We start from the raw sequence: 144,179 nt of genomic DNA, 5'->3' as shown, positions 1-144,179 counted from the left end.
TACATGCACACATATTCAATTCAATTCAATTCAACTTTATTTATATAGCGCCAAATCACAACACAGGTTATTTCATGGCACTTAACACATTAAAGACCTTACAGCAATACGTTACAATATTATACAGAGAAACCAACAATTCAACAATTCCCACAAGCTAGGAGGGAAAAAACTCCTCTTTAAGGGAGAAAAACCTCCAACAGAGGGAAGAAAAACTCCCTTTAACAGGAAGAAACCTCCGACAGAACCAGGCACCATATGAAGGTGTTTTAAACTCCACTTCCGTCCTTGGGAGTAACTCAGAGTCAAACTGAGTTTCTGACACGGTTAGTTATCCACACTGAACAAGACAGCAGGAACAACAATGTGCAGAAAGTTTTACATCACCACTTTGTGCAGGGCAGCAAAACAGCCAGCCTGTTTGATTCGGAGCCATTATTCGGGTTTGATTGGCTCGTGATCAGCAACGTGCTGCTGCTCCTCAGACCTGCAGCCAGCAGCTGTTTGTAGCTGTTGTCATTGGCCGGCATTGAAGCCAGAAAGGACCGCTACGGTGAATTATCCAATCTTGGCCCCGGGATACCACAGGGTCAGCAGCGCATCCTGCATCTGAAGCCTCACCGCGATCCATGAGTTACTGCATAGACTCTGATGATCCTGCAACACTAATGATATTCAAGTCGAAAGCATGTCAAAGTTTCTCCTGGATATAATTTGATTAATAATCAAATACCTGCAACACTTTCCCATCAGCCTCAGCTGTACTCTGTGTTAGAGGCATAGTAGCGTTTGTTAGCTTGCTGACACACGAAACTCAGATGGTGACCCTGACTGTAAACATCAGCATGATTGTATTGTTGTGCCTACAGACTCATGGATTTCCCAACATGGTCTCGTTTATCATTTGTGTAAAGTTACTTGGCATCTAATCTTGGCACATTAATTTCATAGATGCATGGTTTAACTGCGTAAGTAATTGTCAGTGCACCGAAGGATGTCCTCCATGTGGAGCCCTTCAGGCGCCATGTGGTACGAAGAAGATATTTAGGTGAGAATCCCTGGAAAGGTTTTTTCTGACCTCAGACCTTCTGGTTGTAAAACTAGGAGGAGACATCTTCCAACTCTCCCGTTTGTCTCGTGCTTCTCTTTTATCTCAAGGCCCTTTTTGTTTTTCTCCCTGGAAACTCTCGTCATTTTTGGACCTCACAGGTCTGTTTGTCTGATGTTACCCAAGTGGTCGTCTATGAAACACAATCTAAACACAATCCACATGCTACACAAAATTCAAACCCAGCGGTCACTTCAACCCAATTCCAGGGGCTCTCTGCAAAGGCAGGCCGTTTGTATGCTACATGAATGGACAAGCTAACTTACCTGTTGTCAAAATACCAGAGCAGGATGACGTTCCACCAAAAAACCTCAATTACAGATGCAAATGCAGCAACGCGTGCAAACTCATACTTCCTCAAACACACTTACTTACAAGCATACAAAAGCAACACAAACTCAGATGTGAATGCATATGCAGACATAAATTGATATGATGTGATGTGTGTTTTGTACCACTGTGTCAACATACAAAAAAATAATAAATGTAAAATCAGCTAACAAAACCTATTGTACGTTTTGATCATTTCTTAAGGTTTGAGTAAATGAGTAAATAAAAAGAAAATTGTCATTTGTAAGTCTATTAGTTCAAACATACAGTAGCTACATAAAAGCTGTCGGAGCCAAAATCAGTCCATGTGACTGTTATTATTGTGTTTTTTTCCCTTAAAGAATTTTGCTAAATTTCTTTAATCCCAAAATGTCCTTTTCAGGAACATTTGAAAACCATGTAACCGTTTGAACAAATAACCAGTGTAGATGTTTTTTTGTCCAAACCTGTGCTTCACCCACTATTCAACAGCACTATTTATACCCAGATACATTATCATTAAAATCCTGTTTTCATATTTTCATACACTGCTAAAAGCAAAGAGGGCAAATGTATCACGTTTTCATGGTTTACCATTGTGTATGATGTATGATGATGGTCTAAACTTTAGACCATCATCATACAGTCACAGGTTGGGTCTGCTGGATGTGGCTCCCTTTGAGGAAAGTGTATTCAAAACAAATGTAATTCTCAGTTTAGAATTTGTAGCTTTGTCTTTTGTGTCATTTCCAGTGAGGCTGAAAACTGAAATGAAAGCGTACAGCTAACGTTAGAAACACATGCAGTTTGTTTCCTAAAAGAACTTTAAAATACCTGGTTGCTTCCGACCGTCTCTCCAGTATGTGGAGGCGGGTGTTGTGACACATTGAATGCACCTCAGGTTGTTTCCGCAGCGTTGTTGCCCCGGGAGACGAGGCCCTGGCGGACCATGACTTCACACCACTACGCTCTATGTGGCGGGGGAAAGTCAAATTCACACTTCCAGCCTTCGCTAAATGAGGAAACGTCCACTTTCTGAGGAAGACCGTCCGAGCTCAAACTGAGCTGCCAGAGTGAAGGTTCATGCACAGCAACACTGGACCTCATTGAAAGCACACAGAATAATTGCTGCTGGTGGCACCAATTAAAGGTTTTGGCCCCTTGAAGGTTTGCCATGTGTTTAACTTGCAGTCTGCAATGAAGAAAAGTCAGTTTCACAGTTTTGGTTAAATCGAAAATGATTGTTAATACAAAAAATACAAAAAAAAAAATCTGAATTTGCTAATATGTTTGACAATGGAACTGTTCTGCAAACATTTCATTCACCATTCTAACAAAAAAATGATGTTTTCAGTTCCGTAGTGAAAAATCCAGGTCCAGCTAACTGCTGCAATAAAACAGCTGGTATGAAATGCATTCCTGGATAATTGAAAACAAATATTGTGTTTGACCAACCGGGTCAAAGGATGAAGACAGAAAAACAAAGACATGAGACAAAAGAAAGCCTTTGTGCAAAAACTACTTGACATAAATTCAGAATGTGACTCTGATTACAGGAACATCAGCCTGTTATATTATTGTTACATCTTAACAACCTTGTCATTTTCATGTTAAAAGTTGGCCATATTTTACTACATTTTAACATTATCTTTAGTTATGTCTAAAAATGGACATTTTTGCTCGTTACGCTGTTATCAGGATTTCCGTAACTGGAACTATGCTACCAATAATACTTGCAATAATATTCCCAGAGTTGTGTCTCCAACCCAAAGGTAAGTTTATAGCATCTCCGAAGTTCCTGATCAAGTTCCTTCCAACTGAACAACCTTCCTGAGAGGATGTCACACTGCAGGATAACAAAGCAGCAAGAGGGGCAGAGCAAACCATTTTAGAGCAGCTCAAACTGACTTGTTGATTGTAAGTTGGAATTTAGCTCGCCATCATAGCTGCATGACTTCTCGCCGAGTCGTCTCTTTCCTTTATCTCGTAAAGCCAAAGCTGCCGACCACTATTAATGTTTGCTGCGAGAACCACATTTAACACAGATCCTCACCATCACAACACTATGTTCTCTGAAAAACTTGAAAAGGGCATCTCACAGCTTCAAGCTTCATTCCCACAACACAGCGCTGTCTCACAGCTCTACAGCTCACCCCGCTGGCATAATAGCATCACTGAGCCAAGACTCTATGGCCCTCACGCCAGGCCGGGGGCTATCTTTACTCAACGTCCCAGGTCGGTGCGGCCCGAAGCTGCCATTTACCTCTACGCAATCGAAACGCCTTGCGTCTCAGCAGGAGCCCAGCTGTGCGTAAACAATCCTTTATCAGTCTTCCGCTGGACACCAGCAGCATCGATCTGCTCTCCGTGTGGCCTGATGTGCTCAGGAGGCAGACGGCGCCTCCATATTTTAAGCTCTTACATAAAACATGGTGCTTAACAGTGCAAAAAATTATAATTTGGGGTTAAATGTGTCTCAGAGCAGCAGTGTGCACCACACATATCTTTCACCTAACATTTAACTTTCTGTGTCACTTTAGAAATCACATGGAAACAGAAATAGATGACATGCATGTGGGTGGAATGCATTACTAGCACTTAATTGTAGAGAAAATAAAACATATTAAACTTGACATTAAATATTTCATGAATAAGTGTTCTGTCCTTGGAGGAATTCATCCTTCACACATAATTGCTTGCATCACTTTTATGTGCTTCAGTAACCTACTTCATTTGAAAACACTTACTAAAGGTCTTTGAAATGTATATGTATACCCATATGTCATGTAATTGCCTCCTCATTGGCAGAGAGCTGAAACAGAAATGGAAAAAAAAAAAGAAAGATCACGATCAACTAAAATAAAGATGACTGAAGAGACTAGAATATAATTCAACAGGGAATTTAATTAATTTCCTTTCTTCCCGTTCCTCTTCTCTCTGCCTCACGCTTGTTTCTTTCACTTTGTCAGAGTCTTTCATTGGCTGACCCACCGGGAGGGGTGAGACCTCCAGGTCCTCTGGGGCCATTAGCAAAGACTCTCTTCAAATGTTTGATGTATTTATAAATTAGTGCTTTTAACTGACTGATCCTTCATCCTGAATTGTGTGACTGTGAGATGGGAAAATGTTTGAATTTAATTTTACAAATGTCTTTACTTGTTAAAATAATGGGGTTTCAATGGTGCTTTGAGCTAAAAGCTAACTTTGAAATGCTGACATGCACATAGTTACACTCATAACATTCTCATATTTAGCAGGTATAATGTTAATAACAATCACTATAATATTGTAGTGCATTATACAGCCAACAATTATGATTTAGCACTAAAACACAGAACAGAGGTTAATCGCAGAGTTGATATTATCTTGTTTTTTTGTAATGAATATTGAACTATGCTTTTGATATTATGGTATTAGATGAAAAGTAGTTAAGATTCATCTGGAGGGGGAAGGTAAAAATACAAAAATATTCCAAATTCAACAGGTATTTGGGTGCATTCTCCCAGTTATCCATTAGGTCATCTTTTAATGCACATAAAGTACAGATTGTCAGATTGTGTGACTGCTGCTCACATCACTTTAAATACTGCCAGTTCACTTTCATTTGTGTCTTCTCTACATGGTAGTGTCGTGTATGCCGATTATTTCAACATCCTCCTGAACTCACTGACTCTGACTCATATTTCGAAGCGGAGAGTGCTTCTGGGCACAGTTGTGGGAACCAGTTTAGTTTTGCTACCCGAGTGTTTTAGCTTCTGTTGTTTGTGTACCTGCAGCCATTAAATGCCTCTCCTTGTGACCTGAAGAAAGACTTCAGGTGAAACACTGAGACACGCTTTGTTTATTATTTTCATTTAGCAAATTGAGTTCATTTTTGGGATTTATTTTTTTTTTTTGCACCTTTTTTCTACTGTAGCAAACTGACTTCAATAAAAAAAAATGCCTATTGTGTTTAATTGTTAGGCTAATTAGTGTGTAAGAAAGTTGCAACTTGCAGGGCAGTCCTTATATGTTGCTGCAGATACAGCATATTAGGGCCTACATCAATGCTATGAAATAAAACGGTTGCCTCCTGTGTATATTTCCCACCTTCTTAGAAGAAAAATGTTTCAATGGATTTTCTAAATTCTCACTCTAACAGTTATTCAATGGTTATAGTTATTCTACAGTGTCTTACGGGTCATAATGTTTTTGTTTTTTTTCAAGATTACTTTTGGTTATGACCCTTTGACCACATTCCCCCCAATCCATCCAATTTGACTCATTAACCGTGTCTCTGCATATTATGACATCTGCTTGGATGAATGAATACACCAAGCAGAGATACTGATCTTCTCTCTTGTTTCTGTAATATCTGTCAACATTTTAATCTTTATCTCTGTAACACTTTCTGATTTCCACCTCTCGTCTCTCCTCTGTGGTCCTTCGTTCATCTTCACTCTTTATATAATGTGCTCATATGTGCATCTACGATCAGATAATAGTCTTTCTTCATGCTTCTATGACTGTTACTGCATGTGTAACTGTGCATGAAATAATGGTTCTAGCGATGTCTCCACGAACTCACTGACAGACTTCATTCTTGGTGCATCAGTTCCTCTGCAAGAAGCCATTTGCAAGGAAAAAAATTCCTCTCAATTTAACCAAGAACACGTTTCCTGCTTCTCAGAAAAGGCAGAACATGCATGATGTTTCATGTTAAATGCCGTTTGAAAGTAGATAAAACACGCTCACATTCCCAGTGCATCTGCTGGGTGAGATTTTAAAACGCAGAAAGAGAACACAAACACCAGATATGTATGATTCTACAAAGGGATAAACGCACAAACACATTATTGCTGCCTGAACGTCAGTTTGAAAGGCAAAGTGTTGCACATTAGCTGAACAGCAACTGGCACGTTGAAAATGTGCCTTCAAAAGAAAAGTCTCACAAGGAAGTTTTGGAAAGACAGTTTGTCCTCAAACTTGTCCTGAAAGTTATTTAGCTGTCTGGATTTCGTGCCCCCCTACCTGCACGCATCACATTCTCCTCAGCTCATCTTATCGTTTCAATTCTGGTTCATTCCACTGTAATTTACCCCAAAGGACAGGGTTTCTTTCATATTTGCATTGCAGCCAATGAGCAGGAGGATTTACATTCAGGATTTAAAAAAAAGAAAAAACAGACATTTATTAGCAAAAGATTCAAAGGTGGGATTGAAATTCTAAAACATCTGTAATTAAAGTGTTTCAGTGTCATTGCAAAAGTAACAAGGGGATAAACTCAGGAAACAATTTGTGTCAGAGAATCAGGTGCTCATCAACCACGTGTAGACAATTGGCAACATCATCATCCACACACCCAAAAACAAAACAACAACAGCTGAATATAGTAACAAGTCAGATGAGTTTAAGAAAAAGCTCTGCAGGCTTGGAGAAAAAAAGACATACAAAACATGTCATGTTCCAATGTTTGCAGCCTACAGGTCTATAACATGCTCCGGTCATGCACCCCATAACCGACACAAACGACATACTGTACAATAGCTCAATAGCTGCAGTTTTATTGTCGTTCATGTTTCCTCACACAAAAATTAACTTTATAATTAATTTAAAAACAACACCGTGTTCATCCTCTATCTCCTCACATTTCTGTGCTCGTGATCAACTCTTATGATGTCACCATAATTATCAGTTCACCACTTATTAACAACACTCATGTCCACATAAATCAAATGGTAAAGTATAATTTCCCTTGACAGCTCTGATATGTCAGACTTAGAGCTAGAAAGTATGGAAGTGCCAGCAAAGGAAGCAAATATTTATGAGCTCAAATTAGGGTCAATAAGATTTTCACCTTGTAGTTGTTAATCAGCCTTTGTAAACCTGGAACATAAATCTGAATGAGGAATTCAGCTCTGTGCATGAGTAGAAATCATTGACGTGTATGTATATAAATGAGTAGTGAAGTTACACAAAGACACTGAAAACAAAAGGTTGTGTGAACACCTGTGTTACACACAAAACAAACATCTTTGTGGAGATATTGTAAATGGTCTGTACTTGTATAGTTTTATCACCTTTTGGTCTCAAAGCGCTTTAACATGTTTTTCTCATTCACCCACACTAATGAGACAGATCACCATGCAAGGTGTTGCCATCAGGAGAACATTCACACAGCGATGGTTCACCATCGGGAGCAACTTAGGGTTCAGTGTCTTGCTCAAGTACACTTAGGCATGTGGACAGGAGGAGCTGGGGATCGAACCACCAACCTTCTGATTAGTGTTCAACCCACTCTACCATCTGAGCAACAGCCTCCCGTATTGTAAATGTAGAAAAGTTTATTTACAATGTTGGAAGTCTTTGTGAGCTCAGAAGTGAGATGGGTCAACTCTTAGAAGGTGTGACATCACCTTGAGCAATGCTAAGGTTTAGTAGATACAGCGCTATACTGAACGAGCTCTGTATTATTAAACCACACGTCCAACCACTCAATATTATTGCACTTTGATCAAATTACACTTCCGTATTTAATTTGTAGGTAGTATAATGTCCTTTACATGTGTTTTGAACCGCCTCAAAACATCAAAATTCATCAGTAACAGCTCCAAAACTATGAGGCCTAACCGACCGGTCTTTGGCTCCATGGATAAGAGACACTTGGGAGAATTTAGATGCAATGAGTCTCTTTGTTCATATCACAGAGGGTGAGAGCTGAAGAACCTCACCACAAATTCAAACTGTTACTTCTGCCTTGTCAATTTGTTTTAGAGAGTAATAAAAAACTCAAAATAATTACACAGTGACTTTGATGTTCTTGAACATTTTCAAAAACACTGAAAGTACCAACACAAATGAAGCACAACAAAGCCACATCTGTTTTAGCAGTACCAGGGGACCTCTTCACTGAATGGGCCACATTTGGAAATGTCCAAGTGATGTCTGGTTTTGTTTTTATACCAGACACTTCTGAGCACCCTGTACCTCCGGGTGGAAAGGGTTAATGTAATGAGAGGAAAGCAGCAGCACAAGAAGCCCGGCAGCTGCCATCTTTAACAGTCCAATGAACACTCAGAAGTTGTAAACATGGGAACCTCTTCTCCCTCATGACATCAGCTCAGTGTTGACATGTCTCACTTTTGAACTCTAAACAGTTTATTTTCTAGTCACCATGTCTCATGTTGCAGATCTGCAGGCATCAGCCTCTTCCTCTCTCCTTCTTCTGCTGCACTAGTTTTTTTTTGTTCGTTTCGTTTTCTTTGTGTGTAGCAATCATCAACCATCAGTGATGTCATCAACCATCAGTGATGTCATCGTTGGTTTGTGAACGTTATGAATCTTCCAGTTCAGATTCTGTCCGTCACCATCTTTGCTAGTTCGGAGCGGTTTGGAGCAGGAAGTGACCATATTTGGACGAGCTGGGGGAGGAGCCAGAGGTGGATCTGATCGATCTGAATGGAAACCTGACGATACTACGTCCCGCCCACCGATAGCTGTAACCTGACTGCACCGCAGGCCTGTCAATCAAACAGACACGCCCCCAAAAACAGGTCTTCTTGAATCTTCTTTTCTAATGAATGAGGGATTATTTTCAGATGGACCTCCAGAAAACTAAGAAGAAGGAGTGACTTTAGCTAACAACACCGAGAAACTGATGGACACATTTTATTCACTTTGGATTTGATGAGAGAAGTTGAATGGGAGTCTATGGAGCCGGAGGCTTTTTGGAGCCGACCTCTAGTGGCACTCGGTGGTATTGCAGCTGAAGACACTTCTGCATTGGAACCATTTTTCGGTGCCAGAAGCTACGAGCACTTTATATCCAGTCTGTTGTGTACAGTCCATCACTCTCATCATGGTCATCATGTTTAGACCGAGTCCACTGCAGCGTAACTGTATGGGACAATGACTCCCTCTGGCTCCCTCTCTTTTTTTATGAATATTTTTTTTTAAATCAAAGAAATCTAGTTAAGTTCAGCGGCCATCTTGACCTTCAACTCAGTCAGAAATATTTACCTTATGTGACATGATCGATCACCAAAGAGGAAGGAAATAGTCCAGAGAGTCAGCCCTAAGGAGGCTGTAAGTGGACGCAATACCCCCCCCCCCACACACACACACACTCATGTACAGATGCATGCTATAGTAATCCTTCTCTCCCTGCTCTTTGCCACAAACATACACTAGTTGCTTTCTACATACACACACATGACATACACTGCTACACACACACACACACACACACACACATTCACGAAGGCTATTAGGGCTCCCTACCTGCTCTGAACTTCAGGGATGATTGATGGAGCCTTCACTGCAACACACAGGCTGTTTAGTCATACTGATTGCCCTGCATGTGTGCGTGTGTGTGTGTGCACAAGTGTGTGTGTGTGTGTGTGTGTGTGGACTTGTTCTATGTGGGTTTTTCTAAACTCCACTGCAGCAAGAGAGCTCTGCATTTCATTATAGTGTGCTGAAGAAATATGTGTGCATGTTGGAGTGTGTTGCAGAGGGTGCAGTGTTTAAAACATTAGAGAATGTGTGTGTGTGTGTGTGTGTGTGTGTGTGTGTGTGTGTGTGTGTGTGTGTGTGTGTGTGTGTGTGTGTGTGTGTGTGTGTGTGTGTGTGTGTGTGTGTGTGTGTGTGTGTGTGTGTGTGTGTGTGAGGACGTTTGTGCTTCTTTGGGACTCAAACAGTAATTTTGAGGTTAAAAGTTGCAATGACACATTTGAATGATGACTTGTAGCACTCAGAGAACAGAGGAGAGAGAGTAAGGGAGGGAAGAGACGGGAAACAAGTGGAAGAAGTCTTTTGTCGTTGTCCTTTCTTTTTGTTTTTTGATTTGCACCTTCAACATTATACTATCAAACAAAAATATCAAATGAGCACCTTAATAGTCTATTTCTCTCTAATTATTTCAGTCAGTTTCTCCTCTGTCTGCGCTCACCTTCTGTGTCTCTCCCTCCACCTGGGGGGCGTCTGCAGGTGTCTGCGGGGGTTTGAATGACTCACGATTTTAATAATTCACTCAGTCTAAATGAGATCTCCCTGGCCTTAATGAAGCCATTAATGAGACTCCATGGATTCAGACTGCAGCCTCCCACCCACCCTGGACCCCTGCTCCCCCTCCCCCTCACCCCCATCCACAACACACACACACACACACACACACACACACACACACACACACACACACACACACACACACACACACACACACACACACACACACACACACACACACACACACACACACACACACACATACCTGCAAACACAAATGGCACACACACACATTAGTGATGCAGGCAATATGCAGAAACACGCACATAATCACATGGATGCACACTGCAAACGTTGGCATCACACACAAACAAAGGCTGGCATCTCCTCAAACACACTCACGTGCACACACAATATGCACCAACACAGAAGCTCTGGCACCCCCCCCCCCACACACACACACACTACAATGCAGTATGCTAATCGCCCGTAGGAATGCAGCTTGAAGCTAAATAGGTCAACATGAAATCGCCAAAATGACTGAGTGGCAGCATGTTTGTGTACAAAAGAGTGTGTGTGTGTGTGTGTGTGTGTGTGTGTGTGTGTGTGTGTGTGTGTGTGTGTGTGTGTGTGTGTGTGTGTGTGTGTGTGTGTGTGTGTGTGTGTGTGTTTCTCCAAATGTTATTGCAGTTGTGTGGGACTTCCATGCACACTCACACATGGCTGTTAACATACAGTAGTTATACTGCACACACTGGATTAGAGAGTGTTTATCATGTTGTCTTTTAGAGAGGCTTTTCACTTCTGCTTACCAATTGGCGATAAGCAGCATCGAGCCGATGGTTCTGCTGAGCCGGGGCTTCAGTCTTTGGGGCAATGTCTCTCTGTTTGACTGAATGAGGCAAATGCAGCAACTACTATAACTATGTTTCAAATGAAAAACTCATCTCATCACATCTTCGCAACTGCTTCGTCCAATTACATCTGTGGTGGCAACAGGGGAAGCAGGAAAGCACATATTTCCTTTTCCCCTCAATTTCCTCAAATTTTCAACCCGAAGCCGCTCTGCGATTTTCTTCTTTCCTTCATTAACGTCGGCTGAATGGAAAAATGAACGACACGACAGCTCCTAAAAAAACAACAAAATTCTTTGCGATGTACATTGTAGACAATACTATTCTTGTCATCAGTCAGACCGAAACTATAAATATGTCTATTGTGTCTGTTTGTTTAGAATTTACTGAGTTATGTGATATTTCAAATGTAAAATACAAAATTCAGACATTCCGGGATTATGAAGTACTTTAATAGCTCCATTAGCTCCCTCACACTCTTTTGTTCCTCCCCTGTCTACCTTCTCTTTCTGTCCATCCATTAAAAGTGAGAATATGATTAGGTACCACACACTGAAGTCCAAGAGTGAAGTATTGATTCACTTCATTCTGTAATAAATAACGGTTCCTCACTCTAAAGATGTTCTTCTAAAGTGAAAACTTAGAGACCATTCACAATTTCCTCTAGACAAATAAGCATCACAGAATAAGTAAATAAGAGTTGCCTCCAGTCTTGTTAAGGGGACTGAATCAATTTTCTGATTACATGGTTCACAGTATGAGCTGGAGCCTGTAAGCTTATTAACTCTGCTGGCTGGAGTTTAGCTTCCTCTTCTAGAGTTTGTTTGTGTGTTAGTTGGTTTACACCTGGATGACTGCCAAGGAGAGAGTGCATGTGGTGGAAGTGGGGAAGGTAGGTTTAGAGAAATCTGGTGGAGAGTTTAAACAGGGGACAACATCAGGCATGGAGGAAGCGCCGTCAGAACAAACACCTCCTGAACCTGAAGTTCTGCCTTTTTCTTGAGCCAAAGTGATGCAATTATCAAGACATTTATACAAACAGCAGGTGGCAAGTTTTCAACCCAGTATAATGTCAAAACGTGAAATAGCGACGCTTTGGGCTGTCTAGGTGTGAAAGTTAGATGTTTTTGTAACAGTGAAACTTGCACGAGCATAAATGCCATGTGATGTGGGATCACCGGGTTGCAAAATTATCCTTTGAGGAAACAATGGGCCTTATTTACCTATATCGCCTTCATTTAAAAAAAAAAAATTGTATTAGTCCCTAAGACAGATTTTAAGGCTCTTCCATCCCTATAAATGGGCAGGAGACTACAGTGTCATGTGCACACAGAAATCACAGAAACTGAGAGAAAAGAGAACTCGATAAAAAGATAAATAATGCCAAAATGAAAATATGCAATCGGTGGAGCACCAGACACCAAGAGGAAGAAACATTTCAGGAGTTTTAAAATGGAGGAACTGCTGCCGGAAAAGGAGCCGTCGTCTTCAGTGGAATCTGAACTGAATGTAAAATAACAAGCAAAAAAAAAAAGAAAGGGTTAGGTTTAAAATCTGAGAATGAAAAAGGCATTGACAAACACCAAGCAGAGATGCAAAGCACTGGAGAGGGGACAGGTTACAGAGCACTGGAGAGGGGACAGGTTACCCAGAGTTATGGAAGACGGTATGTCAACGCCTGCATCTGCAATTCGTACAAGTTGACCAAATCTGTGTCTGTATCATTCAACTGCAGCTCTCAAAACCACTGGAAACTTATAAGGTCCACAGATGTGAAAGTAGAAGTTTAGAGGTGACTCTGTTACTTTGTTTTTGAATTACTAAAGTCCTCCAACCTCCGTGTACATTTAAGGCCATTTAAACACAATGAAAGACGTTCTATCACTTGCAAAAAATGATTAACTGTTTAGAGAAAAAAACATTTTCACCCTCAATATGTACCAATAAAATACTGAATTAGATTATAAGTGTTCTTGAATGCTCTTCATTCATCTGGAGTGTCTTTGAACCGTTACTTCTCTACTCTGCTCCTTTGCTCCTGGGTTTGATTTGACAGATGATGAATAATATGAAAACGTAATGTGATATAGTCTTCAATCAATAACATCACATAGACAAAACTGAATAATTTGAATATAAATGAAAAATATTGCCGAACCAGAAACTACAGCAGCAAACAACGCAATATAAATAATCAGAAACAGAAAAAAAATAATTACCGATGCAGAAGTTATTGTGACATGAAAGCATGGACTACATTACTCACTGAAAGACAAGTGAACAGAAAAAGGAAACAATACGTTGATAATAAGAGTGTAATTCACATAAATCTCTCCTTTGAAGGATTTACAAGGTCGATCAATTCGGTAAAGTCAGCAGAAAGCTGTTAGGAATCATGCTACCAAGTTTGGAGAGAATTTACAGAGACAGACTGATGAATGAGACAAACAACAACGTGAACATTACTTCAGTGAAACAATATCCTCCCCCTCTATTCACAGAAAATACATCAATATTTTCATTTGTTCCACAAGTTTTTAAACAAGTATAGTGCACACAACAATTAAGCAGGATGTGCAGCTGGTGCAAAGTAGGAGACAGTAATCACTATGAGTATATGTATGAGGATTTATGAGACCAGAGTCCGCGATAGTGGTCCCGTGACGCTGTGATGAAATATTTTGAGATTATGCTGCAAACCAATTTCCTCAAAGGAACAAATACAGTCTATATCCATCAATCCAGACAGTCTGAAGCATACAATTCTGTGTTTTTTCCATAATAAAGCCAAAGATGTCTAGAAATGTTGCCTGTGTGTCAAAGCCTGATTTATTTTCGTCCTCTGTGTCAATGAACTCCGTTGTTGTCCGAAAACTACTAAAGAAACATCAGTGAGCCTCAACTGCTGCTAAATACTCACTGTCAAAAGAGTTTTTTGTTGACTTTTAGACAGAGGAGACCGGAGCCAGAATACAAGTTAAAAGGTTTAATCAGCAGTTGATCAATCTTGTACAAGAGGAGCGTTTTAACAATACACCGACACCATGCTGCAGCTCAGACGGTAGAGTGGGTTGAACACTAATCGGAAGGTTGGTGGTTCGATCCCCAGCTCCTCCACAACACCACGTTGCTCTCCACCATCTCTTCTACCCAGGTTTCTCTCCCTTTTACTTTTTTTTGTTCCACAAAATGTAACACAATATTTCATGTGGGAAAGTTTCAGGTGCATGATGGTGTCACAAACGTATGTGTAACATACTACTGGCCCACAAAACTGTGAGGAGGTGCTGATGTTGATCAAGCGAAGCCTGGAATACTTATTCAAGTAAGTTGAAGGAAGCTTTTCTCTGCTTGGTGCACATCACGCTGCTTTTCTCCGAATTCTCCGATTCTCTGAAGGTTTAATCGGCCCTCGTATCATCTGTCTCTCTCAATGTATGCTGATGAATCTGAAAGTTCATATTGTCTTTTAAATGAAGCACATTCTTGTTCCTTTATTGTAAACAAAACCTCATAGACCTTTTTCACAAAAGACACTTTGAACACAGGTGGAGCTGAAAAAAATGTAAGGAATAAATACAAATGCTGGCACATCATACTTTCTGGTAAAGATCAACACCAAGGTCATGTTTGTAAAGTAAATGTGATGCATATGATGCTTCAGTTTAATTTATAAAAACACATACAAAAAAACACACAAAGACCTTTTTCAATGATTAGTTGAAGATAGTTTTGTAATCTTCATTTGCTGTTGTCATTTCTTCCTTATTTACTGACATATCTAGTGTAAGATGAGCTGCTGCAGAAACACAATCTCCTCACAGGGATCTATTTATTTATCAAATGTAATCTAATTCCCCATGTCATTGCTTTGACTCTCGTCCTTGACTTTTGTTTGTTGAGTTACTCCACTTGAAGAGTTTCATCATTCATGCATGCATTACAAGCAGCATCCCATCTGAACTAATGTGAGCGATCCCTCCTCCCTTCTTCTTCTCCTCTGTTCTAATGCCGGACAAACTCTTCAAACTATTCATTACTGCAAGGTTACAGCTCTATTTTACACACGATGAGAAAACAGTAAACAACATGGAACGATAGATGCTTCTGCTGTAGGTTGCAAATTATACATTTCTGTTATTTTTCCATCATTGTAATTTGTATCACATTCAGTTCACTGTCATCCGACCCGACGGGCGTGGACGCAGGCCCGGCAGGTCTTTATCTTCAGGCTGCCGTCTAACAGTCTGCTTGTGTTGTGAGATGTTTGAATATGACACAAATGCTGACGGCAAATAAATTAAGCTGTGCGTTTGTTGTAGTGATGTCAAATAAAGTTCTTGCACGAACAAGGTAAATGTTAGTGAACAGATGAGCGCTTGTTGCATCCAGACGGCTTTTCTTTGTTGCATGTTACATTCTGTCCGTCCGCTGATTTGGGTCAGAGAGAAATGTCTCTACAACTCTTGGTTGGATTGTCATTTCGTTTTGTGCAGGCATTCATTTTCTCCAGAGGATAACATCCCAGCAGGAGGTCACATGATTGTCTTATCCTGTTCAATAATCCCAGAAGTTTCCAGACAATATTTCCAAATAACTGTGTTAACTGAAGTTACGTTAAATGTCTCCACAACTATTGGATGCATAGCCGTTATATTTGGTGCACCCAGGGGACGGCCGTCTCTCAGGTGGTGGACCACACTGTCTGGTAATTGTTGGTTGGTGATTGTTGGAACTGGTCATGACAAGAACTGGAAAGGAAACAAATAATGATGGTAGATTAAGTTATTGTAGTAGTAAAGTGGAATGAACAGCTGAACATATGGACTGTGTTTGTCCGTAGTATCAGCGATGTAGATGTGACTGTGTGAACATTATGGGATGTGAGATGCTGTATAGTAAAAAAAAAAAAAATTCAAAAGTATGCAAATACTGGCACCAGTGCTTCAAACCTGTCTGATTATCTCAACCACATCCCTGTTACCTTTAAGAGCACATATTAAAACACAGTGAATCACTGCTGCGCCCTCAGATGGATGAGGAGGTCCGACAGGAGGAGTCACAGCGGTTCACTGCAGCTCCACAAGTCCACATGAAGGAAACACTCAACCTTCGATGGTCTCCCTGGCAGGTGGAGCTCTTTGCATGGAGCCTCCGCTGCTGTTCATGTGTGAGCGGATAATATGAGGCTCAATGTCCAAATAGTGTCCTCATCAGGTCAAACTCTCAGTTTGTCCACAACTCTGCTTCATGACACAATCTTTGCAAAGTGAATGGTTTTCTTATGAGCGTCAGCAGTGTTGTATTATTAGCAGTCGCTAGCATGCTAACGTGTGAACCGCTAACCTGCGACGGTGAACAAAGTAAACATGACATCTGCTAAACAGCAGCGTGCTGACATTGTTATTCGGAGCACGTTAGCATATAAACGTGAGTACTTATCTTTGCACTGCTGTATTCTGAGATTTGTTTTGAATTGTTCCTTTCTCTTGATAATTCCCAACATGGGTTTAACTCAGGACCCGACTATGGAGGCTCTGCAGCAGCTGTTTCATTGCAGGTGTTCACCTCAGCGCCTCTGGTTGTTTTAGCGCGCCACGGACGCTTTAAGTGTCAGAGGGTCAGATCAAATGTAAGTTAAGATGCCCACTTTAACCAGGAAGAGTGAGGTGAAACTCAATCTTACAGAGGCTTCAGTGTTATTGCAACCTCAGCTGTTAGATTATATTTGCATAATATCCCGAACAGTGAAAACAGCAAACAGAGGAGAGCTTTATCCACGCAGAACAAACAAAGGCATGTATTTTGTGTATATTTAGCTTTGATTTACATTTTTGTTTATTTAAGTAAAACGAAATGTAATGAAACAAATATGGTGCATTTTCTTGTACTTGAGTGTGAACGCATTTGTTGTTTTGAAGTCTAATTGTTAGACTGCAGTGAAAACAGGTGAAGTGCGTTCATAAAGTTTGAAGACTGTGACTATAAAAAACAAAAAGAGACCTGGGTTTAAATCAGTCCGCCTTCCTCTTTAAAGGACTCCCTCCTGCAGTGATTCACCACTCCAGCGCTCCTGGAAGGCTTGTTTTGTCAAGCACCATCTGCATCTCCTCCACTGTGATGAAATGGCAACCCTTCAGCTTGGATTTCATGTTGGGGAACAGAGAGAAGTCAGAGGGAGTCAAATCTGGCGAGTTCAGGTGGACGGGAGCGACGGTCGTGTTGTTGCAGGGGAGAGCTTCGTGTGTTTTCGTTGAGCAGTGTGCAGGTGGGCGTCATGTTGGAGAACTTCCATGCCGTTACACCTGAGTTCAGGTCGTCTGCACTGCATGTTTTCTCTCAGAGCGTCACAGTGGAACAGTCTGATCCCGGGGGGCCGATTCTCGGCGCACAACCCCACGAATGTCCCAGAAAACCAGCGGCATCCTCCTGATTGCATTATTCTGAAGCATTTCAGGGGTCTCCGATGCAAAATTCCAAAGTTTGACACAAAATTTGACGTGCGCTCTGCTCAAGTCCATGACGGAATCGCAAATGCATAACGCGTGTAACAAAGGTGCTAAAGCAGATCAAGCAGCGTAACTTTGAATACTTACGTATGCCGCTCCATTCCTATTACTGTGCTGTTCTCCCTTCATGCTAAACACATAAAGTCTCAGAACTTTTTGATCGCAACTTTTAAACACATGCAAGCTGCTCTGGGCCTATAGTATGATTATTAAAATATGCATTCAACGTTAAAACTTTGCTGCTCAGCAGATATATTCATTAAAAACATTTCCTCACTAGATTGGTTACAATAAACTATCATCGTTACTATTATCACCCAAAAAAGCTCAAAAACGCTTCCATGCAAAATTAGATTAAAATATATCTATATATATCTATATATATATATATAGATATATGTATCTATATATATATAAAAAAATATATATATATTTTTTTTAAAGCAGAGATCATTTCAACTTGTGACGTATGGCACATCGTTAGCTGAGTGCAATACTATATTTATGATGTGCATAATATGCATGATCAGCATTTCATTTCTAATATGATTACGTTCACATGATTGATTTGACTTTAATATCTTAAGCTGCTCTTTCATTTCGCTCAGTGTGGTAATGGAGAGTATTCTGGTACAGTGTGTCTTCCTCAAACACATTTCTGCATCTCGGGTGCCAACCGGTCCATTGTTCAACAGAGTTTCTATAACTGAAGCAGCCAAGTCGAGGGGATAAGCTTCTCAAGCCCTTCTCCCTCTCTGACACACACACACACACACACACACACACACACACACACACACACACACACACACACACACACACACACACACACACACACACACACACACACACACACACACACACACACACACAGCAGAAAAAACAGATGAATCCATACACAGACATCTCAAGCATGTGTTTAAACAAACTGCTCCGTTTCCTTCTGTGTTCTTGTCAACATACTGAGGACCACAAACATGAACACAACAGGAATAATGATGGATGTGTGTCAGTGTGTCTTTGGAGACGTATGAACAGGTGTGTTTAATTGTGACACTGGACTGAGGCCGGCTGCCTCCTTCCGCTCTGTGATTAAAGAACATCTCCCGGTCTCTAACGGGCTGACAAGATAACCAATAAGATGATATTAATCTAACTTCCTTCCTTTAATCACTATTTAAGAGAACACACTGCATCCCGAGACAAGCTCACTGCTGTCAGATTAAAACCTCATACAGCCAGGACATTTTTCTTTTGGTCTAATTTGATCTTTTTTCTTATCTTATTTGCATTTATGCATAAAAAATAATTCAACTTGGATCAGTTCCCCGAGTGAGGTCTTTGTATTATCTGATCAAGTTAAACATGTTTGGCATCGAAGTTAAGCCTGAGCCCAGATGAAATCTACTTCACAGTCCTAACAATTTAGCATAATCATTGCTACATTAACTTTCTTCAGCTTTAAGACAAACAGACACCTCATTAATGCCAATAAGACTCATGGCTAACCAATGCAGGCAAAGGGGCAAAAAAAAACATGATTTAAAAATGATTACTCAGCCTAAAATAATACCAAGTTACTCTCTTCTGTTTTAATGCTGCAATACTTGTTTTCTGAGGTCAGGTAGATTTTATAATTTTATTCAGGACACTTTAAAAGTCTTGACCTGAAAGTTTACTGTATGACTCAAAAGTAACTAAAAATGGAGTTGCACAAAGTTATATTCACCATTTGACATTTTCATGAAGGAAAAAAACTATAAGTTGAGAGGTTCAAGAGGCAGGCTGTGATCAGAGGGACACAATTAATCAGTTCTGGATTCAACCCACTGTGGGATATAAATGTCCCAGAAGGACAGGACTGTCCCATGGATGGCTGGAAGTTTCCTAGAAGAGGTCTGGAAATGCTTTCTTTGCTGGAGGTAAACAAGATGTTTTGCATAAAAATGTGGCAAAAGCAAGCATGTTGCTGCAGACTCACTGATTTGTCAGAAATGTTAAAGGAACAGTTCATCTGGTTCACAAGCATCCGGCCGACTCTCTGCAGACTTTCAGAGTCTGTCACCAGACTTTAATTACCCACAATTCACTGTAATATAGACACGGTGTGGCTTATCTACAAAACCTGAAAAGAACTAAATATGAATTTGTACTCCAATTATTTTATTAAAATGCTGTTTAACTCATTGATAAAATGACAGAATCTGAACTGGAGGATTTATAAAAGGCATTTGGATTTCCTCTAAAGCCCACGTTTCTACCTCCTGTTCACAATGTGGTTGGATAATATACTGTATACAGTATAGAAATACTGTATATATTTCTATACAGTAGAAATACTGTATATATTATCCAACCACATAATATACTGTATACAGTATAGAAATACTGTATATATTTCTATACAGTAGAAATACTGTATATATTATCCAACCACATTGTGAACAGGAGGTAGAAACGTGGGCTTTAGAGGAAATCCAAATGCCTTTTATTATTGAGATATTTAGGCCGCTGCATCAGAGCCCTTCACGTGATGATTTGAATGAACACATCACAATATATCCAAAGTCTGCAAGTCCAGAGAGTTTACGTTTGGATTCAGTGTCACTTGTGTAGCACAGGTACCATCTGCCAACGGACTGCCATCACACAGGCGACACTTGAATCTCTGAGAAGTGATGTTCAAAAACACAGCTGCATTTAACACTTTTGGCCATAGGTGACGCCAAAGAGAACAAAACAGAGATCTTACAATACTTCATTATTACTGATTTTACTGCTCAATCTAAAATACTCAAATACCAGCATCATAGTTAGTTCTTTCTGTTGATTCAGTGAGTTATGGAACTGTTTCACATGCAAACATCTAGCAAAAGCCAATTAAAAGATAACTTACTTACTTACTAACTTACGTTTGGCCACTTATTTACAATTTAGTATTGCAGAAATATAAACTTGCATTATAACTAGACTGTTATGTTAAAAACCAACCAGCAGTGCTGTCACCCATTTGTTTTTTGAACGGCCGTTATGAATCCTCCAGTTCAGATTCTGTCCGTCACCATCTTTGCTCGTTCGGAGCAGTTTGGAGCAGGAAGTGACCATATTTGGACGGGCTGGGGGAGGAGCCAGCGGTGGATCTGACAGATCTGATCGGAAACCTGACGATACTACGTCCCGCCCACCGATAGCTGTAACCTGACTGCTGCACCACAGGCCTGTCAATCAAACAGACACGCCCCCAAAAACAGGTCTTCTTGAATCTTCTTTTCTAATGAATGAGGGATTATTTTCAGATGGACCTCCAGAAAACTAATAAGAAGGAGTGACTTTAGCTAACAACACCGAGATAACTGATGGACACATTTTATTCACTTTGGATTTGATGAGAGAAGTTGAATGGGAGTCTATGGAGCCGGAGGCTTTTTGGAGCCGACCTCTAGTGGCACTCGCTGGTATTGCAGCTGAAGACACTTCTGCATCGGAACCATTTTACAGACCCGGAAGTTATGTCGACTTTTATATCCAGTCTATGCTTCTGTTGAGTTGCTTGCTGTAGAATAACATGAATAAGTCAATTTCAAGACATTGTGGTTTGACTGGATCAGCTGAATCATTTTAGAGGTATACATTATGTTAGAGCAGAAAAGAAACTCAGAAACCATGCAATTTACTGAAATCTTAAACATAAGAATATATTAGCCATTCGTGTCTGTATTCTAGCTCATTGGCTAGCTTACCATCTATTTTAGTGTCTTATTTTATGGAGCCCTGGCAGATCCATTAAGTCAAATTGAAACTGAGTCGGTTGGCTTAGTGGCAATCTTATTAAAACCTCTTCATCCTAATTCAGTAATGTGCTTAAGGCTTGAGAGACATTAAACTGTGCTGTCAATCATTTCTGTCATGTGAAAGCATGACTGACACACCAATGCATGCATTAATAACTGTCATCTGCCCATTCATGAGCAACCAATACTGCACACACAGAGTGAAAACCACACATTAAACACACCAGCGTGCTGCTTTTAACAAGGCAGGATGTTGTATTGACTGCTGAGAGTTTAAATAAACATAACAATAAGGAAAGGTGAGTACGCTGGTGGAACATTAACCCGACCAGCTCTGGGGCTGCTGTTCTGCCGCTGACCTCTGACATCCCTCAACATGAAGCATGTTTTTATATAACAGTTGTTAAAGCATAGCTGTTAGTATAAAGGCAAACTCCCACAACAAATACATTACAATGGGGCCTAGAAGAGTTTTGAGGGACTCATTTCAATTCTACACATTTTGCAGAAACTTTCATTTATCCATGTATTCCTCCATCTGTCTCTGTTTGTGCCTTAAGAAGTAATTCACCCTAAAAGAAACATTGTGTAAAGATGATGATCACATTGCTCTTGGCAGTGTGTTAAAAACTAAAGAGTTAAAACGACGAACGCCTGCTTGTTAAAACTTCAAACCTCAAAATATTTGCATTTTATGTGACAAAATAAGCACCATCTTGTCTCCAAGAAACGACTTTTAATTTACAACTTCAAAGTAATTTGCATTTACGGTGACTTGAATGCCAATAGGTATACATGGTCAAATCTGCTCTGTACGCCATCCAACCAGGATGTCTATAAATTCTCCATCCCTACACCTTTGGTACATAAACATGTCACAGTTGTCTTCCTCTGAGGGGTTGTGGTAAACCAGACTTCATCAATGTATTGTTCATGAACACTGAAAATTCTAATCAGGAGCGATGTTTTTCTTTTCAACCCCTTTACACTCACCGCCCATATTCAGGTTAGTCTGAATCAAATTTGACAAACTATACATCATTTGAAAGCCTCATGAATCAAACGGTGTAAACTATTTTAAGATGCCAATAACACAACATTAAAAGCTCCTTTCCAGTGTTGGGCAGTGTGACAGAGTTACATAATTAAATTACAAAATACATGTAATTGAAATCACTTAAAGTTACTAAATAGATAAATACATTTGTTACTATTCAATTCATTCATGTTTTAAACACAACAATGGTTAATGATAGAGATTAGACTTTTAATGATTTATCAAATCGACTTGTCAAAGGAGGTGAATGCTCCCATGTCACTGATCTCAGGCAGCACTTCCCTTCTGTAGGGTTGCTGGAGTGAGTTACACCACAGATCAAAGCTGAGACTTATTTTAGGGGGAGTTAATATGGTTAAGTACTGGTATGAAGCTGCAGTACATTCCTGCCAACAGGAAGTTTGTCTTTGACGCTGAGATAATTCTGTCACTGCGATATTAAATTAATTCTCTCCTGGGATGAAACAGGGTTCTAAATTTTAGGAAAAATGACAAAGCTGTTGGAATCAGAAATGGACCAAACAAGATAAAGAAAGACAAGCAAAGGAGCAGATGAATTGGCTCACAGTTTACCTTTTTTAAATGCAGCATAATTGAACATTATTAGATTGTCTTGGAGAAAAATGAAACTGAAATGTCCCTGTTGGACGCAACGTTCAGTCATACTGGGCTGATAAGCCAGAGGAAGAATGATTTCTGTCTGACTGTCGTACTAAGTCTATTTTACTTTCTCGTGTACTCTCTCTTAAACTTGTTTTCCATTTGGCAGTTTGGCTGTTTATGAGAGAAATCAACTTAATTTGTTTTAAATTTTAATTTTACTGGCAGCTACATTTAAAATGTTTCCCAACCACAGAGATCTGCCTCAAAGTGTCAGAGTTGTAAACTGCATTGTTCACAAGATATAATTGATCATTTATGTGTGGCACTTAAATAAATACCAAACAAATGAAACAAGTGTCCATTCTTGTTTTGCTGCTGTAGTGAACATTATAGTTACATAACAAGCAGCTGACTGAGTCTTGTATCAATTAACCTCCTTCGGTTATTCACGTCAGAAATATCAAACTGTGTACTCAGGCTGCTCCTCAGCACACTGCCATACTTTGTTGTTGTCATCACCAAAACTAAACAGGATTCAAATTCAGCATCTGCCAACAGCATTTAGGGAATGAAAGCACTTAAGTTATTAAAAGTCAAGTTGGCACTGCGATGATGTTCAGGATCCCAGATGAATGCTTACGTTTTCAGAAGATCTTACTTTCTGTGCTTCAGTAACACAAAAGGGCTTCTGGAGTAGAGTGGAAGCATGAGGCCTTCATTACCCAGAGGGCCGTTGGATCAAAATCATCCTCTGCTAAAACGTCCAGCTCTTTCCAAACCGAAAGTGAGTTAAGTGTCTAAGTTTAAGGGGCTATAGGCTCTAGTCTCTGCAGAATTGGGAGTTCAAATTGCCCATCTGTCAGATATTTGATGTATTAATATACATCTTCCAGTGAGATGACTAAATTTAACCACAAGTATTTGCATTATAGTGTCATCTGTAGTTACAGTTAACGGTCACAATAAAAGGTGAGTGGCAGCTTGACTGAATGATCATGAACTGGATATCGGTGATGTGGAGACAACAACTGCTGGTGTCAATGAGCATTCTGGATTTATGCTGAGTGAGCAATACCACCAATCAAACAATCAGCCATCACTATACCTCAGAAAGTTGCATTATGATGTCGTAATGGCTTTGAGAAGTATTAGTTGGTTAAAATCGGACAGTCTAAACAACTTGACCGAATTTCATTATGAAATAGATATCAAAGCACATTTCCAGAATGGAAACAGGTTGGTTTTGTTCTACTTTTCAAACCTAAATTTGAACTAATCTGCATGAAAAAAACAAGAAACAATTTCACAACCTAAAAGAACCTAAAGCATAACCCGTGATGTCATTGTTGGAATTATGTTATATTAAGGAAAAAAAACTAAAAAACAACGGACAAGTGGGCAAAAAAAAAAAGAACATTGATCTTGCACATACATGTTGTATACTTATCCACAATATCACTTACTGGCTCAACCTGATGAAGCTTGCATGTGAGCAATGCCACTTTACAGAGCAAATTAACACGTTAACAGTCTCGTACAACAATTTTTATTTGTCCCCATACATAGTTTCCCCGTTCATGACAGCTGAACGGGCGGGAGATTTTTACATAACTCACCCATTTAAAAATTGTATTGAGGCTTTAAGTTATTCGTAATTAATGACGTAGCTGCTTTGAGTTAAAGTTGGGTGCTCTGACATTTGTCAAGTTGCCTTCCGGTTTTAGAGGCAGGCTTCATTCGGCCCGCCTCAGCTCCGTCCACACCCCTCCTCTTTGCTCATTTTTGGATCGGCTGAGTCAGGCGCTGCCAGGACGGTGATGGACAGAGAGATATGGAGCTCAGCACCCAAAGTGCTCTCCGGGAAGCCTGCGGATGACATCACAGAGGCTACATCCATTTTTTTATATACAGTCTGCAGTCACGAAGTACAGAAACTACGCCAACTGAATAATCATGGCTTCCTGAATTGGACGGGGCTCTTCATGATGAAAGAGATTAGTTCTGAAGTTTTGTTTTTTCATGCATTGTTTCCAACTGTTTTTTGCAAATTTGGTAATTAGTGTAATGAATCCTGCTTTTGAAAGTAGAAAATGACCGACCTTATCTTTCACATCATTATTTGAATTCGAATTGCTTTGCCTATTGTTGATAATTTGGTTTTCACTTGTAAAGATCTGCATCTAAATAGTCGGAGTATCTTTGGAGAAAAGGGATTTTATAAACCACAGACTGAAGGTGTGAGCCTCAGCTCATTCAGTTGACAGAAGAGTGATACAGTAGAAGTACACAGGGCCCATAGTACCTGGATGGTATCTCAGAACTGGTTCTGAATATGTTTAACCCAGTTCAGGAAGATGAGAAACTCTGCTGAAGGTCAATAGATTAAAATAATCCTTTTCTAAGTGTGACTCTCCTCGTCCATTCTATAAGAGTAGAAATTGATCATTGCATTATAACTGTGACTCATGCGTGACTCTGAGACATCTAGTAAGATGAATGAACTCTACCTGGCAGATGGTTTGAAAACAGGCAAAAACAGAAACAATTTGAGTTACAAAATAAAACATGAAGTAATGAAAAGACAAAAACACATAACTTATTGACAAGGTTGAGTTATGAAAATAACCATATATTTATGGGCCAACCAAAACCAGCAAGTTTACTTTTACATCTTTCCAATTTGGCCACTTTTTCCTTTGTCTTCAGTGAACATGCTGAACCAAAAATGTAATTCCTGATACTCTGATAATCAACGTTCAGAAGCTCATGACGGGTTGGAAAGAATTTGACAACCATTTGTTCTAAAACATTCAAATCCCATTTGATGTACAAGGTATTGTAAACCATCTCATTATCTATACCGGTTTGTCCTGAACAGCTGACTTTGGGTAGAAAGACCCCAGCCAAGTGCGAATTGTGTTTATATTATTGTATTAAGCAATAAGAAAGAAATAGAGGGTCCCAATATTCCCATATTCAGAGTCCCACTGGGTAACAGCAGCCGAAGACCTAATCCCGTCTCTTTGGAACTAGAAACGGTCAATATCACAATGAGACTTTGTTTATTTTAAACTGCAGTGATGTCTGTCCTCATACAGGAGGGTGTTTGGGGAAATTAAATCCAACAGTCCTGCTATTTTAGAAAATGTCTTTCCTGGTAAAACTTCAACAGGATTAAGGTTGAGGTTGAGTTAGTTTTATGCTACCATACAGTGACACGAATGGATGCATAGATGCTTCATTTATTCAGGTATCCAGGCAACCCAGTATCATAGCAAAGCATGAAATAGACATGCTGGTCTACTAAAGCAAAACATGAAATTGCCACATTGTCTAAATGTCATGTGATTTGGGGTCATGTGACCAAAGTCTCCCAACAGAAGCAATAATGGAAAAAAAAATCACGGTATCAGGAGGAAGTCACACACTGCTGTGCGGGACGATGAGCAGCAGGTCTCATTTCCGCCCGCTACAAGAAAACGTGTAACTGTAACATCTAGACAGGCCAAAGCGTGTCTCTTTCACATTTTGCTGTAGTGGACCGGCATGTCTCTTTCACGTTTTGCTGTAGTGGACCGGCGTGTCTCTTTCACGTTTTGCTGTAGTGGACCGGCGTGTCTCTTTCACGTTTTGCTGTAGTGGACCGGGGTGTCTCTTCCACGTTTTGCTGTAGTGGACTGGCGTGTCTCTTTCACGTTTTGCTGTAGTGGACCGGCGTGTCTCTTTCACGTTTTGCTTTAGTGGACCGGGGTGTCTCTTTCACGTTTTGCTGTAGTGGACCGGCGTGTCTCTTTCACGTTTTGCTGTAGTGGACCGGCGTGTCTCTTTCACGTTTTGCTTTAGTGGACCGGCGTGTCTCTTTCACGTTTTGCTGTAGTGGACCGGCGTGTCTCTTTCACGTTTTGCTTTAGTGGACTGGCGTGTCTCTTCCACGTTTTGCTGTAGTGGACCGGCGTGTCTCTTTCACGTTTTGCTGTAGTGGACCGGCGTGTCTCTTTCACGTTTTGCTGTAGTGGACCGGCGTGTCTCTTCCACGTTTTGCTGTAGTGGACCGGCGTGTCTCTTCCACGTTTTGCTGTAGTGGACCGGCGTGTCTCTTCCACGTTTTGCTGTAGTGGACCGGCGTGTCTCTTTCACGTTTTGCTGTAGTGGACCGGCGTGTTTCTTTCACGTTTTGCTGTAGTGGACCGGCGTGTCTCTTTCACGTTTTGCCGTGATACCGGGTTGTTGAGAATCCTCCAAAGTTCTCTGGTAAACAAAAAATGACAGCTTTTGTCTTCTTTTCTATTTATCCGGTTGTTCTGTGACTTATTGTCAGATGGAAATCGCCTGCTACAGCTTCATCTCTCTGTTTGTTTGTGTCTTCCTCTCTCAAGCTTGTTAACAGCAAAGAGGTCTAATAGCACCCACTGTTAGCCAATCAGAGCCATATTCTGATTTGAGCTTTCGTCCAGTGACCGGAGGGTAATGATGTTTACATCAAGAATGATTCATTGCGTGATGGAGCCCTCGTGTTTTTGCCATCTCCATAACTAGATGGAGAATTGGGTTCATCGCAACGGACATCAAGAGGCCAAAAGTGCAGCACACAACAGTGGAGAGAGAAGACAAATGTATTTCTCAAAGTTGATGGGATAAATGGCTGCATAGACATTCAGTTCAGGGGAGTGGACGATGGAGGACAGTTATTACTCTGATTAATCAGTGTTGACGGTAAATGTATTCGACTGAAGCAATAAATCACTCAATGCATGCGATGTGGACAAATAAGTTTTCCTGTCGCTGTTAGAGTTTCAGGAATTGGGAGTCAAGTGCACGACCCAGGACACAAGTAAAGTATAATCTCTTTTACTGATAATGATGCAGAAACAAATGAGGAAATCTACAAGCTCACATCATGCAGTCCTGCGTCCAAAAAAATCAGTTAAACAGGAATACGTGGAGGTGCAGGAGGGAAAGACAAAATCCGTAAAGCAGAACATGGGTCAAAGCACAAAAAAACACATAAAATGCGGAAAAGAACGCTGGAAAGACACAACGACAACGAAGAGCTGACACAGGAGGTAAGAAGCACACAGACTTTATATACACGAGGGCCGGGGGACAATCAGAACGGCCAGAAGACACGGGGGAAAGGAAGTAAAGACAACCGACACAAGACGAGAGGTGAGTCACCAAAACTAAACAGGAAAAACTGAAAGGACAGAAAGACAAAACTACATGATGAGGACAGATTGACACTCAAACAATCTGTCCCAGCAGTACCTTCATCCTCCAGGATGTATCGTACACAAGCTTCTGACACGTGAACCCAAAACTCTTCCTGAAGACGGTTCCCCTTGTAGCATATACTCTGCTGCTTGCATAAATCAAAATACAGGAGAGAAGTTGGTTATTTATCAGGAATTAAAAAATGTCCCCACGGGGATTAATAAAGTAACTACCTAACCTAACCTAAGCTACTTGTACTGATCAGATACCTTAAAGTTGTTGTAAACATAAACAAAAATAGTCAATGTTCATCCGTCTTCTTTGCCCCACTGGTTTTGGTTGTTTCTTCCAGTTTATTGTTGGTATCTAAAGAAGGTCTCCAGAACACCTTTTTCCAAGTAAGGAGAAAACTTGAATCCATAGTAACACATTCAGATCTCTTGGTCGGTGACAGTATCCAACAAAAACTACCAACACTAAATCAGTTTCAGCAGAATGATTCAGTTTCTGTTGGTATCAGAGGGACATTGAAACAAAAGCTCCAGCAGTCTCTGTTTGCTCTCTGCAGCTTTGTTTTGGATGGTTCCCACCAGACACATCCTCTTACATGGCTAATGCAGCTGCAGCCTCTCCAAGCTGCACTCAGACTTTGGGATGACATGTTTGCTGTTAGAAACGTAATTAGTTGCAGCACAGAGACGTTCTTTTTGTTTGTTAGGGTTTTTTTGTGAGCAGCATCTACAGCGCAGCCTCTGGCGGACCAGACTCAAGACGTCGCCTGCAGGTTGTCTTTGCCTTGAACTATGTCATTGTGCTGTGCTGGAAAAACAATGGATTTCCATCCAAAAGAACATAAACCACAACTGGTGTTGACTTTTACATTATATCCCAAATTCAGACAAGGTTGAAAATCTGCAAATTGGTCCTTTAAATAGTCATAAGATATGAGGATGGCTATTAAAGAGAAAAAAACAGTGGGTGCACATAATCAGCGAAGAGCAGGATTCATTATCATACTTTCCAAAGGTGATTTTCACAAAGGCCAGATCCTCAGGGTGGGAATTATACTGATTTCATAAGATCATATTTTAATCAAGGCCGGTTTATTACGATGGATATTACAATGCAAATCTCTGCTGTGATACCGAACGAATCCAGAGGCCCTGCAGTCTCCTGCAGTGAGAAGAAAACGTGTGTTTTCATTTCTGTCTTGTATTTGAAAATAAAATGGATGTGAAAATGAAATGTTAAGGAGTGCTGTTTCAGTAAAACTCTCATTTGTGAGAGCTTTGCACAGAAAGTAAAAAGGATCTCGGAGGGACTGAAAGCGGATAATACAACAGAGGAGAGACACTCGTCACTAATGACCTTATTGACTCACCCTACAGGTGCACACAATGCATTTGATCCTGCTTTAATGGATGTTTGGCATGTTGACTGAAGACTGGAGACAAAACAGAGAGGAAAAGCTTTTTCAGAGTGAAAGGATCCAGCTGTTGCAGTCACAATCAAAACGGGATTAAACAAGAAAATTGACAAACTGCTCAGTTTATCCGTGCAGGTTTTTCTTCAGTGAACGAAGGCCGATCTAATGGCTCCACAGGGATTATGGGAAAACGCTGTGATGAACTACGGTATATAGTTTAGAGTGAAAACTTGGAACTTGTACTGATTAATGTTAATTCTGCAAAATTAAGCTTTTTTTTTTTTTTTACTGACTGAACCTGGAATAATTATCTAGGATATAAAATGTAGATTAGCAAATGAAGTGTTGTCTCTGGCTCGACTCTGCTGTGTTTCAGTCTCCAGATGTGCATGATTCTTAGAGGGCACTCTTAACCTCTGTGGTCGTATTCACAAAGATTGCTAAGACTAAAAGTTACTGCAAGTGCCGAAATTTGAAAAAAACTTTTTTTTTTTCACATTTTTACGTTTTCTAAGAATTTCCCCTTAAAGTTACGAGCAGATCCTTGTAAAGATAAACTTAAATCTTAACCCTTAAGAGAGCTCCTAAGATTTAAGAAAATATGAACAACATAACAAACATGTTCTGTTTTTTAGTGAAGACAGTAACATCATATATATGTCATTGTTGTTGAGCTAACCCTACTTAAATCTTGTGTAGTTTTTCTTCATAGTCAATTGGTGAGGTCACACTTTCATGGAGAACATGAACTCAAATTTATATTAAATGATATTGTTTTTATTGAGAAGAAATGCAGAAAGGTGAAAACAATGTTTTCAATCTTGAATAATGCTTCTTTCAGGCTACATGTGAACGTTTCCAAATGAGACAGACTGACTGCAGCCTGAGAGACTAAAGTCAGGGCAAAGAAGTCACCGCTGTAGCCTGCCAAGCCACAGTCAGTCAGGCTTCAGTCAGTCAGTCAGTCAGTCAGGCTACAGTCAGTCAGTCAGGCTGCAGTCAGTCAGTCAGGCTACAGTCAGTCAGTCAGTCAGGCTACAGTCAGTCAGTCAGGCTGCAGTCAGTCAGGCTACAGTCAGTCAGTCAGTCAGTCAGGCTGCAGTCAGTCAGTCAGTCAGGCTACAGTCAGTCAGGCTGCAGTCAGTCAGTCAGGCTACAGTCAGTCAGTCAGGCTACAGTCAGTCAGGCTACAGTCAGTCAGTCAGTCAGTCAGGCTACAGTCAGTCAGTTAGGCTGCAGTCAGTCAGTCAGTCAGGCTGCAGTCAGTCAGTCAGGCTACAGTCAGTCAGTCAGTCAGGCTGCAGTCAGTCAGTCAGGCTACAGTCAGTCAGTCAGTCAGGCTACAGTCAGTCAGTTAGGCTGCAGTCAGTCAGTCAGGCTACAGTCAGTCAGTCAGTCAGTCAGGCTACAGTCAGTCAGTCAGGCTACAGTCAGTCAGGCAGTCAGTCAGTCAGTCAGTCAGTCAGTCAGTCAGTCAGTCAGTCAGTCAGGCTACAGTCAGTCAGTTAGGCTGCAGTCAGTCAGTCAGGCTACAGTCAGTCAGTCAGTCAGTCAGTCAGGCTACAGTCAGTCAGTCAGTCAGGCTACAGTCAGTCAGTTAGGCTGCAGTCAGTCAGTCAGGCTACAGTCAGTCAGTCAGTCAGTCAGTCAGGCTACAGTCAGTCAGTCAGGCTACAGTCAGTCAGGCTGCAGTCAGTCAGTCAGTCAGTCAGTCAGTCAGTCAGGCTACAGTCAGTCAGTTAGGCTGCAGTCAGTCAGTCAGGCTACAGTCAATCAGTCAGTCAGTCAGTCAGTCAGGCTACAGTCAGTCAGTCAGGCTACAGTCAGTCAGTCAGGCTGCAGTCAGTCAGTCAGGCTGCAGTCAGTCAGTCAGTCAGTCAGGCTACAGTCAGTCAGTCAGTCAGGCTGCAGTCAGTCAGTCAGGCTACAGTCAGTCAGTCAGTCAGTCAGGCTACAGTCAGTCAGTCAGTCAGTCAGTCAGGCTACAGTCAGTCAGTCAGGCTGCAGTCAGTCAGTCAGGCTGCAGTCAGTCAGTCAGGCTACAGTCAGTCAGTCAGGCTGCAGTCAGTCAGTCAGGCTACAGTCAGTCAGGGCTGCAGTCAGTCAGTCAGGCTACAGTCAGTCAGTCAGGCTGCAGTCAGTCAGTCAGGCTGCAGTCAGTCAGTCAGGCTGCAGTGTGGTTTTAACCAGGAGGTGGTTTGAAATAGTGAAAGTCTAACCTTCAACAGCTAGCATGGCTAATGTGCTAACACAACACAGTTGTGAATTATACCAAGATCATTTAAAACAGGCTTCCTCCTCATCTGCTGCTTGAATTCTTATTTCACCTGCATGTATAAAACTGGTATTTTAAAAATGTTTTGTTATCAATGTTTTGTTTGATTGTGGCTGAATCATCTGGAACATAATTTGTTAAACACCCATTTGGTTGATTTGTGTCTGTTTTGGGGGAACTAGACTCAGTTTAACATTCATTCATGACAGGCTTTGTCCTCCCTGCCTCTTCCAGGTGTGTTGTAGTGACGCATGGAGAATCTCTTAACAAGTACTTGAATGGACACACTGATTTCTAATTGTGGCTATCCTGTGGAGAGACAGTTGATGGAAAACAGTACTCAGAACAAGCTAACTGAACAGCTGCCATATAACTAATGTTGGATTTATGGATGTCACAGTATAACATTTATTGAAGGATTTAGTTTTCTTATTGGGTCAAATTTATTTTACAGTAATAATTCTGGTACTACAAGTCCAAACCTCATTGTGAAGCTGTTTCAGGACTGAAAGTTCAGTTTTACTCATTCACTGCTTATTTATCCATGTGGTTGAGTCCCTAAAGAAAAGTCTGTTTACTGTGAAGGTTATATAAAAAAACACCAGAGGAACATGACCGGCCTCATGTCACCTGAACCAAATCCAGTCAGCTGAGTCCAATTTGACGTGTGTATCGCTGGGCTATATATATATATATATATATATATATATATATATATAATAGTATATATTATACATTTTATTTTCTATCTACCAATTTGCTTGGCATTCAAAAGTTCTTAACTACAGTAAAAAACAAGATTTTTAAGAAATATCCAAAGTACTGTGAGATATAACTGAAGGTAAAATGTTCCGCCTACAATAACAGCGAACACCATGTTACTTGTTTTAAATTACCATCAGAAAACCTGCAGTGCAAAGTAAAAGTACAGCATCGTCAACTGAGGCAGTAAATTGTACTCGCACAAAACCGTTTCTGTACATCAAGGGGATTCAAAGCAGCCGATGCTTTGTGGTCCAGATCATTGGATGACCGTTCGAACAGAAGCACAGAACCTGTGGGGCTCATCAGGACAGATGGAGGGATGAAGGTTATGAACCAATAACGTTAGAAAGAGAGGGACAAACTACAGAAAGAAGGATTTGAAAACAAAACTGCTGCCCTGCTCTCATGAATCATGCAACACAGCTCCAAGTCCGATTGTTTAAAGAAAGAAAATGAAAGTGGTTATTTACCAGACGTGAGGGAGGATAGATGGCCCCGGTGTTCCCCTGTGTATATGTAGCCGAGTGAGCATCCATGGGGCCAGATGGCAAAAAAACAACATCATTATTCAGACCATTACCTCAGCTAATTGAGACACTACACACACACCACATGTGTTCACGTATGCATCCACACATGCTCAACACAACTCTATGACTCACCTGCACACATATACAGTACATCTATATAAAGTACAACATCTGTATTACAGGAATAGATGTGCTGTGTATGGTCTTTGTGATATACTGTACATGTAAAACATGAGTCACATGAAGAGTCAAATTCAACGTTTACCTTGAGTTGTTTTAATCTGAAGACATTCACAGTATTTACAGTCAACACTTCAAAGTATGTATTATTTGACAGATATGCAGTTAAGATTTCATCACACTAAAAATATTTTCAATAAAACTCGTTCACAAACATATTTTTTACAAATCCATATTTATATATGCAGAGTGATTAGCTTGTGTTGCTAATTAGAAGCTAACAATAACGAAGTGTGACTGTGACAGGTATATACTGTATATCATGTTCCTACTCTGTACACTTATGGTTTTGAATCATAAACCCATTTTATGTATCATCATGTTTTCACTGAAATGCTCCAAAATGGCAAGTTTCAACAAAAGTAAGTATAATAGTGTTGAATTATGCTCTTCAACAACGAACACCAAAATATTACTAAGATCTTAAGAATACCCTTGAACACAAGCTGGAGTTTAACTTAGAAAATAACCTCCCAACATCGAACTCTTTCACTGTTTTATTAAACTCCAGGATATTACACCCCACAACTTAGCTGTGTACGTTTTATTAGCAGAAGTTTATCGTGGAAGAAATGAAAAAACGTGGTTCGTGTTTGATTCCAAATGAATTTAGATTTTCTGATTCTGTGATTGGTACTCGTTAGTTTTTGCTGAGCTGTCATGAATATGTTTTAGTTGTTGTTAAGGTTCGTCTGCGACTTCTGTTATGGTTAAAAGAAACCAACATGTGAGTGTTGTTGGTGGACAGGATGTGTCTCCAGGTCAGCGACCTCCTCGTCATCCGTTCCATCGATGTCAGCAGGCGGGTGTGAGATGAAGTGCGCCTCGTCTGCTCAGACCACGGACACCAGCAGGGGGCGACAACAAAAACGTGCCGTACAGTCGGAGACTTTCCAGCAGCCTTTCATCTGTACACGAAGTCACAGAAACATCCTGTTAGATCAGATTTCAGTTTGATAACAGGTCATCAGACGCTGATATCGTTGGTACAGTCTCCACTTGGATTAATTATGACTCTTTTCATGGTTCAACTTCCATTTCAAATGAATTCTCTCGTAAGTCAGCGTCGTATCCGTCAGGCAGACCAGTTCCTCTCAAACTACATCAACAAACTGAAAATATGAATAAAGAGTCAAATACAGAGAAACGAAATAAACAGCTTTCACTCATGATAAATACCAAGACTACAGATGTGATTTTAAGAATTCTCACATCTTATTTACCAGAAGTTTTTATGTTGTTAAATTGTATGAATAATGACATTTTGCCAACGTGATATATTATGTAGAGTTTATTTTCATCTTAATGAATGAATCTTCTCCGATCGTTAAACGTCTGTTAACAAAGTAACCCTTCAGAATTAAATGAAATTAAAAATGTAATACTTTTCTTTACGTTTCATTATATAAGCATGTCCTCAGATACACTGTATGTTGTGATAGAAGCGGCCAGCTGGATTCACTGATGGTCGATTTGTTCCACAGGAGTGAACAACATGGAGCAGGTTTTGCAGTATTTGTCATTCCCTCATAATCCACTTGTGTCCACATTATTTAGTAAGTACTGCCAATCATTGTCTTCACAGCAGGGTGAACAGCCCATCAGCACTCAGAAGTGTTTCTCATGTGTATGTGCCTGACACTTTGTGAAGACATTGAGATGAAACAAAAAAACAAAAATCTATTTTTCTGGTTGCAACACACTTGTTTGTTTGCCAGTAGGTCCCTGGGTAATTTCTGAACATTGGACGTTTCAGCAGATGCACGTCTCTTTATAAAACCTTCATTTAAACCTTATTTTTTTATTATAATTGTGTGCTTCTGCTACCTTAAAGGTTGGCACAAACACATGTGGACACCAGGCAATTACCAAGGAGTTGGAGAAGTAATTACACACTGCAGGGACCCTGACATGCTGCCACTGGTCCTGCTAACATTGGGAACGCGCTACCGAACTCAGCAAACTCTCAGATGCTTTGCCTCTATTTTATTTACTCTTTCAAATTGTCAATGAATTTGGATTTTGGCTGAGGTAATTGGTTTTGCCTCACAGATACGTCTTCTCTTTATTCTTGAGGACTCTTGTGACATTAATAAGGTTATACGTTTTTATTTCAGACAAAAATAAAACATTGCACATTAACAGCAGGGCTAACAGGCTACTAACACATCCAAAGTAGTGACAAACAGCTTAACATGACTGATCCACTGATTCAAAGGGTTTGTTTCATACATACTCTAATCAGATTTATGAAAGCACATACTGGAGGTATCAATGTGATAATTAAGTGATGATTTCAATGGTTGTCACTCAGGTTATTGGGAATGGGAAGTTATTGCAGTTGGAGCAACTGTGTTTTTGCCATCTCTCATAACACTAGCTGAACAAGCCAGGCTTTATCTAAATGTGTTTGAAATATTCTATCCCGGCATGAATGAATGAAGGCTTTTCCACAAAATCACCAGTCTGTCATGCATATAAATGGTCTTGAAAGCAGAAACTGACCGTGGGACAAGACGAAAGTTCAAAAATCTGAATTTCACCATGTTCTGCTATCTGGTTTCACATCCGCCGTGTTATTTTAAAATTCTGGCAGTTAAGAATATTTTATACAAGTTGAACAAACTCTCAAAAGACATATAAACAAGGTAAGGATAAGAATTTTGGATGCTGGGTTTCTCCCCCTGTGATGCACGCAGCTCTTGGTACTTCAAGCCGCCATGTTTTATGCATGAGAGTCTGGATAACAAACAAGAGCCGGGGTGGAAAAAAAAACCACAAGAAAGAAAGAATGAGAGGAGATGGAAGAATCCTACAAGTTGGCAGAAATCAACACAGCACGCTTCCAGACAGAGAAAGTGAGAACTTTCAACGTGTTCCCAGTTGAGCCATGGAGAGAAAGGATCCTTAGAAAGACTTGACTCACTCCCTGGCCTCCTCTCGCTCCTCCCCTCCGTCTCGTTCTCCCTCCTCCCCCCACATCTCCCACACTGCCCTGCCTGGGAAAAACGTGTCGACGTGCCAGCGATACCTGATTCTAATTTGTAAACAATGCTAACGTATTCCTGTTGGAGGAATACATTTAATAACTAAACCATTTAATCTGCCAACACGAAGCTGTAAGGAGGGAGCATGAGAAAGAGGCCTGGAATAAGAAAACCACGGAAACTAAAGGCACTCGTCAAAAACGGAGAAGACGCCGAGATCAAAACCTGGCTGATGGTGCTCTGCTGGTGGTGCAGCGGCACCTGCCACTCGTTCTTCTGGCACAAGTGGTTTTGTAATGGAAACTGATGTTTGAAATCACAGTCACATGATGATAGTTGAAGTCATTTCTAATGTCTTCATAACTAATATTAACATATCTCTAATATTAGCCTAGCCACTGTTAGCCTAGCCACCATAGCCAGTTATGCTGATACAGCAGTTTGTGCTGATTAACACCAGCATACCACTTCCCCTGCAGTGGTATGAAGTGTCTAGTACCGATATGTTATCTGTACTGTTATCCGGCATAGGACGTATTATCCAGCGGTATAAACGACATACCACTCTTAAGTGTCATGTCATATGTCGATGCAATTAAATACAGGTTTGTCACTGCAGCGCAGAGGAGTCAGTTCAGTGGATGATTGATGGAACATTTCCATTGTAAGAAGATTTTCAGGGTCCCAAAAACCAGAAACTTTGGGGGGGATGTTTTTTCTTGCTCCCAGTGAAGCCAGTTAGTGAAGCTAATCTCAGAGGTGTTGTAAAATGACTGAACCCCCTCCTGTCGACTACAGCTCACAGCTCCAGTCTTCCCTGTGATTATCGTCGTCCCATACCACAAATAGAATTTTGTTTATTTGCCATCCATCTACCATTTCTACTGATCGGACTTTATTCTTGCCAAAATAAAGAGAGATGATTATTATCTACTGCACTGTTTTACACACATCAAGATAAGTATGAAATAGTATCAAATAATTGTGCTTGGCACGCAACATGCATTTGTAAACCTGACGATGGGTAAAATTAACAAGAATAAATGTGAAATATGAACAAAATGTACGTTGATTTTCTTCTATTCTTCACCATTTCTAAGCGATATGTATAAAATGTGTCGAGCCCTCCTGTGGCAGCAGCACACTGTAATGAGTCAGATAATTGCAGGTATCCTGAAATTCCCTCAGCTTGAACTTTAGCAATATGAAGCAAGTCCGATTTTTTTTCTCAACTCCTGTAACAGACAATTATTCGGTGGAAACACTTGGCCTCCTTCCATTTTCTCATTTCAAGCTGTACAGAGAACATGCAATTATACTCAAAGTTACACTCAGTGACTTCAATAATTCCCTTTTAGTCTAAACAGAGTACTTCGTAGAGAGGAAATATTTAGATGTTCTATCAAAAAATAAATGAGGATACTGAATGTTTTGAATCATCTGCCAACTTTTACATGCTTCATGGTTCTTTGTAGTGTCTGTTCGTCATACCAATAGAATCAGCTTTTTGTAAAGCAACACGTTCTATGAATTAATGTCCTTTCCCCAGGAGTGCATCCTGATGCTTTCCTGGGTCATAAGGCTTCATGTACATGTCAGAATGTAATAACTCCTAGTTAAAGTACATTTAAGACCTTCTTCAGTGCCTCTATAATTAGTGCTTAGCACACAGGTTACAATACCATGTGGAGAGGGAGGGATTTCATGCTTTAAGTGTGACAAATTGTAAAAACGTTCAACTTTGTCCTCATGTGCCCGCACACACAAAACACACCTATCCATTTGGTTTAATTCCAAAAGGTACAAGGCAGAGTGAATGCATGTTTATGAATATTTAAGAATTTTACTTAAGAGCATTAGACTCTAAGTGGATTGGTGTGTGTGTGTGTGTGTGTGTGTGTGTGTGTGTGTGTGTGTGTGTGTGTGTGTGTGTGTGTGTGTGTGTGTGTGTGTGTGTGTGTGTGTAAAGAGGTTGGTACTTGGTTGGAATACATCTCTATCAGTGTTAAGCCCCATAACAAATGGGATTTAGCAAATCTGAAGGTCAAATCGAATAGCAAACAGTACCTCTCAGCCCCGGTTCTTTCTCCTATGAATCCTTAACAAGCCACTCAGGGAACAACAACCAGGCGCCGTTTTTGGAAGGCAGCCTGTTTCTCAGCTTGTGGCATCTCTCTAATAACGCAATCTATTCACAATCATAAATAATGTAGGCGGAAGACTTATGATCCCACTGTAGTTTTTCCGCGTGACCCACGTTCAAGGCTATTTCTTAGCTCAGAAATGACGAGATAATATTGAATATTTTCAGGGAGTGGATAACATTTAATAATTCTGTCATTGCCCTCAAGAGTGTCTTTTGTCTGGGAGGCACCTTTGCAGATTCTTCCTGTTGATGTCTGTGTATTTATGTGGTTTATCAAAGGATTTGGCTGATTCTGGAACATTTTCTGCACAGTATGCAGTCAACAAAGCTTGGCCCCACGGTACAATATCAAATGGGCGAGACAAGAAACATGGCCAACGTTTTCAATTGAATGGCGGCTTTTAGTTTGACATACCACATAAGGTTATTTGCCACCCAGTGAACCAGCCTACATTTCTACCAATGTGCAGCAGAACCACTGCATCACCACAACAACTTGACAACTTCATTTTGTTTGTTTTTCACCAGCAAAAGCAAGATGGCAGCGCTTGCATTACTTACCCGCAAGCTTTTCAGAATGTTACTGCAAATATTTACTGAAGTCCAATCGAGTTACATGACACGGATATCATGAAGACAACAAGGTACATTACCTAAATTGTTTTTAATTGCATACATTTTCCAACAATTTAAAAAAGGTACACCCATTAATGGCACTGTGACAGTTTGTGCTTCACTCTCTACTATTTTGTTCTAAACCACAAGTCAAAATTTTGGTTTTTGAACTGGTTTTGCAATGATGATTCAGGGAAATTATTAAAAAACAAAAAATAAACCAACGAAAATCTTTGGTTAATTTGCCTTGTTTTTAAGGTGCTGCCACACCAGTACAACTACATATAATGAAGAGTGGGGGATGGTAAACTAATAAAACCAGAACTTAATTAAAAGCAAGATTGAACTTTTACGTTTAAACATCTGTCAGTTAAAATAACATTTTTAAGCTTGTTAACATGTCCATGTGGTGTCTTTGATTTACTTCATGAGCAAAATAAAGAGCCATGGCTGAATATTTCTGTTTTTGAAACTGACAGTCTCAAACAGACAGCCACCGTTTCATACGTCACATATTTCAGGAACCAATCCTGTCACCTGGCAGAGTGGGACTTTCCATATCAGTGGGCTGCCAGCTGAAGCTGCAGGCGAGTGGTCACAAATTTAGCAGCTTAAGATCCAGATTTTCCCTCTGGAGGTGACGGAGACCAAAATTAGAGAGAAACTAAAAAGGGATTTAGCACTGACATTTACCTGGGAGCCAAAAGCTTGACTTCAAATAAACAAGTATGTCGGTTGGTAACTGCTAGAAGTGGAAAAGAGCAACTGCTTGCTAAAAAAAAAATAACAATATTAGCTTAAAAGGAGATAATATGTCAATGATGTTTCCGATGCTCCTAGTTAGCCACATAAATCAGTTACAGCAAGTCTAACGAAGTTCTTATTTGAACCACAACTATGGTCTTAACATGAACCAAACCAAACCTAAAACCACTGTGTAGCATCACGTCACAAACAAGGTGAACTCTTCAACAGTGATTTGTAATAGTTTTAAAACAATGTCTTCCTGCTAATAGAGGTTTTGAATCAGGAAATGCATCAAATGTGTCATCCAAAGGGCATCGATGGACAATGTTGTGTGTTTTGAGTGACTTGTCGTGGAAACTACACACGAGCCCCGAGGCTTGCATCTACGGTGAGTCGGTCATCACTGCCAGCAGCAGAACCTGAGTGGCAGCAACTGTTGTCCTGCTGGACTTGTTGAGTAAATCAAATACTGACATTTACCGTCTTTTCCGTCACATATAATCAGTCCAAGGACATTTGGCCATTCACATCTGTTATCCAACCACACTGGCTCCGATCCTTGTTTGTAACGTTATCGTTCTTGCACTTCATTTAAGTGTCTCTGAGTGAGGGTGACAGCTACATGGACAAGATATAGAAATTGTACGACTGCAAGGTCTCTGCTGCTGAATAACCTTTTAAATATCAAATATTTATGGCTCGCTAACACTGTCCTTTTGTAAAATACAATATGAAAATATATTTTTGATTCAAATTCAAATACTGTTTTTCACCAAGCCACATCATAATTTAATCAAAGTCTTTACTGTGTGGGGATTTATGTTGTATTTGGCCACCTGCTATACATCATCTACTGTACAATTCTTACTGGCAGTGACTCCTTCATATTTATTCAGCAGCAACCAACCACAGAGAAAAACGGAATATTTTTGTTTTCATTTTTTGTTAGTAAAAAGAAAGATCACTATTTCCCCACCTGATGAGCATAACGAGAGGAAGCGTGAACAGAAAGCAGGTGAAGTGAATATGTTGTGCAAATATACTGTACACACTGATTCTGATAAATGATGTCAACACACAGATTACAGAAGCAGCACTGACCTTGGTTTACTACCGAGAGCCTTGAAGGATGAATGGAGGACCAGGGAGAACTGTCTGAATGAGTCTTACTGTAGATGACCCTGACCACTGCATCCATCTCTTTGTACACATAACACAGATAAATAACAACACACAGTTCAACACGAACACTTCAGCCAGCCTCTAGCTTCCATCCTTCAGCCTGTCCAGGACTAAATCCTTATATTTTATGTTTTCAGAAAAGATAGAGGGATAAAAACGTAAAAACAATTTCAAGTGAAAATATATTTGAGAAAAGGCAGACAAGAGAAGCTGTAAGAGGAATAAAGACAGAGGTCTTCTTCAAGACGTATTTGGGCAGTAAAGAGCTTTTCTAGACTGAATGGCAGTGAGAAGAATTACAATTGCAGGATATGATTGTAACTTTCCTTTTAAATTGCAGTTATGTCCTCTTCTTCTTCTCATCAAAAAGAAAGTGATAGAATGACAATGGATAGTTTATTTGACTCAGATTCATTCAAACAACAACAGACACAACACAGTGACAGAGAGGAGAGGCCGGACCAGGACACGGTATCATCGGAGGGTCGTACGTCATCGCTTACCCAAGTGTTCTCCGGCTCCTTTCTATATTAACTGAAATGTTGTAGCATTTTGTGAATTGTCCCTTTCCTACGGTGGCTGTGAGGGTCAAAACACCACAACAAAGTAACTTAAAAAACGCTTCTCATGGCTGTAAACCTTCACTTGAACAGGACATCAAGTCCAAAAAAGTCTCCAAAGTAGTAAATCTTTGTAGAATCTTTTTATTGCATCGTGGATGTTGTTGTCACATGTTTTAGAGATGCTAAGTCTCTGAAGAATTTAAGTCTCTGGTCCCTATTTTTATGCACAGAACAAGCTCAGGTGTGGAAAACGTGTTTTGTATTTTGGTGAAGACAATCACAGGCACAATTGTGGTGCAGCGCAGCAGTGAAGGATTGGCCAATCAAATCAGGTCCTCTCATTCCTTTTAAGATTGTAAAAATCTGTTTTTTGACTTCATGAAAAAGAATAAATTAATTCTGTCATGCATTCCCATTAACAAACTGCTTCGAAGTGCTACAGATCAGCTTCAACAGAAATAAAATCAGCATCACCAACTCAATACATTGATTACCACATCTAAGTTAATAATTGCATGAGGTGAATGTTTGCAAAGTTCAATTATTGAAAATGAGGAAGTTCATATTTTATGAAACCAAAAGAATGAGGTTGTAAATACCGATCTCTGAGATGAGTTTCCTCCGCTGGGTGCCGTGCTCAGCCTCAGATTCATTAAGGCTAACATGACTGACTGAGAAAATAAACATTCATCAGCACATCTTCCAATTTTTATCCATCTCTCCTCAGCCCTTTTAAAAATTGCATGCTGTTCCAATATCAACACAAAATGGGGATTGCTTAAATAAACCCAAACTGTCCACGGTCTTTGCACTTGGGGTCGCCAGTGTTGTATTAAGCTCTTGATGTTTTTGAAAAGATCCAGAAAAAAATGATCGAAGGAGAAATGAGGGATGCGAGAAGAAAGAAGAGCCATCGACCGAGCTCCTTTTATGAGAATGAGGCCACGGCAGCAAACATCTTGCATCATTTCTGTTTCCATAGCAAGTGTGTGTATGAGTGTGCACGTGGGTGTTCTTGAGTGTGTGTAGGTGTGTGGCATCTGGTACACAATTGTTGTTTGTATATGTGTGTGTGTGTGTGTGTGTGTGTGTGTGTGTGTGTGTGTGTGTGTGTGTGTGTGTGTGTGTGTGTGTGTGTGTGTGTGTGTGTGTGTGTGTGTGTGTGTGTGTGTGTGTGTGTGTGTGTGTGTGTGTGTGTGTGTGTGTGTGTGTGTGTGTTTGTTCACACCTGTTCAAGGGTTGGACTTTAGAGATATCTGTAAAAGAACCAGGTACTCCCACCAGTCTCAGTTTTTATGCACTGATTTGATTGAAAATGTTTGAAGTGTCAAGTGGTTTGACAACTTTGTTAAGATCCAGATGCAGATAAACATCAGTATTTATGTCCCTCTCTAGTGTTTTGATTCTGTAAAGCAAAGAATTCATAACAGTTTGATTCATATCACTGTTGACACACACACACACACACACGCACACACACACACACACACACACACACACACACACACACACACACACACACACACACACACACACACACACACACACACACACACACACACACACACACACACACACACACACACACACACACACACACACACACACACACACACACACACACATCTGTATCAGAACGATGCACTTATTGTTTTGTTTTTTTGTTAAGATACACCTGTAGACTGAAGGTGTTATCCAAACAACAATGTCATATCGTGTCAATGTTGTTATCATTTTTATACTTGAAACAAGGTTTTTAAAAAAGGGGTGGGGTTGAGTCATATTAGGCATGCTCCTCTCAGACAGTGTAAATGTTTGACTGACAGCTGGGCTGTTAAGAAACTGTAGCTTACAATACAATGACAGACCATGTTTAAATCACAGGCCACGCCTATTCAGTTAGTGGCCCGTGGCCCAGAAACGGCCCGTGGACCAGAAGCGGCCCTGTAGATGTGTCCTATGGCCTGCAAGAGGCTGCCTGCGAACCAGGATGGCATGTCGGGTGGGCAATAAGGCCCTGAAAATAGTTAATGCCATGGACTCGACTTTTTCCGATGCACTGTGGACGTTTTGACGGCACTATACAGTGGATACAGGAGCACTCAACTGAAATGGCAGACAGGAAATGTTTGGGCGGCCCCAAGAGCTCAATACACCGCAACTTAGAAGAAAAAATAAATATAAAATACAGAGAACACAATCAAATGCTGAGCCTCTGCAAGCTGCACACAACTGGGACACATCTGTTGCCATGGTGACTTGTGAAGTTACTGACTATCCCACAGGGCTTCTGAAAAATGAGTTTAAAACTACGTTTTTGTTGTTTTTCTGAAGACACAATGATATTGTTCCAAAATATCTGTCGCATTTTTGTATCTGGTTGTCCTTCTTTCTGTATCAGAAACCGAGGAAACAAGAGTGGTTCATGGCAGATTTGAAATTTCCACGTTTTCTTATTTTTTTGGCAAACATCCTCTGGCAGACAGGTAGGTGGTGCAGCCTGGCAAGAGAAAAGAAAAGAGAAGAACACAGCCAGCGGGATCTTATCGGTGCGGTCGGTGCCAAAAAAATTAGAAAAGGGAGGCTTTCAAACATTTACATATACGTTTGGCATTTCATGATGGACTTGACAAGCAGTACCGCAGCAATCATATGTACCTGTGAAAGCACTTTTAGTGGAAATGAAGCATTATTTATCAGACTGTTATTCCAGGTATTGGTAAAAGGGTTTAAATGGTGGTTACAGTGATTGCAGCAAAGCATGAAACATTACAAGCCTTTAGTTAAAGGCACATACAGCTGCGTACGGTATGAAAGGAGAATACTAAAACTATTGGACTCAATATTTATCCCAAAAAAAGAGAATATCCTTCTTCTTTTTTTGAAAGCTAAAAATGAATGCAGCAGAATCAGAAATGTTCTCTTTTTTATTGCACTTTTTCTTCCCTCTCAAAATCTCGTACCTACATTACCTACATCAGTCATAATGCAAAGTTTTCCTTTTTTAAACTTCAAAAACCTGTAAACACACTTCGATGTATAAAATCGCCGGAGGTCCCCTTTAAGATGCCACTCAAAGACTCATCTGCTCCATACTGGTCAACTCCTTGGACCCATTACAGTGTGTTTTTTGCCACTAAAGATACACCAGTGAATCTGTGGCCTTTATTCTGCGCTCAGATCAGACAGTTATAGGTAAGTGATCTCTATCTTAGAATACATCCACGGGTGGGGTGCTGTACAATATACCTAATTACTTTTATCTGGGATATCAACCAGGATCAGAGTGTGTAGCATGAGGAGGTGAGATGTGATCAGCGGTGTTCAGGGTGGTAACGCCTCAAGTTTCCCCACATTCAGCACACACGAAGAAAAACATTCACTCCTTTAGTTCCTATCACAGCGTGCACATGTTCAGTGCTTCTTAGAAATAAACCATAAGAAAGTGAAACACAATACATGCCCAATTGACCTGTTAATGTTTCAGTTCTATGTGCATCACTTAGCTATGAAGAGGCATATCTTCATCTTCAGCGTGCCTGGTTGACCCGAACATGTTAAATGGGAGCTCTGTCAGCTCCCTCCATTAACAATGGTTGTGCTGGAATATGGATGACTTTGGCTTCCCCCACTGAAGTATGTCGAGCTGCTGTGGCCTGCCGAGTGTGACGGGTCAAAAGGCTGAAAGGCAACATGGATTTAAAGACTAAATTACTGTTACCTGGCTGCAGGAATATGGTCCGTCTCATGAATTGCATCCTCCCAACAACACAGTAACAAACAAACAAACAAACAAAAGTCTAATAGCATTGAAACAACAAATAATATAAGTTTGGAGGTTAAACGCAAAGGAAAACTAGTTTTTCCTTGTCTGAAGTATGATGGATGTATGTGTGCAGATTTAAAGATAGAAGCAGAGGATGTTATTGTATCTGAGAAAGAGATTTTTATTGTGTGCAAAAAGTGTGTGATCAAGTCAACTTCAGTTGAGTAAATAATACTTTACGCAGTCTAATTAATGCTAATATATCCAGCACTTTAAAGGGAGCCAGGGAAAGTAGAAGCTATGGTCAGCAGTATTTCTCACAGATTAAAATGTTGGCAAATTAGTAAGAAACCCCCCCCGCAAAAAACATTGCTTTTACTCCTTGTTTCTTCGATTGCGCCCACCTTTCATCCTTTCCACTTTTCCTAGTCCACCGTTTTATGGTTAGTATGATAATATTTTTAAAACCTTTTCATCAACTCATCTGGTTCAGTAAAGTAACCAGTCATAGAAGTTAAGGCAATTTATGCACAGCAGCTGCAGCCATTTAATTACTGATAGGAAAGTAAATGACGCACACTCAAAGCATACAATGCAATTAATTTCATAACACAACAACCTCAGTGATGCTTCGAGCACTTTGCTCTTCATCAATGTTGTCAAAGAATGAATTCCATCAGGAGTTTTTAGGTGTTAGGTGTTAACTTTGACTTTTAATTAAGGCCAAATTTTTATGTCTGATATCAATTAACCGCTTCCTACACTGGTTAGTGTTTCTTATATCAGGGGAAGAGTTATTTATAATATTAGTTACTTTTACACAACCCAATTAACAGCATCAGCTCATGGAAGCTGACACATGATCATGCCAGAAACGACCAGACAAGTGTATCGGCTTCTTCCTGCATAAGGTTTGGATGGTGGTGCTGGTCTGCTATAGTCATCTCTCTTTATACACCTCATCTTCCCAGACTTCACAGTATTAAATTCTACTGTTATGCAGATGATCCACAGGTATACATTGAGCTCATCATGACAGTATATCAATGGGCAAAACACTTTTAAAGCTAAATGAATACAAACATATCTAAATATATTTGACCAATAGGACATGAAGCAGCAGGTGTTCACTATGTTAGCAGCGTTCAGCTCAAGTTTTTTTTTTTATTTATTTTTTTTTCCACCCAGAAGAAAAAAAAAACAACAACATTCAGTAACAGTTCCACGACTGTAATAATTAAATAAACAACCTCTGCAAGGTTTCTGTGAATAAGAGAAATACAGTAAGTCTTTGTCGTTGTAATGAGTCTGCCTACAACTAGCTCCAGGCAACCTCTTCATTGAAGCTGCCCCATTCAGAAACCTTTGAAAAATGGCTTCAGGTTGTATGCCTTTACTAATTAGTTTCAAAAACTAACACAACTTGTCAATTGCATAGGTAATATCGTTTCATGTTATAACGTTTAAAAAACTAAGTAAATCGAGCAATTAATACTTTGATGTGGCACAATAACTGTTAAAACTGTAGTAACGACCAAACTGACTGGTGATTTAGAGGTGTTTCCAAGACAACACGTTGAGGGAGTAACTAAAAACAACCAAAATCAAAGCTGGTAAAATAAAACCAAACAATAAGAATCACCCTCTGACCTGAGCATCAGCAGTTTCCATGTAAGAGTTAAAAAAAAAAAAGAAGAAAAAAGAGTTGGTTGAAATCTTGACTGGGAAACCATTTCAACCCAGAATCACTGCATGTTTGCATGTTTGTGCCTCAGCTACACCTCATTAGAAATCTGAGTTGTCTCTGAAAGTGTGTTTAATAGATCTAGATGTGTGTGTGTGTGTGTGTGTGTGTGTGTGTGTGTGTGTGTGTGTGTGTGTGTGTGTGTGTGTGTGTGTGTGTGTGTGTGTGTGTGTGTGTGTGTGTGTGTCAATGCCCAGTTGACTCTATTTCAGTAGAACTCAGTTTGAATGTGGCCTAAAGGCCTATTTGTTAAATCGACACAAAGCCGCGTTGGATTACTGAATTATTAGATCAAGCTGCTTTGTGCCGCTAAATGACCAACGTAGTGTGTGTTTGTGAGTGTGTGTGCATGTGTACATGTTTGCATGGAATATTGAGCAGTGCCAGAACCTGTTTGTGCTAATGAATGTTAGAGAGTTACACCACAGCCCACATTCACATGCTGGATACAGACGTGTGCACACAAACACAGAAGCACACAGTTTATTATTTTATAACAGAAAATTGGTTTTAAATCTGCAATTCAGCAAAGCTCTGTGTCAATACAACCAATCGGTGTTCAGGCTACACAAACACGTAATGACTCCTGGAGAGTTAAGTAGGAAACACACACTCTTTTACAACAATATTTACATGTTTACATGTTTTTCTGTGTTTTCTACCCTCTAATAGAAGTCCCATAAAACTAGTTGACGACAGACACAGAAACTGAAACAAATGTGGCACTGGGACTAAATGAGCCGTGTGCATCATTTAACTGAGAAATGATTTGGACTGATCTGTGTCTTCTTCAGTAAATATGAATAATAATTTAATGAATGAATGGACAAACAGATTGATCCAATTTCACAATAACATCATTTCACTTCCTTTAAATTGTTAATTAGCAGGTTTTTTTTTATTGTTTTATTTTTAAAACAACCAGCGTAGATATAAATTATAGATAGATTTAAGAGCAGTTCTATTTTTCATTGGAATTTAAGAAAATTAGAGACAAACAGGATGGAGGGAGGAATGAAAGACATGAAAAGGAGAAAATAAAAACAGCAGAAAACTGGAGAACGCAAATAAAGATTAAAAAAGGAAAAGGGGTTGAGAAGGAGTAACATAATATGAAAGGAAGCGAGAAGAGAAGGAGAGATGGATAAAGAAAAGGTACTTGACTGAAAAAAGAAAGTATGAAAAAGGAAGTACAATAATTAATCAGGAAGGCAAGGAAAGAAGGGTGGATGAAGCATAGGAGGGAAGAGGAAGTAGGGGGTGACAGAAGGAAGGAAAAGTAGAAGAATAGAAAAGTTGATAGAGATGACTTGCAGATGAAAGCAGACAATTAGGCTTTGTTTCCTGCTGGCTGCAATGCTGCTATTATCTCCAAAAACAATCTGTCTCTCATTCACACACACTCACGTTGTCTCTTCTCATGTCTGACTGGAACAACCTGCTGAGACAAAGCTGCTATTAAACAGTGGAGCTGAGTCTTTCTTTTTGCTTCTCCCTTCATCTGCAGCTTCCTGTCAGTCTCAGCGCTTCAGTCAGCCTCATCGTTCTTTGGGCCTCCACCGCTGTCACTTCTCATTCTTTTGTTTCTTTCCTCTCGTTCTGAACTGAGCTCCGGTCTTTGTCCTGTCCTCTGTCACATTCATTTTGTCAGTGAATTATTCATATTATTATATATGATAATGTTGAAGACCAGTTAAAGACCAAAATATCTCTAGTTGAAGATTTAGGCTCCTGACCTGGTGCATCAAAGATGCAAAGACTAGTTCTTCAATGAAATGGTTTCATAATCTTAACTCATCAAGTTACAATGAGGAGAAGCAGGAACAACGCAGCTGAGACAAACTACGAACCTGCAGGGAGCAGCCGACACTCGGGAGCTAATTTAACATCAGGTGGTGGATGTAGCGTCATATATGTTGCTGGATTAATGACTGTGCTTCATTTAAATAGTCCTCTAAATGTGCTAAATAAATATGTCTGTAGTCCTGTTCTATCTTTCGAAGGAACTGCTTCTCTTCAGTAGACAAAAACCTAAATATAAAAATAAAAAACGAGACTTAAAATGTTGACTTTGTCTTTAGTTTTATTGACTAAAACATCCTTTTAACTAAAATGACAAAAATTTAACTAAAGCAAAAGCCAAGACATCAGGTGCCAAATTTGCCTGATAATTTGAAGATTAAATGCATTAGTTAGGGACTAACTTCTTCTGGGTTTAATTAGCAGCAACCAAACCGATCTCTAGCCACAGATGCTAGCATGCAACGCTTGGCTTTTATTTGTCGAGAAATAGCTCAAGCGATAAACGTCTCTTGGAAATGTCACATAGTTTTAAATGGGCACATTGTTAGAAAAGGACGGCTTAGCTTTAGTTGTTTTTGTTTTTAAACTGTTTCCATTCTTTATTCTATGTTAGGCTAATCACATTGAATCTCTCACTCCATTCAGATTTAATTTGACCTTTTTATGTGACCTTCTAAAAAAAAGAAGCAGAATATTTTCCGAAATGTTGAAGTACTGCATTAAGTCCAGCTCATCAGCTGAAGACATCTGTACTGTATGTGGCCCTTCTGCCCCGCTGCTGAGTAGGTGTGTTTGTGTTTGTGTAGGAGTTTGCTGCAGAGAGCGAGCTAATCGACTACACTGCAGTCCTTTCACTGATAAAGTCATATAACATAGAAACAAAACTACATCTCCGATCTAACATGGCCCTCGTTTTCTCTGCAGATGGTCTCTCTTCTTCCTCCCATTGTCTTGCTGACTGCTTCTAAAGGTAGCAAGGAGAAGTTTAATGACCTGCTCACATCCATCGTCCTCCCCTCTTCTCCCACTTCTCTGTCTGACACATTGTCTATTGTAAAATGAGTTTGCGAGTTGGCTGTAAAATGTCCTCTTCGTTGTCTCTTTGTGTCCACTGACTACACAGGAGAGCCTAAAAGTTCCCACTTTGCACGGCACTCTTGTTCAAATTTACTGAGTGTGAAACTCTTTAGAGCTGTCACACCTCACAACAGAGCCATTGTCTGAGTTCTTCAGCAGGACGCCTGAACACATGTTTCTGAGAAGTAAATAGGATGAGAAAACATGCTGTAAATGTCCATCCAGGCTGCAGACACTTTAAATACATATAAATAAATGAATAGATTGAAATCATCCCCCAGATTTCTACCTGCCCTCTGCTTTATGATGCACGTCAGCATATTTAGTTTATTTGGTTCTAGAACGTATGACTTTACTGTTTTCCACCAACAACATGTTGCTATTTTCAGTTGATTAAAGCGCTCACTGTTTAAACAGCATTAAACAGCAGGCGAACAAGGTCAGCAGCTACATGGTGAAGACAGTGAAGCTGCTTAAGCACCAGTTATTGATGACATGAGTTGGTGAAGACCAAAAAAGGACCAGAGCAGAAGTGAATATTGCAGCTTCAACATTTGGCAAGAAATATGACAGAAATGAATGCAAATGTGCAGTTGATATGATGGATGTGAGAGTAGCAATTATTAATGGTGATAATTCTGTATGTCATTGTTGTGTTTACAGCTTGTTATGCTGCTGCCACATACACTAAAATGATGTAATAATAAGGCTGCAGATAGAATCGCCACCCAGCTGAAGAGGAAGTCTGTCATAGCAAACAACACCATATTTATTGGTAACTCTGCATTCGTCTGTGTTTCTGGTCTTTTTTCATCCTGTTTCCACACCAGAAAACTTCCTCTTCCAAAACTAATTGGATTCTGGAACTGTGGAAGCTGAGCAAATGTATTGCTATTGTGATTGTTTGTTTGTTATTTTACACTGTCACGGGAAACTAAACAAGAGGGCGGATCTTTTGTTGTTTACTTGCAAGCTTTTAACATCTTATTGCAAATATTAAAAGCCTGCAAAGCCAAGTGAGCCAATTACAGATATTTTGCAGATGAGGACAACACATACATTCAAGATTATGTAAATTGTACTCATGGACAGACGTTTTTCCATTGGTTTTCTTCCATCTTAAATAAGACACACCCCCTGATGACATCATGGTTTGTACTTTTGGTCCAACTATTATGTGGTGCCCCCATTTTATTGGGCCCGGAACGTCTAGTAAAATGCCCCTTCACTCTCCATCTGCTTATAAAAATAGTAAGGTGACTGTCAGTTACCATTTTTTTTTTTGTATTAAATAACTGCTTACACAACACGGTTCTGCTAAAGAAAGGCACTGAAGCATTGTAGATCTGCAAAGCCAGTTACAGCACAGTAGTTTCTATTATAACACTGGTGCTTATGAAGTCTACTAATCTTCATTTAAAAACAAGTCCAAAAGTGAACTTGTAGAATAAAGATTACTCTGCTAATACAAAGAAATGAAACAAACACAAATGATTCTTGAAATACAGTTTTGAAACAAGACCAGTGACACCAGAGACATCTGTTTGAGTATGCTGTTGGACTAAAGCACAGCAAATAACAAGCACTTTATGGGCATTCGTGCTTTTTAACTGGCAATCCAACAAATGTTGGTAAAAAAGCAGAATACTTTTTTTTTCTTCCTTTTAAAATGATCTAATATGATGTCATGTTTTCATCAGCATGTTGTTTTCCTGTAAATAAAAACTAACTCATGCCACTGTAAAGGTGGTCCAAGACGTCATTTTGTTTTCATTCTGTTGAGTTCCCCCAAATTTTGGCATTCAGCCACATCAACACATGAATAGGCTATAATGCTGATATAGATGCAGCTAATATCAAGTTCCAAAAGCCTAAATGAACCATCTGGATAAAAGACAAGGCAATATAAATAGTCAAAGCTGTTACATGTCTGAAGACAGACTACTGTTGGTTGGCAAAATATCAAGATTACAAGGCAAACATAGGACCTTCTGGGACATACATATGGGCTTCCTACAGTTTTCACACTTAACTGGGCCTTTTAGAAATTATCCACAGCATGTTGATATTCCATGCTGAACTTCAGTGTGAAATTATAATGCCGGCGATAGCCAAAGGCATTATGTTTTCGAGTTGTTGACCCGTCTGTCCATACGTCCATATTCTAAGGAACCCATTAAATGAAAAAAAAGCCAGGAGGGAATTTCTTCAAACAGACATTCACTAAACTTATTCGATTGTGTTGGTCAAAAGTTAAGGTCACTGTCACCGCACGTCTTATTCTCACTTGTGAACGTAAATTCCCGAGAAAGCCTCGAGGGACTGACGTTAAATTTGGCACAAACATTCACTTAAACTCAAAGATGAACTGAAAATATTTTGGTGATTAAAGGTTCTAGTCACTGCAACGTCCCGTTTCCTTCCTATTACAGCCACTTCATCTCAAGAACGCCCTGAACGAATCTCTTCAAATGGAGCACAAACATTCACTTGGGCTGAAGGAAGAACTGCTTATATTTCGGAGGTCAATGGTCGAAGTCACTGTCACCTCATATCGACCTCTGCTTGTAAGTGTGACATCTCAGGAACGCCTGAAGGGGAATTCTTCAAATTTCACTCGACTGTTTACTTGACTTAAGTGATAAAGTAGCTACATTTTGGGGTTCAAAGGTCAAGGTCACTGTGACCTCACATTTTCCTATAATTGTGAATGAGTTCACTTGGACTTGAGGAAGAACTGGTTAGAATTTGGAGGTCATAGGTCATAGTGACCTCACAAAACATGTTTGTGTACATAACTCAATAATTTCAGTTACTAATTGAACTGCTGCCAATATTAATTTGATTTATTTATAATGTGATCAAGTACCAATCGGACTACAAATGCATGAACGCTTGAAGACAACTGGACCTTTTTGGGAAAAAAAACGTTCTTGGCCTGGTTCCGCTTCCCTACTAATTAGAGGTTCAGTTTTCACTGTGATTGTAGTGGAAACCGTGTTTGCATGAAGGTTCACTCAGCCACTCTGCAGAGCGGACCAATCAGTGACCAGCGGTGATGTTGAAGTCGAGCGTTTGGTTCAAAATCTGGTTCCAACAACAGCAATGGTAGTGCAAGATGAAGCCAGACAAACAGTCGTAGCATCACTAGCAAACATGGAGGAATTTAAGATCGAGGAAGAACAATGGCTTATTTAAAAAGTAAATTGTCAATTACCGATATGACAGTAGACTTTGCTTAGATCGGGCGAGGGTCTCTGCTGTTTATAGCTTGGTAAGCTTCAGCACACAACATAATTATCATATGGTGGTCAAAGCCGATTGGTGAAAAGCTGCTGCACAAAATGAGTCCGAGGTCTGGAGAAAATCCTCAATCTATTCCAGCAGAGAATTTGGGTCCGAAAAAAACAGGTTAAGTCTTGCCACAAAATTACATATTTGTTTAAATCCTATAAGGATCACAATCCATCAACTATATGTGAAACTTCTAATCAGCCAGTCAACCATTAACCTTTAGTGAAAGCAGAGCAGTTTTGTTCCCACTGTTATTGTTTTCATGTTCCAGCAATGCTCTGAAGGGGCTTTTATTATCATTCTACATGCTGTAATATTTCCAACACATACAGTAACTTCCACTGAAGAGCATTTGGAGGTTAAGAAATAGCCTTGAGGTTTGTCGCTTTGAATGTACTGTATGTTTTTGGATTTTAATATTAATTAGTGAAGTATTATCACATGCAATTAAATGACTCCAGACAAACTCACACTTAAGCAGCTGTTTTTCTGTCTGTGTTTGGTTTTCCCATGAGACAGGAAGCAGCGATCTATGAACGATAAAGCCTTAAAAATAGTCCAACAGTTAGCATCACAGATTTACTGGAACAAAATGTTCAGCTGCAGGCGACATTGATTTAAATGTGATATTTATTTATTTATCTAATATATGAAGTCAATTAACAGTTTTATTTTACATAAAGCAATATTTTTGTAATTCTGCAGTAACATACTGCAAATGTGAATAATCATGCACGTCTAATTAAAGGTGACTGCAGACAGCTGTATCCCCTCCAAGATCTAAACATTCCTCTATAAAAAAAACCAAAGAACAGTGATTGCTTCCTAATTAATACAGTCAATCACAGCAGAGTAGAATTTGTAAAGTTATTCTGTCAGTAGGTCCAGACAACATGCAGTATAACTCATATATAAGGTGTTTGAAACTCTATAGGCAAGCTCATACAAAACATACAAACAATAAATATTGCTGGTTTTAAAAGCTTAATGCGTTGAAAATAGAGAACAAGATGGCTCTACAACCAGATTTTCTCTCTTAAAAATACTGTTTTGTTCTGGTTCAGATTTACTTTACATGTATGAATTTAAAGCGTATTTTTTGGCCACTGAGAAAACAGCATTGACATATTCATGTATTTAACCTTTTAAGCCCGAGAGGCCCCCGAGGGGCCAGGGAGAAGACTTAGCAAAACTAGTATTAAAATGTGGACATATATACTGATACTTACACATCTGAATAAATCTCACAAGTGTTCCCTTTATTATTACACCAACGTTATTCAAATAGATCTTTGCAGATATACTCGTTTTATTATGGGTATGCAATTTTTGAGCAGAGGCCTAAAAAAATAGGTGTTTTTAAAAGGTTAAAAATGCCGGTATTAACAATTACTGAGGATAATTTCAAAATGTGCGTGTGTGTATTTGTAAAATGCATCCTTTTGAAGAAATTCAGGGACATGTTAAGCACCTTTTGGGCCTCATACTTTCCATCTGCTGAGGCCACTGGTATCATATCACACATGCAGTAGCATGGATATGTGTGCTGCATCTGCAGCCTCTTTTTAACACACATTTGTATGCATGCCTCACACGGTGGAATCTTCATTAATTATTCAACTACAAATGGGATCTAATGGTAATGTCCCTAATTGATCATTTATACAGCAGATGATGTTTTTACTTTGGAAAAACCTCCAATCCCATATTTCCTCTGGAGATTCAAAATAAAAATGTGCCAGCAGGATTATTATAGGGATGTCTCACTCCTCTCTATTTAACTAGCCAGGTGCTGTTCTCATAGTACTGACAGCTGCATTATTAACTTGTGAAAGAATCTTGATATGCTTAACTGAACGCAACCTTTTAGTCAATACTGTTTAGTCAAAGGTTACAAGAACATATTGAACACAAATGTTTTTAAAAATGACAAATTTCACTCACTGAAATCAAACATTGTTTAACATTATGTGCTCTTGAAAGTGTATTTGTGGTGGCTGCAGCAGGGACATGGTGAATGAATACTGAAAATGTTTTTAACAAGTACTGAAAAAATATATAAAGAATGAGTGCAGCTTTTACAGAAAAGGGACACCATCTGTGAAAGTGAAAATGGACATGAAGTCAAGGAATCAAAGGTTTACACTCAAAGCAGTAAAAATGTACATTTGATAGCCAACTGTTAACAATTGGCAGCAAAAGATAAATAACAAAAGAAATCTCCCGGGTTCTGCTGATAATTAAAGGTAAGACATTTTTGTTTTGTTTTTAACCCTATTGACATGTCCATGAAGTGTTTTATTTCACTCATGACATGTCAGGAGTCCCCGTTGTGGCTGAGCATTTCTGAAGTGACCGTCTGAAAAACAGATTCAATGTGGAAGGTCAGGAGCCCCGTGAGAGCTATCGCGTCATTGCCTCTTAATATTTTTACTGTTAGCAGTCTGCTTCATGAATAAAAGAAAATGCACAGTGACAGTGTTTCCCAAACCTTGAAAACAGTCTGTGGGCGTGCTGCTGTTGGGTCCTCACATGATTATAATTGTAGTAATTGGTTTTAATGAGAGAGGCTCCCAGCGCAAGATGATGAGACGTGGGACGATTTCTCGTAACTGGGTCAAGGTCAGAAATTATTTAACATTCTGTAAAAGTACCAGCACACATGTGACGATAGAAGGAACCCTATTGAGGGCATTTAAAGTCATAGACAGGATGTTTGCGATTGAGAAAATGTATGTTGACATCTTCCTGTGTTACTCTGAAATATTCAGGGAACGTATAGAAACATGTTTGTGTGCCAACATCTTTAGGCTGAATAGATTCATTTATTGTCCTTCTTGACCTTTTTTTCCCTCTCCTCTGCCATGCGGGACTGGAGTCTGTTCCACCATATTCACCGTCCCGAGTACAAACTGCACTGGTTTATTCTTCTGTTTACTTTTCAAAAAGCTGAGATCATTAACTCCCCTGCAGTTACTTACCCCTAAAGCCTGAGGCTATATTTTGAAATTCCTTCCTGAAAGAAGAGCTCCAGAACTATACAGTCAAACAGCCCAACCTGAGGCTCTGTAGATAAGAGACACGGGGGACAAGTTTGAAATGAGAGACGTTTTCTTGTCCCCATCAGCAAGTCACAGTGAGTTTTTACTTCCCCCTAAATCAAAACTGTAACTTAGGTTCAATAACATCAGTGTCACTAAATCATTGATATTTACTCTATTTTAACAATTAGCAAGTATAACTTTACAAGATTTTTGGCCACATAAATGACCACAACAAACACTACAACCATTTTAAAGTAGGCAGCCTCTTCTGTGAATGGGCCTCGTTCAGCGATATTTGTCAAATGGATTAATTTCTGTTGTTGTAAGTCTCGACCTGGTACCCATACAGGGACCTCCAGTGTGTACGGGGTTAACAGAACTATCTCTGGAGCAGGTTGCAGCCGCTGTAGGTTCTGATACGCACTTTAAAAGGAGACGGTTGTTCAGTTCGTAGCATTCTCCACCACGAGGTGCCACGAAATCTTTCACACTGCTCCTATAAAGCCGCTTTAAAATATTCTGTTGGCCACTTGGAGCAGCACAGCAAGGTGAGAACATTACACTGACAGAATTTACTGACATATGATTGAATTATAAAGTTGTTCTGGCAACAGGTAATTACACAATTGCCAATTTATACATCCAGCATCTCCACCAAAGTGTGGTTTCACCATGTGATCAGTTCCTAATTGTTCAACGCCTCTCTAACTTTATCCCCCTGGTGGTTGATGTGAAGCACGTACGGCTCAGCGGGTTTCTGGGGCTTTGTGCACTGAAAACAGCTCCCTGCCGGGCCGGAGCGCAGCTTACTGGGAGTGAAGTTGGCCACCAAAACAAGCTAAAAGAGGCTAAAATGGGTCTTTAAACCTGAAGGTAACAGTAAAGAAGCGTAATAATTGACATGCGATCCCCTAATTGATACATTTTGTAATTAATTATTGCATTAATTACAGCCGCTTTACTATGTTCTTGTTAAACCGATGAAATATGGTATTTCTTTTTATTTTATCATTTTTTTTGCTGACTTGACCAACATTCTATAAATCAAGAGAAACTGAAGACAAATGAAACTAAACTAAATGGCGGTCAACCTCGATGTGAGCTACAGTTCCTGTGTGGTCATAAGATTGCATTAACAGCCCGCCACATTACACATCCCATGTGCATGTTGAGTTGTCCACCGTGTGAAACCACCTGAAGAGTCACTAATTAACCTGACGTGTTGAGGCCATCAGAACAGCGTTACGTCCATACAAATGCACCTGCACCATCTGTGGTGTCTCCCCAGACAATACAGCAAGCAGCGTGGGTGTGTTTGGATGCAGCGTTTCTAAAGTATCTGTACACTTACCCCCCCGGAGGTATTACAGTGTTGATCCCGTGCGCTAATTGGCTTAATTACAGGCACTCTAAGGTGGAGGGAGGGGACACATTCAGGTCCCCGCGCTGCTCGTTCTGTCTTATTTCATCCGTGTTCATTCTAATCTTTAGTTTCTAATAATGCAGGTTTTCTCTTTCTTTGAAAACGTCACATATTTACACTCACAGGCGAGATTCAAGACTCATATTGCTGCAGATAAATGTTTTTGAAAATAAGTGCTATCTGTGGAATTATGGTGCAGTGCAAACTCAATGATGGGTGCAGGTCAGTGTCAGTCTTTTATGCTGTAAGTCATGTCACAAATTAGCACAGAATTCTTGAATGATAGAATATGTTTTTTTCTAAAAGTGAGCTTTCTGCACACAACTGCTGCCTGACTGTCAGATCATTATTAACAGTTGAACATGTCGTATCCCTCACTGATTACAGTAACTAAAACATATCTAATAAGTCGTTTTTGCTGACCTCCTTCCCATCATTTCCCACCAATTTAGCACAGCAAATTGGTCTGAATAATACATTTTCTATCTCAGGAGTTGTTTTTGTCCTCTTATTTGAATGTCACAAAACATTGAAAGAATGATAAAAAAAAAAACATGAAGCAGAGAAAATGTTTTTCAGTTCTGAGGAGGTGCAGCAGGTCCAGGGAGCACACAGGTACAAGGCTGCATGATAAACAGCCAGAAGGCTCCTTCACAAAATGTACTACACACAAGCTGCAATCTGCATCATGATGTACTGTAACTCTTCTCGTAGTGTGTGTGCCACTTGTCAATAGTTAAAACACACACTCTACTGTGGGATTCAGGCATGCAGGTTTGCAAATGTATCTGCAGGAGGATCAATGTGGCCATCCACATCCTGACGACCACCTGTGCAGAGGAGCGGTGGTCACGTTCTCCCTCCCACTGACATCATGTCATGTCTGAGCCGCTCTGTTAGCTGAAGACGACTGTGAGATGGAGCTCGACCTTGATCTCATCTTTAACTCTTTACACCCTGAAGGTTCTTGTTCCATCTGGTATTAAAACCCAACGTGTTGCCTTTTTTCAAAGGTTGCTCAATGTGGAACATTTACTGAAGAGTTTGGCTCGTACAACTATTCCTAAAATCATCATAACATTGCTGTGCTTAATTACTGCTGCAGAAAAAATGCCAGTTGCCCTCCCTTTCTATAACAGGTATAACAGGTGACATCAATGTCACTGACACATTGTTAAAAGTCATGCTATTATTTACTCTCTAATTTACAGAATGATTTTTTTTGCAAGTGTTTTTAAAATGTCACTGAGCTCATGATGAAGACAAGAAGACATATTGTAGATGTCTTTCTCCACAGAGACCAATGATGTTGATGTTGGCGTCACAGTTGTGGAGCTGTTGCTGACTGAAGTTGTTGATGTTTTTCCTTTTTCTTTTTTTCTGGTGGAAATGAAAAAAATAATAATTCTTTGATTAAATACAAGTATTTACTTAATCCAAAAACGTGCACTATGAGGACTTTTTTCAGATGGTCAATTTATATGTTGGCTAATATAGTACGATGGATACTTGCATCCTTTAATAGATCCAGGCTTACAGCAATTTACATGAAAGTGTTAAAGAAGCTCTGCGGTGCTTTAGTTTCGAACTTTCGTATTGCAGATGCCAGGTACAAAAATAAGTGAACACAGTTGAGGCTGAAATTTCCTGACATTTAGTCCAAAGTCAAATTTCAAAAACATTGAATCCGACACTTCCCATGATGCAACTAAAGGGCACATTTTGTTGGATTCTCCCTCCCTGCCTGCTGACTAACTCCATCCATCCTGTTTATAAGGTAGGCTTTCTGTCTGAAGCCCAGTCTGAGATAACCCCAACAAAAGAAGCAGCCATTGTGTTGACAGGGTAAGTAGCGGCACACACACATAAACAGCTCGTCAACTCAGCAGCACTTGGACAATAAGCACTGCTTTGTGTCCCATCGTCCTGATCATTTCTCCTCCACATCAGTGCCTGATTAACCTCCTTCAGCTCACACTGCTACGCTCGCTCTTTTGTTTTGTGCTCTTGTCTCAGTTCAGTGCAGATGGTGTCGTGTAGTCGGGGCCAGTAATTACATGTAATTGGTGCTCTGACAAAGTTTCTCTAAGATCTGAAATCAATACTGGCACTTTAGCGGTGCTGCTGTGTACAGACCTGGCAGCTCGGGTTCGGGTATTTGTTTAAAATGTTATATTAAGAAATTAAGTTAACAAAGCTATTCTTTTCTTAAAGTCCCCCATTGTAGCATTTGTAACCTTAATGCAAATATTTATTGAGTGGTTTTGAACGCTTTCCGAACTGGCAAAATTACATTGGTGAACATTTTGTTTTTACATTATACAAATCTAAAAGCATTTGGAGAACGTTTTGCCTGAAACTGGTTTTATTTTTTATTTTTTTGTCAATTGTCAAATTTGATGTATCAGAAGCACAAAAAAACAACAGTTTCTACATTTTCCAGTACTGATTCAGAGTACTGGAAGTACGAGATTAATCTTTTAGGTAACACTGTTAATATTACACTCCAAAAAATATTGATATTAAGCTCATTTAAGTAACCTTTTTAAAGCAAGATAACAAATTATGAAATAACCGTACATACGTCTTAATACATGTACAGTAATATATAAAGATAGTGGGACAGTAAGTGTTACCTCTGACATTTTTAAATGTAGAGTAAAAGTGGAAATAAAACAGAAATATTCCAAGTAGAGGACCTTAAACTTGTTTCTCGTTGCTTTGGGCACGAGCTGCTCATGAGATGACAGCTCATGATTTATTGCATTTATTGGTTAATTATGTTTTAAATCCTCAGAGCAACAAGTGCTGAATTTAAATGTTGTTTATGTACATTTGTGAATAATTGTATGCATGAGGTTAATCATCTGTTTATGTTGTGTTCTATTTGTGCTTCACTGTATGTCTGCGTATCAGCTCGTATGCATGCGTACACACTTGAGCGGGAAAATGAGTCAGAGGGTGCACGTTACATTTGCATCTGGGTGTGTGTGTGTGTGTGCCAATGCTAAGAATATATGAATAAACAGCGAGGTTGTGGTGATGAGACTTCACACTACACTGCACTACGGTAATAAGGTCATTAGCTCCCCCTCCCAGACAGTCACAAACACCTGTTAGCCTCACTCCCTTCAGACACACAAACACACACCTGAGATTCAGTCCTGAAACTGTTAACACACCTCCATCTCTGGTAGAAGCCACTTTGTTGTCACTGAGAAAGTTCAACTCAGTCCGCCCACCCTGGAAAAGAAAACATTGTTTATTTTAGAGTTGAAACTCCCTGCTGTATTTACAAGTAACAACTAACTAAGCATGTGGTTGCTCCCTCTGACTCTGATTTAATTAAACATTTCTTGTAAAAGTAGAATAAACATGAACGTAAGAGTCAAACTGACCTGTTATTACAAAGGTTAATAAATACATATTAAAATGCATATTAAATAGTTGTCTTTGATTAGCAAATGAACACAACTGCATCCCAGAGGTCAGGAGGAAGCGTACGACCAGGAACTCGACCTCTGCGTTTAATCCATTCATAAGAGCACACATGGAGCAGGGGGCAGCTGAGAGCAGTTGTGGGTTAAATATCTTGCTCAAGGGCACTTCAGCCTTGGATGTTTTGTGCTTGTCAGACAAAGGACTCAAACTAGCGAGCCTTCAGTCTCAGAGCCCTGCCGCCCAACCTCCAGACCACGGCTGCACCATGAAGTTCATTCATGTCATCCATCTAATTACAGTCTATTAAACAGCGCAGCCAAACGACAGCTATGATTCACTTCAGTGCACCGTGATGAATCTTTCCGATGGTATCCCCATGATACAGTGTGATATAGTTCTATTCATTGGCACAGAGAAGATGGCAGAAACCTACGATATTAATGTGAAAATCCAAATCCATTAAAACTGGATCGTTAACATCTTGCTGCGATGTTTAAACAGGATGTGAAACTTCATGAAAAAGGCGGCATCTTCGGCATGTTGTCTGTCCGGAAGGATTCAGTCCAGTGGCGCTGTTGTGTCTTTACATTCACATCCACAGGTGTTCAGTTCATTTGCAGAACTGTCTTACGTTTAATTCGGACACGAGGTACGTTTCCACCCACCTACTTTAATGCCTTATAGCGAGCTGCCCCGTCTCTTAGCCTCTAGAAAATACAGCAGGAAGACAAGCTTTGATGCATCTACCCATGCTCTCTATCCTGACCCCACCCATTTAACACTTTTGCCCTTCGTAGCTGTAGTGGACTCACCTGAGAAATACGTCAGCCCTCCTTTCATAGAAAAAATGGACCATCCAAAACATGTAGCCTTCATGGCAAAACTCCAGTCTTTCCTTCCTCAATTGTTTCCCTACACTTTTCCCCAAACCAGGTGAGCTATGTTGAAGTAAGTGTGGCAGACACTAAATCAATAAAGGGTTGGATAAGGTTCTAGTGGTTCACATTTAGCAAAAAGATAACGTCAGATAGCTCAAAGGTGCACACACACACACACACACACACACACACACACACACACACACACACACACACACACACACACACACACACACACACACACACACACACACACACACACACACACACACACACACACACACACCTACACACATCCAGATGGCTTGGATAGAGATGGAAGCCAGCAGATCACAGTAATTAAAAAAGATAAGAGCACAGGCACAGGCACACGCGCACACACACACACACACACACACACACACACACACACACACACACACACACACACACACACACACACACACACACACACACACACACACACACACACACACACACACACACACACACACAGACGCTCACAGAAGTATCAAAGCAAATACAGCTCGAAGGCACCAAAAACAGGGAGAGGGCAAGAGGTGCCAGAGCGAAATGATTGCTTCAGACATTTGGAAATTACCTTTGTAACTTTTATAATGTCCCACAGAAATAAAACATGTACAGGATATAGTTACAGTGGTTTTGGAGGGCACACAGGGAATGTACTGGAGCCGGTGGGAGTTGCGAGGTCGGGTCAATCTAATCGGTTTTATAAAATACAAAGTTTGCAGTGTGCTGCAGGAGTAAACACTTTTGCCATATCCCAGTTCAAACCAACAACTGTTACAACCCAACAAGGCACGTCCAATTTAAAAGGCTGTTGACAAATGCATGTGTTCCTGTGACTCACCATCCCATAAATCACTGGCGGGGAAAAACTGATCAAAGTATTGCAACAATATGAAATAAAAACATAACATGAATGGAAGAAGAGTCTCTTGATAAAGCCGTAAGTCAAAATTATGCAAAGATATTGTATTTATAAGTATGTTAAATCACAAGTTTGAAAAGACCTGATGACACCCGTCCGTTTCACGGGCACTCCCAGGAAACGATATAACTCCGCCCCTTTGGCCTGCAGAGCCTCTTTTCCTCCAAACACAAGAACAAAGAGAGTAAAAGTGAACCTTTAATTCCACCTGTTATTTAATTGTATTTGTTTAATATTGCATGTGTTTTATGTCTACTAAATGTATTTTTTATGACTTTAGACCTCTAATGTTTTATTACCTTAAAGAGGTTGGAAACATCAAGATTGTGGATGCATTAATTATGTAAGTTAAACATTGTTAATCATATCTACTTGCTTATTCAGTGACATTTGATTTGATGTTCAATGTATTTATTTTGTCTTTGTTTTTGATACTTTCACGTTTAGAAAAAAATGATCCATCCATCCCTCCTTTGTTAATCCTGAACCAAAGTAAATTGTTGGAACGGCTGTGGGATCCCGTGTTTAAAGGTGCACGCCACATCAGATGTTCAGTGAACCAGCACCTCCACCTTCTCTACAGTTTTTTCAAAGTCTATTTTTGGTTATCGTTGTATCCGTCTGTTGTTTTCTGGCCAGCTAGTCCTGTTTGTCATATAATTAACTGCATAAACAATACAGCAAAGCTCGATCAATAAATCAGCGAAGCCAATAAAAGAACAAAAAAATGACAACACATGGATGCCAAACTATGCTTGAGGCAATTTAGAAAAGACAAGTTGATTAATACCCCGTACAATTTTCCACTCAGTATATTGGCCAATTAATTAAAAAACAAAAACAATCTAAGGGATCAGTATCAACTACTGACGGCTCCACTGGGGCCAACCATTGTTGTGTTTGATGGTAACAGGAAGCTTTTGTTTTATATATGGTGAACCTTTGTGTCCTCTGTATTCTTTGGACATGTAACAATAATGTACACGATGGCAAGCATGTAGAACAACATGAACAGGGCGGTGGTGGGATTTGAACCTTTACCTCTAGAGAGACTGAAACCTTAATCAAACTAGAAGCCTCCAGATAAACAACAACCAGGAGTCATAGCAGTCATGTGGACGTTAGATGAAGGGTTCTCCATCTAAAGACGGACCCATACTTTTGGTTTAAAGGGCTTAAAGTGTAGCGACAACATGCAGAGAGCTACAAGGGTACAGAGCATCATCAGCACTGTGATTGGCTGCTTGTGTTTTCTGCTGCAGGTGTCTGATGCCGGTGGAGTCAGTCGAGAATGACGACAATGTCGAGGAAGTTAACATCTTGTGGTGCTCACCTTCTGCTCACTGCTTTTCCTCAACCTGTGTGAATACGTGAACGCAGCAGTTGCGTGGTGGTAATCGACTACAGAGAAACACATTTAGCCTGTCCTCACTGATATAAATGCGATGGACAAACTAATAGAAACACTACTGTATAATAGAACAACACCTGTAGCTTCATGAAAGGGCTGTACGACAGCAAGGGTAAGCAGCGGAAATATTCTCAATATAGCGTAAACCTGAACTCACACTTAATTATTTAGATTACATTTTTTTGGTATCATAGCTAACTGCATCTTCAAACTGGGGACAAACTGACCCCCATCTACTGCAGGTAATACACCGACTATGGGTAAGTACCTCATACTACCCCTCTTCAAAAACTGCAAACTATCACTTTAAGATGAGCCCATCACTCATTCCCACATGTGATCTACACAAGAGGTCTTGTAAAGTTTTGCAAGGAGTGTAAGTTCGCACTTTGATTGGTCTGTGGTCACTCTGACCTCGGTTTATCTCGGGCTCAGGCCCTTCTGATGGGGGCTTCATTTTCTGTCTAGTTTCTCTCTTTGGCTCTGAAGTCTCTCTGTAGCTTAAATATCTTTCTTTCCATCTTTAAATCTACCAACACCATCAAACAGAGGGAGCAGTTAAAGACTCCATCTGAGTTTCTCATTTTACACATCCTCCATTTTCATCTTTCTCCACAACAAACGCATTTAAATTCCAATCCTTCATTTATCCTGCTTCACATTCATGCCTTTATGCACATTCCCCTTTGAGAGTTGCTCAATACAGTCTCATGTTGTTGACCTCTGAGCAGCTCCACTGGAATTGCAGATGGAAGGTCAAGTTGCTTGCTCAAGGGAACGTCGATAGCTGTTACTGAAGTATAGTCTTACTCACTAACTTTTGACACCCATATTTTCCCATCCCATAAAGCACAGGAGCCTGAACACACCGGTGAGAATATGACTGACTGACTTTCAGACTAAATCACTCATTCAAATTTCTACCTCTTTTATTGTATTTTTTTCAGTGAGAGCAGAGTGAGCAGGAGATGGGACGAGATGAGAATAATAGATGACACAATCGAGCAGTTGAATGGGAAGGGACAAAGAGATGAGAGCAAAGAGGCAGTGGAAAGTGCGGATAGGTCAAGAGAGAAGGACGAGATGAGTGCCCACAGAAGATGGAGGAAGTGAGGTGAGACGAAAAGAGAGAGGAGTTCAAAAGGGGACAGGAGATTTGTTCCATGAAGGCAAGAAAAAGTGAGCACAAGAAACATTGATAAGTCTTAGTTTAAAATAGTAGTTTCTACAGGAGGAAATGAAGCACAGTTAAAAGCTTATTTCCTTCTTGGAGATAATGCTGTTTTACTCAAGTCTTATGTTCAATCCTAAGTGAATGTGGGACTCTTTGACACTGTCTAAATTTTCTTACTCTGAAAACGATTTGAAGAAGAATATGTGCCTGTTCAACCTGGCATTAGCACATATCCGATCACAAGTGGAGAAATATCTTGGGTGATTCTACAGACTCTAAAGCAGCTGTTTTCTGAAAGAAAAAACATGGACTGTATATAAAAATGTTCGTAGCTTCCGGGTCTGAAAAATAAGGTCAACGTAGAAGTGTCTTAAGCTGCAATACTTACAAGTGCCACTAGAGGTCGGCTCCAAAAAGCCTCCGGCTCCATAGACTCCGATTAAACTTTTCTCATAAAAGTTTCAGCCAATAAAATGTATCCACGAGTTATCTCGGTTTGCTAGCAAAAGTTATTCCTTCTTAGTAGTTTTATCTGAAAATAATCTCTCATTCATTATAAAATAAGCTTCAAAAATACCTGTTTTTGGGGGCGTGTCTGTTTGATTGACAGGCCTGTGGTGCAGTCAGGTTACAGCTATCGGTGGGCGGGACGTAGTATCGTCAGGTTTCCAATCAGATCGGTCAGATCCACCGCTGGCTCCTCCCCCAGCACGTCCAAATATGGTCACTTCCTGCTCCAAACCGCTCCGAACTAGCAAAGATGGTGACGGACAGAATCTGAACTGGAGGATTCATAACGTTCACAAACCAACGATGACATCACTGATGGTTGCTACTTGATCAAAACACAGGCTATCTACCAGATGCATCTTTCACCAAAGTGTCATCTGAGCTTTTTATTTATTTGTTTTAAATTGACTTTAAGTAATTTCTTTAAGTCACACATTATATTTCCCCACTGGAGCACAGAGCCCAAACCAGCTGGGATAATATAATCATCTAATGTGAACCGAGATGATCAAATCATGCTTGACAGTTTAGGCTGTGGATTACAGATATTAGCAAATGTGAAATATGTCATACATTTCTAATTAACAACACTTTAAAATGAGGCTTTTGTTACAATGTACGTATTTATTTGTATGTAGAGGAGGGACGTGATATCCATTCAAAGTGGGCACTCGTGGCACAATAATACGAGGTGGGAACAGACAAACTTAGAGCTGTCCTCCAGTGATTGGATCACCCAGAACTCATGTTAATGCCATGCAGGCCTAAACAGGATGTGTGTGTGTGTGTGTGTGTGTGTGTGTGTGTGTGTGTGTGTGTGTGTGTGTGTGTGTGTGTGTGTGTGTGTGTGTGTGTGTGTGTGTGTGTGTGTGTGTGTGTGTGTGTGTGTGTGTGTGTGTGTGTGTGTGTGTGTGTGTGTGCGTGTGTGTGTGTGTGTGCAGACTCTGTAATGTTTTCAGTAAGCAGCCAAGAAATTTCCTTAAGTAATAATAATTTTAGCAACACTCTGGATTGAGCCGCAAACACACTACCAGGAAAATGTTTACACATATCCTCGGACTCAGCATTAAATAATACATCAATAACATAAGCCTTCTCTTGTGGGGTCCACAGGATCAGACTTTGTCAGTTGAGCCTCCCCGGCCTAATGCAACATCAGCTCCAGATATGGAGGGCCGGTGTTCTGCAAGTTGGTGACCCTCCGTGACTGTCATGGCTCCTTAACCACCAGAGTGAAACAGCAGAGCTACATACTTTAATAGTCTTTTTTTCCTCTGCATTAAAAAGTATCCTTAAAGTCTGCTATAGATCACACAATGGCCCAACATTTTTTTAAATTTAAACTTTAACTTTAGTCAAGACTTTAAAGTGACACACTGTGGTTCTCTAACAGTTTTCTTTCTTTCTTTTTTTTTTTTTAAATAACACTGATGTATGTTTTGGAGTTTTCCAGCAGTGGAAATCCCAGTTGATGGGTAAAACAAAAACCAACCAATCACCTCGTTCTTAGGGCTGTGATTCAGGTCCGCTCCTTTACAGCTACTAAAAGAAGCAATGTGAAGATTATTGAACTGCAGTGAACCAGAAAACAGTTTTCCAAAAATGTTGGTTTGCGGCATCGGAAGATTTAACTATGGTACCACATAGATCTTTTCTATAAAGGTTTACAACATTGTAAAGGTTTGTGCTCATACAGTCTGTAAAAGCTCTAATGGTTTATAGAGCTATTTCAGGAGTAAACGTGTGGAGGAGGTCAGAGGAGGAGAAACATCAATTGAGCTGAAACTTTGTGAGGTGCAGAGAAAAGACAGAGAGATGAAGAAAAACACTGAAAATGAGCAAGTGTAAGAGGTGAGATGATGTGAGAAAGTGAGATTATGAGGAGAGTTGAGAGCGGTTCGACCACTTAAAGGAGCAAGATTACCTTTCAAAGTTACCAATTTGACCCTTTCAGAAGTTCCTGCGAAGCTTCTTTTTAGCTTTGAGAAAGACAAAACAAGTGGAGAGTCTCATCCCTCCACCGTACCTCATCAAGGAAACAGTCCGAGAAAAGTCAACTGAGCCATTTTATTTTAAAAACATAGTCCATTTGAAATATACACTTTAAACTTGTATAAAACAGCCTGCTAAAGTTTTATATTGGCTTTGACTGAACTTCAGAAAGTGTTTTAGCACTGAAGGAAGTTTGGGCGCCAGAAGAGCCTGAATCTATTTTTCACTCATCTCTTACAGTGTAATCCTGCAAAATGTATCAATTCACAGCCAATATAGAGGAGGAGTGGCACGATGAGTAATACATCTTTCAATATATATATATATATATAAAGATATATAAGTACAGTATCATGTCAGGAAAGCATGAAGTCATCTTGGTAGAGCAATGACTAAAAAGAAAAGAAAAAAAGGCCTAAATTATTCATTGGGCACACGATTTCCTTCTTTTGACATTAATCACACAAGTCCCCGGCTATATTACAAAAATAAATCATCTTTGAACAGCATGATTCGGACCCACGTATGTACAGTATGTTTGTTAACAGGACTATAAGTAACAAGCCTGCAATTACAGTAATATGTAGTGTTTGAAAGTTAAACAAGCGGCAAATCTGTCACGGATGCAAAATAACCTTTAAAAGATGCAAAATGGTCCTAAAAAGACAACAAACAACCACAAAGATCATTCAAATCCAATTCAATGTTAGTGCTGGTAATGCACCCGTCTATCCACAGGGTGTCAGTGTCACGTCTTGGGATCGCTAAGTCGTCAAAAACCGTCAGGTTTATGAAAACAAAACCCACGCTGTTAAAGTTAGGAAATAAACCAACCGGGGCTACGCACTAAAACTGCCTTCTAGTAGTCCATCCTGCTGGGTGTAGAGCTCGGGCCATTTTCAAAATATTGAAGAAGCTTTAACCAATCAGTATGCACCGCTGCAACTACCTTTAGAAAACAACACTCGACTTCAGTGTCATCACCTAACACCGACTCTGGCTGCTGGTTGGTCCGGCGCACGCTAATACGAGCAGTGTCCAAACTATAATCACAGCAGAACACTGAAGCTTTGAGCAATACTCTGGCGGATCCGGGCTATCAAACCTCGGCCGCCTGGTTTTAAGGTTCATGACACGAGCTTTCTTACGCGACATGCGTGCACTTCTCAGTGAAAAAATAAAGAGGGTAACGTCACAAAGACAGGCTCACCTCTGGTAGACCGGTGGGAATGTTTGATGCTGTGTTGTGAATTTGGGCTTCAAAATAATAGCAGAGACAGAATGACCAGCAGCCCCCGTTGCCATGGGGGTGCTTGATCCTGACAATAGCATGCTGATAGCTTCCTGTGCAGAACTTTTTTGTAAAGAACTTTTTTTGGCACAGCCGATCACACTATAGAGAAGACTGGGGAAGGAATCTTTAGCAGCACGTGTACCAGAGAACAAAGATGTTTTTAGTAAAACCAACACGTTTGGGCGAAGCTTTGTTCTGTGTGCTGCCAGTGTTGGTACTACTACTCCCACAGAGATGAGAGAGTCAGAGGAGGAGAAGAGAGGGAAACACCTGATGCTGCGCTGCTGCACCTGGGATGCTGCAGAAGAACCCACACAACAAAGGGCTGGTGAATTGGAGAGACAGGTCAGGTGGTCAGGATTCGTTTTACCACTATTTATCTTGCCACTGCTTCTTCATCTTGGGGACAGAAGTTAGCAGACGAAGCTCTCTTCTGACTGACCAATTTGTTTACAAAAGTTTATTGGCATCCGTTGTTTTAAATCATTCAATTTATATTCACTCATTAGCTTTTTTTTCTTTTGTCTTTTCTTTTCTTTCTTTTCTTTCTTTTCTTCAAATCTTTGTTGTATTGAATAGAATCATATTTATTTTTGTCATGTTTTGTATTGTCACATGTAAAGAGTTGTGTTTTCTGTTCTACTCAAAAACACAACTGAATTCAGGTCTTTTCAGAGATGGAATTAGTGAGTGGTTCCTTAAAGTGACGACTTGTGCCGTCCAGACATGGTTGGTTTCTACGTAAAGGATTTGTTCAGATATGGCAAGACTTACTGTAAGAGGCACATTAAGTATGCAATATTTTGGTACTTGAGACTAAACAATACAGGACACGGCATATCATCTATAACCTTAACATTCCTGTTAAACTGCCTTTATATTGTCTTTTGCTTGAAGGGAGAGCAACTCTCTAATCTCAATCAAGTGGCAGCCAATAGTGACGTCACCCATTGGTTTGTGAAAAGCCACAAATTCAGATTTTGTCTGTCGCCATTTTGCTAGTCCGGAGCGGTTTGGAGCAGGAAGTGACCATATTTGGACGAGCTCGGGGAGGAGCCAGCGGTGGATCTGACCGATCTGATCGGAAACCTGACGATACTACGTCCCGCCCACCGATAGCTGTAACCTGACTGCACCACAGGCCTGTCAATCAAACAGACACGCCCCCAAAAACAGGTCTTCTTGAATCTTCTTTTCTAATGAATGAGGGATTATTTTCAGATGGACCTCCAGAAAACTAATAAGAAGGAGTGACTTTAGCTAACAACACCGAGAGAACTGATGGACACATTTTATTCACTTTGGATTTGATGAGAAGTTGAATGGGAGTCTATGGAGCCGGAGGCTTTTTGGAGCCGACCTCTGGTGAACTACTACTACTATTACTACTACTACTACTCTACTCGCTGGTATTGCAGCTGAATACACTTCTGCATCGGAACCATTTTATAGACCTGGAAGCTACGAACACTTTTATATACATTCAATGATTTCAACATTGGCAGTATATCCAGTTCATTTTTTTCCCTCTCCTTTATACAAAGTACCAACTGACGAGTAACATAATGAGTAGCAGCACGTGACATAGTTGACGAAGAAAGATCGTTTGCCAGAGAGCCTTACATTCATGTGGAAGAAAGTGTTGGATAAAAGTGAGTATGTGTATATTTGTTTGAGTAACTGAGTGAGTGCTGTTCAGTATGTGTGTGTGTGTGTGTGTGTGTGTGTGTGTGTGTGTGTGTGTGTGTGTGTGTGTGTGTGTGTGTGTGTGTGTGTGTGTGTGTGTGTGTGTGTGTGTGTGTGTGTGTGTGTGTGTGTGTACACTGAGAACTGAAGAAAAAGTGTATGGGTCTATGACAAGTTGTTGACAGTTTCATATCCACTCTGGGACCGCAGTCAGATTCTACTGAAGGAAAAAAAAACAAAGCACATGAAAAGATGAGCGGAAGGAGAGTGAAAAACACATTGTGGTGTTTCCCTGAAGAGTTACAAACGCCAATGACTTGTTATTGTCTTGTCTGTATCTGTGTGTGTGTGTGTGTGTGTGTGTGTGTGTGTGTGTGTGTGTGTGTGTGTGTGTGTGTGTGTGTGTGTGTGTGTGTGTGTGTGTGTGTGTGTGTGTGTGTGTGTGTGTGTGTGTGTGTTACCTTTTATCTTGTACCCTTTCAGTCGATCATTCTGCACACAGACAGGAATTCACACAAAAGCTCGCTTACACAAGCTACAGGCTACAGGCATGACGTATAGACACCACTCGTATGTGTATAAACATGTGCTGTATGAATCGTGTTTTCTGTCTTTCAACAAGGCAGCACCCCCTCTGCTTGTTCAGTGGGCTTCAATGCATTCCCCTGGTGGCGCTTTTGTTCTTTGCAATGTCAATTTTTCATCCTTTTTGACGAATGAAGAGACGTAAGAATGGAGAAGGGACAAGAGAGGAACAGACCGTTGCACGATCAGAAACAAAGGAAATATGATCGAGAGCAGAGGATAAAGTCAAAAATAGAGTGATGTAGGTTGGTCAAGAAGTGAGTGGGAAGAAAAGGAAACAAATAAATCCACAAAATCAGTTATTGCCTGACCCAAGCAAGAACACAATAGTCATGTGAAAAAATATTTTACATGGAAGTTGTTGAGTTTTCTACATATTTGAACATGCAAACACGACAGTAATATGGAACAAAAGTAAGTCCACCTCTACAAGTTAAAATCAGGGATAATTCAGACTAGTTGCTAATGAAGCTGCTTTATGGAGTGACAGGTGGAACCTGTCTTATTTAAACCTCTGACATCTGGCGAGGGATTAAAAAAGACCTACACATTAATTGAATGAAGATGTACTGAAGAGACACCTACATATCTCACACCTCTCACATTCCAGGCATCAGGGCATCAACAAGCCACACAGGACAGCAGACGCTAACCTGTGGTAACGCCTCCAGGCCGATAAACACGGTTTCCCTTTTTGAGGTTTTACTCATCTTGCTGTGAGAATTGTTGACCTCTGACCCTTGTGGCCAACTCAGCAAGGTGAAATTATCCAGACAAGTCCTGTCTGCTGCCTTAAACAATGTTACAACTCCACGATGACAAAGTCAGCATTCAAACTGAAACTATGGTAGTTTACACATATGTGATCTCGGTTTTTACATTTTATTCTGTGTTTGTTTCTCATGTAACGAGGTATCACGTGTATAAATTAAACCTATAATTTATGTATAGAAGCATGCAGCGTGCATTGGGCCTTGGTCTGCACAAACCAAGAATTCAATTCTGGTCACACTTGCTGGGCCATTAGGACTTTTCCTCCATGGAAAAATGTTGCAGCACTGATAGGGAATTCCCACTGGCCTGGGCATCCATGGAAAAGGGAAATGAAAGAACTAACTTGTGTACTGCACAAACAATATACAAGTGGTAGTACTGTGTAGTAACAGTCAGCAATAAGATATAAACAAAAATGAAAATGAATTTGCGCCACAGCGAGGGACATTAAAGAGAGGAGAAGAGACACTGAGCATGAGAGAAGCACACAAGGACGGTGAGAGGATGGAAGAGGAAGATGGAGAGAAGTGGATATCAGAGGAAGAAAAAGAGAGGCGAGCAGGTCCACGGAGTTAAAGAGATGAGAAGGTGCTTGTATCTGGAAGTTTGTATTTTCTCCTCGTGCCCCGAAGCTCTCAGATAAACAGCCACAAACAGACATCAGAACTGCTTCGGAAGTTATTTTGTCAAAGCTGTTGTTGGTGATGAACGTCCTTGCGCTGTCTTTTCCCTTCGTCGGTCCCCCCTGCAGTTATGCCCGTCTTTATCAAGAAAGCTGGAAGTTTGTGGATAAAGTTTGTGTTTTGCCGGATAATGCCCTTGTGCTCTCTTTGTCCGACTCGTCTTTATTGAGAAAGTTTTGGCGTGAAAACATCCAGGTGAGCGTTTGATAGATAGAAATTGTTGGTTATTCGTTCTCTCGTCTGTTTTTCCATCTCGGTCTCTCCACGTGTTGTTCTGCCTCCCTATTTGCATCTCATTTTGCTCTCACCTAATATTTCAGTCTTCTGAATTGGTGATGACTTTGCGTCTACATCTTTGTGTCTCACTTTATCACTCCACTTGACTATCTGTCTGTTTTTTTCTCTCCTAAATTTATGCATGGAGTGGCAGCTGCTCTCACCTGATAGCTCATCTTTTTAAGAAGTACCTTTCATCCCCTCTGAATCATACAATATCTTTACTATTTGTACTTGCTATCTAAAAAAAACCATTCCTTTCAGTCTCACTTTTATTTCAGTTTCTGGCCATTCTTTCTTGTGCATCATTTGAAGGTCACAGAAACTCATTGACTCTGTACATTTAGTGGTTGAACAGAATCCTCACCACACCTTAAAGCTGAACTGATCACTGAATTTATATGGCCAATGAGTTCAATGAACAGAACCATTTTTCTTTTCAGCTCATTGTTTTGGTTTTGGAGCAGGGGTCTCCAACCGAGCTCTGCGATCTACCGGGGAGATTAAGATCTACTGGTTATCTGTACAAAAAGTTAAACATGACATGGAGGATACTAAATCAGATGAAATGCTGCTTCTTAGCTAGATACATTTCAATAGGTGTAATCTATTTTTATTTGTGCTCAACTGACCTATTGTCAAAGGTTTTGAAGCACAGCTTTGCTGTTCTGCTCATTTTTATGTGAAGATGGCTTCACTATGTCTATTTTTATAAACACTCTAGTTTCAGTAAACTATTAAATAACTGACTGAATGATTATTATTTTAATGGCATTGGTGGATGTCAAGGCTAATTATTGTATGGATTATTATTGATTATTTGTAATGCTACATGATTAATTAAGTGCTTATAACTTTAAAGTTTTCACACTGAAACACATTATACGTATGTTTGTAATGAATTATAGTCATTGACAAATAAAATGTTACCACTTTTTATCATCTTTTTCATTATATATATGAACTTCACAAAAAGTGGAAGGAATCCAAAAAAAGATGCTGGGCAAGAGAAAAGGCGCTCAGTGTTATTCTAAAGACGACCCTGCAGTCCCCAGAAAGCTTACAGGAGGAGGCAGAGGCTGAAATATGAGTGAAACCTCCTAAAGCAGCATTACCTCTTAAACCAGTGGTATTCCCTAATGTGCAAAGACCTACTCCTCCATCATCAGAGGCCACGCCAACAACATCGAAAAACCACACAAAACACTGGAAAAGTAACAACACTGCAGAGGGAAAATAAATACTGAAAGAATAAAAATTCACCGCCTAACTGAAAATAAGGCTAAAAGGTGAGTGACTAAGAACTTTAGAGTGCCAACAGAAAAAAATACAAATAAAAAATACTGCGAAGAGACAAGAAGTCCTTATTGTCAAGAGATGAAAAGAGATACAAAAAAAACAAAAAAACACTTTACACATATGTAATGATGTAATGATAGCTTGTCATCAGCATGAGAATATGCAACTCTCAACTGCTAACATAGCATACAGTGGTGTAATTCAAACATGATGCTTGCTTGTCAGTATTGCTCAAAGACATTTCATGTAATGTGGAAAACCAAAAACTAAATCAAACATTTTTTGTGAATTCAAAGAGCTGATATGTTGAGATTATCTGGTCAAACACAAAGTCCTCAATGCTGAAGGACTGGAACAGTCACAGAGAGGGTGAGACTGTTGGTGGTGAAGCTGACAAGAACTGGATCAAGATAATCAGAGTGTGGCACTGTCGAGCAACTGATTGAGGAGTTCAGACAGGAGCTCGAACCATCGGTCAGCTCCTACAACAACTGGCTGGACATTTTGGAGACAATAAAGAAATGGTTGCTGGAAACTAAATGGTGCTACACAGATTAAGAGAACTTTGTTCAGATATCCTGACTTTACATTTTGGGGAAAATCAACAACAGGTTACTTTCCTTACTGCAGTAGCATTGATGTAACAAGGATCCCAGAGCTCTGCAACTCTGCCACCATCATTAAGGCATCTGTGGCCTTTTTAACCACCAGCTGCCACTGCAACACTCTCAGATTGTGCTCTGCAGCTCTCCCCAGCACATTTGGAATATGAACAGAGAAAAGAGAAAAAGCCTCCCCAAAATGAATATTGTGGAGTGATTTTTATTGTTATATTATTTGCAGCCACACTTGTTAGAGAGGACCTGAAAAACAACGTTCACTGTGATGTTTCAACTGATATTTGAGGGGTTCAGGATCGGCGGTGTGTCCCTCGAAGGATTGAGCTCATTTTGCCGGCCGTCTTGCAGTTTGAGCAGGTCTACGATGCCAATTACCCACAATTCAACACGAAGTCGCCTCATTGTGCTTGTGCAAATAAAGAAGCAAACAATAAAACAGAGCCCAGAGCGGGGAGTGTGTTGTGTGGACACATTCTCTGCACGGTGGTTAAAAGTAAAGCGGTGTTTCTCTTTGTCAAGGACGCGGGCCGCTGTTTACATAGAGTCTTATTGGACCTGTCACGGGACAAACCTCAATACGCAAAAACGCTGTGCTCTCCTGTGAGAGGGAGTAATGTGCCGCAGGGTATCTGCTGGACTGCTTGAAATCCACTCAAAGAGGAACTTGTTCTGTGTACACATTTAGTGTGAGCACTCACATCATGACCAACTGGTCAAACACGCTAGCTCCGTGTTAGCACAGAGGTCACAGGATTAACAGACGATTAAAACTTGTAGTGTGACTTGACACAACAAACATGATTAATTATTCATCAGGAAAGCAGAAACACAACTCTACATGAATGTTAAAACTCTGAGGCACAGCATATTCAGAGCATGGGTCAAACATGTCCATGATTTGTTTTTGTTAAAGCATGGCTGATTACGCTAATGCACATCAATTATAATACATCACAAGCAATTTTTTTTTGAAGTGATAAAATATAATCATACATTAAAGTCATTGTTTTTTATTTAACCATTCTGACAGTAGATTATTTATACAATGCTCGGCCTCATGTGGCTGGAGTGTGTCAGCGGTTCCTGAACGATGAAGGCGTCGACGCTCCGGACCGGCCCGTCCGTCCCCCGGACCCGAATCCAATCCGGCACATCCGGGACATCGCGTCTCGTTCCGTCCGCCGACGCCGCGTCCACCGCAGACTGTCCGGGAGTGGACCGATGCTTTGATCCGGGTCTGGGAGGAGATCCCTCAGGAGAACATCCGTGGTCTCATCAGGAGCATGCCCAGGCGTTGTAGGGAGTGATACAGGCACGTGGAGGACACACACTACTGAGACTCATTTGGACATGTCTTCAGGAATCTCCACAGAAGTTGGATCAGCCTGTGATCTGATTTTTACACTTTTATTTGGAGTATGATTCTGAATCCAGACCTCCATGGATAATGATTCTGATTTCCATTGATCATTCTGATGTTATCTTGTTCTCAACACATTCCACTATGTAATGAATCAAGATTTCAACTGGAATATTTAATTCATTGAGATCTAGGATGTGTTGTTTAAGTGTTCCCTTTATTTTTTGGAGCCGTGTCTATTCATCTCTCAACTTTTTGATGAGTCCACTGCCAGAAACAGAAACAACTTACGAGCCCAGTTCACTTGAGAATCAATTCTTGAGTCAAAATGGCATCTGTTCTGTGTGTGTGTGTGTGTGTGTGTGTGTGTGTGTGTGTGTGTGTGTGTGTGTGTGTGTGTGTGTGTGTGTGTGTGTGTGTGTGTGTGTGTGTGTGTGTGTGTGTGTGTGTCCTGTATGTCCCATAAGATCATGGTATCAAAGCCTTTCTGATATGGGCTATTTCTGTTTTCCCCATCCGGTTTTCTGGCATGGTCACCACAGACTGCTCAGCCAAGACACTCAGTATTGGACAGATACACAGGCTTCCACGTCCATATTGTGTTGTTCCCACATGGCCAAGATGGCTGCCTCTGGTTCCTTGACTGAATGAACAAACAGGGATTGAGATCACGTCGCCGCTCACTGTCCCTTCCAACGCTGTTCAACTGTTCCTGTTATCTCCAAGTGCTTATCTTTATAAACTGTCAGTAAGCCAGTTGGTTTTCGAACTCCAAATCACTGTCGTTCAGCAGAGTTGTTGCTTATCGAGACTCTGTGACGTTATTGACACCTCGTGGATGTGACGCTGACAAAGAGGACAGCTGTGAACTTTACTGTGAATACAAACACGGTCCAACGTGACCGATGGAATATGAGGGTATATCGATATGTTTTGAGGAAGGAGGAAGTTACATCTTTGCTGCGTTTCCGGGGGAGGAACTGTTTCAAACCGCTAAGGTGCTTCAGTTCAGTCGCACAACCGTGTCGAATGTCAAATACGTACATTTCTAAAGATTTAGCATTACAAAGGCTCTACTTGGGCAACCCGCCTTCACTGTCTGAGGGCAGCCACTTAGCTAGGATCTACCAATAGCCCGCATGTGAGGCCTTTAGGGGACGTTTGTAAATTGTAGCTACAGAAAATACCCCGGGTTACACCGCCTAGAAATGAGACATTTCGAATCCAAATTATGTCCACAGAACCTGCTATTTGTGGCAAGTGTCAAAATATGTGATAATGGACATGTGGATAGAGCTACCCATTAACACCTAGCTGCTCGCTGGAGTAGCGGGCATGATTCAAATTCAAGTGGAAGAGACTGTCATACCTGGAGGCTGATGGACTATGAAGGCTTGAAGGTTTGGAAATGATTTCAGTTCTGCTCCAAAGGTGTGAAACTCACGACCTGTAAATATCAGGGAAGCTAGCTTAGTAAATACTTTTTAAACAAAGCTCAAAACACGTCTCTTTACACTCACTACTCCTGAAGCTCTATTGCCTGCCTGTTGAACTTCTACGCCTTTGAAATGCATGTTGCTTTATTTTAGATTTTAACTCTGTTTGTGATTGATTTGATGTATTTTACCCATTCTAATGCATTTTATTTCTATATTTCTAAATGTTCCTTTATATGTGAAACACTGCATGTCTTTTTCTTGCTGTGAAGCACTTTGAGCTGCATTTCTTGTATGAAAAGTGCTTTACAAATAAAGATTATTATTACTAAAATTAAAGATACCCTGTGGAGTTTTTGGAAAGTGAATTTTGCACACATTATATTCCATTTCACATATAATCAAAACGTGGTGGAACTGATCAATTTACAAAGTCAATAAGTGGTAAAGACTTGAGGATTTGTCGTCCTTTTATTTAATCCAGTCCGTCACCAGTGAACCCGCCCAACTGTTCACCCCCCACCGTCAGCCTCAACCGGACTGAATGGATCGACAATCTACAAACTGACTTGAAGTGCTGCAGATTAACTACAGCAATCTCTGATTGCTGTGTTTGTTTGTGTGTGTGCGTGTGTGTGTGTGTGTGATCCCTGGGTTTGGTTTCATTTGACAGACAGCCAATGATCTTACAGAGGGAGAGCTGGGGAACATGTGGATGCAGAGATAACAGTGGCTGAGATACTGCAAAGAGGCAAGAACTCCTCCTGGAATTACAAGGGTGCACATGTGGGTTTGTGGACACAATCCTCTGTGTGTGTGTGTGTGTGTGTGTGTGTGTGTGTGTGTGTGTGTGTGTGTGTGTGTGTGTGTGTGTGTGTGTGTGTGTGTGTGTGTGTGTGTGTGTGTGTGTGTGTGTGTGTGTGTGTGTGTGTAACACAATGAGGTGTGAGTAAAGTTAATATGGTTAAAGAGTGTTTTCTTCCTCTGACACTGTTTTTTTTTTTTTTTTCAAGGAGGCGATTATAGTAAACTACATCCAAACCAACTCGATGGACAACATTTAAGATGGTTTGTTTCCCCTTTAATTGAAACAAACATACGTCTATCTATTCCATCTCATTTTGTGAAATGGTTTGTTAAATTCATGGGTGGCATGATACTGTGAAAAGCTGTTCTCAGTAACGTGTGCTGCTACTGAGGGGATCCATATCGTAATCACTGCACAACTCAGCTTGAAATCGACATACCACACTTCCCCCACATGGAGGGATGATAGTCAGGGCACAGAACAGTAAAAGGATCCCGACCCTCCCCACACACAGTTCGAGAAATTAGCCGAGTCTGGAAGCCCACGATATGACAACCCTGATGCGCGTGTGTTTAGTGATGGTGTTGTGTTCCTCTGTGGTCCTTTTCCCCCCATGTATTGCCTATTATTGTTCCTGTTTGAGTTTCTATTAGTCGTTTGGATCTCCTTCGGGACATTTTGTGACTGTTAGTGTTCTTTACAGTCAGTTTGTGTTGTTGTAGATGTTTTACATCTCTCTGTGGTTGTTTACAGCTTTTTAGTAATCCTTTTACAGTTGTTTTGTCTATTTGGTCAGCTCAACTCGTAACATCTTGTAAAATCTTGTCTTTTTCAGGTCTTTCATGGTGGTTGTCTTCTATTCGTAGTTGTTCATTCGGGGTCCTCTCGGGTCTCTTTGCGGTAAGTGGGTGTCTTTGTGGTTAGTTTGTCGAGGTGGGTAATCACAAATCTGACCCTCTTCTCCTTCGCGCTGGCACCCTGCAGTCGTGTGATCTCTCTGCCCAGTACTACTCCTGTACACCAATGAAAGTTTGACTCTTTAAGGCTACTTAATTTGCAGATGACACAACACTAATTGGGCTCATCTCTAACAATAATGAGTCCATGTGTCGAGAGTAAGTGAGCTGTCTGGTGTTGTGATGTGAAAAGTCAACAACCTGCAGCCGAACAGGAAATCTGTGGAGATGGTCGACTTCAAACGGAAACCAATCTCACCTCGCTCACTGGAAATAAACCCGTCAATGATCAGCTGAGCAGAGTGTCAAAGGTTCCTGGGTTCCACCACGCAGCAACATCAGTGCCGTCACCAAGACGACGCAGCAGTGGATGTACTTCCTGTGACAGCTCAGAACATCCGGTCCAGTTCTACACGGCCATCATAGAGTCCACATCCTCCATCTCGGTCCAGTTCAGCTCTGCATCCTCACACTGCATATACGATCCTCTGCCCTCTACCTCACCTGCCCTCATCCATGATTAAAAGGCGAGCAGGCAGAAAGGCGGCCGACCCCTCACGCCCGGCTCGCTCACTATTCCCACCGTGTCCTTCAGAGGAGACGCAGAGGCTCTACAACCACCTGCACACCTCCTTCCCTCAGGCCATAAGTCACTCAAACAAGGAGCCTTCACACACCCTGCCTGGGAGAAAAACACACCACACTACCTGTTGTGGAACTACACAACACTATCGCATCATGTAAGGAACAGATCTAACAGTAGAAACAAACATATTCTATCAGTTCTATGCATAAATATTATACTACTCTATATCATATAATACAGCATACACTACCTTATCTGACTGATTTTGTTGCCTTTTTTTTGTTTATTGTGACATTTGTTTATTTCCTTCTTTTTTAAGGTGCATACATGAGTCAGTTTAGTGTAAACAGTGTACAAGTATATACATGTATTTGAATTTTATAGATTTATATCCAGATTTGTTTCTCTATTTTGATCTTTCACTTTCGTCTCATAGTTTGGATTCATGCAGTTATTGTATGTGTTATTTTGTTTGACACCTGCACCAGGTGAACTACCTTGTGCACATTTACTTGGCCAATAAAAACAATTCTGTGTCTGTTTATCGGCTTTTTAGGGGCCCAAGAGAGGTTTTCCTTTTCAGGGTTTTCTTCCACATATAAACAGACCTCTCGCTGGAGGTTTACGTAGTTGTCCCTCTGTGTGGATACGTGAGGATAGTACTTTCCTATCATTTCAAATGGAGATATATATCAGTATAACTGAGGATTTTTTTTGAGGCACTCTGAACAAATTTTGCCAGAGTCTATACTTGAAGCTGCTTTTTCACCTGCTCCGGCCTGTGCAGCGTGATGGGCAGGCCGCCGACGGAGAGCCTCTGAGAGTGTTTCTCCTCCCGATGCAGGGGAATTAAATCTCGCTGTCCAGACAGTTCAGTTACTTAACAGGAGCTGTCCTACCCTGCTTCAATTAAACCAACTCGACTTGTGGGGTAAGGCGGGCCATCTACTTCCTCTATTCTAATGCCACTTATTATTAGCGGCTGACAGTGCGTTTCAGAGGTCAGTAATTACTGTAACTTGGAAACCTGGAAACATATTTACATCACTGACCTCAATACTCCATCTAGTCTCTGTAGTTGATATGTTAAATTAAAGCAGGTCCTCAAATGGGAAACATCAAAGCAGCCAATACGCAGGTGCTACAGGTGTTATAATTCATTATATATGTTTGTAGGCTGGCACGCTTGGAACGGTTCACAGCTGTAGCTTTCTTCTAGCGTGTGTGTGTGTGTGTGTGTGTGTGTGTGTGTGTGTGTGTGTGTGTGTGTGTGTGTGTGTGTGTGTGTGTGTGTGTGTGTGCGTGCGTGCGTGCGTGCGTGCGTGTGTGTGTGTGTGTGTGTGTGTGCGTGTGCGTGCGTGCGTGTGCGCGTGTGCGTATGCAGGAATCGGGTTGTGTATGTTTATTTGCATACATGTCTGCTCAGAGGCGTAGCCTAGTTCTTAAACCTGTCAAAATATGTGCATGTGTGATAAACCCCTGAACATGAACTGGGTTATCATCTTTGATTTTTGCAGGCTTATTTACAGGACGTGTGTGTATGTAGGAGTGGTGGGTAAATAATGACGAGAGACTGGAATATATAATTATTCTGCGTTGAGGAGAAAATAACATCTGTAGATTTGCTTCAGGACACCAGAGAAGACAGTGTGCTAATGAGGTTTGTGGGTGGTGGGATGAAGGGCGGGCTGGAGAGATGGCTGTCAGTTGGTGTGTTTGTGTGTGGGGCTTATCAAGAGGAATGTATGCTAATGAAGCAACATTAAGTTTATGTGTTCTTTAGATTTAATAAATCAATGCATGATTTCTCTAAAAACCTATTTCTCACAGGACAGTTTGTCTTTCTTACTGTGGAAGTTAATGGGAAGACACAATAGTCTTGGTCGATTGAAGTGGGTGTCTTCCACGGTTATGGTTACTTTAGTACGCGGTTCTCTTTATATGTTTTCACTGGAACAGGTTTGGTATTAAACCAAATACTGTTCACACAATACAATATACACAATACAATACTACTACACACAATGAAGATATCCAATTATTTTGCTCATATTGGATTGGTGAACTTTCCGAAGTAGTCAGTCTATACAGGGATATCCTCAGTGACAGTATGGAGAGGAAGATGACAGCAAGTCAATACTCTTTCGATGTACATGTGCAGAAGCCTGTTTGTATTTAGATGACCTTGAATATTCTGAAACCATGGTTTGTTGGGATATCAACAATAAACAAGATCAACATTTTTGTGTTTATTTCACATACAGAGCCAAAAGTCCAAGTATTCAGACTTAAGCTACCAAGCAAAGTTGCTTGCATGTATTTTCATGTATATATTGTTTAAAAATTTACTTTAAGCTTCAGTTCTGTTATTTTCCACTTTTCCTCCCTTTTTATTCTTTCACACATACATCTGGCAGGAAGTCAGACAGAGGAAAGCATAGAGCATCTGGTATATTTTCAAAAAACAATCCCCTATGCAGACTCCCGATCGCACATTATATTTCTAAATCAACGTCTAACCCCAAGGGCTTTTAAGTAGGACGGGAAATTCTTTCTCTTTGAGCTACAGGACTGAATGTGACGTGGCTACAAAATAATTATAAGGATGTTTTTTTTAACAACTAAATCACAGCACACTGTATTTGATAGGAGGAAATCAAAATAATGTGCAGAACAAAATGTTTTGCTTCAGAAATTCTCCTCGTGGGATATGAAGCACCGCAGAAGGCGGAACAACACAGCTTCGAACAAACAACGTTACGGACCTTTGACCAGGTGAAAACCCGGGTAAGTCAGGTAACGTTATATAAAGCTGAGTCATCGGGGGGAGGTCAGGGTGGATCGATGGCTCGACAAAACATCAAACTTTATCAGCAGGAGACTGCTGTTCGTTTCCTGTTTCCGACTGATAGTCAACATTAATTTTGTTTTAGCAATGACTGTTCATAACCATAGCCTTATATTTATTAATGTAACCATGACAACAGATGTCCTGAAACCTTAACAAACCATGTTTGAACATTTCCTAAATTTAACCAAGATGTTTTTGAGCCTAAAGCCCAACCAAACTTTAAGCACAGCATTGCCATGCTGGAGAAGTCAGAGGTTCAGCCTTACCACAGCCGAGTCTCTCAGCCAAGTCGATCTCCACTGCTCTCAGCCAGCGCTGGAAACTGCTCCAGCTGCATCAATATAGTATTCTGCTAGAGAGGAAACAAATCTGTTTTTTAATTTTTGTATTTCTATAAACCAATCACAATCATCTTGGCCAAAGATGCAGCAACAGTGATGTTGAAAACGTGCATGAGGAGGAATGTCCTGCCATTAAAATGGCTAAATCCTTGCAAAAGACCAAAAACAACCAAGCATTATTATTGCATGCAGCAGATCTTGGTCAACACTGCATGCAGGCTGATCAGAGATATAACTGAGATCTCTGAGATTGTTGGTGTCTCCTCTTGCGATGGGGATTGTGATAATATGCAGCTAGCAGAAGTAAAGGAGAATTTCATCTGAACCAGTTGGTCAATGGCAGGTTTTTACCAACATTTTACATTCTGTGACTCGGACTACACAGCAGGCTCGGGGTGTTCCAACATGGCTACTAATGGCAGATAAACACAGGATGGGGCAGCTCTTCCATTGTCAGTAGCCACTGCTCAAATGCAGAGAAGATTACGAGTGTAAGACTTCTGTAGAGGAGCCAAGGCATGAGGGAGTGATGTTAAGTGTAAGAGAGGCTTAAACTCATTGTCTTGCTCCCGTTGGAAATACAGGGGTTAAGATTGAGTGGACCGTGTCCAATCCACTCTTTGATGGACTACAGCAGCAGAATTTCAATTGTGGTCAATTTCCATTTCTGTCCCTCCAGCTCTCCTTCTCTCTCTGATGGTATTGCCACTTGTTTCGGTCTCTCAGCCCCCGTCCCTTTTCTCTCTCTCTCTTTTTACCTCTGCACTATTCTGTCCATCCCTCCCTCCCTCCCTCCCTCCCTCCTCTGACACTTTGTTTAAATATCAGAATATTCCGTAGAGTACGATTGAGCTGGCATGAAATGGGATTTGCAAAAGAGACAATTTTCACTCCAAAATCTCTCCCTCTTTGCCACTCTGTTCTCTCAAAGCCAGCATTTCCCCCAGAAAAAGGCTTGTACATGTTTTGTTCCACTTGTTTTCTCTTCTTGATTTTTTTCATCTCAGACAGCCGTTCTGTAATGGTTGGCTGCCTGCACGTTTCCATCTACGTCCAGCATGAAAAAAACACACATCTGACCACCACGATTAAAAATACTAATATGTCAGATTCACTGTGGAGGGACACTGCTGATGTAACTAAATTTGATGATCAGCTTCTTCTCCTTCCCTCTGTTTTTAACCCAGCTCCTACCATCAGCTCATGAACAGGCTAATCAATTAGCAGGTATTAACCTTTAATGACTTCTACTGCTAAGTAGACAAGTATAACCTGATTGTAGCCTATGGAAGGGAATTAATGAAGTGTTGACATGTACAGGATTATGGCAGAGTGGATTTTGTCTTGCAATTTAATGCATAATAATCATGTACAATTTCCAAATACATACATGTAATGTAGACACAATACTATTATATTAGCCAATACATTATTGATTTGACCTTTCACTGTCATTTTATAATAACTGTAATTTCAAAAACATAGTATAACAAGTTGCCCTTGCATGTGTCCTGATGACCTCATGTGACATTATATATCTAAAATATTTGTGTAATATGTCAACTTTAATTGTTTGTTTTCTCTGTTTAGAACTTAATAGATCGATTAGAAGGGTTTATTTTTCTCCTCTAAAATTCAAATATGTTGGTGCTTGTTCATGACTGTGTTTATCAGCTTGAAGCAATTATTTTGAGGTTTAACTCTATTGAACCTTCGACTGGATTTGTTTGCTTTTCATTTTGTCCCTTCATTCAAAGTGGTTTTGAATGGACAGGATGTTCAGGGAAAGGGAAAGTAGGCATTTCAGAGTAGCTGGTTTATTTCTAGTGCCATAACTACTGAAATGTTTTTGGGAAAATCACCAAATCATACGAAACCACAGGGAGACAAAGGTCCTCAAAGCTTAAGAAAGTCATCATGTTAACTCAAACTGATCTTTTACTAAGTTTAACAGTTGTTTTTGTGCATAAATCTGGCACAAAGTTTCACGTCAGCATTTCCACATCATTAAAAAAAGGGTCACTAATTTATCAGGACATTATCTATGGTATATCTTGCTGCCACGATGCTCCTGCAGGTCATATCAGAGTTTAGCAACAAACAACATAAAAATATTTGTTGGTAGCTCCAAGATATTCAGAAATATTCAACATAGTCTATTAATGGAAACAGAAGCGCTAAGAGGTATCTGAACCAACAGAACTGATGAAATGCAATTTTGCTGTGATTTTCTGCATTGCTTTGGTGTCCAACAAAAACAAAGGATTTATCCTGCAGAAATGTTCTAACATGGTGAAGTGAACCTGGCATGATAATTAGACCGCAGTGAGGTACTGTTGTTGGACAACTTTATTTGAACAGAATCAGCCTTAGTTTCTTTGAAGGTCATATGTTATATAAATTCAGATTTCCATTTATTTTTCATCAAAAAGCAGAACTAAGTGCTAAATAAATACTATCAAAGTGTCAAAAGTTTCAGGCCACATAGAAATGCACACAACCTGGACTGAGCAACGGTGCCCTTTGGACTTAAGTTTGTGATTTCACAAATGAATTATCATGTCAACCATAAGTACGGTGCACACCTTGAAAGGTGAAAAAGAAAACTTATGATTGGCCTGGGCATACGTCACTCAGGAAAGACTCAGCCAATCAGAAGAGAGGGTCACTGATATCAATGCACCCCAAACACACAAAAACTGCCTGTTCTTGGAATATTAATAATATCATAATATCACGACTGAAAATACAACACTGGAAAGGTAAAAGATACTGGACCTTTCAACCATGACCATACATATTCTTTCATCTTTACCAGTAGTTTTAGTTTGGCAACTAAACAAGTTCACTATCAGCCTTTATAAGGGTCATACTTTTAGGAATGAGGGCTTACTGAAGCTTTCAAGCTGGCCACACCCCCATCTAGTGATGTCATCACAGGTGCTTCCTATCAGCTGCAAGACCTGGAAACAATGAAATAAGAAAAAGATTATGGAATTTTTACTTGACCTTATGCCACAACAAAATGCTGATGCAATGACAAAATTTGCTCTGAGGTCTATAACTCGTGCACAACTTTAAGACGTAGAATGAGTTACGTCCCATAGTACTGCAGGTAAGAGCAACATGGCTGATACTTTTAGTGGTGAATAAAGACCAGAGTCCTGCTGCTTCGTCAGATGTTCACTGAAGAACCACGTTGTTATTGTGAAACATTCTTCACAAAGGTGTTCTCACACATTTAATTACATTTTAGATGGCAACTAAAATTCCCCAAAGCATTCCTTTCCGAAGACACACCGGTTTTACAGCACCGCTTTGTCTCCGAGCGTTGAATTGCTTTTCAGTGCGGTGATGTACGAGACTGCAGGGAGGTCTGCTGGAGTTCATTACTATGACTTACACTGTGAAAAAATCCCTTCTCTGCTCTAATGGACATTCCACTTAAATTACACCGGCATGCTGCCCCACAGTAAATACTCCCTAATACCTGAGCGGCTGAGTGTGTTGTTTGTGTGTGTTTGAGACACTTCTACAGTGTTTGTTGTAAATCCGGGCTGACAGGCCCACGTACGGCTGCATGAACGAAAAGCTGTCATCATGACAAATAGCTGTTTTGCATGCTTGTGTGTGCATTGCTCTAGCTGTGCGTATTGGTATGTTTTTGGTGGTATGTTTGTTCGACTGCAACTAAAACCTAACTAAACAGCAGTTATTTCTCAGATGTGTTCCTCCTCATCAGTGATATAAACAGTAACTACTATGGCCACAATGGGGATGTAACATTAATCCAATAACCTCAATACATCTGTAGAAACTGCAACTCCAGCTTCTTCTTGAACTTGCATACAAAACGTTTAGGACAGTCAAGTACAGTAACATTAAGGTTTGGGTGTGTGTGTGTGGGTGTGTGTATATACACACATATATATATATATACACACACCCACACACACACACCCACAGTTGTGCTTTATATATTATATATATTATGCAGCTCTATATATATATCCTCTGATATATCCTCTGTCTGCTAACATGTATTAGCACACTGACATTTGTTAACTTTTTCCAAACAGCTGAGGCAGATTTGGACTTGACAATGGCATGAGATGAAAAACAAAACAAAAACAAGGTTACCAAAGTGCTTAGAGTCCATCCTGGGAGGGAACATGCACACTGTGTCTGTCCTGAATGTCATGGTAATGAAACTAACCAGTCGATCCATTAGTTAGCAAGACATCGCAGTAAAAGTAAAAAATACCAACTTGCTGGTAATGCGAGAGCCAAACAGAAACATTTTCTCTACCACATAAAGAAACAGCATCAAGTGAAGACTTTTCTTCATGCAATAAATAATAGACAATAATAGACACTGAGGCCCAATGAGGACTGCTGCCCAGTGTAAGAAAATCTAAAACAACAACAACAAAATACATATATATATATATATATCAATCAAAAGAATGAATGAATGAAATTAACCCCATTTCAAACATTCTTTAAAATAATAGAACCAGCAGAAATAGCCTGAAGACACCGTGGCCTGTACTCTCCCACCAGAGACTGCAGGACATGTTTGTGAGGCGACGGGACAAACAGGTAAAACAACACAATCTGGAAGATAAAAAATACATATATAAAGACTGAATATTGCAATGTGTGTAGAAAAGCATCCACCACAAATCCAACAGAAGCTATTGTAACGTCATTTAATCGCAACATTGCACAAAATAATTCAATACTTAAAAATAAATCTTCCACTAACCCCCTAATCAAATAATCCTGTCAGCCTCTCAGCTGCCAGCTGCTGTCAATACACCTGCAGGAGAAGAATAGGTAGTATCAGGTGATGAGCAGATGGGAGATTACATCATCACCAGTTTAGAGTCAAAACACGAGGCTACAGTCTCAGCCAGTTGCACCTTTGTCTTGAGTTTTGACATCTTTCTGCCTGCCCGTCCTGGGACTGTAGCAACTAGCTATTAGCATCTCATCTCATCTCATCTAAACTTTAAACTGTTTATCACTATAAAACTATAGGCCTGTGTTTAGTATGTAGGCAAATGTTCGAAAAAGGAATATAAAAAAAGAAATACACTGAGCATATTGGGGTGTACAAGTTTCAAAGAGTTGCTTGGTGCCACAACTTCATAGAACATGTATTAGCTTGAATGTTATTTGAAGTTTGACATTGTTTTTGTTCACCTCAGTGTCACACCAGGAACAGATACGTGACTCACAAGCCTACAAACAATGGAAATTTATGAACAATCTAATATTGCTCTTTATTTAATATGTGATGTTTTTTGTCCATGTTTGAGTAGACAGGTCAGTGTTAGGTCTGGTGTGTTTGCACTGAGCACCAGACTGAGAGGAATACTGAATAATGCAGACGTTATAACACAGCAGAAGCCAAAGCTTACAATTTCTAAAATGAGAGTTGTGAATTTTATTCTTGTAGATGACAGACATGCACACTTGTACTTTTTTCCTTTTAAACAGGATTTATGAGGGGTTTTTTCCCGTGTGCTAACAAAGTAAACAATGTTAACAATTTGTTAATATCACAAAAGTTAATCTGCAGTGGAGCTCCAGGAACACGCTTCATTATATCTGAATGATGACGGCAGAAAGCTGAATGAGAGATTGTATTAGTATTAGAGTTACTGAAGTTAGCGGAGCCAAAGGTGGGTAAGATGTGTTGTCCTGACTTCAGCTCTGTTGATGCTGCAGTTTTTATTGCAGACATAACTTTAATGTTTTCAATGAATTAATGAGTGGAATACCTCAAGGATCAGTTCTAGACCCCATTTCATTTCAGCTTTAATTTGAACTATTTTGCACATATAATTCACAATTATGCTTGAACAGAAAAAGATGCCATTCAGCTGAAAAGTACTTAGTGTCTATTGTTCTTGGTAACGACCGTACCCGTGATGTGAGGATAGAAATGTGTGAGGGTGTCGAGGAAAACACACGTAAACAGTAGTGCAGACCTCCACTGGAGACAACGTTAAAGATTATTTCATAAATGATATACACACTGATCTTAAGTAAATGCAGCCAAGTAAACATTTAGTGGAACAATATACAATTTAAAACCCTCATGAACGTACGGTATGAAATAGGCTTAAGAGTGTAAATACTCGCCAAGTAGCTCTTAGCCTCCTCTCATCTTTTGTCTTTTATCAGTAGGACACACACACACACACGCACACACACACACACACACACACACACACACACACACACACACACACACACACACACACACACACACACACACACACACACACACACACAGATTCAAGGGTCAAACTGTGGAGTTCTGCGTCTTGCTGTTTTGCCATCCTGACAGACAGATCACTATCTTAATAACTTTAAATTACTGCTGGCTCTCAAAGGGCACATTAGGTGTGTGTGTGTGTGTGTGTGTGTGTGTGTGTGTGTGTGTGTGTGTGTGTGTGTGTGTGTGTGTGTGTGTGTGTGTGTGTGTGTGTGTGTGTGTGTTCGTTCTGTATTTCTGTGTGAATAAGAGAGATATTGTATAAATGGAAAAAGTAAGACAGATAGTGCTGTATTTGTATTTTTTTTCCTCTGCTTGTGTCTATGTATGTGTGCCAGTGTGTGTTTAGGCTATTAACATGGCAGTCAGAGGATGACAGAGATGGATGTGGTGGGCTTTCTGCGATCAAATCACAGTGAGCGAGAGAGAGTCAGAGAGGCATGTATTATTGCAGAGTTAGTGGGAGTATAGAATAAATGCATTAGCTTGTGCGTCCTTGGTAGCTGTATCGATTTTGTTTTACTTTTTTCACAAGGGCATCTGCATGTTGTTTTGATGGAGAAGGAGAACTGCAACAATGCATTGACTATGCTACTTCAAAGTTTAAACAATTTTTTTACAAAACAAAATAATGGATCTGTTTTCAATAACTGATCCATCAGTAATCACAGTTTTTCCATATTTATACAAAATAAACCAAAACTGGATAGTTCAGTTATTGATGTGTTATTCTCTATAATCCCTTTGGAGGTTAAGAGTTTTGTTGGTTGTATTCTGTTAATAAGCAGTCGTTTATACCCAAAGACATTCCCTTATTTTAAATTATGCCTAATTATTGACACATTAACCGAATCAATGTGCACAAACTAAAATAAACTTGCAATTAAAATAAGGAAAGTAATTTAAATGTATTTATTCATTGCACTAAAGTACCACGTAATTAGTACCGAATTGGTAAATGACAGACCTAGAAAACCAAAGTGAATGTCTTTACCTGTAATATGCACTAGGATTGGACTTTGTGGAGACATAAACGGGCTCTGTGGAGTAATTAGAAAAAAACCTAATTCCTTTCTTCTGCATGAATTATTTGTGTAATACAATTCATGTATAATATAAATTTGAAACATTGTGAATCCAGCATTGTTCATATCAGACGTATAAAGGACAACCTCAAAGATGATGCCCAATCACGTGCATGAAAATATCTGGCACGAGCCAAAAACAAAACGTTTTAGTTTCAGTTTAGTTTCTGTGATTTTTTTTTCCGCTGTGTTGGACCCAATTGAAACGCAAATTAGTGTTTTCTTGGATGTCGAACAATGCGGGTTCCTGCTCGGTCTATTGATTTGACATTGGGAATTCCTCTCTGCAGAGATTATAAATAAACCATTACTCCATGGATACATTATTTTTTTTGGTTATCTTTCTGTTGGAGGTGTCAACAGTTTTATGTCTCTTATAATGGGGGTCTGCGGAAAATGCTTCTCAGGGAAAACAGCATTTTTTTTTCATTGCAATACTGCAAGTGGCCATTGGAAGTTATTGTCAGAAAGACTGAGTGGTGGCTCTTTGTTCAACATTCTTTAAACATCCAAGATTTACAACCGTTGAAACTCCTCCTGTTTCTCTGTTGATGCATTAATGAAGACCTTGTAACTGGTAACACCGCCTCCCGTAGAACAGTAACAATAGTGCATGCACAAAATAAACAAAACAATGAACCAGCCCAAAAGAAAACTGCTCCACGGGGAACCTTTAAGCAGTTGTGCAGGCACACATTTGTAAGAGACATTTTTAATTTTGATTTCATGAATGGTGTCTAACATGACAGAGATCTATGTACAGCCCTTAACAGCCATCCTGTGTTGCTTTTACTGGCTTGAGTTCCACATCTCAGCAATTAGTTTGGTATGGTGCGATATAATGTCTCTTTGCTCTGCTCCCCTCAGGCCTTGCTCCTTCACTCTGCGAGTGGCCACTCGTGTGACGTATGGTGCAGCATGTTATGTAGTGCTGAGAGGCAGTGAAGAAGGGCACGTCAGACTGTCATTGAAATGCAACATGAGCCCTCTCACACTCACCTGTAGTGGTTGCTGATTCCTCAGCAGAGTCTCACCTTAAGCCCTGTTTTATTTTAGTGAACTGCTGTGTTTACTGGTTCATAACATATTTGTGTGTTCAAAATATGCTTAGTGAAATTTGTCAGAGATTACAATCCATTACAACGGCCACAGTACTATAAATGTAGAAAATGTCACAGCAGTCAGTCATTAAAATCCGCCTCATGATGGCCATACTCACATCGAGGTTGGAAGGACGCATCATCTGAGAACTATTGCTGTCTGACCAGTGCGGGTGACTGTAGATGTTGAGATATTTTACAAAGTAGACCTTATTGTGTATGTAAGGAAAAGTCAGTGCATCAAATAAAAAATATCAACCTCATTTTTGTGTTAGAGTGTAAGTCAATCCATCACCAGAATCAGTAGAATACATAACATGGGAGCCATGAATGTCTGTTTAACACCGTGTTAAAAAGCATCCAGTAAAGGCTGAATATTAACAGGGGAGGTGAAATCTTTGAGGATCTGACTTTTCTTTGATCACAGGTCAAAGTTATTAGGATTCAGCTGTGTAGGGATCATGGATGTCTGCACCAACTCGCATGGAGATCCAACCCATCGGTGTTGAGATATATCACACATGTGCAAATGTCAACCTCATGTTTGTGCTAGAGGAAACGTTGGTGATTATCACAGCCATCAAGATTTCTGCTCCGAGGAGGATATTTCAGCCTGCAGCAATGTAATAAAACAAGCATTCTTTTAGTCACGCTCCTCGCATGGCAGAAGATGTGATCAAAGCAAAGCTACGTTTAGTCCCTTGGATCAAGCTAAAACAAAACACGGGACTTCCCAACATGCAACTCATCTTATCAGAGACCTCTGCCAGGCAAATACCCATCAGAGACTTTGTGAAAGCCGAGTACTCATGATGAGCAAACTAATCTGGATGTGAAAAATACAAATACTTGTATAATACATAGACTTCCCCTTTAAGTCACTAAAAGTATGCTAACGCTAATGACGGTTATGGAATCCATTATTATGCATTTGTAGTGTTGTTCATCAGTACTTTACTTTCGTAGCTTTGACTGAGGAGGGTTAATATAACTTGAAATGTAAACACTGTCAAATCAGTTCATTTTTTTATCTGAATACATATGAGTTTGGTTTTCAACATAGACTGTAAATAAAAGTGTTCGTAGAAAAATGGTTCCGATGCAGAAGTGTCTTAAGCTGCAATACCAGCGAGTGCCACTAGAGGTCGGCTCCAAAAAGCCTTCAGCTCCATAGACTCCCATTCAACTTGTTTCATGAAAATGAGTTATCTCGGTGTTGTTAGCTAAAGTCACTCCTTCTTATTAGTTTTCTGGAGGTCCATCTGAAAATAATCCCTCATTAATAAAAAAAAAAAACAACTTTAAAAAGACCTGTTTTTTTTTTTTTTTTTGGGGGGGGGGGGGTCTGTTTGATTGACAGGCCTGTGGTGCAGTCAGGTTACAGCTATCGGTGGGCAGGTTGTAGTAGTGTCAGGTATCCAATCAGATCAGTCAGCTCCACCGCTGGCTCCTCCCCCAGCCCGTCCAAATATGGTCACTTCCTGTTCCGAACCGCTCCGAACTAGGACGATGGTGACGGACAGAATCTGAACTGGAGGATTCATAACGACTGTTGACGAATCAACGGGTGACGTCACTGCTGTTCTCTTGGTTATAAAAGCTAAAGAGCCTGTTATTTGTTTCTAAGCTTCTGGGCACACAATTTCTGATGTGTAATTTAATACAAACACTTCTACTTTGACTGGTCTGAACACATCAGAGTCCACAGACAATTTAAATTCAACCTCAATGCGCTCTACTGTTTGTCTTCCTGACTTTTACAGGTTAGAACATTTGCCTTTTCTATAATGAAGCACTTGTAGCCTGCTTTAAAAACTTAAAAAAAAAAAAAGCAATGCACAAAGTTTAACAAGGCTGTGGGTCTCTTGTTCGCTGGTATTCACCCCTGATCTAGAGCAGGAGGTGATGCAGAGAGAAAAAGATGAAAAGAAAATGAGAGTGAGCAGAGATAGAGGCCAATAACTGCAGAAATAGTCTGTTCCTTGTGGCAAGACAGAAAGTGTTTCTTTTCAGCCATTACTCTAAAATGTCACTAATCTCTTTACTCTATAGTGAGTATGCAGTAGAGGAAAAAAAAGAAGTCAGAAAATGTAATGAATTTGCCTGGTTAAGCTGTAAAAACATTTTTTCACATTGTCGCTTGTTATTCTGTGATTTTTTTTTTGCTAAAACCAGAAAATTCAAACATTAACAATAACCACTCGATGCCCAAATGTAAAAAAAAAATGGAATTTGTCCAGCTGTTGGATAAAATGTCATAATTTCATCACAAATATGTCTGTTTCTAACACTATTTTGTCTAAAACCTGACAGATTATCCTGTTTTAGATTGTCAATGCAATATCCATGATGTCATGTGTCTGGTCTTTGTCACACACGTCATGATCTTCATGTGTTTTGACTGATGCTCCTTCCTGCATTTGGGCTTTGACCATTACATGTCTTTGGAGCTCTCTTGCATTTATCCTGTACCCTCTTAAAATGACCATCTTATTTTGAGCTGGGAGCCTTGAGTATACAAATAATAATAATAATAATAATAATATTATCAAAGATATAAGCCCAAAGGTTCACCTTTGAACTTTTTACCACATCTCATAGACTTCTGTTGTCATTTGTTCTTTTGCTTTTTTGAGCAGCACAACCGGAGGTAACCACAGCTGCTGCTCATTTCTGTTATTGATGGTCAGCCTGGACCTCAGCAAGATGCCACTGACTGATGTCACATCTACAGTATGATAATGAGGTCATGCCACAACAAACAAGGCCATTTTTTTCAACTGTGACTTAACAACACTGAAAAATATGATGAGTCATTTTAAATCAATAAATGCATGACACATTAAAATAAAACCTGAAATATATTGAGGAAAGAAAAATAGGCCTTATTAAAATGTGTTGTGTTCAATTTTGTATTCAGAATTTTCAGATGAGTTTTCTACTCATGATTCTTTCTTTTTTTTTTTTTTTTAGCTGAAAACAAGCTCAACATGGAAAACCTACATACAAATATCTGAATGGAAAGTAAGTGTTTGACTGATAGGATATGACATCAGCTCAGTCGTCTTGAAATGGATCCAAGTGGCTCTTTGTCTGAAGGTCTCCAGTTTGACCTGGTGTCTCGGGGTTTGTGGGTTATTGTTTCCAACCATCCACCAGTTTCCTGCTGGGCTGCTTCATGCTAAGAGACTCTGTAATATGGTCTCCTGTTGGAGTTATCATGCGGAGAATACAAATCCACAGTGAGGGTGTGATATCTCCGCCTTTTTGTGTATGTATGAGTGAGTGTGTGTGTGTGTGTGGCTCCTACCATCAGGTCTAGCAGATGTTTAGCTGCTGGTGAAGATGACTATCACCCAGCATGATAATAAGGTCACGTCAAGGAGCGTTTGGATGCAGATGTCTACAAGCTGTGTGTGTGTGTGTGTGTGTGTGTGTGTGTGTGTGTGTGTGTGTGTGTGTGTGTGTGTGTGTGTGTGTGTGTGTGTGTGTGTGTGTGTGTGTGTGTGTGTGTGTGTGTGTGTGTGTGTGTGTTGGAGTCAACCTGAGTTCTGCCAAGTGGAAAAACTGACATTCTTGCAGTCGAGCACACACATACACAGCTACCATCCAAAAACACAGTCACACAGATAAGGCGCTCTCCTTGAGGGTTGTAGATCCACATGGAACAATGGTACGAGCAGTTCTTTAAGGGCTGTCGCTGCTTTACGTAACAGATGCACCACAAACTCACTCTAACCATTTAACTGTCAGGATGAAAAAAATGACCAAAAACAATCTCACTTCAATTGTCTTGGACTTTCTAAAAAAATGCAACGATGATAGATGAATGCAGTGGCCTTCAGTGTCATTTAGAAAAGTCAGTTAATGAGTGTTTTGAGCACGTTACAGATTTGAATAGCTCTTCTATTTCCTGTGAGTGACATCAACTTGATAAAATCTCTCCTTGTATCATTGAACTATGTGCTGATATTTTCACCATGTTGCTTTTGAAAATGAATTGCAAGACAGATGGAGAGCATTTCTTCAAGAGTCACGGGCAGTTTCGAGGAAGACCGTTCCCACTGGTTCACTGCTCTGAGAAACAGTCCTCCTTTGGACTACCTTTGATATTTTTATGGTCTGGGACTTTAATTTACATATACATAAAATATCTGCATGTAGAGGGGTAATCATCATTATTACTTTAAATGTTGTGGAATATTTTAGTCAGTGTTGGTCGAAGAATTTGGAAACTTTATTCCATTCAGAAGATATTTAGGAGGCTTGAGGACATGTTTGCTTCATGGATAAGCTGCATGGACCATGGGAATACAAATCTGCAATGATATATTTAAATCTTTAAAAAGGTTAACTGAGTAGCATTTTTGTACTTTGACTCCAGAGGGTTGAATCTTTACTCCCGTAAACTTCATTTCCTAAATCAGGATTTTCTTTTTATCAAGTCATAATCCCAAACTTCAGGGTTCAGAAGCTTAACACTGAAAGCAATGGATGACATTTCAATAACCAAAGTTACGGTTTTCTACAGTCTACGTGCTGGAGAAAGATTTGAAGTCACCTTTTTGTTGCTGTATGTATTAAAACCGAGTAAAAAAAAACAAAAAAAAAACCCACTCCAAACCACCCAGCAATGTAAAGATGTTGGTTGCTGGTTAGGAGTGATCAACACCCACAACCGTTGCAAAACGTATATTCTTTGAATTGCAGAAACCAGAGAGGCTCATGAGAGTTTACTTGCTCATGTAGCTGGCTTAACATCATCGCCCCGTTTCGTATTTCCTTTTCCCAAAAGGACTATAAATGTTCCAAAGTGTTGAACACAACCTGTAGTTTCACAACCTCAATTCAGAAAGCAACAAATCACATGTCATTTCTGTTGTTGTTTTTTGTCCAGGAAAAAAAGACAAGTAGAAGTTTTAACTCTTTAAAGTAACAAATGGTGCACAGTTCACAAATGCCTCAAGGAGCCACACCACCACAGGTCATCACAAAAGGACATTCATTGCTTAACCTTTCCTGCTCCCTAATGCATTTCCACCATGAAGTTAATTTTACTCACCTTTTAAAACAGACCATGAGAGACTCCCAGATATCTCCATGCAGCTCAGGTTTGGGAGGTGGTTTGGCCGTTGCTCTGAAGATTTATGACAGAAAACGGACACCTAAGAAAAAAAAACTGTTCGCCATTTTCAATGAGGAAAATACATCGCATGGCAGGCATGTTAATTCATCCCCTAATTACACACATTTCCTTGCAGGGACATGAAAGGTCACATGAATTGACAAGTCATGCACTCATGGTTCAGTCAATTGAGGGCAGGACGTGCCACCATTACCGTCTCGTTAGGCCTCTAACTGTGTTACACTGTTTTCAGAAAATATTGCTTTACTATTCCAAATATTAAAATATCATTTAGATGTTCATTATTTTTGACATAAAATGACAGCCTTATTAAGTTGTTAATTTGAATAGGTGCAATTGAAGTAAGCGCCACACGTGATATATACGCTACGTTGTCAACACCAATCTCATTAATATCACTTCGAGTGCTACTGAGGCACTTAAGCTTTCTCACAGTTCCCATAGCAAGTCACCAATTAATATCACGCACACATCACACCGACCACACATCAAAGCAGCCATACATAGTCACGTGTGTGAATCCATTCAAAGATATCAATTAGAAACAAACACCCTTCAGTGCACCGCATGCAGCGCGCCAATTATCAGCAAGCACACTTCAGCGAGCCTCCACAAGAAGACTTTAATTAACCCTAAACACAATGAGATTATGGCTGTCAACGACAGTTAGTGGGGAAAGTGATCTGAACTGGATATGACGATTCTGGAAAACACAAGTTACAGTCGTCTTCTGAGGGGACATTTTTTTTGCTCTGAAAAAGTCAAATAAGATCCAGATGTTGTACTTGTGTACCAACACTCACTATTTTGATTGCATCAGTGTGTTCACGCTATCAAGTACAGAAACATGCAGTACACTACAAGTACCAGGATGAAGCACTCAAATCAGTCCCAAAAAAAGACACGTGAAACTCTGGACACTTTCCACCCTAAACAGTCGCCTTTTTGTCTACGTGGAGGAAGGGGCGGGGCCACCGGCGTCTGAGAAACCTTCCACTGCTCCTGACCAGCACACTAAAGTGTTTCTTTTTCACTGTTGCTGCTGGTCAGAAGGTTTATTGAGTGTGTTCAACACAGGACACAAAATCACTGATTTCTGGGTAAAATAATTAAAGCTGCAGATATGTTGGAGGGTGATGTGTTCACATGATGAGGTCATTTCCTGTCAGTGCTGAACAACAGCGTGATTTGAAGCAACACTACTCGGTTTAAATTCCTGCACTACAAAAAATAAGAGGCCTAACATGTAAAAGCATTAGTTGATAGTGTACTGAGGGAAGTCTGTCATCTGGAACACAGATTATAGATTATAGCAGATTATATCCACACAGAACCAGGTTTCACAGCAAGCAAGTTTTACCATGTATAGAAGCAACATGTAATAATATTCAGTAGAGTTTGAGAAAATTCACAAGTAGATGCTGTCGGATAATTTGATTTGTAGTGAAATTGAGGACCAATTCATCAGAACCACTGTGATTTCAGGCGACCTACAGCCCTCCATGAAGCTTTACATTTCCGAGGTGCCTTTGAAGCTTTGATATGGGAACAAACAAAAGAGCAGCAGACATTTATCAGATGAATCAAACATTGAATTGATTAAATTAATACAATACTGATAACCAAGTAACAAAAATCAAGCATTAATCAAAAAGGTGTTCTTCAGCCTTCTAAGTAATGCTAATTAGTTAATTGGCTTGCATTAGCTTGCTGGCTAAAATGTCGCAGCAGCATATAAAAGACTGAACGAAAGACATTATTCACTTTGGTGTACTTTTATTAACATGTTATTCATAACTGGGGGGGGGGGTAGCTAAAAATGTTCAGTAGGGTATTTTGAGTTGGGCTTCATGGTCCTCTCAGAGTGGTTGTCGTTATCAGAAATGCAAAGAGTTCATAATATATATACACAACTGAAAGAGTTTTAAGACCCTAAAAAATAAATGTGTGTGGGGCAAAAAGAAATATCTATTTTTTAAAAGATAAAAAAAAGTAATGTTAGAGTAAAACAATTAAAGAAATACATTTAATTGAATAACTGATCAGAGGTCAAGATGAGTAAATGCTTCCCAACTAATTGTGTCCCAGTTAATGAGAAGAGGAACCCATTCAAAGCCAATTGAAAGAATCAAAAATACTTTACCTCCAACAAAATGAGGTAAAACAAGATCAGGGAAACAGAACAAATACAAAGTCCAGAGTAGCTGGAACCACAAGATTGGTTTGTTTAAAAAGGCCTATACTGTGAAACCAGCCTTATTCTCTGCCGTGGGAGGTGACTGACGGAGACAATATGTACGCTGACTTGCTGATTGCAAAGTGGCTGCAGGTGGGACTGATTGAGGAAGTGAGGACAGGTGAGGTGGGCGTGGCAGGAAGGACTCTGGGCTTGGAGAGACTCAGAGACTGCGGACCCCTAGTGGGTGGAGGGAGAGACACAGGTAGCAAACTCATCAGGAAAAAAAAGGAAACGTTTAAAACTATTGAATGAATTTATTGATGCATTCAGTTTTTGTTTTTGACTCAGAACGTTTTACTACTTTTTGTCAGTTTCAAGACTCCGTACCTGCAGAAAGTGTAACATATTCAAGACAGTCTTCCTTAAAAAAAAATAAGTTTGAACACTAGAACACTTTACTGTCTGAGAACTTCTGCAATGACTCTCTGTGCGGTTTAATGAAAGTTTGATGCACTCTCTCTGCTGGCGTCCACAATTACTTTGTCTCGTTTGCAAAAAGCAGTTTAAAGCGCTGAATATACAGTGTAATGACTTGTGCAACATGCTGCTCTATGCCATAATCTAGCTGACTGTGGAAATGATTCCTCGACATGTAGGATCTCCATTAATGTGTCATTCTAATGACTATACTTGGATGTGTGTGTGCGTGCTTTATATAGCCGGTGTGATTTGCTCCTCATTTGCATTTTCCATTATTCTCCCTGTCTGACGCTTTTAAAGTGTTACTCACTAGTCCACCATGTAAATTGCTTAAGCGCTCCAGATGAAAGCCTGAAGCAGATTCGTGTTACTGTTGCTACACTGATAGTCATGTATTTGCTTGCATTAAAATGTAGCCAGGCACTGCTGCTGATTGGAAAATGAAAAGCATGACAGGCATTTCCAGCAGATTTCAAGGTAAAACTCGCTGTGCTGCTGTAGATGTCTACGGACTTCTTTTAACATTACAAGAGCTGAACCAGCACTGCTGAAAGGAAATGTCTCAGCTGTTCAGTTAATCCGAACAGACTTGTTCTATCAATGCTAAATGTATACTCTCAAGTGTTACGATTCCTGTGTTGTATCTGATACATGAAGAGATGAGGATAGTTCCATGTTAGACATTAAACATGGAGAATATGAAATTTCACATATGGACCATTCAACATTTTACAGCTGTTTTCACACCAAACCTCTTAATTCTGTTTCAAACAAAACAACCAGACTGAGACCGCTTGGGAAGCATTTCAAAAGCTGCTTCAACCGCAAATGAACTGTGATTGAAGAACAAAGGAGAGCTTAGCAGCATTTCAAAGCCAAACATTGTGAAAGATATCCTGCAGAGTTTTTGTGCCACTAAGGTGGAGTCACAAGTGGATCTCTGTTTTTTCCGTGTGTCCTGCTCTGGACGCTTCTGATGGGCCTCAAGGATTCACACAATGTGTTTTAGTGAAACAAATACGCTCACCGAGGACGTTATTAAAAGACACCTGCACCCCTGAGGTGACTGGGCCACGATCATAAGACCTCAGCAGATTCCACTCCTGTGAGCCGGGGACAGAAATCTGAAGCTGCAGAGGACACACACTCCAAAACGGGACAGTGGAAGACTAAAATATATATAAAGTCTCCTTTTCTGCTGAGGCTGCAGACGGTAGACTCACAATTGGATGCCAGTCGAATGCTGCATTCAAATGGAATTTGTGAACTTGTGGTTACAACATGGGAAGTCGTGTGCACCGTCTGCTTGGCATTCAAGGGGTTGAGTCGTAAAAACACCGTTTCTCGGCAATGTGGATGAAATGTAGACGACACAGAGGCTAACAATTTATCAAGCTAACGTAATGCAGGAAATGCAGCGACAGAAGGAAAAGATGAGGCTGTCATGAATATCAATATTTTCCTCAGACTTAGAATATTATCCAAGTTATGAAGACACACAAAATTAAACTAAAATTACAATACATTAGGTTAACATCCAACCAAACATGAACTTCCATGACCTCTGACATTTCTGTAAACGTCAGCAAACACGGCACAACTCGTGAACTCGAGGTTTACAGAACATTTTGAGGTTCGACCTTATGAATACCACAAGAGGGCGCCGTTCATATGGACTCTTCTCACGTACACTGTAAACACGAACCCCTTTTGAAACCACATAAGGACCCAAACTGCCTTTTGTCAACAGTCCAGGTTGTTGCTAATGCTGCTTCAGGCATGATAATGCATCGTGTCTCAAAGCAAGTCGTCTCAAACTAGTCTTGTGAACATGACAATGAATTCAGCATCCTCCAGTCTCTAGGTCTGAATCCAGTACAACACCGCTTGGATGTGGTAGAATGAGGAATTGGCAGCATGAATGTGCAGGTGACAAATCTGCAAAAATGATGTCATGTAATCGTGTCAACATGGAGAAAAATGTAAGCATCATGAGTCCAACACCTTATTTACACCAAGAATGAATGTTGCGCAACAGAAGGCCAGACTTAGTTTTAGTGTGGAGTTCCCAATAAAGTGCTTGTTGAGGGTATTTTATGCAACATAATAAAGGTTCTTTAAGGCCCCTGGAAGCTCGTGCTTTAGCTCTCCATATACAAATGAAATAATAATATGCAAAATATAAGATTTGAAAATTCAGCTCATCTACTTTAACAGGAGTATTTCAGGCGATTGCTCCCATTTTGATTTAAATGTGGCTAAAACCTGATTTAGTACTTCATGACATGAGCTCCAACAGGTTAACACCACAGTTTACAAATATTTTACACGACTTCCACAGCTGTTGCACCAAACTCTGCTGCTCAAGCTGGAAACAACTGAATACCTTTGACTGCTACACACAGACCTCTTTCCTTGCATGACTTCAACACAACTATAAAACACAGAAAAGCTCAAGTTTCCAAATTGTAATATTAACGCTAATTAAAATAATGACACTGAACATGCTCATGATAATGCTATTCCAACAGTCCAGTTAAAATAAATCTGTCATTTAGCATTTAATGACTTGCTTGCTTTTTATTCATATAATGTAACATATTTAAAAAAAAAAAACAGGATGTCTGTGTTGTAATCTTTTGCTCACAGTAAGAGGCTGATTGGATGAAGAAAAAAATGAGTTTAGAGTCCTTTTAATCCTGTTGCTGATTGTAAACTGTCAAGAAATCAATTACTAATCTGTACAACACATGTATAATATGTGCAAGATCATTAAAAACCAGGTGCAAAAATGATTTACAATGTGTGTTGTTCTTGTGTCCTCCTACAAGTTTGTTATTGAAAACTCTCCCACATAACTTGACTGGAATATTAACCAAACTCTATTGTGGAAGCAGCCGGACAGAGTGCAGTGGCTATTACCATACATTTAACAGTTATGCAGCAATACACAGGTACATAATATCAGAAAATGTCAAAAAAACAAAACAAATGATTTGCTTCTTTTGAACTGAAAATGTAGTTTGTCTTTTCACTTCTGCAAACTCTGAGATAAAATCCTGCATCTGTCATGTGGGTTTTGACAATTGCAAATAAGCTTATTTTGCATTTTCCAGGGCTGCTGCAGATATATAGTGTACTTACATGATTGTATTGCCAAATAAATTCTGGAACAGCGGGATTACATCCAACAGAGTCAGTGATTCAGCTCAGTGAGAGCATTGGTTTGAGCTCCTTTACAGCCACATTGACTTGGTCATAAACTGACCATAAATCCATAGGCTTTTAATAATGAGGCTATGTCATCCGCTGACAGCAGCATATGTCTTTTTCTACGGCTCAGGGAAACCAACGGGGGTGGTAATAGTAAACACAATCACAAGTATTAGGATAGTGATTTTAAGTAATTCTGGTCTGATGCTGACGGTGATAAATTTAACTTGAAATCGTCGATGTGAAGCAGAAGACCCGACTGTCAGCATTTAATCACAGGTCAAAGCATTGTAAAGCAGCGGCACCACGAGGCACCAAGCTCACTGTGCCCACACTGAACGTCACTGTGTAGAAGACTGAACACACTTATTTTAGTGCGCAGCCAGCACGAGACGCGCTAATGAAACGTTGCCTTGTTTCCCTTTTTCCGCCTCACTTTGTTCCATTCTATTGTCTGCAAATGCGTTTTCATAAAAGTATGAAACTTCACGGAGCTAATGCACTCACTATATGCCTTCCTCAGAAACACAAGCGTTTTAATGAAAGCACAGAATTGCAAAAGGAAATTTAAACCCACAACCACTGAGAGGCAATTCATAATACTTGGCAGAGAGCACGTAGGCAGGCAACACAGCACCGCTTGTTGATTGAAAAGTCCCATCAGCAGTATGGAAAGTGTCACTGCATTTTCAGGAGAGCCAAAAAGAGAAGAATAGTCTCCTTGGTAGGTTATTGTGTCACTTGTTCAGCTCAGTCACAATCTCAAAGAGTACAACTACACTTAGTGTTCTCTAAGGAAATACATATTCCAGGTGCTTTGTGAGTGTGTGAAAGATGGATCTGACAAAAGAAAAAAAATATTTATTTAATTATAATCACGACTGCTGAAGTTTACTCCAATAACCTACAGATACATCACCATGTTTGTAGTCTGAGAAATGCCACATTTGTCAAATAACATTTATGTTATCCCATTCTCCTTTGATAGATAGACATTTTATAAAATATACTTATTTACAATTAGTTGACCACTCTCATCTCTATACAGTAAATACTTCCATTCTGCACCAAGGACAGGGTCAAACACCTCCGTGTATATCTTTACATCAGAACTCAATTTTGGGATTAGAAAGTTTGTTCATGACTCATTTGCTCTATACAAACTGAAATTACTATTTTCCCAGATTGTTCTTAATGGAACTTTGAAAGGCTTGTCTGATTGACAACAATGCAAAATACTGCAGGTCTTTGGTCCCGAGGTCCCTCTCGCTTCAGTCTGTTGATTTGCTGGAAATTAAATGTTCTTGTCAGGAAAAACAAAGCCTTGTCAGAAGATGGGATATTGTTATGTTAGAGGGAAACGTCTTTGTCCGTGAACTGTTCCCCTGCAGCAGGAAAAGTGCCAAAAACACTCTTCCACACGATGCATGAAGGGCAGAAGGGCGACCTGCTGCATCCATCATCTTCTAAAATCTTACACGCTGAATACAAACTCAAGAACTGACATCATATGTGAGCATGTATGTTATTAAAGTGAAAAGGGTCAAACACTCATTTTAAATGTATTTGTAAGTCTGGTTCATGACGCCAAGGTAAGTAGGTAGTATAAGGAGGCAAATATTCATCCAGACCATTTCCTGTCAGATTTCAAAGTAAAATGAATGTAGAGGATGTATTCACCCACCATGATCCCTCAAACTGCTCATTCTGCCCTGCTTCACTGTGCTGCTTGATCCTAAACATCCATCAGGTAAGAGCTGCTTCAAACAGACGGCAGCCTGAATGTGAGAGTTTCTCTGAGGGATTTGAGAGAAAGCAAATTATGTATCTGACGGCTGATGTGATTTTAAACGCTTTGGAAAAAATAAAATCCTTCAAGGAATCGGCCTGAAAAATGAACATTGTGTTGTGATGTGACAACACAGAGAATGTGGAATTAAGTGTATCACAATGTATTTTTTTATCTTCTGATTTAACATTCAAAAGCTTGTCTTTATTACAGTCCGTATCACCCACCATATAACTCCAATTCATGTGTTCCCTTTGACAATGAAGGTCATGCAACACCTAACAAAAACAGGCATCTATTTAAAGAGACAGCTGGATGTGTGCAGTTTATACGTGGTGTACTTATGACAAGCAGATAAAATACCATTTGTCTCTGTATATTTTTGGAGCTCAAACATTTGCCTCAGCTGCCAAAACATGACATTTCTCTTGTGAATAGAAGAGCCACGCTGCTATTTGACACTCTGTGTTTAATGGAAGTTTAATGGTACATCATTTCTTACTCTGATCATTACGGTGCAGGTGAACCGGCAGGGAGACATCTCGAGGGTTGGTGATGTAAATCCTACTTCATCTGGTAAACTTTTGAGGCCGGTTCAACTGCATACACTGAATTGAACTGAACTTACTGTTAACTTGGAACTAGTTTGTTTCCTGTTAGCTTCACCACCAATGCAGACTAATTTTAAAGATTTCATGAGCCTAAACAAACCTTTTGAGTTTTTTTTTTACCAAAAGCTTCCTCTCAAAGTTGGAATTCAGGAACTTGTCCTCATTGGAGTTCATATGCAACACAGGGACGACCTGTTTTGTGGATGAAATGGTACCTGAGGATGATTTACTGACTGTGAACAGGCCTGAAGACAAACCAGCATGCCAACATTATCCTACCTCTTAAACAATGGAAGAAGCCAGAATGTGGGTCCCAAAACTATCGCAAAGTTAAAACTATCAACGCAACACGACTTCAGTTATTATTGACAAGACAATATAAATCTATGAAGATTTAATTTCCAGCAGCAGTTAATCGAGAATGCCTCTTGGTTGGAAAATCAATGACTTTTGAAAGGAAGCAGAGACAGCAGTGAATTCAAGTGTTCTGGTGGTGAGACAATGAGTCGGGTTGTTGGCCCTGATGGGCGACGGCAACAAAGCTTGACAAAAGTGTGGTCTACTGAGAGGTGTATTTAAACTCTAATGGAGGAACGGCTGCAACATGTTTTATTCTGATTCGTTCGGGCTCCCAAAAATGTTTAAGTGGCATAACATGGCAGAAAATTCATACAGTATGATGAAGAAGAAAAAAGTCATTTTACTGTTTGATTGCATGTCTTGTTTTCACATCTGCTGCCAAAACATGCTGCCACTCAACAGAGCCAGCAGGTAACATTGAGGAAAATGAAAAGAAAATGAATGTAGGCATGAAAAAATATCTCAATGACATAACCTCGTTTTACAAGTTCAGCCAATTTTGCATCAAATTCAGATTCACTTACCGGACTTGTTGCTCTTAGAAACAAGAAGACCCAAATATACAAAGTGTTGAAAAACCACAAGGTGATTTGGTTTGGCATTTGAAAAACAGAGGCTACCCTACAAAGGAGCACAGGGATGTCCAGTCACCTCCATTCTACAGGTTATTTTTTAATCAAATATACATATTTGATTGTAAAAATGACCTGTAGGATAACATTGTATATATATATATATCAAATTAAAGTATTTATCTAACAAATACAACTGTCAATAAATAGCAACACTTAGAATCCAAAATACTCTGATTTAATATGGATCCTAAATGTCAGAATCCCATCTGGTACACACCGTTGGCTTCTTCCACTTCCTGTTTGTCTCAGTACAAGAGGCCACATCTCGATCACAACCTGCAACCTAAACATTCATGGATGTAAACAAAAATCACCCGTGAATCTAACAACTTTACAAACATTAATATCCACAGCAGCGATCATGCTTGGTTTGTTTACATTTTTTAGAGGGCAGAACAATCGCATTTCATACGACACATATTCAGCTATGAACTATGAGAAAGTCTGCAGATTTGCCGGGAACACGCCTCAAAGTCTGTGATTGTGCAGATTGAGATTTAGCCCATCTTACTGCTGTCACATCTTATTTGTTGATTTCCATGAGGAAGAACAGCCTACAGCACATATTCAGAGGAATACATTTGACTGACTTAAAGAATGAATGAATGACCCTTAAATATGTGCAGTCAAAGCATAGAGCTTTCTGAAAACAAACGACTGTATCATGTCATGTTTTAGATCCTTTATATGAAAAACAACTGGTTAAAAAAAAAAAAGGAAAAAACTACAAACATGGTCGCGTGCTGGCCAATGATGTGACTATCAGTGACAAACCACTGATTAACAGTAATACAGCTTAAATACGTGTTATCCATGTTCCATGTGGGGGGTGAGACCAGGTCATATTAGAAAAAACATCCTTTTTTTTTCATCACAGGTCTTGAACTTCTGTCACGTCTGCAGCGTGACGCCAAGTTCCTGATCTATTGTAGTCCTGCGGCGGCTCACATGTTCACACTACTCTTTAAGATTTCTGCCACCGGATGGACTCACAGGTCATCCAGTTTGTTCTTGAACCTGGAAGAATAAGAATCAAAGCATGTGATGTGTTATGGACTAAAAGAAGTAGACAGACATGTGTGCAGAGTCCAAGCAGCTCTCAAGAGTACCAAAAGTCCATGAACAAACACAGTGTGTGACAATGTCCTTGGATGAGAATCGGGGCTGCTGGCCAACTGCCTGAGCCCACAGAGTCAGGAGATTAGCCTAGTTTTCTCTAAAACAAAAGACCAAGGGAGAGACAAGCGGAAGACCGGAGCATGAAAGGGGAGACGGATGTCTGGAAAGAGCGCACGGCTGGAAATTTGGGGGAAACAGACTTTAGGATTCTTTGCTTCATTTACCTAATTTTCATTCTGAATGCTTATTATGTTGGCTAACATCCTGATTGACCTCCAAGCACTCAGTGGATTGACCTAGTTTTCTCTTTCAAAGAGAGAAACGATGGAGGGACGAGAGGACGAACAAGAAGAAGAAAAGTGGAGGAATAAGTGCATTTTTTCTGATCAGCTACTTGGTCCTCAAGTCTTTCTTTCATTGGGAACACATGCGTCGGTTAGTAATACAGTAAGTCCTGAAAAGAGATGACACAAAGACAAGTCAAAATGTCTTTTGAGATCCGCACTGACATGTTCTGCATGCAGACATTATACAGCCGTCAAAGGAAGCGTGTGGTGCCGGTTACAAGCAGATTCTCAAAGTTTTAAATTAATTCATGCAAATTTAAGCCCTTAATTCTCCCTGAAATTACTATTAAGTCCTTGGATCCATCTTTTTAAAGGTCTTAATGATGCTTTGACACGACAAATGAGATTTACTGTATGTTTTGTTTTTGCTTTAAATAATATAAGTGGAACGTGGCTGCAGATCTCAACCAGTCCTGATGTTGTCTTTTTCTGATTGCATGTTTTCATTAAGTTTTCATGTTGCCTGGCGTTTCTCAGTAGACTGCCTCGGCCAGTGCCGTCACGCCAACAATACTTGTTCACTGCAATGTCAGAAGGAACAGAAGTTTTCTTGGTTTAAATCTGGGATTTCTCTCATGTAGATACTTCAGGCTGGCTAACCTTACAGACTAACGTCAGTATATGCACTGATTTCACTGATGCTGTTGCTCACTGCCGCGGTGTGGCTTCGCCAAAACCTCTGCCACTGTATGCAAGTGGGAGAGAGCTGTAGAGGTGCTGATTGAGTGTTAGCAGGTCTGTATGTGTTATTATGTGAGCGATGGCAAGAGCTTTTTGGTTTCATGTGCATTTATGTTCCTTTGGGAATATGATTCAACGTCATTTTTAGTCACAATTATTAATTTAAGTGGCACTTTGATCTATGAGCTGTGACATCACGTAACCAGGAACTGGATGAAGTTGTTTTCAAAAATAAACACGCTGTGGACGGTGCGAGACACTAACTTTGTTTCTTCCTGTCTATCCACTGTTTATTTATTGGCTGCACAGTACTCCCCAGCCTGTGCACCACTTGCTGCCGGTCCAGATTTCCCCATTGTCTGGTGCCGGTAACGAAGCTGCTGGCTGCCGTCCATGTTTACACGGCTACAATAACACGGGACGGTTGGCGTTCTTGTGGGATTTTTGGGGTCGTCTACCGCCAACAGTGATTGCTGTCCAGTTGTTCAGAGTCCTGTCCAGTGTGTTTGCTCAACCGCACGCGTCCAGTGTGTCAAAGACTGAAAAATAAATGAAAAAAAGCTGCTGGAGGAAACAATCTTTGTCATTGTTTGTCCAGTCTGTGTGGACTTCAGTTCCAGCCTTCAGATTTGTCTCTGCGGATCACTGCTGTAAATACAATTAAAGAGAGATAACGCTCTGAGGCAAATTTCATTACTGAAATCGTACATTCAATTACACTTTCAAGTCCGTGTCATTCTGAAACAGGAGTACAGTTGTGCACATTTGAACTTGAACTGAATCCTGTAGTTTAAAACAATTAATATGCAACTTCTGCATTGCTCATAATATAGAATTTATGCCTCAAACTTCACTCAAAAGTAGACAAACTGAATGTCTCCCTCCATCCACTCTGATTTTTAACAAATTCCTCAGTATTAAAGTGCATCAAATATATATATACATCATTATTATTATGTCAAATTATTTTGAAGACCCATCCTAGGTACAATAATTGTCCATACCAAGTTTTGACTTGTTATGGAACCTTATCACCCTTTAATAGCACTAATTTCTACTTGATTTAAAAAATGTCTTTCTTGAATAGCACAGGAAATAATAAACCTGAACATATAACAGTGGTAAATTGCTGAATGATTACACACAAGCCACCTTATGTTCAGTTCATATACAAGACAGAGCGCAACATCAGGATACGGAGCCGCGGGGCGCGTGGCAGTCATTGTCACTTCCTTATTAAGTTCATGTGGTTTTAGATAATTGCTTTTTACGTCAGGAGGTATGTGCTCTAATTTACCTGAGGTGAAGAGCTCAGAGGGATTTTTACATTCAGAGAGATTGAAAGGTAAAAATAAAACACAATTACCTGCAGCGTTTCCATGAGGGGCGCTTAGGAGTTTGACATCCAGATGTTCTTGGGTTGGTTTTGGAGGAGCATTATGTTCATGCTGTTTATAAGGAACGAAACAATCACAGCTTATATACATGTACAGTACTGCATTTAGTATTTTATTATATGGCAGCAATCTTTAAAACTGAACACAGGTGCCTCTGTTGCAGGAGTGCATTTGGCTCGTGGTACTCTGTACAGCACTGACACATTAAGGCTGAATCAACAGTCCCATCCGCTCATACACCAGTTTCAGTGCAGTGAATGAGGAATTCACTGGAGGAATATTTCTCCCCCTCTCTGACACAGTGACCTTGGTTATCACAGAAGGTGCCTGCGTCACATCTACTTTTGGTTTAATCATTATAAATCTATACTCATTTTGAGGGCCGTGCTACAGTAAGCTGAGCTGACATGCTATACGTGCTCTGTACGTGGGGCCTCTGCTTTCATATATTATCACCCCTCTACAGAAAAGAACAAGCTTTCTATTTAATAGAACTCATGTCATTAGTACTAAACCATATATGTTAATGTGAAGACTAAAATGAAGAATCTCCTTAACGTCTTGGCTCTGTGGATGGAAAATATGTCTTTCCATAAGTGTGTGATATTGTGGATACCACTAGTCGTAGACATTACCTTTGAAGAATCTCAACATAAAGTCCAAGATTTAACAAAAATATATGGAATGAGAAATAGAAAAATCATCTTTTTTTAAAGGCTTGTTTGTAACCTCACTGGGATAAATACAAAGATATCGATCCGTTAGGTTAGATCCTGGACACATGAGCACTCTTCTCAAAGCTGCAATATTCACATCTCTGCAGCCTCTTTAGTTCGAACATTTCCTATAATGGACATTTGAAAACTGTCCTGTGTTTTATAACACAAAAAGCACTTAGTTTCAGTCATTGGGAGTACCTTGAGTTGTGGGAGTGCCAAGTTGGCAAATGGTATTTGGTTGATATGGTGCACAAAGAGGATAAAAACCTGGGCTTTTCAAATGATTTTCACTAATTTATATCAGTTGGCAGGAGGTTTTTTTTTTTCCACACTTTTTGTTCGATAATAGAAAAGGACAAAGTCCTTCATTAAAATGAGGGACATAAAACAACGTGTTTTACTTGAATCACAGAGTGCACCAGATTTCAGGCTGAACAGAACAGAAGAAGTATGTGCCTTCTTTAGAATTCAGAGTGAAGAGGCTATTAGTGCTTTGACACTTGAGGAAAACACTGTTTTTCTTGTGTTTTTAAAAAGATGAGGTGCCGTCACTGCCTGCAGCTCATTCTTGTTCATAAAAGCATTCATAGAAGGACAGCAGATGTCTCTCCCCTGGCCAACAAAAGAAGAACATTTCATTTTTTAGTCCTAACCATATTAAACACGTTTACCAGGAAGTCCTTTGTCATTGTCCAATAGCAGAAACAGGTAATAGTTCCATACCTGGTGACATAAGGGCTTCAGCTAACAATAAAAATAATTTTAGTGAATGCATTTACATAAATTAGAAGCGACAAGAAATATTGTTCCTCATACTTTGGATTTTTTTTTTTTCAAATCTATTTTGACAGGTATTCTTCTTCAATTCTACTTGTAAAGGCTTCATGCTGCTGTGAGGTTGAAGGCAATTTATTCTTCTCTCTTTCTTTTTGGGACACCAAAATATATACATACAAAAAAATATATAACTATATATATATATATATATATAGTTATACAGGTATATATAAACATCAGAACATCTCCACGGTTTCTGGGCACTGTGTATTTCAGTGCAACTTTTCCCCTTGATCTTAATTGTTTAAAGTTGTTGAGATAATTCAATGTGGACCAAAGTGGTTGACCAGCTGTGGCTGAAAGTAGAAAACCCTCCCATGAAAGTGTTCAGATCAGCAAAAGTAAAGTCATTTGTAAGGCGGCTCTAAACAGAAAAACTGCATCTTGGCGTCGTAGCAACAGATGCAAAAACATTTCTTACACTAAACTCTTGTTGATGACTACTTGGAAACAAAAAGGATGTTGCATGAAGAGGAAGTGATGTGTGCAGTAGTTGTGGTGCGGCAGTCGAACATTTAACTGGGCTGAGATACAGACACGCCCTGCAGCTCACTCTGTTTGTCTAAGTCGCTTTACGAGTGCATTCGTTAGAGGGGCAAATTGATTTTTGCAGGCAACGTTTTTTCTGTAGGTAATTATGGAAATGGTGGCGTTTCCTGCACATCTGCTCAACCAGTCTGTTCTCTTTTGGTCCTGACAAATTACTTTACAGGAAATGCAGAAATAACTGCAGGGCAGGCGTACGGAAATGTGAATGCACCGCACATACACACAAACACACAAACACACAAACACACACACACACACACACACACACACACACACACACACACACACACACACACACACACACACACACACACACACACACACACACACACACACACACACATTCATATTCAAACAGAAGCATCTGCCTTACAAATGGCGCAAAGTTTTCTCGTGTGGTTAATATACGCTATTATAAATGACAGCAAAATTCCCCATGACCCACACACACTTACACCCACACTCAGTTACAAATGGAAAATACCCACACACACACACACACACACACACACACACACACACACACACACACACACACACACACACACACACACACACACACACACACACACACACACACACACACACACACACACACCAGTACAAACACAAAAGCACTCATGCAAACATGTAGAAAATAATGAGCGAGACAAAATTACCGGTGATAATCTAAAACCCAGTGGCAAGAATTTCTGAGAAGATAATGAGTTTTACACTGGAGTCCTTTTTATCACACTCAAACATACACACACAGACAGACATACAAGGACACTCCTGGATTGTTGGATGATAAGCTTTTATGTTATTTATAACGTAGAAAATCATCTTTGCTGACATGATATATAAAGATGCAGAATACTGTACAGATGACTGATCGTCATTGGAATTATTACTGTGTATTAATTATTTATTCATCAATCGATTGACTCATAATCCAATAAAATGTTCAAAAATAAAAGTGCTAATGTTCTGAGGGCCAAAAGGGACAGTTGAATGTGTTATTTTGTTAAACAGTGGTCTGAACGGAGCCACAGTGAGGCATCTCATGGTCCACGTCTGCAACCGACTCCCAGAACAACTGAGGAACACTAAAAGTGTTGATATTTTTAAAAACAAACTCATGACCCATCTTTTTAATCTGGCACCTTATTTTCCTATTAAAAAGTGTGTCAGGGGAGAAGAGTGTTGGTAATGTACATTTTTAGCTTTAAAATACACCTTCAAATGAGATAATAAATAATTTTCTCTGATACCAATGCTGATCAAATACACTCTGCCCTTGGTTCACAAAGAACAATTAAAAGTCTGTTTATGTTGTGCCTCTGTGTTCCTGCCAAAATTGTCTGTCCATGTTCTTCAGCCCACGTTCCTATTGTGGAATCAGAGGGGAGCTTTTCTTTCTATTCTCCAAATACTTTCTGTTCTCCCTTTTCACTAACACATTACTGACTGACATAGTTTTTGAAGTTTAATTTGATAATTATCGACACGGTTCATTTGATGCTGATCAGCTAATGAACGTATCTTTTAAACTAGTTTATCGTCATTTGTGATTAAACGGGGAAATTAATAAATAAACAAACTTTAACACCGTTTCTGTCAGGAGTTCAGTTTTGTCCTCCGTTTTGCCCCCGATCACCTCTCCTCCTGTGTCCCCTGTCTTTGTCTGTGGCCACGCCCCTCACCTCCTGTGGCCACGACCCTCACCGGTCCCAGCAGATGCAGCCACTCACCCCTGATCACCACCTGCAGGTGTGCTGCATCTCCCTGATCACCTCCCCAGACTATATGTACCCTGCCCCTGCACAACTCTGGTTGTCGGTTCATTGTGTGTTTTCCGTCCTCTGTCTGCTCCCGTCCGTCTTCCATCTGCTCCCCGTCCGTCTTCCGTCTGCTCCCCGTCAGCTCCCGGTCAGTCCTGTTCCTGTTCCCGTTCCTCCGGCCTCTGTGTCTCCTGCGAGTATTCCCGGTCAAAATCAGCAGTCGGTGGAGTTGCCCTCCCGGCTAGGAGGATTGTTGACGCCGTCCCTTCCGCTGGTCTGCCGGCTGTCCTGTCACCCGTGTCCCCCTGGAGCTGTCGGTTGAGTTGCCCTCCCGACTGGACGTAAAGTGGACACGCTCGGTGCCACCTTTTGGTTCGTTGTTTTTTTGTTTGTTTTTGGACAATAAAGACTGTATTTTTGGAACTTGATACCTCGAGTCTGTGAGTTTGCATTTGGGTCCTGGAAAAACACCCACCTCATAACAGTTTCTATAATATGGACCATAATATGTTATTTTAAAGATGGTTTTGTCACCTTAGAGACAATCACTGTTTTAAACAAGCTCATGCATAAAATAACAATAACCATCTGCAGTAGCATAATGTAGTGATCTGCACATTAATATTAAATTATTATCAGTCAATATAGCCTCAATTGTTTGGAAACAGAAACACATATATAAGATAAAGGCACGTCCCTATAAACTATTCAGACTCCTTTACTTTTTGCACATTTAACTGTTGTAGATTCACTTTTAAAATTGTATTTTTTTCCCTCCATCTACCCTCGAGGACGTGACGGAGTCTGAATTCCCTCTGAAGTATTTCTGAGGTCTGTGTTTGCACAGACATACAGCCTACAACTCCATCTACAATACAAACATGATGGATCACTGGTGACTGTCACACACACACTATGCATGCATTTTCTGTCTTTGTCCTTTTCTGTTATGCGGACAGAGACACAAACATGAGCATTTGCAAGACGTCTCTGTTAATCTGCCTATGTGACTTAAGCTGATGATGACGATGACGTTTTCAGACAAACTGTCAAGTACAATATTTGCTCGTCCAAAAGCAGAGCGGTGACGTGTGTGTGTGTGTGTGTGTGTGTGTGTGTGTGTGTGTGTGTGTGTGTGTGTATAAAACCTGAAACAGACCCAATCGATGGCCGAGTGCCACACAGTCAGGTCGATCTACGGAGATGACGGCCGAGGTAGCGTGCAGATTTACACTGATGGGGGTCAAAAGCTGTAAAATCACAACATAAATACTGACTAACGAAGATCTCAAGGACTCATTAACTCACTCGTTCATACTGAATGAATCCTCTCCACTCAGACATTCAGTGACTCAGCGAGATGCCCTCATCTCATATATTCATGCATGCAGCAAAGTGTGCTGATTGAACCGGGTTTGTGTGGCGTGGTATCGAGAATCATAAACATAGCTTAAACCTGAGTTAACAAGCCCTGACATTTTAGTATAAATAAATGTAAGCTGTGTCACTCAATCAGGATGAAAGCACAGTGATTCAACACATGGCCACTTCTTGACAGCTTTTAAAACTCAGGGGTCTCTGGTAAGTCCGACCGGGGGTTATTTTGAATTTCTGACAAGTCAGAAATGACGTAGGTTGGGGCTTCACGCACAAACATAACTATGTCAATACAATTACAACGTTACTTCGGTTAATGTAAATACTGCATGCATTTAAAACTACATAAGATATGATTATACACACTGCTTGGAAGCAGCCGATTAAACATCAACAGTTCTTGAAGATTCATCTAGTTCCTTGTGAATGATCCCATGTCACTATTAATACAAGGAGGCACATTGCTGAGCTTACAAATTGTTTGACCAGAAAATAGTTTCAGAATTGAACTCGCTGTAAAACCACAATTTACCATTTTATTACATTTATCTTGTGTTCAGATTACACTGACAATAAATGAGATTAGTTAGTGAGTTACAGAAACTCTGGTGGCTTAACTTTTTAAAATATAAATACACGGCAGAGGCTGCCTTCTTTATCAATAGTGAGCAGTGATTGAGATTTTGGACACTCAAGCCTTGTTTAGACCGCCGACCCAATTCCATTATTTGTCAAATTCTGATTGTATCAAAATTGATTTTTGAACGTCTGGACAACAAAAACCACACGAGGTGTGATCAAACCAGACCCAAACCACATTTAGAGGTGGTGTGAGATGCGTTTCCAATGCGTCTCAGTCCAGATGCTCTGCTGGCTTAATTTGGATTTCTTGTGCTGCTCGCAATGTGACACGAAGAGACAGCATGATTTTCAAAGACAGAGTGATCAGTATCTATGCTGCCACTAGTGGAGCTATCAAAGAGTGTCGATTGGGCACCATGGAGGACAACGACAACAACAACAACAGTCCACAGACAGCAGCTGAAATTTGTAAATTTCCCCTTGGCAGGACTAATAAAGGATTATCTTATCTTATCTTACCTTACCTTACCTTACCTTACCTTACCTTACCTTAAATACATTTTCTGCTTCACCAGCATAGCTGCACGCGTATCGTTACCACAGCAACCCATGCAGATAGGTTGGAGATGTCTGGACAAACCAAATCCAATCCACTCACTTGCAAATAACAGTGCGGACAGTCCGTCCTAAAGATGTGATGTGATTTGAGAAACAAATCTGATTTGCCTGCAGCCTGAACAAAGCCTTACTTGGATGCATTGCATTCTGGGATTGATTTCACGTAACTGTCTAAATTCACCTCTTTTTTACAATGTAGTGCGATAGAGTAACCCGTCTCATTTACGTGCCATTTCCGTGTCAATTTACTCTGTAAAATTTCACACTCGTGCAAACTAGAGTGTTTGGTATGAACTATATTCTGCTTACAATCCCACAATGCATCCTACTTTACTTGGGTACAAATGGGCATTAAGCAACTTAACAGCTGTCAATGGTGACACAACATAGTAATAACTGTGTCTGACATCTCAATGTCCTGCTCACTAAGGAGTGAACCACTGAGTGCCTGTTGCAATAAGAGTAATGAAGGAGTGAACAAAGTGCTATCGAACACAGACCATGCTGTGAACTTTTGTCTTTTTTAATTGATGAGTACCTGATTTGTGGAAATGAAGATATTTACACAGAGTGCAGGCAGACTGTCCTCTTCTCACAGCTGAAGTCTGTGTTGAAGCGCCAGTTTAAAATTGGTTCTGACATTGTCGCTTATGAAAAATGTACAAGAACATAACGCTTTTGACTGACCTTCACCATCTGCACCAAGTACTCTGTGGATTAATGTTAAGTAACAAAATGACTGAACCCTCCAGGAACTGTTTTTCTAACTTAACTTATTCAAACTAAATGATCTGTCGCAACATAATCAGACAGAAGGCACCATTTATTCAAAATCAATGATGTAGGATCGCTAATCTGTCTTTCAGGTTGGCACCCTGTGGATTTAGATCAATCTGTTCCCTTCCACTGGTTAGATTGTCACATCCTCATTCCCTCAATACTCTCCAACATATCATCTCCATGACCCTTCTGCCTTCACCTTGTGCTTTTTGTTTACGTGTTATCTGCAGAATTACCTAAATTAAGCTTGCAATATGCTAAAACTTGCAGCCCACAATGTTGTGCATTTGGGACTCCTGTGAATATTGAATATACTGTGTATGTGAACAGTAGGGGAATATCTGCAGCATTGTGGTGGTTAACTGTGGGTATACTGCGACCTACACTGTGTGACCGTCATAAAGCCAACAGCGACCAGAACAGACATTACAATGCTTTTATTACTTTGTTATTTCAGTTTGATAAAACTTAATATTTCCGTATACTTAACTGATTCAGATTTATTACAGCCTGGTGGGTAAAACAAACTCTGCTCCCTATTTTGCAAATATAAAAAATAAATAAATGCCTTGTCTGAACGGCCCACCTGTTTAATCCACTTGAATCACCGCAGCGTGTATTTACCCTTCAACTTACAAATCAACCTCTGCATGTTCGGAATAACTGAAAACATTCCCAGGAACAGAATGAATGCTGGTTATTTAATACACTCTCCCAGTCCTGTGTTAGTTAACACCAACGCTTAGAGAGTCCTCACACACACACACACACACACACACACACACACACACACACACACACACACACACACACACACACACACACACACACACACGATCAGGCTAATTTAGTCATTAACTTTCGAATAAGCACTGCCTATTTATTTCTCTCTGCTGTGTGTGTGTGTGTGTGTGTGTGTGTGTGTGTGTGTGTCTGTCACATCACATCTCGGGGCTCCCTAGAGTTGTTCCATATCCATGTTGTTCTTTCATTACCGTAGGCTTATGCAGCTTTACATGGATATTGAGGTTGGTTTGGGCCTTAAACCATAAGGGCTGAGGCAATAAGACAGCTGAGTGTGTGTGTGTGTGTGTGTGTGTGTGTGTGTGTGTGTGTGTGTGTGTGTGTGTGTGTGTGTGTGTGTGTGTGTGAGAGAGAGAGAGAGAGAGAGAGAGAGAGAGACTGGGGTGGCACATGATGGTTCACTTGATGAGAAAGTACATGACATGAGAGCCTGTCAACTCAAACAATCTTCCTCCCCGTCTCTCATGTGACGCGCTACATTTGCATTGCCGACTTAAATTACGTTTATTGTACCCAGGTGACGCAGAGACAATCAGACAATCATGTGTTTGGCATTCTACGTGAGCGGGAGAAATCGCAGATGGATTATGACAATTAAAAAGTGATGAAAAAAAAAAAGATTGCTTTTCATCTCAAACAGAGAATCATAGAAGAAAGGACATCTGATTTGGGAAAATGTGTCGACCTGTGACAGATTCTCTGGTGAGGTTGTGTTGGGTTATTTCACTCCTGATCACCTTCTCCAGTGGATTCTTCATTTGTGTTGCAGTTCTTCCAGCTGGATTCAATATGTGCTGAAGTGAGACAGTTACCTGTTCGGCCTGGGTCACACTGTTTCCACGTGCAACGCGCTTCATTTAAAGGCAAAGCAATCTGTGATCACTTGTACCGTATGATCATCGCAAAAACACAGGTCTGCTCTAATTATATCATAATGATACTTTACCAGGTGAAGGGTGATGTCTTCCCCACTGCTCCCTCCCTCCCTCCCTCCCTCTTGGTGTATCTCACTCTGAAAGGCAAACAAGACCATGTGGCTACTTTTTGGTTCGACTCAGCTCGCCCAGACACAGTCCCTACCGACTCCTTTTTTTAAAGCATCGGTGTGGTGCTTTCCAGTGCAGCATATTATCATAAATGATACAACAAGTGAAAAAAGTGGGACCCTTAATATTTTGTAGCACACACTGGACCAATCACTGTAATCAAACACTTTGATAAGATCGTCTCACCAGGAAGGACTCTCCCCTCTTCCTGAGGAAAGGACTCCAGCTCTCTGTACCTGCACAGTTGGATTAAGATCAGGACTTTGGGATGGATGTCTGCTTTGGCTCATTCCTCCCGTTGGAGGAGTCATGACCTATGACTGAGACGGACCTGTCTGATACCAGGCAGGGTGTTTGGCTCCAGAAAGCCTCGATGAACTCGTGATCTCATTGTGCCCTGCACAGATTCAAAACAGCCTCAGAAATCCTCCTCCGTGTTTCACAGTGCCGATGAATCGTTTTCTTCTGCGAACATATGATTTACCAAAAAGCTCTCGTTTTGTTCACCTGTCTAAAGGACATTCTTTCAGAACTATTGGAACTTATCGAAATGCATTTCAGCAAACTCCTCTCAGGCTTCTTTACGTTTTCCCCTCTAAAATGGAGTCTTTGTGCACGGAGCCCAGTTTCACTCAGAAAGTGATGTCTATTGCTGCCAGACACGATCTCCAAGGTCATCTTATATGTTTTTGATCTTTTCTTTGGTTCTTTTTCCAGCATTCAAACTATACTGCTCTTCAATCAGAGGTCAGTTTTCCTCTTAAGACGATGTCATGTTGGTTGGCAACAGACCCATGAACCATAGACGTAATAATAACAGCACAGGTCAAAGGCTGCTTGGAGTTGGTCTTAAAGCCTTTACCTTGACTGTGCTTGGTATTATTTTATTTTTAACCATATCCTCAGAAAATGTTTCAGCTCCATGCCAACCCACAGTTCTTCATAAGAACCTTGTCTATGTAGATTCACCCAGATTTGTATGTGTAGCTTTGCTGGAGCATAAGTCCAGCTTTAGCCTTAAGCTATTTTTGAATTTTAAATGTTACACTGGGGAACAAAAAGCTTTGTCCCCCTGCCTCCATGCTTTTTATGCTAATCCAGGCTAACCAATTCTCAACTCCAATTAATTTCTTGTTATCTGCTGTAAGACCATTTTCCAGAGTCTGATTTTAAAGACTGGTTTTAAGATATTATGGTTTTAATATGTGTAATTGTTCTGCTGTTGGCTGAAGTCCATCTCCAACTTGAGCAAGTTTAGGAAATAATAGTGATAATAATAATGAAACATTTCATTTTCATAGCACTTTTCAGGATACTCAAAGACGCTTTACAGGTTAAAATGGCCAAAAACAACACAAGTCACAGTAAAAGCAGCTAATAGAAGTAAAAACAATATGAAATGGGAAAATACATTTTCTCAGAACGTCAGTGATGCATCTCTCTGAACTAACGAAACCAAATGACTCAATAATGAGAGTTTTTACAGTGTAGGTCCACACATGACGACAGAAACACTATATATAAACACAGTGGGTGTGCCGTCACATTGTCCTACTGACAGCGACACCACAGCTGCAGATTCTTTGTACTTTGATGTTGATCAACCTTCACCTCTTAAGCCCGACCCGTTGTCTGTGCCATACATGTGACTGCATGCAAGTGCAGCTGTGCATAATGACACTTTTAACAGCACAGTCCAATAATTACTATTTGGCTCTTATGGGATGAATGAATTATATGAATGCTATTACAGAGCTTTGCCATATGTTACTATAATGCTGATACATGATGGAATTCCCTTTATTATCTTATGGAATTCCTGCCCATGCAAAGCCAGTGATTTACAACAGTATGGCCTCACACACTACTACCAGCAAGTAAGGTTTGGAGCTGCTGTAATTGCATCACAGAATGCCCACTTGGGTGTTATAACAAAAACAAAAGAAACAATGATATATATATATATATATATATATATATCTCACATACAATGATCATTAAAGCATATGTGCTGAAATCAAAACTTGTAGAACTGTTGCTGTACTGACAATGTGGACATCCAATTCAAACTGCTTCTCTGCATTTTCAAATATGCGTTATGGTAATTCCTGGCTGACGCTGACATCATGTCATGAGTCACTTGTTTTTCATTGATTTTTTTTGTATTATTTATCGCTGACGCACAGAGTTCCAAACAGCAGGAAGTCATTTTAGTTTATGACTAGTACGACTGGTTCATTAGTGTGTGTAGGGGGAGGCATGCACTTCTGCATTCATGTGGACTAACAATAGTTGCGAGGACATGTCTGTGTTGTGAGGACATTTTAGTCGGTCTTCACAACTTTAAAGGGCAATTTGAGGATTGAGACTTGATTTTAGAGTTCAGGTTTGAACTAGTTTTGTTAAAGTAGGTGTTGAGATCAGGTTAGATCAGTTGTGATGGTTAATGTTAGGGTGAAGGGCTCTATGTCAATCAGAGTCCTCACAAACATAAAAAGACAAAGGTGTGTGTGATGGGATTGTGAATGCCAGATGTGTCTAACCTTTTTTTCTCTGAGAGCTACTTTGACAAAATGAAAGTGTAACATCATTACAGTAACATTTATTCACATAGCTGAGCTCCACCAAACAGGCTGAATAAGCATCGTTTATGTGAAAAGTAACAAATCGATAGTCAAGACACATAAGCAAACAGTGGCGAGTGAGTTACTGGTTGGAGACCCCTGGTCCATGGCCAAAACAAAATATATCAATAAATAAAATACAATAAATTCTTTGTGACATCTTCACGTGCATTTCACTCAAAACCCCAGTTAAAGCCTGCTTTCTCAACTTGTACAACCAATGACCAGTGTTCAGTTTGGCACCTAATGTTGATTTAGTTTTACTTTTTTGATGAACACACCTATAAATGTCTGGAAAATTTCAGTCATTGCCTTTTTTGCCAAACATTTGAGTCTAGTTATAAGTTTAGTCAAATTTATAATCTTTATATTCGGAGCATTTGCCGTCACTATCGTTGTCTTTCTGGTGGTCCTGCACACCTAGCTTTAGCTTTATCGCAACCTATTCTCCCCATTGAAGAGCAGCAGATCATCCACAAGATGATTCCCTCACTTGTTTGATAAAATCCTATTTCCTGTCTCTGATAACATGAAATGAAATGAATACAGTGATATTTCTATAGTGAACATCTGGAGGTCGCTTTAGATGGAGTGCCGTCATGCGTCCTGCAACATACTAATTCCTTCTGACTGCAACACAATATATCAGCATGACAGTAATGTTAAGGAATAATTAGTTTAATTGAATTATCATTTTAAAACATTTAGTTTCAGTTTTGCTGTGATCATGACAGATAGGTCATGGGTAGACTGTGTGGTTGCCCTTAAATGTGAAAATGTTAAAGGACAAAAATGAATCAACACATCATTTTGCACAGTAGTTTGGTAGTCAGTAGTGTTGGTGCCAAGTACATGACAGACTTAAGATGTATAAGTTAAAACACAGCTCCATCTTTTTGTATTTTTTTTTCTTATCTTAAGCAAGTAACAACACTGAAAATAATCCTCCACTTTTACAAAAGGATACATCTGTATGTAAATCTTGCAGTAATGTGTATCCAACATGATTTCCCACTGACTGACTCTCTATATTCCCCTGAACCTGGCAGTGACACTAATAGAATTCACACCTCTTGTGTAGGTCCTTCATTTCCATTCTAATACGTTGCCGTGTCTCGTACGGATTCAAGGTTTTCCGTCAGTGATACTGACATTAAAAACTTCCCCGACAGTCCACACGACAGAGGTGAAGAGCAGCGTTCACAGCCTCGACCAAATGAGGCCTTTTAAATGGAGTCGTGCCAAGACTGCTCGTTGAAAATCCTTCCTCAAGTAGTTGTAGAACTTTTAATGGGTTTTTATCGGTGATATTTGTCAATATTTGGGCCATTTTGGAGCATTAGGTGGTTCCTCACTAGGAGGGTGTACTTGTGACATATCAATCCATATGTGCAAAAATGCTGCGATGACGATGGTGGCGAGTTATATTATTGATGTCTGAAAAAGAAAGAGCGTGATGGATCAATGCTGTGAACTTTTTCTACACCTGCTCCATTGAGACCAAAGGATATTAAAAGAGACAGAGAGAGACGTTGAGAAGGAGAAACAGAAGAGCTCAGAGTCAGAACACAAAAGGAAAGGAGGGAGGAGGCTGCAAAGCTGAATTGGTATTGTGGCCCTCAATGTCATCAACAAGTCAACAACAGATACAAAGATATCAACAAGCGGTCTTCCATGATGGAGAGGTCGGGATGGAGAACCAGCTGGAAGAACGACCATGTCAGCCTTAATGGTAGAGCAGTTGGACTGAGAACAACACATGCCAGGCGGCTTGGAATTTGCTTGGAACAGTGGAGTGGCTTCAGGACACGTCTCTGGTTTCTGCTGGGTCACTCAAGGACAGTCAGACGTAAACCCCACAGAACATCTGTGGAGACCTGAAAATGGCCACTTACGATCCGGTCTGATGGCATCTGAGACTTTCTACTCGGAAGAAGGAGATAAACTGCGTAAATCAAGGGGCTTTTTCAAGTTTGTCGTGACTTACCCAAGACTCCAGTAACTGCTGCCAAAGGAGCTTCTACAAAGGATTGAATTAAGAGTCTTTTTACATGATAGATTTCAGGTTTTGATTTTTGATATAGATTTGCGAAAGCCACCGTGGGTCACTGAGGGTAGATTGTTGGGGAGAAATGTACATTTTGTCCATTTAAAATTAAATCTACATCACAAACAGATTTTCAAAGAGAAGGGAACATTAGAGTTCCGATTTGTTAAAATCCTGTTAATTGTCAGTGACAGTTTCAGCTTCTTCCAACTCTCCATTAAGGCTAATCAAGATAAAACAGAAAGGGAACACGTATGTTGAGGAATAAAAGCTCCAAATATGCAACTGTCTGGAAATAACAGCTTCAACATATGTTTTATGGTACACATACTTATAACAGGGAGAATCAGAGCTCTTTCATCAATTTTCAGCACCACTTAAATCTTAATGTTCCTAATATTACCCATCTCTCTCCAAGTCCTTTTTTACTGCTTCATGTCCCACTTACATCCATGTCCCATGGCTACATCATCACATCAAACAGAAATCATGTAATGTATTTCTTACCTTTGGGAAACCTGCTATCTTCATTCGAATTTTCAAAATGAATAGTTTTAAAGAATGAAGTGCAGAACATCATGAGTCTGAAGGCTAATGACAGATGTGTCCAAAAGTCTGTGGGATTAAAGAGATGGACCTGATTTAAAAAAAGGTGTATCCAATAAAAGTCAGCGGGTTAATGGTGTGTTAGATACGGTATTCAAAAAGACAGGACAATGACTCAGAAAGCCGAGGCAAGACAAGGTGATGTTTTCTTAATTAACCCACAGATGAATCAGAATAACTACTAAATGTATTTTCCCCAGCAGGAAGCGCACTCATCAAATCAGGTTTCACACGTATTCCTCCCACTGACCTTTATTTAACTACACTGAACTTAAATTACATCCCAAACAGAACCTGAACTAGAACCACCAGCTGCTGTCTTCATTTCATGAATTAACTTTTATGACTTACATTTGTCAAAGTTTTATGTTGTCCTCTTTGTTCTACCTATAAATACAGACTGCAGATTTACATACACACAGGATGGAGAAAATATTATTACCCATTTACTCTATTTATGATGATCAGCTGGTGTTTTAGGAAACACTAATGCACATGCATAATTTGTCAGCGCAGTCTGTTCCCGTAATGTGAAAGCAAAATGATTAACCTTGACAGTGATGATCTACAGTTCACACACATTTAGTCCAACCTGTGCTGATGTAAGCCATTACTGTGTTTACTTTGCTTTGTTGCACTTTGCATAATGTTTCTAGTAATGGCATTACACAAGCAATGTCAGTGAGTCATTCCTGAAGGTTGACATGTATTCACTATTTTGTAGATGTTACCTGGATATAAACTGTCTGTAACAACTTATTTTATACTAGTAATGCTTCCATCTGATTTATTTGCATCTGCCTTATTTTACTGTTTAATTTAATTTCTGAAATGTACCAATGTTATGGTTACACATTTCCCTTTATTAAGAGAATACATTTGTTTTACTTTCCTGCATTGGTGTATTATATAGAGAACCTCCCACATGTATGTCACTGTGTGCAGGAGGTGACCTCGATGAGGAGCTCATGTTATTATCACTCAGATCTCGAACAATTTTGATCCAAATAAAGAACAAATTTTAACTTGGTTTTGACAAAATTGGTCATAGAAAAACATGCATGTCCATCTGTTATGTGAATACGAGTAGTTTGTTAACTGCAATAAAGAGTTGGTGGTGCCAATCGGATGCCATTAAACCCAACATGGCACATTGTCATGATGTTAATCAACAGTTTCAGTCAAACAATGGAAAATATGAAGTAATTACATCTTATCTCTTTTTTACGTGTATGAATTTGAGGAAGGTCATCCTCTCCTCACATCTCCACACCAAGTGGACCAGAACCTTGGTGACCTCCATGCCACGAGCCATCAAAAGGTTCTGAGACTGTTCTTGTGCACATACCAGTAGCCGCAAAAAACAACGTAACTCGGGGCGGTTGTCGATCAAGCTCTGTAACTGGAAATCCTTCCAAAGGGAAGGTTTTGCATCCTGCTGCTCTGTGCACATTATTGTGCTGCATTCCGTTCAATATCACGTGACTTTTGGCACCGTCTTTCTCACGAGTATCCTGAGAATTTCACCCTCCACAGCAGCAGGTGGGGCTCTGAGTCAGTTTACTGAAACAGTTAACTGCAGTTCAACGATGACACCGAGCCATGTTCAGGTTTCTCCATCTCGTCACACCTCTCCTCCCTCCTCCTGCCTCTCTTTCACCCCATTCATCCAATCACTGATCCAGTCAGATATTCTGGTACGACTCTTACCTTTTAAATATGGCACCTTTTCTTCTTTGCCCCTCTTGCTTGTGCCGCTCAGCATCTGCACCAGCTGCGGTCACACTGAAAGTTTATCAATAAATGGTTTAATTTTATATTTGTGTGGTGAAGTCTCTGAAAAGGTGCAAAGGAGACATTTTTTAAATTTCTTCCTGTGTCTGAATGACCAATGAAAAACTTAGCCCACAACTACTTTTGACTAATGTTTAGTTAAATATTTGAGAACAGCCAAAAATATAAATTTATAATTTCATTATTTTCTGTGCAAAATTTGAGGAACATAATCTTCATAGAATAGACTAAAGACATTTGTGAGCTCATATTTGCAGCAGGTTATGTCCATGTGCATCATAGTATATAAATGCATAACATGTTTCTGTTAAATAATGGAAACTCATTTGTTACATAATGTATCATATATCTTTGCCCTTATCAATATTTGACACAGCCTTTATGACAGCTACTCCTGTATCACTGTACATTCATAATAATGTATCATGTGCATCTAAAATTCACTCAATTATTCACCATCACTTGACATATTTCATCCATGGTATCAATTCGTATGCAACATTTAAGTGCTTTCGTGTTGACATAAGTAATCATGCATGACCAAACGTGTTATGGGATTGTGTTTGTATTTCACATGTATCTTGAGTGTGTGAAAGTGGTCTACCACATTGCACCACACCGGGTCCAGATCCTACATATGGGAGATTTACATTTACTATTTATTTATTATGAATATGTGGGTGTCAGAGAGGAAACATATTTCTGTCTGCATGTATGCCAACCTTCTAAAATGAATCACACACATTACACTGCTACACGATTAAACAACATAATGGTTTCATGAGACGAGTTGAGAGCCACATGTTTCTGCCATTCACTGATGTAGAAAATATGTTGGTGTCATTTTAAAGAAAGAAACATGATTACTAACACTTTAATTTGATTTCATAAACCACTGGCCTCCACCAAACTAGAGTGCAGTCATATTTTTCATATTTCTAAAGATCATTTTTCTGCTGTCAGTACTTTACTTGTTAACTGATTTAAAGATGCAACATTTCAGCCGACAGTTTTCATTTGACCAGTGTTTCTTTTTTTCAATGTTCCCTTTGGCACATGGATGAATTATTTTTTGTTTACAGAGTATTATATAATTAGGGCAACACACTACTGACACTATTATACTAAGAATGTTACTTTTTGTACTAAACTTTTTCTGAAATGTCATGTTTTAATGAGAAAATGATGAATTATATAATTCAATATGCCTTAATTTGCACATATTTCTGAAACACACATGTATGCAAATTAGAAGAGAACAGAGAAACAGAAAAGCCTGGTTTATCTGTTGTCTCCATTCAGTTCCTTCGCTCGCGTAGTTTCTCTTCTTTCTTTTCCAGATGTCCCGTCATGGAGCTGAATGTCTCTGCTCTGCGCTTGTCGTCTCCACCAACAGTTCATGTCTTGTATCTCTATGCTGTCCTTTTCTCTCTCTGCTCTCCTCTCTCCCCAACCAGTCGAGGCAGATGGCCGCCCCCCTCTGATCCTGGTTCTGTCGGAGGTTTCTTCCTGTTAAAAGGAGTTTTTCTTCCCTCTGTTGGAGGTTTTTCTCCCTTAAAGAGGAGATTTTTTTCCCCTCATAGCTTATGTGGGAATTGTTGAATTGTTGGGTTTCTCTGTATAATATTGTAAAGTCTTGCTGTAAGGACTTTAATGTGTTACGTGCCATGAAATAACCTATGTTGTGATTTGGCGCTATACAAATAAAATCGAATTGAAAATTGAATTGAATATCTCTCCATAAATCAGAAAATACTGTCAACAGCCATGAAAAACTCATTTTTAAATGTTTTTGTTTTTTTTGGAACAATATGTTATTGAAAATAACATTCAGACAGAGATAAGACACTTTCAGTCAAGGGCCCATCAAGTACCATTGTAACAAAAATGGATGCCACAGAAGGAAATCAAAATTATATTTTGTTGGCCTGACCTGGTTTTAGGATTAAGGAGACTAAGGGCCTGATTTACTGAGATCTCAAATAACGGGTACTAAATTGCGTGTTCCATCCAAAAGTTAGCACTTTTTTTTTTGCACCCGTTTTACGGGTGATTTACTGAATAATTGCGTCATTGAAATCAGGAGCAAATCGCTGTATTCAAATGAGGGTTCACGTGTTAAAGAGATTACAGTAATGGAAAACAGAGCGACCGCAAAAGGAAAAGGAAATCTGATCCCATTGAAATTAAGAAATGTAAATATTACAAGAACAAGTCGCTATAAAGGAGATTATCAGCAAGGAAGTCAATACTGTGGGAAAAACAGAAAGGTGAAGAAAAGGCTTAATAATAAAACGTAGGCAAATAAAAGAGGAGGACGGTGGATGAGATCCTCTAACAAACAGCGATCAGCAGGTCCAGATCTTTCTGTGATGAGCAGGTGACTTTTCATTCAGTTCTTCTCGAGTGCTCGTGAACCTGATGAAGCTACCTGTGAATTCTGCGGGACTCATTCAGGACCTTGGACAGCTCACCTGAATAACGGGAGTACTACATACCAGCATGGAGGAAGACAAAGAAACTGAAAACTAAGAGGCAGCGGCTGTCCTCCCCCGGGCCAATAACCTGCTAAGATTCAAGAGACGCTGGAATGAGCCAGAGGCAGGAAAATGCTGAGTCGGAAGAAGTTTTGACATTGCTGGTATTCTGTGGCTCCTCCTTGTTGTTGGCTGTCAATCATCATGAATGATCATTCAATGTCTTCGCTGGACAAACGATATGTCTGAATAATTTTCCCCTCCGCCATCTCAAAAATGTTTCCACGGTTGTAAAACACGTTCTCTACGTATTCATTGCTTTCCTGCGTCTCCTTCACAATAAGAGCAGCCGTCTCTCCATATATTCATCTGATTAATACCTTCAGTCATACTAAAATACACAATAATCACTTCTCCTGTTTCTACTTCCAGGTTTAGTAAATATCGTTACGGGTGCTAAATTGTTCTATTTGCATGTTTCCCTCTCAGTATTTTGCACCTTCAAGCAGAAATGTCAAATATTACATGATGCAGGCAAACACACAAAATGGACAACGTGTGTTAAACTGCACATTTGAAGACACAATCCTTGCTGCACGTTGTTAGCAAACCTGCTTGGACATTTTTCTGCTGGTGTGGAGTTGCACGTGATTTTACACTGCAAAAGTTTAGCAAATCAGACCTTAACTGTATTAAAAATGCTCACGACATTAATTTTGGCCTTACAGTTGTGGAGCCGTTACTGACTGAATTTGGGGATTTTATTTTTTTAAGGTGCGAATGTCCGAAAATACATCCGGATTTAAGGGTTGAGCCAATTCAGAGTTGTAGAAAGCAGTGAGATACAGTACTATACACCAATCACTCAGATAAGAGTGAGTATTTTCCCACACCTTTCCACACCACTACTACAACACAATTTTTGTTGCAGTGGCACCCAACTTCAGCACTGATTATAAATATTTAAGTGCAAATTTGTCCAATATAAATATAATTCCTGGGCTTACTGACGATACTGGGCTCTATGCCCATTATTGCATCCCTGTGTGTCATCGTTCTTCAGTAATATGGAAAATTCCTTGCTTTGATTATTAGTTCTCTTCATTGACCGTATAAAAATAAGAAAATGACTTCAGAGACACGACATTCCATGAAACCCAACATATTGAATGTAAACAATATAAACAAGTCCTTGGTCTTTTAAATGAAACTCGGATCGTGATGTTGATGATGTCATTTCCATTCGACCTGCTTCCAGCCCACCCTGTGAAAGCATAACACCCTCAGTATAGAAACCCCCCTCAGGTTCACCGTCAGTAGTTTCCTACAGTCAGGATCCCCGGGTTTAAATCTGGCTTGGGAGACCCACTGTCCAGATTCTCTGTCTATTTAAAAACTAAATGCTCAAATAAAAGGCAAAATCCTCTTTAGAAAGGTCTCCCTGAAGTCCAAGTACTGGCACCTAAAACTCATCCTCTGATTTATCAACAGACCAAATCAGAAACAGCATGACTGCCAAAAATAACATCAAAATTTCACTAATTCTTCTACAAATGATCAGCTAGTTCTATTTCAGTTACTGGCACCAGAGTTGTAGACAACCCAGTACAAACAGCTAAATATGGACTCCATGGAGACCAGCATAAAAGACAAGGCTGTCATGTTCCAAGAATGTCCACCATCTGGATTTATTTTGATGCTAGAAGTTGAAACTGAACTCTTGTTTAATTTGTTCCCACGTCTGTAGTTAACAGGAAAAAAACAAAACAAAACATTACACTACTAAAAATGCTATGAAATGTAACTTTGCTGTGGCCCAGGTTTGTAAAAAGGTTGTTTTTTTAAACAAATGTCTCTAGTTTATTTCATTTGTTCTAAATTAGGGGAAATTAGGGGCGGCACGGTGGTGCAGTGGTTAGCACTGTCACCTCACAGCAAAAAGGTTCTGGGTTTGAATCCGGTCCTGGGCCTTTCTGTGCGGAGTTTGCATGTTCTCCCTGTGCTTGCGTGGGTTCTCTCCGGGTTCTCCGGCTTCCTCCCATCATCCAAAAACATGCACCTCAGGTCAGGTTACCTGGCGCTGCACTAGTGGCAGCCTGTTGCAGCATCTCCCCCCTGAGAGCCCCCCTGCTGTAGTGAAGACATTTCCCCTCGGGGATTAATAAAGTGTATAAAATCAAGAAGATAAAAATGTAGTTTTGTTTTTTGATTGAACTGATTTTTCTGGAAGGCCTAGAGCTTAAAGGCCAACGTTATAAGGTCTGACAGGTTGAGGTGGTCCTTCAGCCTCACCACGAACCCATGCCGGGGGTTCATTTATCTTTGTGACAAGCAAAGTTTCTATTTCAGTGACCAAACAAACAAAACTGTAAAGGAGAGTTTGTCCACACATTTTTATTTAAAATCTTGATTTTTGATTGCAGTGCAAGAAATGTGCTTCTTTGCGAGTTGCCACCTTAACATGGTGGAGGGGTTTGAGTGGCTCAGTGATCCTGGGAGCTATGTTGTCCGGGGCATCAGCCCCTGCTGGGGTCTCCCAAGGCAAACTGGTCTCAGGTGAGAGGCCAGACAAAGAGGGGCTCAAAAAGACCCCGATGTACAGCAGCCCACAGACTGAAGCCACCTCGTCCAGATCAGGGAAACCAGGGAAATCGGGGAACCCTCTCGCAGCCAGACCAAGGAGGGGAGCTCGCAGGCGAATGTCTGGTGGCCGGGCATTCGCCTGGGCGAAACCAATCGCCGGCAGCATAGACTAGCTCTGGGGACGTGGAACGTCACCTCACTAGCGGGGAAAGAGCCGGAGCTGGTGCAGGAGGTGGAGCGGTACCAGCTAGATATAGTTGGGCTCACCTCCATGCACAGCACTGGCTCTGGAACCAAGCTCCTGGAGAGGGGCTGGACTCTATCCTTTTTTGGAGTTGCCCAAGTTGAGAGGCGCTGGGTGGGAGTGGAGATACTCACGAGGCCCCAGCTGAGCGCCGACGTGTTGGAGTTCTCCCCGGACAACGAGAGGGTCTCCTCCATGCGCTTCCTGGTTGCAGGGAGGAAGACTCTGACTGTTGTTTGTGCTTATGCACCAAACAGCAGCTCAGACTATCCGGCCTTCTTGGAGGTGGTGGGAGGAGTCCTGGAAAGGGCGCCGCCTGCTGACTCCATAGTTCTCCTGGGGGACTTTAACGCTCATGTGGGCAACAATGGGGAAACCTGGCAAGGGGTGATTGGGAGGAACAGCCTGCCCGATCTGAACCTGAGCGGTGTTTTGTTCCTGGACTTCTGTGCTAGTCACGGTTTGGCCATAACAAACACCATGTTCGAACATAAGGTGGCTCATAAATGTACCTGGTACCAGACCACCTGGTGGACACCATGGGTGAGGGAAGCCGTCAAGCTGAAAAAAGAGGTATTTCGGGCTCGGTTGGCTCAGGGGTCCCTGGAAGCAGCTGAGAGGTACTGGCAGGCCAGAAAGGCTGCGGCTGCGGTGGTCGCGGATGCTAAAACTCGGGCATGGGAGGAGTTCAGGGAGGCCATGGAGAAGGACTTTCGGTTGGCCTCAAGGAAGTTCTGGCAAACCATACGACGGCTCAGGAAGGGAAAGCAGGGACTACCCCGAGCTGTTCTCAGCGGTGTGTGTGTGTGTGTGTGTGTGTGTGTGTGTGTGTGTGTGTGTGTGTGTGTGTGTGTGTGTGTGTGTGTGTGTGTGTGTGTGTGTGTGTGTGTGTGTGTGGGTGTGTGGTGTGTGTGTGTGGGGGGGAGGGAGGGGGGACTGCTGACTCGGACGGGGGACATCATCGGGCGGTGGAAAAAGCACTTTGAGGAACCCCTAAACCCAGCCACCATGTCTTCCGGAGAGGAGTCAGCGTCTGAAGACTTGGAGGGGTCGTACCCATAACCCACCCAAAGCTCCTCGATGGCAGGGCGCCGAGGGGGATGAGATCCGCCCTGAGATGCTGAAGGCGCTGGACATTGCTGGGCTGTCTTGGCTGACACGCCTCTTCAATATTGCATGGGGGTCGGGAACAGTGCCCATGAACTGGCAGACCGGGGTGGTGGTTCCCATTTTCAAAAAGGGGGACCGGAGAGTGTGCTCCAACTATCGGGGTATCACACTACTCAGCCACCCGGGCAAAGCTTATGCCAGAGTGCTGGAAAGGACTCCGACCGTTTGTTGAACCTCAGATTCAAGAGGAGCAGTGCAGATTCCGTCCTTGTCGTGGAACAGTGGACCAGCTCTTTACCCTCGCAAGACTACTGGAGGGGTCCTGGGAGTTTGTCCATCCATTCTACACGTGCTTAATGGACTTGGAGAAGGCTTTCGACCGGGTCCCCCGGGGTTTTTTGTGGGGGGTGCTGCGGGAGTACAGGGTGCCGGATCCGTTGCAACGGGCCATCGGGGCTCTTTACAACCGCAGTAGGAGCTGTGTTCGTATTCTCGGCAATAAGTCAGATTAATTTCTGGTGGGTGTTGGCCTCCTTCATTGCAGAAAAATCACTTAATACTTTTGCTTTTTAACTGAAAAAGGATGCACTGAACTGTTGAGGTACCTGAGTTGAGACTTTGAGCTCTCTTCGTGGGTTATTTTTCACTGAGAGCCCGCTGTGCCCCGGGGCCAAAGCTGCACAGCTGAAATAACTCTGGAGTGCAAATTGTTTCGAGGAGAAGTTGCACTTGATTTCTGTTTGAATGCATTTATTCCTGTTATTTCTTATACCTGGAGTTTCAAGTGCAGAACACTGATGAATCAAAGTGATGGATGGAGATAAAGAGGAGTAGATTACAACAGAGAACTGATTATATTATATATTCCTGTGTATTATGTTTTATTTGTTGTCAGTTTTGTCTTGGCTGGGATACAAGTGCAAATCCTCTCAGCTCCCAGTAAACCCATCAACTCTCGACATAAAAGGCAAAGTGACAAAAGAAAGTACATTTCAAAGTTTCTAAGTGATGAATTAATTGGTTCATTAGCGCTGCGCTCCCCTGCTGTGAACCTCCACACAGCTCAGAGGTGAAGTGGGGTGAATACCCTGTGATCGACTCAAACTTACTTTTACTAAGTGAAAAGTGCTTCTTCTAATGAGAGCAGGGAAATGATAAGTTCCCCACCTCCAAACACAGGGATGAATTGGATTAAGAGTTTGCATTAGTGCAAGTTTCTTTTTCTTTTTTTTAAAGCAAATACGACTTTATGAATTTGCAAATCTTTATGAATAAATGCTATTGACAGCTTCTTTGTAAAGAACAATTGGCTTCTGCTGTGATCTAAAACAGTGTAAATCTCAACAACTGATTGTTTTAATTTCAGTCCTATATATAAAATAGAAAAAAAAGTGTGACATTTTTGTTTTCTCTTTATGAATGCCTACCTAATACTCTTGATTCCTTGATTGGAGATATTTTGTGTGCGTTCATGTTCTGAATGAAGCAACTTGACTGTTTAGCTAGATTTATTTTTTCCTAAATATTTGGCTTCTGTTCTACCGCAGTAAAATGATACTTGGTGAAAAGTAAAGTAAAACTTGCCTCGGTATAGTATGATGTTCTCCAACAGCTGCAGTTTCCTCAGCCATCATAGTTTGAAATACTTTAAGTCGCTGGTTCCTCTCTTTCTACAAAGCCATGATGGAGACCGTTGAGGCTGAACAAGTTCCAGTGTTTCATATTTAACTTGTGGACTGTTTTGAGTTCACCATCCAGGTACTTCTGTGCATTAAATATTTCCATACTTGACAGTGTAAACTCTCCAAATAGTGTTTGTACATAAGCAAGCAATATGGACCACAATGAGGGACGGTATACACAAGGGGGAGGAGACACAATTGGACACAGGTGGAAACAATCCGTTGGTTCAGGTGGTAATCACAAACACAGGAGACAAAGATGGACAGGAAGCCATAACTCTGAGAGGAGAGGTAAGTTTCCAAAATAAAACAGCAGATAGACAATGAAAACATGATTCAGCAAATTTAGATACATACTTGTTTTCTTTCACAAGCAGATAATCTGTTAATATTCCGAACTTGTTTTTCTTATCAATAATCCATAATGGCAGTTCACTTGTTTTAATGTATAGAACCATTCAACTTTTTTTTTCACATTTAATTTTGCATACTCTATGATATTATATGAATAATAATTTAGTATTTTAATAAATTGTTACTGTTAATTTAGCGACACAAACATGGGTAACATTACCTGTCTTTTTTTTCAAAAACATGTAACTAACTATGTAGCTAACTTTTACCTTTTCAAGACCCTCTAGCAGTAGATCACTTTCTTTTCTTCAAAAAAAAATCATGAAATATGTTTCAGCATGTTTTTTTTCCGACAAAGCTTATTTTAAAAACATTTCTATTTTTTGTGAAAGGAACAGAAGAAAGAGGGGCACACAGTGGAAGACCAAGACACAGCATGACGAAACAGAGACGCAAGTGGACTGCGGTTGATGTGACAGATGAAGACAAAGATGAGCACACATTGACAAAGGCAGGACCACATCTGTTATCAGAAGTGCACCTGGACACAGAGTGAAGGCATGATGATGCAGTCCAGCAGTTCTGACCCACCGAGTCTCAATCACATCCATCCACAGCACGTCCACCGATGAAGTATCTGTTTTCTCCTCCTCCATTTGAAAAGATGTGACACCGGTGTGCTCTGGTTGAGTGGGCAGTGAATGGATGTGACAGTTCACACTTCTCTCCAACCAGCCACAGCAGAGACATGACATCACACAGTGGACCGCCGGCTGTAGACGCTCACTGCACTGTGATGTTTATTGAGAAGCCCATTATGGAGGCTTTGCAGTGGCGTCACAAAATTAAAAACATTACCAGCATCATCACGGAGGCTCATCAGAGAATAACGGCTTCAAGCAAATGAACAGGGAAGAGGAAAAAAAAGAAAAGAAAAACAAGACGTCTAAAAGAGTGTTGACATGTGGACACTGATCAGTTCAGTGACTTCCCAATTTAAGTGAATAATCTGATAAGATAAATTTGTTTTTAACATTAGGCTAACATGACACACACAATTAGTGCGCTCTGTCCCAGTTCCTTCTACAGTGTACTAGAAAGAGTCTGACAGTCAGAACAATGATGTCATGGTTACATAGGACACTAATACGAGTATCATCAAACAATAGTCTCGCACATTTGTGTGTTTTTAATTAAATCCAAATTGTCTGCCTTAGTAACATCCGGCTTACATATCCTATGCAAAAGGCCACACCTCCAAGCAGTATTTATAGAGTATTGCACAAAGGTGAATAATATAAATCTATATTAAATGAGACAAACACTGGTATGTCATCATATCTGATATTCATTCTTTAGGAATATATTTATGCAGGCTATGGCACACTAAATTGGGACACCATGCATGAAAGGCTTTACATGCATGATCCCATTGTGAACTATGAAGTATCATATGTATACAACTAAATTATGAGTATTAGTTTCTATATCATTGACATCAATACACAGACACTGTGTGCTCTGTCTGTAGGAAGCATGAAACATATTTCATCAGTGTGCAATCTACGAACAACAAACAACATACTGAAGAGTTCTTACCTGACATGTCTGGAGGATCAATCCTTTTCATTTCTCAACAACCTACTAGACCGATTTGTGCTTCTTTTTTTTTTGGGCCTCAGACAATTGTATTTTGCTGTGTTGTTGTTGGTATGGTGGAAAAAGTGGTCAGTAGTTCAACTCCAAAATAAAAGGTAAAACTGGAAGTATTAATATAACTTGAATAATGCTCAAAACAAATAGCATTTGTAAAGACTGTCTTTTGAACCTTTTCTGGGACATGTCTGGAGGGGATGAGATAAATGTAAATTGGAAACACAGCTTTTATAAATTATAGTAGTCATTTCACAGAGTGTTATTTAGTTAAATGCACAATCCCGATTTGCAGAGGTTTAACTGTGTAACTCTTCTGCACAAAAAAAGACAGTATCCTGTACCCTGTAAAACCAAATTATTTCATAATAATGTATCAAATGTTAAAACAAATAATGTGACAGGGGTCTCTCACATTAATGAACTTGTGATGATCTCATAAAACATAAAACCTCAATATGTTTACTTAATAACGTGTGTGTGTGTGTGTGTGTGTGTGTGTGTGTGTGTGTGTGTGTGTGTGTGTGTGTGTGTGTGAATAAGCATCTGTTTGCTTCAACTTAAACAAGTATGCACTTAAAAGGTGATGATATGTCAGTGATTTGTTTACAATGTGTTTTCCAAAAGGCCAAAAATATGTCTTTTTTTTTAGGTTTTATGCAGTACTACGTTAAAACAAACATTAAGAAAAGAACCACAGAAATGAAGAAGATTGATTTCCTTCTCATTGATCAGAGCAGTTATTTGATCCCATGTTAATTTTTAACAGAGAAATCCATCATCTTTCTGACTGCACTAGTTTGAACTACACAATCAGCTCTCGTCTGCTGTACCTGAACCACTACTGCTGTAGTCTGTCTGTTTCAGGTGTTTGACACCTGTCGATCAACACATGATGATCCAAAATGACACAAAACAAGAAGGAATGACGTAGTTGAATATTGAGCAGTTACTGTAAATGGAATAACTCTCGGCAGACTGTTTTAACCGCAGCAGCTTTACTAAAAAAAAGAAAAGAAACAAAAGAAGAATATCAAACTTATATGAACTTAAATATTTTTACTTCTCTGTTCTAAAGTGTGCCAACATTTGTAAAAATGCTGACACAGTGCTGGAAACCTTTTATTTCAATTTCATCCTCTTACATTTATTTTCACTTTCTGTCCCTCCTATTGTCGCTTCCCCTCCCTCTCACTCTAATTGTCTCTTTTCCATCTTCTCTAATGTCATGAATCTCCCTTATTTATATTCTTTGCTCATTCCTTCTTGGTTTCCTCCCTTCATAAGTTTGCTCCATCACTTAAAAATACCTCCAACCCCTCCATGTTTCCCTCCCTCGATCTTATCCCTAGTAATTACAGTATATGTCAGCCATAATATTTACTGTACTTAAACCCTGACTAATGCTCTTGCAGCACTTGTCCTGCTGTCACTGCCCTCCCAGTCACAGATAGCTATCCTCATCAATCCCAACACATCACATAACAGTGAGAATTTATACTGCTCATTCTCTGAAAAGCAAATAACTCCCGCGCTATTTTCTGATGGTATTTCTAATAATTGGCAGTGATTTTTTTTTTTGCATAAGCCGCAGAGTCAAAGTGAACAGTGGGAGGAAAATTCAAACAGATCCAGTGGGGAGGACGATGATAGACAAGGACAAGGATTACAGAACGCAACAACACTGATGCAAAGATGAGGATAATACGCCTGTCAGAACGTAGATTTGGCAAATCCCTCACAAGTCAGATCTCGGTGGAAAGTTGTTTAATACCTACACAGTTTATTGTAATAAAGCACTATGTATTCTATATTCAGCTAAACAGAAGTAAATGATATGGATAGTTAATTATTGTGTACATGTTGCTGCATACAAATGATCTAAATGCTCTGTACTAGTACTGGATACGTTTTCCCCAATGATGGTATCAAGACAAGCTGTTATTTCAATTTGCTAACAATGTGGCTCTCACAATGGTAAAATTGGCATGTTGGACAGTTCATCCACCACTTTAATACTAACCGAGTTACCAACTCACCAATGGGTTTGTGTCTGTTTCGAAGCATGAGTCTGGCAGTTTGGTTGCCACTGTTTTTTTTGTTTTTTTTTTTTTAACTAAAATGACCATATTTGGATGAGGACACAATATTCCAGCATATTTCTGCTCTCAAAACCTTCTTCTCTTTGAGGCCAAATGTGTGGTTAATTATGAAAAGTATCTTCAGTAATACCACCAGAATACTGATCAGAAATCAGAAGGAGGAGAAGTTGAAGCTTTTTGAACGGGAATCTATTGAATTCAGAGGGATTGTGGAGCCAGCCCCTACTGGTCCTCAGTGGTATTGCACTTTAAGGCACTTATGTATTGGGTTCACTTTTCAGTCCCAGAGACAACATCCATTTTTATAAACAATCTATGTTCCAAACTGAGATATCTCACCGCCATGGCATTTGGTAAACATATCCATGGTCTCTGGAGGATGAACCTTACTCAGGTCTTACTCTGTCTTTTCCTCTACTGTCACCGACGAGGTTGGCATTCCTGGTGTAAAGTCAAATATCTCAATAACTGTTGCATGTATTGCCATATAACTTCCAAGAGATAATTCATATTTCTATTTCATTTTATGCAACTATTGGTTCAAAATGTTTACTTATTCATTTAAGTATATTGACTCCTGGGAAGATTGTGAAAAATTGTTTTGGGTTATTCATGGTTCCCATGGGATGAAACAAACTGACCTTGGTGATCCCTGAACCTTTCCTCTAGCACTAACATAAGTTTGGCCATTTGGGTTTTGAGTGCATTTAGCTAATGTTAGCTTGTAGGCACAGGGACAGAGCAGGTGGGCAGGGACATGTGGAAATGATGTGTGTACTGTGTACATTGATACTACAGGAGTCTGTATTTTTTTTTTTTTTTTTAATCAAACGTATACATGTATATTTCCTAATATTTAAAGAAAGCTATAAATCCTTACACCTTTTTATTCATTGTCAAAAATCCCATAGCTGTCGAACACTAGATATTAAGCAGCTGAGCCACTGGAACTACACTCAGTAATCTTCAAAGTGACTGCAGACAGTGAGCGATCATATCTAACAACAATCTAGTGACATGGTGCCATGAAATAAACTCAAATATGATATTATAGGTTGGGTTATCTGCTGCAAGGAAAATACAAGTCTGGGCAGCTCGTCAAAAAGAAGGAATAATATAACAACAGACACCCATTTTAGAGAGAATGTAAGAAGTTACAGAAAAGTCAAAAAGTAACAAAAACAATAATTTTTAGCCATGATGAACGGATGTCAGTGTCAAATATGTCAGCAATTACAGGGTGAATTCTATTTAATTTGGTAGATATTTACGCTCCCCTGAGAATGTATATGGATGACTTTGGTAATTCCTTGAGTTTCCATCAATACCAGTCACCGGCAGATTAATACTGACACTTATCCAATGAATTATGTCTACATTGGCCAGAAGGACTGGCAAGAAAATTGGGACACATTGATTATTTCCAGTGGAGTCTCTTAATGAATGACTGTGTATCCTAAATTGTGTTCTTTCTGCCTTTTCATCTCGTGACACCAACAGTTAAAGGTTTTCACATGCAATGTGATATATAGTGTGTAATATAGTGTCATGGTTCCCAGTGATCTGTCATGATTTGGTCAATCTGTTTATGTGTTTGTCTCCTTGTGTCATTCCCTCCACCCACCAGAGGTCCATAGCAGAAGTAATACATGAGTTTCAACAGGGTACTGTTGTTACCAATCCTACAATGCTGTTCTAGATTGACCAGATATAACACTAACATCTCAATGCATCAATATAATCTGCTGTCTTTAGACTTATTGCAGAGCCACTCTGCAGCGCTGAACAATCAGGGATCATTTGTAAAATGCGATAATATTGAAGTTGATGACGGGAAATGGTTCCATATGAAGAGAAATTTGGATGTGGACGTGTTGCCCGGACCTTGTACTACCTCATTTTGTTGTGAGGAAAGTATTTTTGATTGTTTAAACTGGCTTCTGTGTTGTGCGTTTGAGTCGTTCCTCTCATAAACGGTGACAGTATTCTCTGTATGGCTCTGACAACCCCCAGCTTGTGTTCCAGTTGATGATGAGCCTTAAAACCTGAGCCAGTGGCTAGAAGTGAAAGAGTAAGTGGTATGGTGTGAAGTGTTTCCAACCAGGGGAGCTGGCTAGTTGGGAGGTTAGGTGTTTGGTAATGTCAATGACAGTTGGCAAAAGCTAAGTCCAGCTTAGATTGTTAGCAGTCATGCACAATTCTCAAGAGAACCAACCAATCATTGCATTTTGTCAGACAGTCTCTCCCTTGGTGTTCAACTACTGGAGCTAGTGTCGCTGGATGCAGTGTGAATGGGTGTTTTCTGAATACCTTTAGGGGCCGTGGTTGCTCTGAAAAAATAAAAATAACAGTGTGTATTGGCTCTTGCATGGATGACAGAGAGCATTCAAGAGTAAATGTGTGAGTGTGATGTTCTTGCTTCGATGGGAATTTCTCAGATTTCCACAGGATGGGCAGTGTGACTCTCCCTCTTAATACCTGTGAATTGGCAGTGAATTGCTTTGAAACAAACCAAACATCTTTCCACACCACTCCCGCTTCGATGCCGTGCTGGTTTGTTGGAGAGCAGAGGCTTTGTTGTCATATGGGCCAAGAGACACAGGTCAAGTGGAATCCTTCACCTTTCAGTATTCTGTGTTTTTGTCCCTCAGATTCCTGTATGTCAGATGATACATTGAAAAAATGACTTGTTCATGGCTCAAATGTGACAGGCCGCTGAAGATGACTTTTTAAATGAGCAATATAACAGAAGAAAATAAAAGCCAAAGTATGATCCTTAGTTCTTAAAGACAGTGCGGACATGTTGACATGGCAGAGTACTGAACGCATGTAAACGAAGAAGTCACCTTTCCTTTCTTTAACTAAAATATGAATATTGGAAGTTGGCACAAAAAAGTTAATTGCAAAAATGTTCAACTGTTGCAGAAAAAGATAAACTGATGGAACTGATATATAACAAACAAGTCACACACTTCTTGTATTTCATAATTAATGAAGTCTGTTTCCATTTCAATTTGTTCCATTTTCTTTTGATCGATATATTTTCCACTTCAATATTTAAAGAAAATATTTTTGGGATCGTTTGACTGATTATGTACTCAAGCTTTCTGTGTGCAAATTACAAATTAATATGAAAGAAGATAGACAGCAGCCATGGATTCCTGTTATGGTCTGTTTGAATAATACTTGTCCTTTAGACCTGACTTGAAATCACTGAAACTAGAAACCCTTTCGCAATGAGCACAAGTGTGGCTGTCTTCCCGACTCCAATCATTTTTGTCTCAGATCTCAAAGGTTGCTCTGGGACAGATGACTTTCGGAAAAAGTCTTGAAGGGTACACTTTTGCTCTTTTGCTATAAATTGCCTGATGAAAGAAGGTAACATTTTATTATTACCCAGGTGGGGAAATGTTGGTGTTACAGCAGCACAGATATAGTCACAAAACAACAGTTTCACAAATACAATAATATGAAATACAATAAGTAATAATCAAGTGAACAAACAAATGTACATGTAATGCAAAGAGTACTGTGTCTTAGTGTATTGACAGCATCGTACCCTGTTGGCTGTTGGCTGAAGGTGTTCCCCATCTGCCACAGCTCATCATAGAGAGGATGAGATGGGTTTCCCTGGATGGACCTGATTTTGTCCTTCATCTTCTTCTTCACCACTGCCTCCAGACTGTTCAGTCTCAGTCCAACAACAGAGCTGGCCTTTATTGACAGCTTGTTCAGTCTGTCGAATCCCTCCAGCCTACATGTTCCCTCTCCACTATGCTTCAGTAAGGATCAGTGTGCTGGCTACCATAGACTGGAAGAACAACTGCAATAGCTTGTTGCACACTTGAGCCTCCTGAGAAATAATGACTTTTCTTTACCTTCCCGAACCTCACTGTTGTCTATCCTGGCCAGTTTATTGTTTATGTGCACTCCCAGTAACCTGTACAAATCAACCATCTCCAATTCCTCCTGGATGGTAGTAGGGGTTGGGGGCTTCTTGCTTGGTCTCCACCGCCACCTCCTCGGTTTGTACCATGTTGAGATGGAGTTTGTTGTCCTCATATAATCTGATGAAGCTCCCTACCAGCTCTCTGGACTCCTCCTCCTCATCATTCTTAATGCTGTCCACAATTTAGATGATTTCTAATGGTGTCCCCTTCAGACTTGAAGCTGAAGTCAGCTGTCCAGTAAAGAGAAACAGTGAAAGTACAGTACCTTAGTGTGTGCCGTGGTTCCCCATCTGACAATGGTACCTGCTAATGAGATAGTCTCCCCATATTAGTCCCAAAATAAGTGATTCTGTGCCTTCCTCAAAGGAAAACTGCAGTGTATTTTAACTGGGGTTTCACTACTCTCAGACATTTATTCTGGTAGTTATAGTAAAAAATAAACAAATAAATAAGAAAAAGTAATTGTTGAAATCTCCAAATGCAGCAACAATACTTAAAATGGATCCTGTTTCCTGGGAAACAGCATGAGCAGTCTGACAATTGTACAAGCCAAACAATATACAAGTGAACAATTAAATTGGAGGTAAACTTAACAACTTCAGCAATTATGAGAGATGGGATTGATGTTGAGGCAGGAAGTTGGGCAGTAAGCTGTGGTGGATGTTTACAACAGACTGATTGGGTTGTATATTTTCCTCTCGCTCTTAATTTCTCCTCCAAAGTTTTACTAATTTCAGAGTGTGTTTACAAACTGTATGAGCTTGTTTCTTTCTTGTGTTTAAGTGATACTGTTGCTTCCCCAAACCCAACTTAAAAACTGCAATTCTTCCTCACATTAGTTTGCAGCCAATGCAAAAATAATAAAAATGTTACAACTACAAGGACATACAGTCCTCAAGTAGTAATCGGCAGATTGGTACATTGCTGAATAGAAGAAGAAAATAACAGAGATCAACAGTGATTCATGGAAGACGTTTAAGTCCCACAGAGGAAATTACTAGAGGAAAAAAAAGCCAAGGACAGACTTCTATTGAAAACTACACAAGTGGCTCAAATCGGCTCCACAAATTCAACAAAAGTTCAGTAGATAGATCTCTGAGACAGTAATTCAAATCATCAGTAGAGACATGTTTGCACTTGTTTGGTGTGACAGAAAAAAGCAAACATTTTTATGTCATCAAAAATATGTTTTAAATTTTGTTTGTACTGTATCAACTATATTTAATCTTACTTCATCCATAACTAAGATACAAAAAAACTTAATAAATCAATGCAACATGGCAGTTATATGAAATGTAATACAATCGTTTCACATCATGCAACAACACTGATCTTTAGGAATAGTATTTACTCAATTAATTAAGAGAGGCATTATGAAATTACCTTCTTCTGATTAGAACGTAATTATGCCACATGCCATAAGTGGTATAATGCATAAAGGGTGCTGATGATATAGTTTGTACTGATGTGGGTTTGCATT

Source organism: Brachyistius frenatus, unplaced genomic scaffold, assembly GCF_029030835.1.
Source record: "Brachyistius frenatus isolate BFR_SWC_R1_liver_20210118 unplaced genomic scaffold, ASM2903083v1 Contig_71, whole genome shotgun sequence".
Classification (NCBI taxonomy): Eukaryota; Metazoa; Chordata; class Actinopteri; family Embiotocidae; genus Brachyistius; species Brachyistius frenatus.
Note: the sequence above shows the minus strand (reverse complement) of the source record.